This window comes from Prionailurus bengalensis, chromosome A1 (genome assembly GCF_016509475.1).
Source record: "Prionailurus bengalensis isolate Pbe53 chromosome A1, Fcat_Pben_1.1_paternal_pri, whole genome shotgun sequence".
NCBI lineage: Eukaryota > Metazoa > Chordata > Mammalia > Carnivora > Felidae > Prionailurus > Prionailurus bengalensis.
In genome coordinates, this window is record NC_057343.1 from 164,007,639 (window position 1) to 164,151,817 (window position 144,179).

At 35.0% G+C, this 144,179-nt stretch overlaps 1 protein-coding gene across 1 annotated transcript; it reads right to left on the reverse strand.

Moving 5' to 3' along the window:
- Positions 1 to 16,846: 16,846 nt before the first annotated feature.
- Positions 16,847 to 108,889, reverse strand: SLCO6A1 (solute carrier organic anion transporter family member 6A1). Its single transcript, XM_043594487.1, has 13 exons — positions 108,341 to 108,889; positions 98,366 to 98,626; positions 96,789 to 96,974; positions 94,805 to 94,901; positions 91,113 to 91,234; positions 90,185 to 90,294; positions 80,078 to 80,222; positions 62,044 to 62,239; positions 46,795 to 46,948; positions 39,407 to 39,594; positions 21,853 to 21,917; positions 19,799 to 19,936; positions 16,847 to 17,107 (listed from the first exon to the last, which is right to left on the reverse strand). The coding sequence occupies exons 1-13, from the start codon at positions 108,663 to 108,665 to the stop codon at positions 16,971 to 16,973; spliced, it is 2,124 nt and encodes a 707-aa protein (XP_043450422.1). The 5' UTR covers positions 108,666 to 108,889; the 3' UTR covers positions 16,847 to 16,970.
- Between the last annotated feature and the right edge of the window lie 35,290 nt (positions 108,890 to 144,179).

A 144,179-nucleotide genomic window follows, 5' to 3' on the forward strand; every position in this document is an offset into this window, starting at 1 on the left:
GATTGGTTGTAATAATTCCATTTTCATTTATGATTTTATCTATTTGGGTCATCTCCCTTTTCTTTTTGAGAAGCCTGGCTAGAGTTTGTCAATTTTGTTTATTTTTTCAAAAAACCAACTCTTGGTTTCGTTGATCTGCTCTACAGTTTTTTTAGATTCTATATTGTTTATTTCTGCTCTGATCTTTATTATTTCTCTTCTTCTGCTGGGTTTAGGCTGCCTTTGCTATGCTGCTTCTATTTCCTTAGGTGTGCTGTTAGATTTTGTATTTGGGATTTTTCTTGTTTCTTGAGATAGGCCTGGATTGCAATGTATTTTCCTCTCAGGACTGCCTTCTCTGTGTCCCAAAGCGTTTGGATTGTTGTATTTTCATTTTCGTTTGTTTCCATATATTTCTTAATTTCTTCTCTAATTGCCTGGTTGACCCACTCATTCTTTAGTAGGGTGTTCTTTAACCTCCATGCTTTTGGAGGTTTTCCAGACTTTTTCCTGTGGTTGATTTCAAGTTTCATGGCATTGTGGTCTGAATGTATGCATGGTATGATTTCAATTCTTGTATACTTATGAAGGGCTGTTTTGTTACCCAGTATGTGATCTATCTTGGAGAATGTTCCATGTGCACTCGAGAATAAAGTATATTCTGTTGCTTTGGGATGCAGAGTTCTAAATATATCTGTCAAGTCCATCGGATCCAATGTATCATTCAGGGCCCTTGTTTCTTTATTGACCATGTGTCTAGATGATCTATCCATTTCTGTAAGTGGAGTGTTAAAGTCCCCTGCAATTACCACATTCTTCTCAATAAGGTTGCTTATGTTTATGAGTAATTCTTTTATATAATGGGGGCTCCTATATTCAGCGCATAGACATTTATAATTGTTACCACTTCCTGATGGATAGACCCTGTAATTATTATATAATGCCCTTCTTCATCTCTTGTTACAGCCTTTAATTTAAAGTCTAGTTTGTCTGATAGAAGTATGGCTACTCCAGCTTTCTTTTGGCTTCCAGTCGCATGATAAATAGTTCTCCATCCCCTCACTCTCAATCTAAAGGTGTCCTCAGGTCTAAAATGAGTTTTTTGTAGACAGCAAATAGATGGGTCTTGTCTTTTATCCATTCTGATACCCTATGTCTTTGGTTGGCACATTTAATCCATTTACATTCAGTGTTATTATAGAAAGATACGGGTTTAGAGTCATTGTGATGTCTGTATGTTTTATGCTTGTAGTGATGTCTCTGGTACTTTGTCTCACAGGATCCCCCTTAGGATCTCTTGTAGGACTGGTTTAGTGGTGACAAATTCCTTCAGTGTTTTTCATTTGGGAAGACCTTTATCTCTCCTTCTATTCTAAATGACAGACTTGCTGGATAAAGGATTCTCGACTGCATATTTTTTCTGTTCAATACATTGAAGATCTCGTGCCAATCCTTTCTGGCCTGCCAAGTTTCAAAAGAGAGATCAGTCACGAGTCTTATACGTCTCCCTTTATATGTGAGGGCATGTTTATCCCTTGCTGCTTTCAGAATTTTCTCTTTATCCTTGTATTTTGCCAGTTTCACTATGATATGTCGTGCAGAAGATCGATTCAAGTTACGTCTGAAGGAAGTTCTCTGTGCCTCTTGGATTTCAATGCCTTTTTCCTTCCCCAGTTCAGGGAAGTTCTCAGCTATTATTTCTTCAAGTACACCTTCAGCACTTTTCCCTCTCTCTTCCTCCTCTGGGATACCAATTATGCATATATTATTTCTTTTTAGTGTGTCACTTAGTTCTCTAATTTTCCCCTCATACTCCTGGATTTTTTTATCTCTCTTTTTCTCAGCTTCCTCTTTTTCCATAACTTTATCTTCTAGTTCACCTATTCTCTCCTCTGCCTCTTCAATCCGAGCCGTCGTTGTTTCCATTTTGTTTTGCATTTCGTTTAAAGCGTTTTTCAGCTCCTCCTGACTGTTCCTTAGTCCCTTGATCTCTGTAGCAAGAGATTCTTTGCTGTCCTCTATACTGTTTTCAAGTTTTAATTTACTGTTTTAATTTTATGACTATTATTCTAAATTCACTTTCTGTTATATTGTTTAAATCATTTTTGATCAGTTCATTAGCTGTTATTATTTCCTGGACGTTTTTCTGACGGGAATTCTTCCGTTTGGTCATTTTGGATAGTCCCTGGAGTGGTGAGGACCGGCAGGGCACTTCCCCGTGCTGTGGTGTATAACTGGAGTTGATGGGTGGGGCCGCAGTCAGACCTGATGTCTGCCCCCAGCCCACCGCTGGGGCCACAGTCAGACTGGTGTATGCCTTCTCTTCCCCTCTCCTAGGGGCGGGATTCACTGTGGGGTGGCGTGGCCCGTCTGGGCTACTTGCACACTGCCAGGCTTGTGGAGCTGGGGATCTGGCGTATTAGCTGGGGTGGATAGGCAAGGTGCACGGGGGCAGGAGGGGCAGGCTTAGCTCGCTTCTCCTCAGGTGATCTACTTCAGAAGGGGCCCTGTGGCAGCGGGCGGGAGTCAGACCCACTGCCAGAGGGGTGTCTCCGCAGAAGCACCACGTTGGGTGTTTGCGCAGACCAAGCAAGTTCCCTGGCAGGGACTGGTTCCCTTTGGGATTTTGGCTGGGGGATGGGCGAGGGAGATGGCTCTGGAGAGCGCCTTTGTTCCCCGCCAAACTGAGCTCTGTAGTCCAGGGGCTCAGTAACTCTCCCTCCCTTTGTCCTCCAGGCTTCCTGCTTTCCGAGCAGAGCTGTTAACTTATGACCTCCCAGATGCTAAGCAAGTCCCGCTTGCTGTCGGAACACACTTCATCTGGCTCCTCCGCTTTTGCAAGCCAGACTCGGGGCCTCTGCTTGGCCAGCGGGTTGCCCCTCCACCCCAGCTCCCTCCCGCCAGTCCATGGAGCGGGCACCGCCTCTCTGCCCTTCCTACCCTCTTCCGTGGGCCTCTCGTCTGCCGTTGGCTCCGGAGACTCCGTTCTGCTAGTTTCTGGTGGTTTTCTGGGTTAGTTAGGCTGGTGTAGGTGGAATCCAAGTGATCAGCAGGATGCGCAGTGAGCCCAGCGTCCTCCTACGCTGCCATCTTCCCACAAGTCCCTTCTTTCATTTCTTTCAACACAGTTTTGTAGTTTTTCTCATGTGGATATTGTGCATATCTTGTTAACTTTATACAATAGAATTTCTTTTTTATCTTGGTAATGTAAATGATATTGTGGTTTTTTTTTTCCAAATTCCCCTTGTTCATTGTTGGTATATAGAAAAGTGATAGACTGTTGCATATTAACCATGCACTCTGTAACCTTGCTATAACTGGTTATTAGTTCCAGGAGTTTGTCAATTCTTTCTGATTGTTCACATAAATGAGTATATCATCTTTGAACTTTATTTCTTCCTTTCCAATCTGTATACTTTTTATTTCCTTTTCTTGTCTAACTGTATTAGCTAGAACTTCCAGTAGAACATTGAAAAGCAGTGGTGATCTTTCCACTTTGTTAGAAAAATATATCCCTAATTGTCATTATTGTTATTGTCACTATTCTCTCTTTCATTTCATGATCATACACAGCCTGTGTTCTCTGTAGTGAAATTCCACTGATAGAAAATGGGCTCCTGGCTCTACCTCCAGCTGAACCAGATGTTTTCAGTTAGTTCATAGAATAGCCTGTATATGTATATATATTTAGTAGTTGTTCTAAATCAAGTTCCCAAATTCACTATCCCCAAATTCTTGTTTGAGACTGATACTCCCAAGGAAATCCATACTCCTTAAGAGATTACAAAAGGTTTTAGAAACTCCCTCTCTCTCTCTCTCTCTCTCTCTCTCTTGTTTCTCTCACCTACTCTTTTCCAGTTCAAATTCATTTAACTTTCTATATTCAAATCCCTGGCGTAAAATTAGTCATTAATTATCTTAAATACAAAACCTGAAACCATAAAACTCCTACAAGAAAACACAGGGAGGAAACCTCAAAATTGATCTTGGCAATGATTTTATGGATATGACAGCAAAAGAAAAGGCAATAAGAACAAAAATAAACTTATTTTTAAAGAAGCTTCTGCACAGCAAAAGAAGCAATCAACAAAATGAAAAGGCCACCTACCGAATGATCAAAAATATTTGCAAACCATATATCTGATAAGAGATCAATGTAAAAAATATGTAAGAAACTCACACAATGTAATAGCAAAAAAGTCAAATAATCTGATTTTAAAATGGGGAAGAGACCTGAATAGGCATTTTTCCAAAGCAGATATTTAAATGGCCAAAGATACATGAGAAGGTGTTCAACATCACTAAACAACAGGAAATACAAATTAAAAACACAATGAGTCATTATCTCAAATCTGTTAAAAAAGCTTTTATAAAAAAGACATGAGGGGCAATTGGGTGGCTCAGTTGGATAAGAGTCTGACTTGGACTCAAGTCATGATCTCATGATTCATGAGTTTGAGCCCTGCATCGGGCTCTCTGCTGTCAGCACAGAGCTTGCTTTAGATCTTCTGCTCCCCCCCCCCACCTCTACCCCTCCCCTTCTCTCAAAATAAATAAAATTAAGCAACAACAACAACAACAAAAAGACAAGAGATAAGAGGATGTGGAGAACCCTCATGTGCTATTGGTGGGAATATAAATTGGTGCAGCTATAGAAAATAGTATAGAGGTTCCTTAAAAAATTAAAAATAGAACTACTTTAGGATCTAGCAATTCCACTTCTGGGTATATATCCAAAAGGAAATGAAATCACTACAGACTTCCTCAATTTATGAATGGGTTACCTCCCAATAAATCCATTGCAAGTTGAAAATATCCTAAATCAAAAGTGCATTTACTACTTCTAGCTTAGCAAACATCATAGCTTAGCCTATCCTACCTTAAACATGCTTAGAGCCCTTAATATTTGTTATGTTAGAACTACAGTTGGGCAAAATTATCTAACACAAAGCTAATTTTATAATAATGGGTTGAATATCTCATGTAACTTATTAAATTCTATACTGAAGGTGAAAAACAGGATGACTGTATGGGTACAGATTGGTTCTAAGTGTCTGGGTTGTTTAACCTCATGATCACATGGTTTACTGGGAGCTGTGGGTCACTGCCACAGCCAGCAGCATGAGAGGTATCATACCATATATCATTAGCCCAAGAAAAGATCAAAATTCAAAATTTGAAGTATGGTCTTTCTTTCTTTCTTTCTTTTTCTTTCTTTCTTTCTTTCTTTCTTTCTTTCTTTCTTGTAGCTTCAAGTTTTTATTTAAATTCCAGTTAGTTAGTATATAGTGTAATATTAGTTTCAGGAGTAGAATTTAGTGATTCTGCACAGCAAAGCAAACAACAAAACTAAAAGGCAACCTTTGGAATGGGAGAAGATATTTGCAAATGGCATATGTGATAAAGGGTTAGTATCCAAAATCTTTGAAGTGTGGTTTTTATTGAATTTGTTATTACTTTGCACCATCATAAGGTAGAAAAATCAGATGTCAAACCATTGTAAGTCAGAGACTACATCTCCAAAAGGTATACCATGTCTACGGCATCATTACTTACAATAGCCAAGACATGGAAACAACTAACTATTCACCAATGGATGAAAAAGTAAAAAATATATAAAAAATACATATATATTTTATATACATGTATACATACGTATTAACTCAGACATATTAATTTGTATATAATGGAATTTTAATTTGCCCACAAAAAAGAAAGAAATTCTGTCATTTGTGACAACATGGATGAAACTTAAGGGAGTATGCTAAGTGAAAAAAGTCAGAGAAAAACCAATACTGTATGATATCACTTATACGTGGAATCTAAAATAGTCAAACTCATAGAAGCAAAGAGAAAATCACATTTTTACCTACTTTAAGATGATAAAATATATTTAAAGGATGCTGTATGATAAAATATGTTTAAAGAATGCTGATCCTTTTTTTCAAACCTAACTATCTTTATCTACTTCTTTCTCCATGAACTAAACAAAAAGCTATTTTTCCTAAATAATATTGGTAACACCTGTTACCAGTCTGGGTCTAGACTGGTACTAGTCTGGGTCTAGACTTTCCAACAGAAAGCAAAATTACATATTAAAAATAGTATATGACAATTACCACTTTAGGTAACTCATCACCATATATCTGTCTCTGATAAAAAGTAATATGAATTAACTTACAATATTTTATAGTAAGTGAAAACCAGAAACTATACTTCTTATTGACTTTTGTTATCCTGTATGCCTTGGTTCATATTATATTACCAAATTAAACAGTAGTTTAATTTGTCAGCTCATGACACAAAAGTCCTTTTGAAACACTTTTGCATAATTTGAGAGAAGTATACCCATTATAACCTACTTAAAAGATTATGCCTTTGTTCTAATACAGTAATAAATGTTTACTACTGAAAAAAGGATTAAATTTTTATCTACTTAAAGATAATAAAATATGTCAAAAGAAATGCTAACTTGCTTAAAACAAACTCTCGCGTAAGCTTTTCTTTTCTCTTCTTTTCTTTTTTTTTTTTTTTTTTTGGTTAATAGTGAAGTACTTTTAGAGTCAGAAGTTTTCACAGTTTTTATTATTTTTGTGATCCCTCTGAACTCATCTAACATGGAAACTTTTCTACTGTAAAATTTCGTTTGTGAAGTCCATGATTGGTGGCAAATCTTTTCCACCACTTACTTAGTCATGGTTTCCTAAGTGTTATTCATAGCAATTTAAACAGATTATTGTCTTTTAGAAACTCTCTTCCTAGTCAAATAACAACACTGAAGTAAAAAAGAAAAAAAATATCATAGAGGAAATTAAAAAACAAAAAAACAAAGCCATGGGATTAGTGCATTTTTGTCCTAAAGATAATAAAGTTATAGCAGTGTTGCTTGAATTTTATGTTGTAATGGGAAATAATAGCTTCCTGGATAGGTGAGAGTGAAAAACTTTTGTTCAAGAAGTGAGAAGACTTTCTTAGTTGGAAGTTTCATAAGATTCTACAAATAAATCTAATTCAGAAAAAAAGTATAGACATATATAAGGTGTATTAGATTCCTAGAGCTAGCATAATAAAGTACCACAAAACGGGCAGCTTAAAACAACATAATTTGATTTTCTTACAGTTCTAGAGGCTAGAAGTCCAAAATCAAGGTGTCAGCAGGGCTATGCTCCCTCTGAAGGTGGTAGCAAAGTCGTCTTCTTATCCTCTTGGTATTCTTGGTTTTCGGATACATCACTCCAATATCTGCCTGATGTATGTGTTCTGAGTCCAAATCTCCCTCTACTTAGAAAGATGCTAGTCATTGAATTAGGACCTACCCTAATCCAGTACAACTTCATCTTAAACTTGATTCCATCTTAAAAGATCCTATTTCCCAGGGTGCCTGGCAGCTCAGTCAGAAGAACACATGACTCTCGATCTGAAGGTTGTAACTTGGAGCCCCACGTTGGGTGTAGAGATTACTTAAAACAAATAAAATTTAAAAAAAAATTAAAAAGTTCTTATTTCCCAAGAAGGTCACATTCACAGGCACTGGAGATTAGGACTTGAACATATCTTTTGTAGGGACACCATTCAACCTACAATTGAGCAAACTTTGCTGAAGTAGGCTTTTAAACAGCAAGTGAGGGAGGCTTGAGCAAGTTAGAAAGTGGCTTTGAAAAGAAGTCCTTAAGATCTTAATTGTGAAATCTCAAAGTCCCATAGAAGATTTTATACTTTTATTTAGCAATCTGTCATCTGATAATCTCAATAAAAAACAAACACTTTGGTGCCAAAGGCATTAAAGATAAAGTCACCAGCCATTTATTCACCTAATATATATATTTTTAACATTCATCACATAAGAATGAGTGAGAACAGGGTAAAGAACAATGCAATATCTCCTTTCAAAGGCTGGTTATCTAGAAAAGAGTAAGGGAGATAAAAAAAAATTACAACTCATTGCATAAGATGATCATATTGGCATTATAAAAAGATTCCTTTCACAACAGGAAGGAGAGCAGATTGGAAGAAACAACCAAGAGACTAGTTAGAGAGGTATCATGCTGTTTATACAACAGAACATAGGTTGCAAAGGTTAGGTCATGAAGAAATTATTTTAAGGAAAGGAGGCACATTCAGAAGATTGCAAGGGTTCAAGTTCTAGCCACAAAACCTACAAAATTACCTGCAGTTTCACCAATCTTTCCTTGGTGCCCTCTGTTGCAAGGGAAGAAGTCCTTTCTCTTTACTACAGTTAATCCTTCTTCCTGTGTTTTGGAACCCATCCTATCCCTTTCTTAGTAATATCTTTCTATTAATTATATTCTTGTTCTTAGACCATTATCTCTTCCTGTTTGCTTCTTATCAATCTTCGATAAGCCATCCATCACAACACTTAGAGTAACAATGACTTCATCGACCACCCTTAACAAACCTTAGCACCACAGCCAACTACCAGATCCTATGTTCTGTTCACAGCTATACTTATAGAAGATCTTGCTTACATATAATGTGTCCAATTGCTCTTTTCCAACACATTTCTTAATTTATTGCCATTTGGCTTCTCTTCCTACAATTCTTCTGAAATTTCTCTCATTCTAGTTTCCAACAAACTCTGTTGTTAAATCCAGCAAACATTTTCATTGCTTACTTCCCTTGACCTCTCAGCAACATTTGGCAATTTTGACCACCCCTGTTGTCTTCATATACTCTCTTACCTTGCCTTTATTGTACTGATTTCAGCCCTGGTTTTCTTCTTGTTTTTCCTTCTTAGTCTCTTCCTCTAGCCATTTCTTATGTGTTATATTCTTCAGAATTCCTCAGTTCATAGTAGACTCTTCTCCTATATTGGGAAAATTTATTTTTTTCCATGGATTAAAAAATTATTGCTATACTGACAACCCCCAATTATGACTACAATTGAGATCTCGCTCCTCAGCATTAGATCTTTATTTTCAACTGTCAAATAGCACTAGGCTGCCTCATTGGTACTTCAAACTCAGTATGTCTAAAACAACTCATCTCCTCTTCTAAATCCTCTATTCCTCCTATACTTCACATATTAATAAATGGTAACACTCTATATAAAAACATACAAGCCAACTACTAGGGCACCAAGCTTAATCTCCCTTTCTGAACCTCCATCCACCCCAACTCTCTCTCTCTTTCTCTCTCTCTCTCTCTCTCTCTTTCTGCTCCCTCTCCCACTCCCTCACCTCTCATCCTTCAACATTCACATTTTATTCATAATTCCACTGTTACTACTATACTCTTGGTCACTATAACATTTTAACTCCTATAAATTTATTCTTAAAAAAATTATATTCTCTTCATGATATATATCCCTCCCAAACTGCTCATGAGACCTAGGGGAAGCTGATCTAACCTTCAACTCTATGACTAGGAACCTGATTAAATCACATAATTATAGCAATTATATTCCCTTGGAAACAACTAATTTAGGAGCTCATATTTAAGTCAATTTTGGTTATTATTGCCTTTGCAACTGTTATTGTTCCAGGTGTGGCATGGACCTGAAATGTGTCCAACCAGACTCAAGCAAGGGAGTGTTTTGTTCTGTTTTTTTCTTTTCAAATTTGGGGAGAAAGTTTATTTCTCCCCCAGTAGATGTAAGAAATACAGCATGTTAACTTTGCTACTACAATTGATGTTTTGTCATTCTTAAATTTCTTTATAATTCTGCCACAGATGTATATGCCCATAAATGATATTGTATATTATAAACATATATGTAATATGTATTATATATACATTCTCCAATTTGGCATTTTTGTCAATTTTTTTTGTTCAGATTTATTCATTTTGATAGCAACAACTAAGTTTCATTCATTTTCATAGTAGTATGATTTCCATTACAAAAATATAGCACAATGTATTTATGCATTACCTTACTAATATTTGTATTATTTTCCTTATTTCTTAATACAAATCAATGCATCTGTAAACATGTTTGAACATGTATCTTTTTGAAGATATGTAAGAATTTTTAAAATATATATTCCCAGAAATGGAATTTCTGGTTACTGGGTACATATTTTCAAAATAAAAAACTAAATGGCTATCCACATGCCTGTAACATTTTACACTTCCACCGGCAGTCTAAAAGAGCTCTGTTGTGCCAAATCTGCAACAAGAGATTTTGTAGTTTTTAAATTTTTCCAATTCTAATGAGTATGAAATGGTATCTTTATGATGCATTTCAATTTGTGTTCTCATGATTACTAATTAAGTCCTTAGTCACATTTTTTCATATAATTATTGGGCAATTGTTTCTCCTCCTCTATAAATGCCCTTCCTTTTTTTTAGAGGTTTGTGTTTTGCTTATTGAATTTTAGAATTTTTAGTATTTATTTGTATTAATATATTCAATATTGCCCTAGACCTAGGCAAGACAATATAACTAAATGGAAATATATACCATGCTTATTATTGGAAGAATTAATATAGTTAAAATTCCCCCACTATCTAAAGCAATATACATACATATTCAATGCAATCCCTATCAAAATTCCAATGACATTTTTCAGAGAGCTAGAATAAACAATCCTAAAATTTGTATGAAACCACAAAAGACCCCAAATAGCCAAAGGAATCTTGAAAAAGAAAAAACTGGAAGTGTCAAAATTCCAGACTTCAAGTTATATTACAAAACTGTAGTGATCAAAATGTGTGGTACTATCACAAAAATAGACACATTGCTCAATAAAACAAAAAGAAAGTGCAGAAATAAATTCACAATTACACGGTTAATTAATCTTCAATCAAGGAGGCAAGAATATGCAATGGGAAAAATGTAGTGTCTCCAACAAATCATATTGGGAAACATGACAGCTATACGCAAAAGAAGGAAACGGGACCACCTTCTTATACCACACACACACACACACACACACACACAAATACCTGAAAATGGATTAAGAATCTAAATATGAGACCTGAAACCATAAAAATCCAAGAAGAGAGTACAGTCAGTAATGTCTCTGGTATCAACTGTAGTAACATTTTTCTAGATATGTCTCCTGAGGCAAGGGAAGCAAAAGCAAAATAAACTACTGGGACTACATGAAAATAAAAAGCTTCTACATAGCAAAGGAAACAATCAACAAAACTAAAAGACAACCTACTGAATGGGAGAAGAAATTTTCAAATGGCATACCCAATAATGGGTTAGTATCCAAAATATATAAAGAACTCAACACCAAAAACAAAACAAAACAAAATAAACAAAAAAATCACACAAATAATATTATTTTAAAATGAATAGAAGACATGAACAGACATTTCTCCAAAGAAGACATCCAAATGGCTAACAGACACATGAAAAGATGCTCAACATCATTCATCATTAGGAAAATACATATCAAAACAACAATCAGATATCACCCCACACCTGTCAGATTTGCTAAAACAAAAGCTCAAGAAACAACAGGTATTGGCAAGGATATGGAGAAAAAGAAACCTTCTTGTGTTGGTGAGAATGCAAACTGGTGCAACCACTGTGGAAAACACTAAAGACTTTCTCAAAAAATTAGAAAAAGAACTACCCTATGATCCAGTAATTGTACTATGGGTATTTACCCAAAGAGTACAAAAATACTGATTCAAAGGGACACATGCACCCCGATGTTTATACGAACATTATCAACAATAGCCAAATTATGGAAAGAGCCCTAATATCCTTCAACTGGTGAATGGATAAATAAAATGAGGTATATATATATATATATATATATACCCAATGGAATATTACTCATTTATAAAAAGGAATGAAATCTTGTCATTCATGACAGCATGGATGGACCTAGAGGGTATAATGCTAAGCAAAAGAAGTCGGTCAAAGAAAGACGATACCATATGATTTCACTCATATGTGGAATTTAAGAAACAAAATAGATGAATAAAGGGGAAAAAAGAGAGAGAAACCAAAAAAAAAAAAACCCCAGACTTTTAACTATAAAAAAGAAACAGATGTTTACCAGAGGAGAGGTAACCATTATCAGAGGGCTGGGGGATGGGTGAGATAGGTGAATGGGGTTAAGAGTACACTTACCTTGATGAGTACTGAGTAATATATGGAACTGTTGAATTACTACTGTATACTTAAAACTAATATAACACTGTATATTAACTGAAATTAAAAGTTACTGAAATTAAAAATTTACTGAAAGTAAAAGTAAAAAAAATACTAGAAATGAATCTGAAATGGAGATGGGTGATTTACTTCATAAAAAGTCAAAATAATGGTCATGAAGATGAACACCAAAGTCAGGAAAACAATCCATACAGTATGGTCCTACTATAAATACAAACACATAGACAAATGGAATATAATCAAGCTGTCAGAAATAAACCTATGTATATATGGTCAATATTTTTCCAAAGGTTTCAAGAATACTCAATCTTCAATAAATGGTGCTGAGAATATTCACACCATGTAAAAGAGTGAAACTAGGCACTTACTTCTTTCATTCCACTTGCAAAAATTAACATAGAATGGGCTAAAGACTTAAATGTAAATCCAGAAACCATAAAACTCTGAGAAGAAAACATAGGAAAAAAAGCTCTTTGAGATGGATCTTGGCAATGATTTTATTGGATATGTAACCTAGAGCATAAGGAAGAAGATCAAAACTAAATAAGTGGGACTACATCAGACTAAAAACCTTCTTCACAGCAAAATAAATGATCAACAGAAGAAAAGGATAACTTACCATTTGGTATATGGAACAATATTTGCAAATTATATAACTGATAAGGGGTTTATATTCAAAATATAAATACACTCTCCATACCCTTGTTCAATAACCAAACAATTCAATGAAAAAATGGGCAGAGTATCTGAATAGACATTTTTTCAAGAAGATATACAGATAGCAAACAGGTACATGAAAACATGCTAACATCATTAACCATCAGCAAAATGCAAATCAAAGCCAGAGTGAGATATAACTTCATGCTTGTTAGAATGGCTATCATCAAATGACAATAGGTAACAAATGCTAGTGAGGATGTGGAGAAAAGAAACCCTTCTTCACTGGTGGCAGAATCATAAATTGGTATACCTACTATGGAAAACAGTATGAAGGTTGCTCAAAAATTAAAATAGATCAAACTACCATATGATCTACAGTTCCACTCCTGGAAATAGATCCAAAATAAATAACTATACTGTATCAAAGAGATATCTGCATTCTTATGTTCATAGCATTATTATTTACAATAGTCAAAACGTGGAAACAACCTAAGTGTTCATTAATGATAAGGAAGTTGTAGTATATGTATATACAAAGAATAATATTCAGCCATAAAAAAAGGAAAGAAATCCTTTCATTTGTGATAACATGGATGGACCTGGAAAGCATTTTGACAAGTGAAATAAGTAAGAAAGAGAAAGAAAATATACTGGATAATCTCACTTAAATGTGAATCTAAAAGATAGAGGTAGGGGTTGAGGGGCAGGGAAGAATTTGACAAAGGTGGTCAAAAATACAAACTTCCAGTTATAAGATAAATAAATACTGGAGATATAACGTACAATATGATGACTACAGTTACCACTGCTTATCGTATATTTGAAAGTTGAGAAGAGATATATTGAGTTCTCATCATGAAACAAACAAAAAAAACATTGGTTTTCTTTTTTTTGTATTTATTTGAGATGATGGATATTAATTAAATTTACTGAGGTAATAATTTCACAATATATGTAAGTCAAGCCATTGTGCTGTACACGTTAAACTTATACAGAGCTATTATGTCAATTATGTCTTAACTAACTTGGGGAAAATGAGAGTGAACAACGTTGAGAAGGGAAATTTGCCATTAATAAATCAAAACTTGATACTTTTCTAGACTACATACAGAACACTGAACGCTACATGTTAAAACAAGAAATCTTCAATCCAATATTAATAAGAATTCATTTTTTTAAAGATTGAGGGACTAGGATTTTCATGGTAATTAATTATTCTAAGATTTTGGAGAACATGACATTTGAAGCTCAGAAACTCTCATCAATTCTAAAACATAAGCATTTCTGCTTAATATTATGTGTGCATTCCTTTAAAACATTCCCTTAGGCAAAAATCAAACACCAGAAATAACAAGGCTTATGGAGAAAACATTGTAGAGGTAAACCGCTGCAACTTTGTAACCAGAGTTCTAACCAAAAAACCCACCACAATCTTAATACATTTTAGCACAGCTAAATCCACACTGGGTTTTCACCCAGTACCACTGTTAATCTTTTGTAGGTTTAAACACTGGGACTCACCTCCTTCTGTTGAGATAAAGTTCCTTGGGAACATGAATTTCCAATAGAGATCAACTTCATCAAAAATAAAAATATTTAGAAATAACTTTGCAGCTTCTTCATCTACACTTGCAACTTCACTAGATATGTTAACATTGTGAAAAGCATAATGATTCTCAGTAGCATTAAATTATTCAAAACTGATTCCAAAGGAAGGTATTACTGTAAGTTTTTTAGCTGTTTTTTTAAGACTTCCATTTATTGCCAAGGTCTTCTCTTTAATAGTAAGAAAGATTTTCTTGACTGTTTCAAAAGGTACTAACTTAGTGTTAACCAATTAAACTTCTGGGTTATACTTATATCATTTCTCTATTTACCAATCCACATAATTATAAACTAGTTTGTGACAGAAACAATGTTCTGTTGTATCAGAAGTCTATCTTCAAATTTAAAGTATTAACACTACTATCCAAATTATTATAATTTTTATTATACTTTTATTTTATGAAAAAAGGATAAATATACAGATAATATATACACACACACACATAAACTACAAGCAACTTCAGAATGGATCTGTCATTGTTTTACCTTATTTCCTAGTTGTATATATTTTCAGGTATCTTTTAGATAAGAATATTAATAAAGGATATGAGTAACCTAAGATTATTAAACTAATTCTCCTAGAAAAACCTGTTATATTCTGATATTTAAAATCCTATACACTATAAAAACATACAGTAAATGTTTCATAGGAAGGTATTTAGTTGTGAAAACACAGATCACCACAGATATATTTCTACTACTTAGGTAAACATTAAGTGTAATTATTCTTTTCTGAATGTAGGGCACAGAAATAGATCTTACAGAATCTTTAAAGAAGAAACTCCTGTTTTCACACTCTGATCCTCAAATGTTCTGCAATCCCACTGGAATTTCATATAAAGACTAGTGTGTAGGTTTTCATAAATGCATGTTGGAGTTAAGTAAAAAAGATAGATAGTAGAATATAAATACTCATTGCTTCACAATTTCTTCTGCCAGCCAATCCTGTGAATAGTCCATTTGCAAGGACAGGGATGGAGCTAGAGAGAATTATGCGAAGCGAAATAACTCAGCCAGAGATAGGCATATACCAAATGATTTCACTCATATGTGGAACATAAGAAACAAAACAAATTTATATAGGGGGTAAAAAGAGAGGGAAACCAAGAAACAGACTCTTAACTACAGAGAACAAACTGAGGGTTACTGTATCATTTGGGGGGTCGGGGTGGGGAATGGTTTAAATAGGTGATAGGGATTAAGGAAGGCACTTGTGATGAGCAGTGGGTGTTGTATGTAAGTGATGACTCACTAAATTCTACACCCGGAACTTATATTACACTGTATGTTAATTAACCGGAATTTAAAAAAAAAAAAATTGGAGAAAGGAAAAAAAAAAAGGAATAGGGCAATACATTTACACACAGAGGTCCTTGACTAATGTGTATAACAAAGGAGAAATTCTATCCGTTATTTCTTCTCCCAAGAGAACAATAGAAGCAATGTAGAGAAGTTTTTTTTTTTGTTTTATAACAATCTGACTTTTATACTAACATTTAGAAAATTGCTATAAATTTGGATGGATGTACAATGATGTATGAAATACTTATAACAAAAACTCTCTAGAGAAACACATTTAAGCTTAAAAAAATTCCACAAATGGTTGACACATTTTCTACATTTAAATTTGAATATTTTTGGGGCGCCTGGGTGGCGCAGTCGGTTAAGCGTCCGACTTCAGCCAGGTCACGATCTCGCGGTCCGTGAGTTCGAGCCCCGCGTCAGGCTCTGGGCTGATGGCTCGGAGCCTGGAGCCTGTTTCCGATTCTGTGTCTCCCTCTCTCTCTCTGTTCCTCCCCCGTTCATGCTCTGTCTCTCTCTGTCCCAAATATAAAATAAACGTTGAAAAAAAAAATTTAAAAAAATAAATTTGAATATTTTTCACATGAAATAATTATAATTGTCATACAATTAAATATAAAAACACAAAAATGGAAATCAGCTCAGGCATCAGGTAGTCTTTATCAATAAAACTCAAGTCAAAGTAAAAATAAAGATGTATATGATCATTTTGACTTTTGTGTCTACTAAAATTAAAGGAGCATGAAACTATGTATTGCAAATTAGGCAACTGACCAGAGATAGTTTCAAAAGAAACCTCTCCATGGTGAAATAAAAGATAAATAAAATGTTAATTTTTAAGAAGCTTGAAACTGCCTTCTTTTGGAGAATACGTATGACATTAATTTAAATTTTTATTATATGAACTGGAATGAAAAATCTAATTTTATTTTGAAAAATTATTGAGAAATAAACATCCACAGCCCGAATTAAATAAGAAGAACAAACTATATGAATCCTAAGTAGTCCTACATAACCAAAAGCTAATAATACATGTCACTAACAGAATTAACTTATGTATATTTTCCCACTTCTGCTTCATTTTTCATTAAAAGTATTCTTTTTATTAGTTATTAAATGTGTATTTTACAATATATTTCAAAAATCCAAAACACAGGGACTATATTATTATATTTGTACTCAAACTATAATAAACTTACGGGATCATATGAGTCACATTCATTTATTAAACATGTAACTATATTATAATTATTTCAAATTTTATTAGTATAACATTCCATTGATGGACTGACAGTGTATAATTCTTCCACATTAATGATCCAGTTATAAATTAGTTTTTTCTTTTTTTTTTTACTGTTGGATTCTTCACGGGCATATGCAGGATTTCACTGTTATCCTTTGGTAAATATTTACATAGGCAAAGTGCAATAGCAGTGAAGAAGATAGTGACTACTTTGCAAATACAACCTGAATTAAAAAAAAAAAAAACATCAGATGTGTCAATCTATCTAGAGCAAAAATATTTGTGGAAAGAATGCTATTTACCAAAGAAATGGTAAGTATATGTAATCTCTTTAAAATATCAATTTTCTAATTATAGAATGTAATTAATGTTATAAACGTATCAAGTTACTAAAGGGGATTTTTTAATGTTTACAAAAGCTTTAAAATTTCTTTAAAAAGTGTGTCTTTTTTTCACAGAATGTATTAACTCTAAAGCTTAAAAATACATTGCTGCTAACTTAAATATCAATAGGAAGTGGAACCTATTTAAGCCACTTCATGCAGCTTTATTCTTTTTGAAAAAAATCACCATTTTCCAAATATAAACAGAAATATTACAAGCATTATATAAAAGTACTTGCGCTTAGAATGCAAAAGACCCTGAAAATTAAAGTAAAAAATATTCTAGAGCAACAACATCAATTATCTGACAATATCAATTATAGTGGTTACAAAAGATAAACATTAATGCGTTTGTCATTTATAATGACACAATAATTTTCATACATTTATAATAGCCCAACACTGCAAACAACCAAATGAATTTTAACAAGAGAATGGATAGATTATAGTATATTCACAAAATGAAACAGTATTTGGAAATTTTTTTTAAAGGACAAACTACTGCTATAGAATAACATGGATGAATCTCCCAAAAGCATAATATTAAGCAACACAGAAAAACAAAAGAGTATATACTGCATTCCATTTGCATAAATTTTTAGAACAGAAAGAGCCAACATATTATAATAGAAACCTGAAACAGGTTTATCTCCAGAGGAAGGAAATTGACTGAAAAGGGACAGGGGATAAATTTCTACAGCTTGTTTTGAGGTGCTGGTTCCACAGATGCACTCATTTATCAAAAGCCATCAAACTAAAAACCTAAGATATATGTTAATTGCATCTTCATTACATCTCAATTTTTTTTTAAAGATACATTTTTCACAAACTAAACACAGTGTGACCAGCATCTGGATCAAGAACAAAACAGCTGTCAACACCCCAGAAGCTTTCCTTCATGTTTCCTCAAAGTCACTAACCAGAATGGGTTACTTTTATTTTTGAAATATAGTTATAGCAGGTCAAAATTATGTAAGTGGAACCACAGAGTGCATACTCAGTTGTTTGATTTCTTTCTTTCAAAATTATGTTTGTATGATTAATTCATATTTTATATAATTGTGTACCTTCTGTCTTCATTGCCATATACCATTCCATTGTTGATATTACCACAATTTATATATCCATTCCATTGTTTATTGACTGATTATTAAATTTTGTGAATTCTTTCAAGTCTTTTGTCCATTTTTTCCATTATTTATCCTTTGCTTGTTTTGATATATGGGAGTTCTTTATATATTTTGGACATTGGTTCCTTTTTACACTTTACCTTCTAAACTATGGTTGTCTATTAATTATTTCTTTTAACGATCAGAACTTTAAAAAGTTTACACTAAACTGCCACAAAAGCATATTCTTATTTCAGTTTCTTCTGTTTGCCCTTTCCAACTGTATTTCTCTATGTCCTTTATTATTGTTATCTCCTTTTAGTAGCTCCTTAGCAGGATCTCTAAGCAGTTCACCAGCTTTGTCAATTTTGTGCTGAGTTGGAAAATAGATAAGCATGTTACATATATATCTAAAATAAAAATTAAAAGGCTCGGTAGTGCCTTAAGAGGACTTCCTTAAGAACAAAACCTAGTTTTGTTGAATTATCTCTGAGAAATTAATTTTGACTTCTTAAAGGTCACTTTTTACTTTTTAATTGTTTTTTAAATTTTACTTTACTCAATGTTCAGTGTAGACTAAGTTTGCTGGATAATTGACTTTTGAATTACAAGGCACCACTATATACTGTTCATCACAGAAGTATTTGTTACTGGTAAATATTAGAGTCTATCATTATGTTTCTTCAAATTAAGGAACTCATTTAAATCACAAAACATATAAACACTTTTAAATATTTATCATACCAACATCTATACAATAAAATTATTGAATGTTAGTAGAGATTAAGACTTGAGACATTATATAGGCCAACATCCTCACTTTACAGATGAACAAATTGAAATCAAGGGAGATATGTATTTTCTAGAGTAATACAAGCATATCTAGATTTTCTCAAAGCTGACCATAACACAGCTCATACCACCGTAGTATCTCAATTCCTCATATCTTTATTTATTCAATAAATACTGAATACTTGCTAGGTAGGCTGTTACATCGTTAAGCAAGAGAGACTGTGAAACTCACATGTAAGTAGGGTGAGAGTATCCTGATGTTCTCTGGGGATGTGAAAAAATTTTTTTAATTGTCCAATCTTTTACTATGTAAATAGCAAGGGTTACAAGGTCAAGCAACTTGGTTGTATATGTATATGGACAAAATTACTTCCCAAATTGAAATTTTGCTAATTACCACCCTTTATTCAGGAACAACATAAAACAATTGTGTATTTAATGCAGTGACTCAAATATTCATATAAATACTTTAATACTTCAGTTTCTAAAATATTTTCTATATAATAAGGGTTCTTTAAACATCAAAATATTCATTTGTTCATAGTTTATTATTATTGTACATTACTATAAACAACCATACATGTTTAAAACAGTTTTACTTTTCTGTAATTCTTTAATAGGTATCACTTACATATTCCTACCAATAGGTAGGCCATTTTCATCTTGTTATAGATCCAACAATTTCCTTTTTTCCCACAGTATTCAGTCTCCCGAAAGATACAAGAAATATCTGCTGTCATTTTAAAAACTATTGGTCCAGGTATAGTCCCTATGAAAAATGCAATAATTATAAATGCTCCATGAAAACACTACAGGTTAGGATAAGTATGACTTTTATTCTAAAATTAAACTGATGTATTTAGCCATCATCACATTTAAATATATCATTTAAAATTATCTAAGAATTTACTTATAAATAGGATTATTAAGAACTGTAAAAAACTGTATTTTTTAAAAATCCTTATTCCTGTAGGTATAAAAAATTAGTTGCTTTCATATTTTTAGAATGACATACATGTAATCAGTTTATGTTTTTATGTTCTCTATGTTTTCAATCAATGAAAAGTTAGTTTTTTAATGCAATGTACATCTGTTATTTATCAAGATATTGAGAGAAATAACTAGGAATGTAAATGTTTTGGTATGTTTGTAGCAACCCTAGATTCAGAGGACCTCATATCCAGAAGAAGAGTTGTGTACTGCCTTACGTAAATTTCTGTATACTCTCAGAGACAACATCTCCTCAGCAACAATTTCAGCTAAAAATGAATTAGAAGTCATTTTTAAAAAGTCACCCCAAAGACATTAGAACTGAAATCTCAGAACTAAGATATCTTTACTGACATCTAGTTTACTATAACTTCATTATGTTAGGGCCCTCATGCTTCATGACTTATGACTCCTGCCAAAGACCACTATTCAAGATCACTATCAAAGATTACCAATTCTCCCAATCTTATTGAGTGCTGGCACTCTGTTTATAATCGTTCAAGGTCTAAAACCTAAGCCTACTATTCATTTTTTCTATTTTCCTTCATATTTTTCCAATCCATGATAAATCTTTAGGACACTAACTCTAAACATATCTTGGATATGTTGATTTCTGTGTCTCTTTCACAACCTCCAGAATCCAATTTAACATAATTCTGGTTTAGACTGCAGCAAAAGCCTTTTTTTCCTTTACATTTATCTTCTATAAGTATTTTTCCCTCCAGAAGCAGAGTTATCTTTTAAACAGAAAACAGATAATATCTATCCTCTGCTTCAAATTATCTGTTGGCAAAATACTGTTAGATATAGAGGCAATCTGTATCTAAAGTATCATCTTGTTCCACCCTCTTCCAACAAAAATGTATCAGTCTCACTAGCTTCCTTTCTCATGTCAGAAACTGTTTATGCATTAGCTGTTTCTTAGGTTCTGTCTTCCAAAACAAATCTGTCCTTATCGATCAGGCCATGATTCACATAAAAATATGCTCTCATTTTTCCTAATTAAAAAGAGCCAATTTGAACCGCACATATTGATCTAGGTAGAGAATTATTTCTCTGATCCCTATCCAAGCCACACTTAAATTTTTCTATGTTCTTGACTCCATTTATCATATGTCTTTCAGTCTTCAATCCAGTTTAATCTCGTTTCCTTGCCCCATCAATATTTTTAATCAACTTTTGAATCAGGGGTGCTAATACAGTCATAATGTAGATAATTTAGATTTGAAAGCTAGTTTTTGCTATTTTAAGAAAGCCTGAAGTACAGAGTGCATTACCATCTGAGAAAAACAATTTTTTTCTTTGTCTGTAAGTCCTTAAAAACATCAGAGTCTTTGGTAACGAAAATGTTGTTAGTGACTCCCCAAACATGCAAGCAGTGTTGTGGTTATGTGTTTTGTTTCAGCTTACCAAACCACTTGGACAAGATTGATGAATATACATCTAATCAAATAGACTGTCCTGTCTGATCAAATATAGTATTAATGCATATTTTATATGACAGGATCGGCTTTGCATTATGTATTGTCTTTTTACATAAATATTGTCTCCTAAATTCTGCAAAGCAGCTCCCCCATTCACTTGTGTTGTGTCAGTTTACCATTTTTATTTATTTGAAATTCTAAATATACATGTAGACACACATATCAAAAAATCAACAATTCACTGTAATAAAAGATTGCCGAAAGTCCATACCAAATATTCTCAAAAACACAAAGGCCAAACCCAAGGCCAAAGAACGTTGATTGTCGGATACAATCCTGTGAGCAAAGAGTAATGATATTATCAAAACATTACTATTAATAGCTTTAGAGAATTTGCTAGGTTATTATTATTATTTTATTACTATTATAAATTTTTTGTTATTTTTTTTACTCTTCATCAGTTAAACTAAAAATCTTTAGCCAGTTAACAGAGTTCAATCTAGGTGAATTAAAGAAGTACAATTCCTTCAATTCTTCATATCCTTCCCCTTGCCAACTGATTCCAAAGCTTCTTGCTCTTCACAAGGAGGAAACATTTATGGGCCAGACCCTCTGCCCCAGCCTCTTTTTTCCTTTGCTGAAAAAAAAATTTGGCACTAACTATCACACTTACCTTTTCTCCATTTCGAGGTGCACATCCACTACTTTATATTTCTCCTTTTTCCCCTGTGAGATCCACTCTACATTTCTTTACCTTTATCTCTGTCTTGAGAGCTGATCTAAATGTGCTACATCAATAGGCTCTCTTGCCTTCTGGCTTCTCATTACAGTTTGCCAATTGGGTACTCGAGAGTGAGGAAGGAGAGTGAGGTCAAGGTGTTTCTTCCCAGCTTCTCTCCCCAGAGTGAAATCCTGCTGACTAGGTCACTAGGCAAAGCAGTCCTCTCTACAGGTCTCTCTCTTTCCTACCCTTGTTTTCTTTTGGGCAAGTGGTAACAGACCAGGGGTACTGCACTATATACCTTATGATTCTTATACTCCACCCACATTTTAAATAGCCACTTTCTTCAACCTTGCTTAAATTGTCCTAATTTGAGAGCCCCTTCTCTTTCCTGCTGGACCTCTGTTACCCTCACTATTCAAAAGCTAAAACAAACAAAAATAATTTTCCAAATATAAAAAATGAAGCTCTCTGTATTTCCTATAGGTCAAAGCAAGTATTTGTTTTTTAAAAAATGCATAAGGGGTGCCTGGGTGGCTCAGTCAGTTAAGCGGCCGACTTCGGCTCAGGTCATGATCTCACAGTCCGTGAGTTCAAGCCCCACATCGGGCTCTGTGCTGACAGCTCAGAGCCTGGAGCCTGTTTCAGATTCTGTGTCTCCCTCTCTCTGACCCTCCCCCGTTCATGCTCTGTCTCTCTCTGTCTCAAAAATAAATAAACGTTAAAAAAAAATAAAAAAATAAAATAAATGCACAAAACCACATATCAGTTTGGAGACTCAATTGAAAATACAATAAAAAATAATAAACCATTGAACATTTTAGGAAGTAAAAAAATAAAAACTACATTTTATTAAAAAAAAAAACTCTTTGCTTACCATTTTTTTCCTTGTTCTAGGACTTGCACAATGAACTAATATGACCAATATTTTCATCCAAACAACTCAATATACTAAAATGTAGCATTCATACAATATTTTGTGACTATCTCACAAAAAGTAAGGTAATTCCACCCATATCAACCTGGTGGAAATATTCTTTCCTCAAATGTTTACTCCTAGGAAAATGAAAACAAATTAACCAATCCTCAAAAGATAATGGTATTTTTAAATAAAAAAATAATTTATACTTCCATAGTAAGCAGATTCTTAAGGGAGGAAAAAGAAAGTGTCACATTTTAGAACTACACTTTAGTATAGGTCTTGGTATAAAGTGGAGATAATAATATCCCTAACTATAATTGAGTGTTCTGCTTCATTTAGCACATGTAGTTTTCTTACATGGATTATCATTGCTTTCCGAAGCATATATAGAACTGACCATAATTCATAAGTAGCATTATTAAGAAGCATTTATGTATTGGGAGCGCCTCGGTAGGTCATTCGGTTGAGCTTCCAACTCGATTTCAGTTCAGGTCATGATTTCCCAATCATGAGATCAAGCCCCATGTCAGCTCTGCACTGAGCATGGAGCCTGCTTGGGATTCTCTCTCTCTCTCTCTCTCTCTCTCTCTCTTTCAAAATAATTAAATAAATAAACTTTTAAAAAAGAAGCATTTTTTGTATCTTCACTTCTGATATACAAGATAAAAAGATCAATGGTTCCCAGGATTTTCCATCAGTTAAATGAATAACACAAAATAAATAATAGCTTTGTATTAAAAATATTTAATGGAAAATGAATGAAGCGAATGGTTTTTTGTATATTGTCTAATAAGTAAGGCTATAATAGGGTGTTTAAGAATATCATGGAATAAACAAAAATTTGTTAGTACTCTTCCAAAACGTAAAAAGGCAGCTTCCACTATCTCTCATGACTTCTAAACTTATATTTCCACTCCACATCATTCTTATAAGACATCAGCTCTAGATTTAAATTCCTGTTTTGCACAAAATCTGCTCCTTCCCCAGTGCTCCCCCATCACAAGTGGAGCTGTCATCCACCATCATGCAGTGTTCAAGTCCAAAATGTGAAAAGAGGCACCTGTGATCCCATCCTTTTCCTCATGGACCAGAACCAATAACCAAATACTGTGATTTTTAAAAATACATTTTTTGGTCCTTTCTCTGATTTAAAAAAATATATATTTAATCTCTAATTCCACCAGCCTATTCCAAGTCTATATCTTTCTCCTGAAAACAAACCCCCCCCAAAAAATGAAATGACTTCCTAATTTATCTCCCAACAACCATCCTTATACTTTCAGCCCACTCTCCATCTAAGAGCCAAAGTGATTTTTCTGTACTGTGAAACTCTGATTACTTCACTGTCTCCAGTATGATCCTTTAACAGCTTCCCCTTGTTCTTATGATAAAACCTAGAATTGCAAAAGAACATTTACAAGAGTCACCCTTATCACATCAGTCTTACTGGATGCCACTTCACACCTCACTTTTGCCTTCATTACCCTCCTTGTTCACGACATTCTATATAACACAACAATCTTACAAAGCTACTTCTCCCACTCGGAATCTTCACATGTGTCCTTCCCACTGTGTGAATACTCATCCCCTATCCCTCAGGGCTCAGCTTAAATATCAGTTCTTCAGGAACACCCTCTCTGAATCCTCACGCAGAGTGAGACCGTCCTATAATTTTCTCATCGAATTTTACTGCATTTTCTTTGCAGTGTGTTTTAAAATTATAAGAGAATATTTATTAGTCAAGACACATTTTTTTGGTGGAGGGCGCCTGGGTGGCTCAGTCAGTTAAGCCGCCGACTTCGGCTCGGGTCATGATCTTGCAGTTTGTGGGTTCAAGTCCCAAGTCGGGCTCTGTTGGAAAGGAAAGAATTGAAGAACTAGTTTTTCTTAATAAGCCCCTGATAGAGAGATACAGACAAGTTAGGATACTTTTCTGTTTAGACTTTACTTCACACAGCGTCAGATTGCAACAAATTTCTCCAGAGGAAAAACAATTTTGTCATTCTTAGTCCCGTGTAATCACCAGTAACTCTGCCAGTTTGCTTGCCCCAGGGGTGACCCTCTACCTGGACCTAGTCCAGACTGTCAGGATGTAGCCTTCATCAAGAATTGGCCAAGAATCTCAGGGACAGCTTTAGATCTCCAATTCACCTCTAAAAACTTCTGCTCTCTCTGGAATTTTAATCCCTCTAGTCCTCTGCCTTTAAATGTATTATTTTTATCATGTAACCCATCTTTTCTTATTGTCCTCTGTAGGACCATTGGCTTACTACAAACTCCATCCTACCCCTCTTCCTTGACTCTAAATATCACTCATTTGACAACGATTTCACAATTTATGTCTTTGACTTTGAATCTTATTGTATTTTTAAAATTAAACTTTATTTGTTGAATTTGTAGTATAATTACATGCTTTGGAAAGCAAAACAATATAAAGAGAATATGCTGAAGAAACCTGCTTGCTTCCACCCTTGCTGTCATCTACCTCTATTTCTGCCCCCTCCTTTTGGTTACCTTTAGGTTACCATTTTAATTACATTCTTTTTTATACCTAGTGTTATTTTATGCAAATACAAATAAGTGTAAATGCATATCTCTATATTTATTTCTTTCTTCACAGGAAGTAGCATACTATATTCACTGTTCTTTTTTCGTGTAACAATATACTAAGATCCTTTCCTACATGAATATAGAGCTCCACCCTATTAATTTTTTTAGTTGCATTACATTTCATGTGCAAAATGCAATCATTTATTCAACCAGTCTGTGGCTCCTTCACACTTAGATTTTTCCCACTGTTTTGTTTCATATATATATATATATATATACACGCATACACACACATACACATACACCCATGTATATTATATATCATATCATATATATATGAAATACAAACATATACATATATGATATAGATAAACTTACAGATGTAAATGTATCTGTTTACAGGATGTCCACAATAAGGATTTCAAGAAGTATAAGTGCTGGCATAAAGGATAAGCACATCTGCAAATTTTTTAGGTATTAAAGATCCCCTTTCACAGGAGATGTACTACGTTGTGCTCTTTCAAGCAATATTATGAAGGTACTTGTTTCTACATGGCCACATAAACAGATTCTATAATCAAAGTTTTATTCCTGTCACCTAGGTAAGAACTACTATCACATTAAAATTTTAATTTCTATGTCACTTATTATGGGTATGGCTGAACATTCCTTCACGTTTGCATTTTTGCTTTCTCTTTGATGCTTTTCCACTTCTCTACAGAGTTGTTAATCATAAGAGAGCTTTACTTATTAGAGGGATTAATCTTTTTATATGATAAGAGTTGCTTATACTTATTGTTGCTTGAATTTTGACTTTGGTTATTATTTTTAATTTTATGGAGTACCTTTTTTCAGTCTTTCCCATTTTTACATTTTGAGTCATAGTTGGAAATACCTTGCTCGTTTCTTTTCTTATCTTTTTTTAACATTTATTTATTATTGAGAGACAGAGAGACACAGAGCTTGAGCAGGGGAGGGGTAGAGAGAGGCGGAGACATAGAATCCGAAGTAGGCTCCAGGCTCTGAGCTGTCAGCACAGAGCCCGACGCGGGGCTCGAACTCACAAACTGCAAGATCATGACCTGAGCAGAAGTCGGTCACTTAACCAACTGAGCCACCCAGGTACCCCAATACCTTGCGCTTTTAAAGATAATAGTGAAATAAGTACATTTTTTTCTTTTTTTAAAAAAGAGATAAGCTCTAAATTTTTTTTATGTTTATTCATTTTTGAAAGACAGAGACAGAACACAAGCAGGGGTGAGGCAGAAAGAGAGGGGGACACAGAATCTGAAGTAGGCTCCAGGCTCTGAGCTGTCAGTGCACAGCCCAACGTGGGGCTTGAACTCACAAACCTTGAGATCATGACCTGAGCTGAAGTCAGACGCTCAACCAAATTAGCCACACAGGCACCCAGGGTCAATTTTTTTTTCTAGCACTTGTATTGCTTAACACTTTTTTTTTTTTTTTTAATCTTTGTTCCATTTTAGTTTTCTCTGGTGTGTTTATACTCTGGATATTTTTTTTTTCCCCCTGAAGACAATCTCATTATACTCAAACAAATCTCTTTTTCTTTCCCCCTTCTTTCTTTTTTATTTTCTTTCTTTCTCTTTCTTTCTTTTTTTTTTTTATTTTTTTTAATGCTTATTTATTTATGAGAAAGAGAGACACAGAGTGCGAGCAGGAGAGGGGCAAAGAGTGAAACACAGAATCCAAACCAGGCTCCAGGCTCTGAGCTGTCAGCACAGAGCCTGACGCGGCGCTCGAACCCACCAACTGTAGGATCATGACCTGAGCTGAAGTCGGACACTTAACTGACTAAGCCACCCAGGCGCCCCTCTTTCTTTTTATTTTATTTTTTTTTTTTACAAGAAAGAGAAAGAGAGAGAGAGCATAAGCTGGGAGTTGGGGGAGACAAAGAGAGAGAGAGAGAGAATCTTAAGCCCATTCCACACCCGGCGCAGAGCCCAACATGGGCATGTGGGGCTCAGTAACATGACCCTGGGACCATGATGTGAGCCAAACTCAAGAGTCAGATGCTAAACCAACTAAGCCACCCAGGTGCTTTCTAAAAGATGAATCTTTGATTCACTTCTTTAAGATCTCACTTTCATTTTACATTAAATCCCCATATAATCTGAGATCTATTTCTAGACTTACTGTCATTCTATTCATAAATCAATACTATATTGTTTTAATAATTAAAATTTTATGGTACATTTTAGCTTATGAGACTAAAGCTCCATTATTGTGTTCCTTTGTTTAAGATTCCCAAGCTATTCTTGCTTGTTATTTTTCCCTAAGAGATCTAAAATCAGATTTTAAAGTCCAATAATTCTATTCTATTAATTATTACATTAAAATTATCAATTAACTCAAAAAGAACTAATATATTGGTGATGTTAGGTCTTCTATCCGTATATTGAATACATCTTCCCCAACTGTTAAGTCAGTCTATTTTTGTAATATTCATATGTGTGTGTATGTACATGTGTGTGTTTCATTTTTTTTTTTACTTTTTATTTTGAAATTATTTATTTCTGAAGCTGACAGGTGGTTATAAAAGTAGTACAAAGTACCATGTGTTCCTTTACCCAGCATCCCCCAGTGATGAAAGCTTATGTAACTATTATATAATATTAAAACCAGGAAAACGAAATGCACTTATTTATGTTAATCAGACTACAGACCTTAGTCTGTTTTCATTTTCCAGTTAATGTAGGTTAAAAAATTAATTTTAACTGAATTTGTGTGTGTGTGTGTGTCTGTGTGTGTGCATGAGTGCATGTAGCTCTAAGTGTGTGTTATTTTTTTATATACTGGAGCTTACTGAATTTTTATCTAAATATATTGGCTATTATTTCTAATACAATATAAAAAGAACTGGTAATATTGTTCTTGGAAGTTTTATTGTAACTGGAAGACAAACACTAGCATTCAACTCCTACCAAGAATGAAGGATCCTATGTTTAACATACGTTTCTTTCACTCAGGATTTCTTAATAGACTATACCCTAGGATAAAAGCAATCTGGATATTGATAAGGACTTTTAGAGACTTAAACCCAACCTCAAACCAACTAAATTCCTGTTTGGATTACAGGGAACTGTTCCAATTCTGTGTGTTTAAATAAAGCTATTGTAAAAAAAAAAAGTGGAGTTATTAATGTCTCTAGCCTCTATTGTTCTTAGTACACAAAATTCCATACATTATTAAAAATAATTACAGAATTATAAAAGACAGGGCCAAGAGAAAAAAATACAATATAATAGTTTTACAGAATATTCAGATACTAGATACCTAACAGAGATTTTAAATTTGGGGAATTAATATACCCAAGAAAATAAATGATAAGACAGAGAATTTTTTCAGAGAATTAGAATCTTGAAAGGAAATGAAATTCTATAACTGAAAAATACACTAATTAGAATTAAGTATTCAATAGGTGACTTTCATAGCTCATTAAACACAGATGAAAATATAATTAGTAAACTAGAGTGTAGGTAACTAGAAAAGCGAGTAGAGATAGGATTAATACATCGGAAATTAGAAAAGTGAAAAAACTTAGTCTGAAGCACAAAACATAAAAACAAATAAAAATAGAATGCAAAAGATAGTAAGAGACACATGGACACAGTAAAAGGTTTATGATATGTATAATTAATATTCCAAAGGTGAATAGAGAAAGAATGGAGCAAAAGGAATATTTGAAGAAACAATATGTAAGAATTCTCCTAAATCAATGAAAGTGGGTGTGGTAGATAATCACCCAAAATGGTGGTCATCAATTCCTTTTTTGTTGTTGTTGTTTTTTCTGTATACATGCTAGTTGTATGTGACATCAAAAAGCAGAACCTAATGATCTTCTTCCTGAAACATAATGATTTTGTTAGCAAAAAGAATGCATAAAAGTAACATTCTTGGACTTCTAGCCTAGGTCAAATAAAGCCTTGTTGCTTATGCCTTACAGCTTATGCTTGGGTCCCTTGGAACACTAAAGCTGGGGACACCCCCTTTTGGAACTATAATACTTTGTTAGCAGAAGTACAAGTCACATAAGGAAGCTACTTGTGGTCAATCAGCCCCAGTTAGGCTCCCACCAAAAGTTAGCCTGAATTGTCAGCTGTCTTGGAAATCCAGTCCAGTCATGCTATCAGATGAGTAAGTGTCATGTGGCATCTGACCACAAGCTCATGAGAAACCCCAATCAAGAACTACCTTATTGAGTCCAGTCAACTCACAGAGTCATGAAGATAATGTGGTGCTGGTAAGTGATAAATTGGGGATGGTTTCTTGCTGCTATGGGTTGAATTGTGTCCCTCCAAAATTTATATGCTGAAATCCTAACCTCAAGTACCTCAGAATGCCATCATATTGGAGATGGGGTTGTAGAGAGGTAATCAAACTAAAATGAGATCAGTTGGGTGGGCCTAATCCCATATGAGAGTCTCTTTATTAGAAGAGAAAATATGGACACTGACATGTACACCGACATGAAATATGGACTGTAACATGTAAAGACTGGACTAAAAATGGCCAGCTACAAGCCAAGGAGATCTGGAACAGATCCTTCTCTCCCAGCCCTCGGGAGAGCTGCCCACACACTGATTGCAGATTTCTAGCCTCCAGAGCTGTGAGAAAATAAACAGTTGCTGTTTAAGTCACCCATTCTGTGATACCTTTCTATGGCCGCCTACCAAATAAATACACTTACCATCATAATAGATAAGTGGAAAAGACAACAAGCCTGTCTTTCAAAGCCGTAAGAAAATTTTAAATCTCCATGCAGCATAAACATAAACAAAATCATACTAAGGAATATCATATTAAAATTGCTGACAACCAAGGACAAGGAAAAAATGTTAAGAGCATCTAGAGAAAAGGCATATTACATTCAAAGGAATAGTAATAAAATGTTCTCATAGAAGTCAGAAAGAAAGCTAAATATTTCTCTTTAAAGTACTAAAATTACCACCAACTTGAAATTCCATAAACAGTCAAAATATAATTTTACAATAAAGGTGATTTAAAGACTTTCTAAAGAAGTTTATTTATTTTGAGACAGAGAGAGAGAAAGCATGCATGCGAGTGGAGGAGGGGCAGAAACAGAGGGAGAGAGAGAATCCCAAGCAGGCTCTGCGCTGTCAGCACACAGCCAGAACTGAGGCTCGATCTTACAAACCCTGAGATCATGACCTGAGTGGAAATGAAGAGTCTGATGCTTAACTGACTGAGTCAGCCAGGAACCCCGAGACATTTTTAAACAAATAAAAAAATGAACAAAATTCATTTCCACCGGACCCACAGTAAAAGAATTTTTTCTGGGGGCGCCTGGGTGGCGCAGTCGGTTAAGCGTCCGACTTCAGCCAGGTCACGATCTCGCGGTCCGTGAGTTCGAGCCCCGCGTCAGGCTCTGGGCTGATGGCTCGGAGCCTGGAGCCTGTTTCCGATTCTGTGTCTCCCTCTCTCTCTGCCCCTCCCCTGTTCATGCTCTGTCTCTCTCTGTCCCAAAAATAAATAAACGTTGAAAAAAAAAATTTAAAAAAAAAAAAAAAAAAAAAAAAAAAAAAAGAATTTTTTCTGGAAGAAATAAATGATCTCTGAAGAAAGCACAAAAATGTAGGAAAAAATAAATATTCTGATTCTGTTAATATGATATTATACATACAGTTTCACTCTTAGGTTATAAAATTTATGTAGCATCAAAATACATGACAACAATAACAAAAGGTTGGAAGAGAGTTAATGGAGTTAAAATAGTCTTAGATCCTTGAATTATCCAGGAAGTGGCAAAAGCACTAATTTAATTTGACTCTAATGAACTATATATACTTTAATAATGTCTTGACTACCACAAGAAGAATAAAATAATGCAAAATTAGCAAAATAATAAAGGGAAAACAATGAAAACTAAAATAACTTAATTTAAAAGAAGTAAAAGAATGAGTAGAAAATATTTTGAAACATACACTAAAATGAGAGAAAAATCCAAATGTACCAGCAGTTATTTTTAATTTAATACTCTATATACTCTAGTTTGAAAACTAAGTGGTTAGACTGGATTTTTTTTTAAGTCAACTATATACTACTTACTGGATATACCTTAAATATACATGGTCAGAGAAAGATCAAAAGTAATAGAATGGAACAGTATATATTATGCTAATAAGAATATAGTTGATAAAGAAATATTAATGTCATAAAAAGTAATTTTAAGGGGCGCCTGGGTGGCGCAGTCGGTTAAGCGTCCGACTTCAGCCAGGTCACGATCTCGCTGTCCGTGAGTTCGAGCCCCACGTCGGGCTCTGGGCTGATGGCTCAGAGCCTGGAGCCTGTTTCCAATTCTGTGTCTCCCTCTCTCTCTGCCCCTCGCCCGTTCATGCTCTGTCTCTCTCTGTCCCAAAAATAAATAAACGTTGAAAAAAAAAATTTAAAAAAAAAAAAAAAAAGAAAAAAGTAATTTTAAGACAAAAAGTTATTAGAGATAAAAAGGAATATTTCAAGGGATAAAGGGGTCAATAAAGCAAGAAGTTGTAGCAATTCTAAGTTTGTTTTCAACTAATAAAAGCCTCAAAATGTATATAGCAAAAATGACAGAAATAATGGACAAATGCACCATAATAGTAAGTCCAAAGAAATTTCAAGGAAAAAAACATAAAAATATGTTCTCTGAACACAGTGGATTCAAACTAAAAATAAATAGAATATTAATTATATTTATGTCTATGTAAATATATGTAACAAAATATAACAAGAAAATTTCCAAATATTTAGAAATTAAACTATACACTTCTAATTTTTATTTATTTTTGAGAGGGAGACAGAGCATGATTGGGGGAAGGGTAGAGACAGAGAGGGAGATACAGAATCTGAAATAGGCTCCAGGCTCTGAGCTGTCAGCACAGAGCCTGACGCAGGGCTCAAACTCATGGGCTGTGACATCACGACCTGAGGTGAAGTCAGATGCTTAACCAACTGAGCCACCCAGGTGCCCCTAAACTATACACCTCTAAATAACATGTGGTTAAAATTGTAAAAAATACATTGAAAGGCATATTTGAATTGAAAGGATGAGAAAAATACATGTTAAGACTTTTGGAATGCAGCTATATTCATATTTGGATAGAAAAGGAACATATACAAATATACAGAAGATATATGTGAATAAAATAAAAACATAATAAACATAAAAGTAAAATGATAGGAATTATAAAGACAAATGCAAAAAGGTTAGTTTCTTTCTCCCTCTCTCCCTCTCTCTCTCTCTCTCTCTCTCACACACACACACACACATACACACACACACAAGCATTCCATTTAAAACCTCATGAAGAAATTCCCATCCCCAGTGACAACACAAGTGATTTCTTCCAAATATTTAATTAAATATATATATTATAATTAAATATATAAATATATGTATATATACGTATATATATCTACACCCTCATAAAATAGTCCAGATACAAAGAAAAAAGGAAATATCTCCCAACTCATTTCATGAGACCAGAACATTAAGGCCAAAACCTAACGAACACATTAATAAAAAGGGAAAAATTATAAGGCAACCTTAGTCATGAATACAGATGCAAAAACACTAAACAAAATATTAGCAAATTTAATACTGGGGACGTCTGGGTGGCTGGGTTGGTTAAGTGACTGACTCTTGATTTCGGCTCAGATCATAATCTCAGGTTTGGTGAAATTGAATGCTGACAGCACTGGGCCTGCTTGGGATTCTCTCTCTCCCTCTCCCTGCCCCTCCCCCATGAGTGCACTCTCTCTCTCTCTCTCAAATAAATGAATACATGAATAAATGAATGAATGCATGAATGAATGAATGAATGAATGAATGAATGAATAAGTGTAATAGTGGCATAAGGATACGTAAATAAACCAGTGGAACAGAACAGAGTACAGAAATAGATCCACATATATAGTCTGTTGGTACACTGCTGCAGGGAAAAGATAGCCTTTAAAAAAAAATGTTTATTTTTGAGAGAGAGCGGGAGAGCACAAGTGGGAGAGAGGCAGAGCAAGAAGGGGACAGAGGATCTGAAACCTGTGATGACAGCAGAGAACCTGATGCAGGGCTTGAATGAACCATGAGATCATGACTGAGCCACCCAGGTGCCCCAGGAAAAGGACAGCCTTTAAGTAAAAAATTATTTCCAGCTGAATTACTGATTTTATAATTTTTATTAAAATAACATAGGAAATGTCTTCATAATTTGGTTAGGGAAATATTTCCTAAACAGGACATTAAAATCAAAAATTTGTGGGGCACCTGGATGACTCTGTTGGTTAAGAATGGATGTTGGCTCAGGTCATGATATCATGGTTCATAGGTTCAAGCCCCATATCAGGCTCTGCGCTGACAGTGTGGACTGACAGTGCCTGCCTGGGATTCTCTCTCTTCTCTTCTCTGCCCCTGCCCCCCTCTTTCTCAAAATAAATAATAAATAAACTTTTAAAAAATAAAAATAAATAAATTAAATAAAAAAATTTTTCACTCAAAAGATGACACCATTGTTGAGAAGGCAAGGCACTGAGTTGGAAAAGATATTTGTTATGAATATATATGACAAGCGACCCCCAACTTGGGGTATAGATACTGTATAGGAAGAAACCCTGTAAATCAGTAATGAACAGACAACTCAATTTAAAAATAGACAAAAAAATCAAACTGACATTTAACAAAATTACATATTCATATGGCTAATAAGTAAAGGAAAATATATTCAATAATATCAGTCCTCTGAATAAGGAAATTAAAATCACAATATTAACACACACACCCATCAAAATTGCCCAACTTGAAAACAATCATAGACTGCTAGAAGAATGGATTTGTGCAAATACTTTTAAAATTTGTTAAAAAGCCCAATATATGTAAACACTATGACTTAGCATTTCTATTGTTTATATATGAACTCAATAGAAATCTGTTCATGTTTCCAAAAAGACAAATAGAAAAATGGTCATAGAAACAGCAATCATAGGGGTGCCTGGGTGGCTCAGTTGGTTAGGCGACCAACTTCCGCTCAGGTCACGATCTAACAGTTTATGAGTTCGAGCCCGTGTCGGGCTCTGAGTCTGTGCTGACAGCTCAGAGCCTGGAGGCTACTTCGGATTGTGTGTCTCCCCTCTCTCTACCCCTCCCTGCTCACGCTCTGTGTCTCTCTGTCTCGCAATAATCAATAAATGTTAAAAAAGAAAATAAATAAAAAGAAAAGAAATAGCAATGATAACAGCCCTGAACTGGAAACATTAACTAAAGAACAAATGGACAAATTTTAGTATATTCATACAATGGACTACTATAAAACTATGCTATACAATATGGTAACCATTAGCCATATGTGCCTACTTAAATTTAAGTCAATTAAAACCAAATAAAATTTAAAATTCAGTGCCTCATTCATACTTAACTGCATTTCAAATGCTCAATATGCACATGTGGCTAGAAACTACTATTTTGGACAACAGATATACAAAACATTTCATTATTTTAGAAAATATGATTGGACAGCACTGCTATAGGGCAATGAAAATGAATTTATTTTATATGCAACAGTGACTCTTACTAACATATTGTTGAGTAACACAATACAGACACAAATGACTACGTGCTATCATCTCCTATATGCATAAAGTTCCAACAGAACAAACTAACCTATTCAGGATAGAAGTCAGGATAGTGGTAACCTTAAGTGATGAAGGGGTTGGTGACAAGAAAGGAGTTAGTGGAAGGACTTTTGGAATACTTATAATTATTGATTTCTTGAACTGGACTGTGGTTACATTGGTGGTGGTTACTTTGTAAAATTTCCATCAGACTGTATACCTGTGATCTGTGCACTCTTTTGAATATATTATGCTTCATTATAATGTCTATTAAGATGATTTCCCTTGACTCCCCATTTATTATCTATTAGGTATCCAAGATGCTTGTCCTTCTTTTGACCCATTTTCTTTCCCCAATTTTTGTTAGTGGTATAATTTCTACTTTATCAAAGCATAATATATTGCATTCTATTTTGTTACCTTTATGCTCGGATTAGTATATGTCTTAGTTCTAGCATAAATTAATTAAATTTAAAAAATATATTAGCTAAATATAAGTAGTTAAATCTGTTTGTTTTAACTTATCCAACGCTCACCAACGGACCTATTATCAAAGTTTTCCTAATCATGTATCTTGGCTAATTATAACTTGTCTTGCTTTCAGTTCTTAAAAAGTATCTCTTAACAACATTTCCTAGTTCTGCCATATCAAAGCTGTTTATAATTGCAGGGCAGTTTGTTGATGACAAAATAATTAGTTCATATTTTCTTTCCTCAGTGATCTTTTAAGTGTTTCTAGTTTTCTAGAGCTGAATGCTGCTGGGGACAAATCTGGTGCCAAACTTGTTTGCTTTCCTCTTTTTTTTTTTTTTTATGACAGAAGGACTATTTCTTCACCTTTAAATATAACAGTTTTAATACACTGTATCTCAATGTTTATTGGTTTGGGTAAATTTCCCTAGTTTTACTTGATGTGCCGTTTCAAAATGTAAACACAAATCTTTTTTATTTCAGTCTTTATTCATTATTATTATTGCTTATTATTCCAGCATTTACTAAATATCATATTTCAGTGAAGTTTAACTAAAAATTTAAATATTTATTGTTGGATTGTTTTGGTTTTCTTCTTTAGGAACTTCAATTATCCCTATGTCAGATCTCCCTTTCCTCTTATTTTTGTCCCTTTTATCTAATGCTTTTCTCTTATTTTTATTCTATATTCTTCATCCCCCCTCCTTATTTCTATGCTCCACATTGGTTTCTATGCTGTCTTTTCTTCCCTGTTTGCTTCTAATTTAGTTTTCATTTCTAAGTTTTTTCCTTTTAATTTTGTTCCTGAGTTCTGTCAGCTTGCATTCCATAGCTTCCTTCTTCTAGCTATTTTTCTCATTTTGTGGCCATAATTGTTAATTTTTTTAGCCTAAATTTACATATAGCTACATTTATATTTTTATCTGATTCATGAACAATTTTCTACTGAGTTTCATTGTGTGCAGTAATGCTTAATAAGTTTCATTTCTTTTACTATAGTTATTTTGTACGTAGGCAGAACTTTTTTCTTTTCCATTTATTCATATTTTAATGAGGTGAGTTGTCTTAAATTAGAGGTAGGTTGTGAGAATGGAACTTAAGCCAGGGTTTCCAAGCTTCAAAACTGAAGTTATCTCCTCTGTGACATAGGGGAGGACTTAAGAATGATTCCTATGTATCGTTCCACAACTTCTACCTCTCCAAATACGGCCTGCTTCCAAAGAACTTCTACTACAATCAATGTACTTCTGAGATCTCTTCACTTTTCTTGCTTTCCAAGGTGATCTATTCATTTATAGAAGTAATATTTTGCTGGCACTTTTTTGAGATCTGCTATGTCTAGACCACCTGGGCATTTTCCAAGCCTTTTCTCTTATTATTTCCAGAGAGCGTCTACCTTAATTTATCTACCTAGGTTGTGCTCCCAAAATTTCCATTCTAAGGTGGGGCCTTCTCCTTCTGAGCAGAAATAAATGCCAGAGATCAGATCTGTCAATATTGAGATCCTCCCCACATTTCACATCCTTTTGAATCTACAAGTTGGCTTCTAGTTCTGCTTCAATTTTGGCAATACTCACACGCAATTTCAACTTTGTGATTTTTTTTTTTTACCAATTTCATTATTTACAGAAACTATAGTGTGTGCACACATGTGCACACATACATGTGTGTTTTATTTTCCCTATAGCTCTATATAATTACTTACTAGAATAAGTGATAAGACTGAGAACTGAATTTTTGGACTATTACTATCATCTGTCTCATCTCAGTGCTGGAAATTTTTACCTGGATGTTTCACATGATCTTTACATAAGGCAAGTTTAACATTGTACAGATTATATTCAATCTAAGCATTCTCTGCTTGAATTTCTCATCTCAGTTAATGGACTGTCATTCATTTAGTTCCCTAGACTGGAAATCTGCACATAATCCTAATTTTTTAAATATTTTATATAAGGAACATCAAAGTAATAATCTTGCGCTTTTATCCAAACTAAATATTTCTCAAATATATTCTATCACTTCTAACTTTAAATACCACTACTAAATTTGAAAATTGTATCCCAACTACTTTCCTTTTTCTTGTTTCCCCCCTCAGCTTTATCTTTTATACCATCTTCAAATTATTCTATCTAAAATACATAGTTGATCACTTTTACTTATGAGGTTTATTTTTTTCAATGGCCTCCAGCTGCAAAACGGATAACATCACTCGTGTTAATATGGCAAAGAAAGCCTTCCATGATCTCACCTTTATGGAGCCCAAATCTCCCTGTCCCTTTACCATCATGCTACTTCTGTCATAACAAATTCCTTGTCAAGATACTTCACACATTTTTGCCTCTAGTTTCACTGCTCAGTTTTCCTGTTAAGAACTTTTCCGTAATTGGCAGGCATTATGACAAATCGCTTATTCATAGCTCAGTTCAAGTATTGTATCTTCTATAAGCATTTCCAAATCATCATAGATAAAAATTACCATTTCTTCCACCTTTTCCTGGGTCAGTCTGTCTAAGTTTTAATCAAGACACCTCTAAATATCCACTGTACATCTTCTTTTTGGCTCTCTCCCTACAATACACTAAGAAACTTGAAGGCAAGGTGTATATCTTATTGGTCCCTGTAATTTTACTCCAGACACAGATGAATGGTTATAAAAGCTGCTTCACTGGATTTATAAGTCCAACTTTTGACTCTCATCTAAATTGCAAGTTAATTAAAAGCAGAAACCACACGTCCCCAAGTTCTCAGATTTTTTTTTGCATGTATTTATTCATGTTTTCTAGCCTGCTTTCCTAGGGAACAACAGATCGCTCCTCATGACCTAGAGTTTATGTTAGCCTTTTGAAAAAAAATTGAAAATAGTGACCAATTATTTTGCTACATGATAAAAAGAAATATTACATGTATTTCACATATTCAGAAAAAATACATTTCAAATGTTGCTTTAATTTAGGATAAATTTGTGTACTGAAATTCTACAATTTTTTACGTTATTACGCTCCTTTGCTAATGACACTGATGTTTTCTCATAGTCAAATTGGCTAATATAGAAGCAAACACTCAATAAATACCTTAACTAATGAACCAACATTATAATCACATTTGTGTTAAAATTAAGATTTATCCTCTATTCATGAAATTTCCAGGTGTCTTAAATTAAGTAAAAAATTTAGTTTTATATTAAACTTAATCTAAATGTGATTTATATATACTTTAAGTAAAAAAAATAGATAAAAGATAAAATTAATATACACATGAATTTTGACAACACAACAATTTTCCTATATATGAATTTACCATATTGTAAGTTAAATTTAATTAATTAAAACTAAATGTGATAACCACAAACTTTAAGCAAATAATTAGTTAAAACAGAGAAATAAATATATAAATTTTGACAATATAATCAATTTCCCCTCTCACAGTTGCCACTTTGAAACAAAAAGTGACTCATTTATAACAATATTCTAAAATATTCTTAAAATTGCATTTCTCATAAATTAAATGAACAATGATTTTGAATAATATACATACCGAAGGATGGTCAGGGTGTTTGGTATACCAGAAAAAACAGAAAATAAAATCGTAGAAAAGATAAAAGCAATGAACAAAGGTAATTTATAGCACTTTGCATCACATGTCCCAGGTCTAGCGTCAATAAAATCACCTTGGTCATCTGCAGTTGTTAATCCTTCTTTAATGCAAGAACAATTGTAGTATGTCTATGAAAATTAAAACAAGAAACCATCTTCTAGAAATATAGTCATAAAGCAACAACTTCTATCATTATAAAATAAAATCAATAACTGCAGGTACACTAGCTAGTTTTATTAGTCAATATTCTTACATTAAATCTGCCATTCATTTAGAAATGAAATATTAACGATACATTCTAGGTATTTTATGTAACAAAAATGTGTGTGTGTGTTTAACTAGAGTTATTTAGGATAAATTCTATTAATCTAAAAAAATTCAGCAAAAATATTCACATTCACAGAAAAGTAAGGAGACAAATGTGGCTGGAGCAGAATAAGCATGAAAGAAACTAAGAAAATAAAATCAAAGTAGCAGGGGAAAAGGCACATTATACAGAAACTGGTAAAAAACTGCAAGAATAATGTAAGAACTTTGGTTTTTATTCTTAGTAATGTAAAAACAGTGGAGGGATATATGTATAAATGATATATTTTAAAAAGATCACTCTGACAGCTATACCAGACTATGAAGGGAAAGATGAAAGCAGAGAAAACGGTTAAAAAGCTATTGAAATGAGATGCAAGACAATGGTAACAGAGAAAATGATGAAGCTAGTCAGATCCAGCATTTATTCTGAAAGTAGATTTGAAAGGATTTGCTTAAGGGTCTTAGGGAAACAATGGGGACCAGAAGGAGAGTCATATAGAGAGGGAAGAGAGAAATTAAGACCTTCAGTCAAGGGATGCAGTCAGTCCATGGTTCAGAAAGTGAACCAAGAAAGTAAGCACGATGCCTTCACTTTTTCCCCCATTTTTCTGCTTTTCTACTTGGACTGTTTATTATCTTAATCCACTCAGAAGGCAAGGAAGGTCTTGTCTTATAGTTCAGCCTTCTTGAATAATGAGGAAAGTAGAGAACAGTGACAAGTGGACCTGGAGGTCAGACAAAAGACCACAAGGTAGAATCACAAGGTATTAGGCTCCGGAAGGGTTGAAAGACTGGAATATAAGGTAACATTTAAGAATAAACATTTTTAAAGGGTGTACAATATTTTTTATATTAATATTCAATAAGAAACTGAAGATACATTATTAAATCATACACTAGTGAAAACCTGACTACAAAAAACTGAAGTAGGCCAGGTATGCTAATATCTTATGATAAAGTAATCTGTGTATAACAGGAAAAGGCATTATTATTATGTAAGTGCATAAATAGTAAAGGATCTTACTGCCTACTAAATGAGGTGGTATAATGCCCATGGGTCAGGATATATATACCTCTCTGTTGTCTTCTCCCCCTCAGAAAGACCAGCCAGAAACATGAGAAAAAAGTTTTTAAATCCCACATCCCTACTTTGGTGCAACTTAAAAGGGAGAAACTTAAGTTATAGTGCATTATTTAGCTAAAAGCAGATTTATGCAACTTTGGACAAAAGAAAATTAACGTGGAGTCAAACAAGTAGCAGAGTAGCCAACTCTGTCTGGTTGGTAGAAGGTCTAGGGAAATAAGGAATTCTGAGCATTATGGACCAAATATGAGCAAACAGGGAAATTTTAAAATGAGTCCTGATACATGTAAACAGCAAAAGACAAACAAGAATACATATATTCAGTTGTAAGTCATTTGTATTGCTGCCATGTAAGTATTCTCTTTTACCTTTCTAGAAAGTATGATATGTTTATAAAGGTCTTGTATGTATGCTAATCATCGATTAAATGGACTGATTTTCATGTCTGAGTCAATGTGGAACAGATATAGAAACAGCAAGAAGGTGTAGTGTAGACATTTTTAATTCTTCAGGAGAAGAAAAAACCAAGTGAAAGGTGACCAGAAAGATAGCATTGGTCAACCCAAAGCTATAAGAAAGACTATGGGTCAAGATTTTGCTGCGAATGGGTATTGCTGACAGATGGGACAGAACTACAATAAATGACATAAGTAGAAGACAAAATATTCTCTTAAACCGTTGCTTTCAACTTTACTACTGCAAGAGGCAATGACAGTCACCTACTTCTTTAAAACTATAAAATTGGGATGATGTAATACATGGAGACATTTTTTTATTCAAATGTAATTAACATACAGTGCTATTAGTTTCAGGTGTACAATATGATTCAACAATTCTATACATTACTTATCACAATAAGTATACTCAATCTCCTTCACCTATTTCACCTGTCCCCCACCAATTCCCTTTTAATAACCACCAGTTTGTCCTCTATAGTTAAGAGTTTATTTTTTGTCCTTTTTTCTTGCCTGCTTTGTTTCTTAAATTCTACATATGAATGAAATCATATGGTATTTGTCTTTCTCTGATGTTTCATTTAGCATTATACCCTCTAGATCCCTCCATATTGTTGTAAATAGCAAGATTTCATTCTTTTTTATGGCTAATATTACATTGTATATGGGTGTGTGTGTGTGTGTGTGTGTGTGTATCACTCCATTTTGTGTATATACATCTATACACACACACACACACGCACACACACACACACACACATCTTTTTAATCCATTTATCTATGGATGGATATTTGTGTTGCTTCCATATCTTAGCTACTGTAAATAATGCTGCAATAAACACAGTGGTACATATACTTTTTCCAATTAGTGTTTTCATTTTCTTTGCGTAAATACCCAGTAGTAAAATTACTGGATCATATGGTAATTCTATGTTTAATTTTTTGAGATATCTTCATTCCATTTTCCACAATCGCTGCACCAATTTACATTCCCACCAAAAGTATATGAAGGATCCTTTTATTCCACATACTTGCCAATATTTGTTATTTTTTGTGTTTCTTGTATTAGTCATTCTGACAGGTATGAGGTGATACACCTCATATTGTGGTGGTGATTTGCAACTCCCTGATCATGAGTGACGCTGATTATCTTTTCATGTCATTTATACGTCTTTAATAAAAAATGTCTATTCATATTCTTCTCTGCCCAAATTTAATCAGACTGGTGTTTTTTGTGTGTTTTTTGTTTGTTTTTTAGTGTTGTGTAAGTTCTTGATATATTTTGGGTATTGACCCCTTATCAAATATATCATTTGAAAATATCTTTTCCCATTCAGTAGGTTGTCTTTTTGTTTTGTTGATGGTTTCCTTTGCTGAGCAAAAGCTTTTTAGTTTGGTGTAGTCCCAATAATTTAATTTTGCTTTTTCTTCCCTTGCCAGAAGAAATATATTTACAAAAATGGTTAATTTTTTGATGTCAAATAAATTATTGCATATGTTTTCTTCTAGGAATTTTATGGTATCAGGTCTCACATTTGTGTCTTTAATCTATTTTAGTTTACTTTTGTATATGGTGTTAGAAAGTGGTTCAGTTTCATTCTTTTGCATGTAGTTATCCAGTTTTCCCAGCACCATTTATTGATAAGACTATCTTTTTCCCATTGCATATTATTGCCTCCATTGTCATAGATTAATTGACCATACAGATGTGGGTATATTTCTGGACTCCACTCTCTTCCATTGATCTATTTGTCTATTTTTGTGCACGTGGCATACTGTTTTGATGACCATAGCTTTGTAGTATAACTTGAAATCTGAGATTGTGATATTTCCTGTTTTGTTCCTTTTCAAAATTGGTTTGGCTATTTGAGGTCTTTTGTAATTCCATACAAATATCAGGATTATTTGTTCCAGTTCTATGGACAGTGCTATTGGCATTTTGGTAAGGATTGCACTAAATCTGCAGATTTCTTTGGATAGTATGGACATTTAAAAAATACTGGTCTCCCATAACATGAGCATAAAATATTTTTCCATTTGTTTGTGTTGTCTTCAATTTTTGTCATCAATTTTTTATAGTTTTCAGACAACAGGTCTTTCACCTTTTTCATTAAGTTTATTAGTAGGTATTTTGTTCTTTTTAGTGCAGTTGCAAATGGATTATTTTCTTAATTTCCCTTTCTGCTACTTCATTATTAGTGTATAGAAATGCAACAGATTTCTGCATATTAACTTTGTCTCCTGTGATCTTACTGAATTCATTTATTAGTTCTAGTAGTTTTTTGGTGGTCTTTAGGGTTTTCTATATGTAATGTCATGTCTTCTGCGCATAGTGAAAAATTTACCTCTTCCTTACCAATTTGAATGCCTTTTATTTCTTTTTATTTTCTGATAACTGTGGCAAGGACTTCCAGTACTATGTTGAATAAAAGTGGTGAGAGTGGACATCTTGTCTTGTTCCTTAGGCGAAAATATCTTAGTTTTTCACCACTGAATATGTTAGCTGTGGGTTTTTCATGTATAGCCTTTATTATGTTGAGGTGTGTTCCTTCTAAACCTATATTGTTGAGGGTTTTTCCCATGAATGGATGTTGTACTTTGTCAAATGATTTTATGCATCTATTGAGATGATCATATGGTGTTTATATTTTCTCTTATTGACGTGATGTGTCACACTGATTGAATTGTGAATACTGAACCACCTTTGCATCCCAGCAATAAATCCCACTTGATCATGGTGAATGAAATTTTTTTATTGTTTTTTCAATTTGCGAATATTTTGTTCAGGATTTCTGCATCTATGTTCATCAGAAATATTGGCCTATAGTTCTCTTTTTTTGTAGTATTTTTATCTGGTTTTGGTATCAGAGAAATACTGGCCTCATAGAATGAATCTGGAAGTTTACCTTCCTTTTCTGTTTTGGAAAAGTTTGAGAAGAATAGGTATTCACTAATCTTTAAATGTTTGGTACAATTTACCTATGGAGTTATCTGATCCTGGACTCTTGTTTGTTGGAAGTTTTTTTTTTCCCTTAGTGTTTATTTAAATTCCAGTCAGTTAATATAACAGTGTAATATTAGTTTCAGGTGTAGAATTTAGTTATGCAGCACTTACGTGTAACACCCAGTGCTCATCACAAGTGCTTTTCTTAATTCCCATTACCCACCCAAACTATACCCTCACCCACCTCCCCTCTGGTAACCATAGTTTGTTCTCTATAAAATTACTGACTCAATTGTATTGTTAGTAATTGGTTTGTTCAAATTTTCTATGTCTTCCTGATTCAGTTTTCAGAGGTTATATGTTTCTAGGAATTTGTCCATTTCTTCTAGGATATCCAATTTGTTGGCATATATATTTTTATAATATTCTCTTATAATCCTTTGTGGTGTGTAATATTTTACAATTTCTATGGTGTCAGTTGTTATTTCTTTTTTTCATTTCTGATTTCATTTGAGTCCTCTCTCTCTCTCTCTCTCTTTCTCTTTTTTTGATGACTCTGGATAAAGGTTTATCAGTTTTGTTGATCTTTTCAAAAAACCAGCTCCTGGATTCATTGATCTGTTCTATAGTTTTTTAGTCTCTATTTTATTTATTTCTAATATTTATTATTTTCTTTCATCTACTGGCTTTGGGTTTTGTTCTTCTTTTTCTAGCTCCTTTAGGTGTAAAGTTAGGTTGTTTGAGATTTTTCTTGCTTCTTGATGTAGTCCTGTATTGCTATGATTTTCCCTCTTAGAACAGTTTTTGCTGCATCTCAAAGTTTTTGAGCCACTGTGTTTTCATTGTCATTGTCATTGTCATTGTCTCCATATAATTTTTAATCTCCTCTTTGATTTCTTAGTTAACTCATTCACTGTTCAGTAGCATGATTTTTTTGTGATTGATTTCCAATTTCATACCATTGTGGTCAGAAAAGATATATGATATGATTTCAGTCTTTTTGAACTTGTTGAGACTTGTTTTGTGGCCTAACATGTGATCTATTCTGGGGAGAGTTCCATGTGCACGTGAAAAGAATGTGTATTCTGCTGTGTTAGGATGGAATGTTTTGAATATATCTGTTAGGTCCATCTGTTCCAATGTGTCATTCAAAGCCACTGTTTCCTTTGTTGATTTTCTGTCTGATGTATCCATTGATGTAAGTGGGTGTTAAAGTTCCCTACTGTTAATGTATTAGTATTGATTTCTTCTTTTATGTCTGTTAATAGTTGCTTTACATTTTGGGTTCTCCCATGTTGGATACATAAGTATTTACAACTGTTTTATGTTCTTGTTGGACTGTTATTTTTTTTAATGTTTATTTATTTTTGAGAGAGAGAGACAGAGATAAGAGTGTGAGTGGGGGATGGGCAGAGAGAGAGAGGGACACACAGAAGTGAAGCAGGCTCCAGGCTACCAGCTGTCAGCTGTCAGCACAGAGCCCAATGCAGGGCTCAGACTCACAGACCACAAGATCATGACCTGAGCTGAAGTCGGATGCTCAACTGACTGAGCCACCCAGGTGCCCCTCTCTTTATATTATATAGTGTTATTCTTTGTACCTTGCTACAGTCTTTGTTTTAAAGTCTATTTTGTCTAATGTAAGTCTTGCTATTCTAGCAAGAGTCCATTTGCATGATAAATGTTTACCCATCACTTCACTTTCAATCTGCATGTGTCTTTAAGTTTGAAGGGAGTCTCTTGTAGGGTGTATATACATGGGTCTTGCTTTTTTTTATGTATACCTTCCAGCTACCCTATGTCTTTTGATTGGCATTTAGTCTAGTTATAGGGAAAGTAATTATTGATAGGTATGAACTTACTGCCATTTTTTAACTTTTTTAAATGGTTGTTTTGGTAGTTCTCTGTTCCTTTCTTTTCCTGCTCACATTCTTTGTGGCTTCATGGCTTTCTTTAGTGACATCCTTGAATTATTTTCTCTTTATTTTTTGCAAATCTATTTTACACCTTTGATTCGAGTTTACCATTAGGTTCATATATAACATCCTATGCATATAGCCATCAATATTAAGTTGATAGTTGCTTAAGTTTGAACCCATTCTAAAAGTATTAAATTTCTCCTCTGTCCACATTTTATGTTTAAAATAGCATATTTTACAACCTTATATTCTGTGAATTCCCTGACTGATTTTTATAGATAAAACTAATTTTACTGCTTTTGTGTTTTAATCTCCATCGTGGTTTTATAAGTGATTAATCTACTACTTTTTTATGTTTGTATTTACCTGTGAATTTTTTTCCTTTCATAATTTTCTTACTTTTTGAGGCATGTTTTAATGTAGAAGTATCTTTCCCACTGCCAATTCCCTTAAGCCCTTTGTATTATGGCCACATAAAGTAAATATTCTTTTCCTGTTTTTTTTTAAACATTTATGGGGGGAAACTGCTTTTATAGAGAGCTAGGAGTAAAATGTAAACACCATCTACAAGTTGAACATCTTATTGAGAGGAAGAAGCATAATAAAAAAATATTTACCTTGTCATCTTGTATTATTTTAGATTGTATACAGCCTGCAAAGCAAGGAGAAAAATATCCAATATGATCTCTTCCACATATAGCAGAGTATAGTGAAGATGAGCATCTACAATGAGAATTGCAAGGAGCTGTCAGGTTTCCCAACTGTCCTGTTCTGTAAAAAAAGAGATTGAAGTATTATACTTATTAATGTGTATATTAGGATATGAGATACATAAAAATATGCTTACTGAAATAAATTCCTTTTGACAGGTTTATTGGGGTATAACCCAATATGTACAATGAACTATACATAAAGTGAACAATTTGAAATTTTTTGATATATGTATGCACTTGTGAAATCATCACTATCACCACCACAATCATGTTAACAAACATAATCATCACCCCCAAAATTTCACTGTGACCCTTTGTAATACCTCTGGCCTCTGGCATCCGCAGATCTATGTTCTGTCATTATTCATTAATTTAAATTTCATGAAATTGAATCATATAATATACACACTTTCTTTGTCTGGGTTCTTTATATGGTCTTTGTATGGTGATATGTCTCCATATCTCTTGGGTAAATACTAAAGAGTAGGATGTTTGGATCATATGGTAGGTGCTCATGTAACTTTTTGAGAAACTGTCACTTTTCCAATTTGGTTTTGCTATTTTATATTCCCACCAGCAGTGTATAAGAGTTTCAGTTGCTTTCTACATTCCTCACCAACACTTGATATAATCAATCTTTAATTTTAGACAGACTAAGAATATAGCAGCTTCATATTGTGGTTTTTAATATTCCCTTCCCCGATGGCTAATGATGTGAGCCATCCTTCCATGTGCTTATTTCCCATCTGTATATATTTGGTTAAATGTCTGCTCAAATCTTTTGCCCATTTTTATTGATTAGTTTTCTTATTGAGCATTGAAATTTCTTTATATATTCTGGAAACATGTCCTTCACCAGATACATGATTTTTAAACATCTTCTCACAATCTGTGGTTTGTTCTTTTATTCATTTAACAGGTCTTTCAAAGGGCAGAAATATTTTATTTTGACATAGAACAATTTATCAATATATTTCTTCATGGATCATGTATTTAGTGTCATGTCTAAGAAAACTTTGCTGAATCCAAATTTATAAAAATTTTTCCTATATTCTTAGAATTCTGTATCTTGTATTCACACTTACAATCCATTTTAAGTATTTTATGTGGTACAAGATATGAATCAAAGTTCATTTTTTTTTACATACAGATATCTAATTGTTCCATCATCATTTGTTAAAATGCTTATATGTTCTTCGCTAAATTGCACATACATCCTATCAAAACTCAATTATCCTTTTATACGTGGGCTTATTTCGGGACTCTCTACTCTATCACACTGATATATTCATCTATGTTTATACCAACACAATTTATTACATTAGCTAATAACTCTTGAAATAAAATAGTGTTGGTACTCTACTTCTACTCTTCATCAGTATTGTTTTTGGTTTTTCTAGGTCCTGTGTATATTGCATGAATTTAAGTTATTTGTAGAATATCTAAAAAAGAAACCCTGTGGGGACTTTGGTTGTGATTACATTGAAAACTACATCAATTTGGAAGGATTAACTTAATATATTGAGTCTTCCAAAACATGAACACGGGATCTCTTTTTAAAAATTTAGGTATTTATTTTAGCTAGGAATATTTTGTAGTAATTACGAATAGGACTTTCACTTCTTATATTTATCCTTAAGTATTTCTTCTTCTTGATACTATTGCTAATGGCATTTTTGTGTAATATCAATTTCCAGCTGTTTGTAGGTAGTATATAAAAACGTCATTGATTCTTGTATGATGATATATTCTTCTACAACATTTTTTTTCTTAATACTACTGTGAGTAGTGTTGTTTTTGACATTAATTTCCTCTTATTTGTAGGTGGTATGTAGAAATACTGTAATCTCTTACATTTTGATCTTGTATCCTACAAATTACTAAACTTATTTTTTTAGTTATAGTTCAGTTATCATTTTTTATAGTTTTATAGTTTTTTGTTATATTTTTAGTTATATAGTTTCTATATAGACAATTGTTTCTTTATAGACAATAAAATAAACTATTTTATTTCTACTTTTCTTTTCAGGATGCCTTTTCTTTTTCTTACGGTATTGTAATTGCTAGAACATCCATTATAATGTTAATGTAATACTACTGAAAGCAGATATCCTTGTTATGCTCCTGGTCATTCAATGTTTCATCATTGTCCTTGAATGTTTCAACATGTCATTCATGTTTTCATCATTTTATAGCAGCTCAGGCTTCTATAGCAAAATATCATAGACTGGGTGGCTTAAACAATAAATACTTATTTCCACAGTTCTGGAAGCTAAGTCCAAGATCAAGGTGCAGGTAGCTTTGATGTTTGGTGTGGGCTTCTTCCCAGATTGTAGATCATCACATTCTCAGTGTATCCTCACACAGAAAATTGAGGGAAGTCTTTGGTCTATTCCCCTTCTTAAAAGAACACTAATCCCATTATGGGGGTAGGGGATCCTACCCTCATGACATCACCTAAACCTAATTATTTCCTTAAGGCTCCACCTCCTAACACTATCACATTGGCTTCAACATATGAATTTAGGTGGGGGGGGGGGGGGACACATTCATTCCATAATAATCACTAAGTATAGTATTAGCTGTATGTTTTCATAGTTACCTCCAATTTCTAGTTCCCTAGTTTATTAGGAATAGATGTGGCACTTTATCATGGGCCTTTTTGACATCTATTGTGATTATAGTTTTTTTGATTTTATTAATATGGTGGATTATATCAATTGATTTTCAAATATAAGAGCAATCTTGCATTCCTCTGAAAAATCTTACTTGAACATAATTTATTTTCGTTTTAATATACTCTTAGGTTCAACTTGCTAGAATTTTGTTAAAAGTTATTGCATCTATGTTCATGACAGAAATAAGTCTATATACTTTTCTTTTCTTACAAAGTTTTTGTCTAGTTTTGACATCAAGATAATGCAAGTTTTATAGAATAAGTTGGGGAACATACACTCCTTTTCAATTTTCTGGAAGAATTTATGTAAAATCAGATATTGTTAAATGTTTGGTTTAATTCTCCAATAAAACCATTTGGGCCTGGAATTTTCTTTGTCAGAAGGTGCTTAAGTACAAATCTGATTTATTTACTAGATACATACATTTATTTTTTCTTAAATAAATTTGTGTCTTTTGAAGGATTTTCCCATTTCATGGAAGTTGTCAGATTTATGGGCATAAAGTTGTTTATAATATTACCGTACTATCCTTTTAATATTGGTAGAATCTATAAAAATATCACATCAGCTCTCTGACTCTTCATATTGGTAGTTTTCTCTAACAGTTTAGCAATTTTATCCATCTTCTCAAAATTTAATCTGATTATATTTCCTCCATTGTTTTTTATCATTTCTACCTCACTAATTTCTGTTCAAATCTCAATTGTTTCCATTATTTCACTTACTTTGGGATCAATCTGCTTTGATGTTTCTAGTTTTTTAAGGTAGAAACAAATGTCATTGGCTTGAGACTTTTTTTCTTTTCTAATACTGGCTGTACATTTTTCCCTAAGTACTGTTTTAGTGGCATTTTATAAATTTTGTTACATGTGTATTCATTTTCATTCACATCAAACCATTTTACAATTTCCCTTCTGAAAAAATTATTTTAACACAAGTTGTTTAGAACTTTTTCAGTTTCAAAATATTTGGGACTTTTCCAGAAATCTTTTTTTATTAATTTGTTTATAATTTAATTTCATCATGGTTTGAAAATTTAATTTCATTATATGATTTAATCTTTTAAATTTACTGAGACTTGCTTTACAGAATATGGTTTACTTAGGGTTTCGAGTTTAAAAAGAATGTATATTCTTCTTTGACAGGTGAAGTGTTCTACAGATGTCAATCAGGTCAAACTGGTTGTTAGTGTTGTTCAAATCTTATGCATCATCACTGAGGGGTTTTTTTGCCTACTTCTATTATTAAGAGAAGAGTATTGAAATATCTGATTATATTTGTGGATTTCTACATGTCTACTTACAGTGTCTAAGTTTTTGCTTCACATATATTAAAGCTCTTTCATTAGGTTCATAAAAATCAAGAAGTGTTTGAATTTTGATGAACTGATCATTCTATCATTACATAATGACCTTATTTATTCCTGCTAATATTATTTGCTCTCAAATCTACTTGGTCTGATATCATACTCCAGCTTTCTTTAGATTACTGTTAATATGATACACCTTTCCCCATCCCTTTACTTATAATCTACTTGTGTCTATATTTGAAGCACATTTCTTTTATGCAACATATACATTGGGTCTTGCTTTAAAAAATCAAATTTAAAATTTCCTGCCTTTTAATTGAGATATTGCAACATTTACATTTAATGTGATTACTACTGTAGTTAGGTTTGAATCTATCCTTTGTATTTGTTTTCTTTTTATCTCTTCTTTGTTCTCTTTTTTGCCTAATTTGAGATTAAACAAATGTTTTTGTAAAATTCTATTTTAATTCATGTGTCAGCTTGACTTATTAGCTGTGACTTTGTTATTTTAGTGGTGCTTCAGAGGTGATATTATACATCTTTAACTTAACACAGTTTACCAACATGTGATATTATAGCACTTCATGTAAGCCCAAAATATATGTTTATCTGTCTTAAACAATTATTTTTAAGGCGAGTTAAATAAGAAAAAATACTTACCTAAATAATTACCATTTCCTTTGCTTTTCTTCGCTTTGTGTAGTTTATATTCTTATCTGGTATTTTACTTCAGCCAGACTTTTTAAACATTTCATGTAGGATAAGTCTGTTGTTCAAATATTATTTACATTTTTTATGTGTACAGTTATTTCTCCTTCACTTAAAAAAAATCTTCACATGTATTTATCTTTGAGAGAGAGCACAGGTACAAGTGGGGAAGGGGCAGAGAGAGGGAGACAGAGGATCGGAAGCAGGCTCTGTGCTGTGAGCACAATTTGATTATTATCAAATTATTATTTGCATGATTATTAGCATGGTGTAATTTTCTTCATGTTTCTTATTCTGAGGGTTTGCTAAGTTTCTAGGTCTGTAGGTTTATGGTCTACATGAAATTTTTAAAATTTAAACATAATTTCTTCAAATATTTTTCTTTCTCCAAGGCCTTCCTTTGGAGACTCCAACTCTGCGTTTGGCTGGCCACCTCAAGTTGTCCAAATCATTGATGCTTTGTTTATTTTTGTTAATTCTCTTTTCTCTGTGTTTTTCTGTTGGATGTTTATTATTAATAATTTCAAGTTTAAACTCCTGCAACGTCTATTCTGTCATTAATCTCATACATAGCATTTTTCTCAAACATCCTGGTTTTCATTTCTCTATGCTCAATTCAGTTTTTAAAAATGTCTTTTACTTTTTGAACATATGGAATACTGATATAATAACTGTGTTAACTCTGATAATATTAACATCCATGTCAGTTATGGGTCATTTTTGATCAACTGGTTTAGCTTCTCATTATGGGTTGTAGTTTTCCGCTTCTTTGAATTCCTTACAACATTTTACTGAATATTGGACCTTCTAAATTTTGATCTTTGATGCTGAGTATTTTTGTCTTTTTGTGAACATCCTTAAACTTTGCTCTGAAATGCAGGTAATTTACTTGGAAACACTTTTATCTTTTTTAGTTTGATAGGCAGATTTGATAGGAACAGCCAGAATAGCACTCAGTTAACAATTATTATCCACTTCTGAGACAAGATCCTTGCGTATACTTTATGCACTGTGATTTTTGAGGTTTCCTAGTTGACTGATGAAAACAGATATTATTCCCAATCCTGTGTGAGAGGTATGCACTGTAATTCTAATTCTTTTGGTGGACTTAGACTCAAGAACTTTCTTCACATACATCATAGTTACTATTGCACTTAATACTTCAGGGGCTTCAGGGGGTCTTCTGCAGATATATCCTCTAATACACAATCCTGTGAACTACAGCCATATTGGTTTTTGAACCCTCAGCTCAATTTCCTCAGTTAAGGGAATCAGGCAGAATCTGTCTCATTCCCACTCCCTGTGCCATGACCTTAAACCTCTATTAAGACAGTGAGCTGGAGGAATTACCTGGTTCACCTTAAATGTTTCTCCTTTCTCATGTATCACTGTCTTTCAATGACTAATTCCAATGTCTTGAAAAACACTGTTTCAATTTTATCAAATTCTTGGTTGTTTTTGGAAGAAGAGGAAAACTGTTACCCCATCTGGGCTGGAAGTGAAAGCTCAGAATTATTTCCAAATATAAATTTAGGATAAAGCCAAAAGGTCTTACTTTATATTATTAAAAACTGCCTATACTTCAAAATACTTTTAGATTGTTATATTCTGAATTTTAAACTATATATTTGAACAATTTTAGGTTTACATAATTGAGCATATACAGAGTTACCATTTTATATTACCAATAGAAGCAAATGTGAGTCTTTGTTACTCTATATCCTTGCTAGCATTTGGTTTTGTCAGTTTTCTGGATTTCAGTCAATGTGTTGGGGTACCTAATTGTTATTTTTATCTTTAACTCCCTGATGCATATAACACTGAACATATTTTCATATGCTTATTAGCATCTGTATATTCTTCTTAGTGAAGTGTCTGTTCAGATCTTTTTGCCATTTTTAATTGGGTTGTTTCTCTGTAAACTGATGAATTTTAAGAGTTCTTTAAATATTTTGGATATGTCCTGTATCAAATATGTATTTTTCCTCCAATTTGTGCATTGTCTTTTAATTCCATTAAGTGCCTTTCAGAGAGAAAGTTTTTAATTTTAATGACACTTAACATATCATTTTTTCCTTTCATGCTTTTTTTTTTGGTGTTGTATATGAAATGTCATCATAAAACCCAAGGTTACCTAGATTTTATCCTATGATATATTACAGAAGTTATAATTTTGTGTTTTATATTTAGGTCTAGAGTCCATTTTGAGTTAGTTTTAATTTTTGTGAAGAGTATAAGTTCTCTCTCTAGATTTTTTTTCTTGTTTGTTTTTTTTTTTTTTTTTGCATGTACATTTTCAGTTTTTCTAGCACCATTTGTTGAAAATACTATCTTGGTTGCAATCCAAGATGGTGACAGAGTCTCTGGAACTCACCTCCTACTGAGGATGCACCAAATCTACAGCTATACAGAGAATTGCCCTGAGTAACTCGTACAAATAGGGAAAATGAGAAAATACCATCACCCACACTGAAACAGATAGGAAAACCTGAGACACACTTTCAGCATAAACCTCACCCCTGGCCAGTGCCTGATAATCAGGAAGGACCTCCCAACTAGCAACTTCTCCCTAAGCAGTGAAAAATATGGACCCCACTTACAGTGTGCCAACTTTTAAGACTCACACCTGAGTTACACCTGAGTCTTAAACACACCCAAAACACTTAGTTCCAAAAACTATTGGGGCTTGCATCCACAGGTGAACAAGATTGAAAGAAATAAAGAAACATTTCTTAACGGGCTCTGCAGACTCACCATGGCTATCTCCCCATGGGCAAAAAATGCCCATCTCTGTCTGCCTGAAAGATCCTATCTGCGTACTTTAAAACCTGCTACCAGAGGATTAGGCTTCTAATTTAACATCTATCCAGGGGCTCACCACAATCCCCCCAAGGAAAGAGCCCCTTGATGGCAGGACTCTGATAACCAACAGAGCTTGCAGAGTTCCACAGTACTGCAGCAAACAAAGAAACAGTTCTTAACCAGCTATCCCTACAGGGTTCATGCAGAGGTGGGGAGACAAAAATATACCCATTTTTTAGATTTCTCCTGAAAGAGGCCTATTTGAATACTTTAAAAGCAGCTGCCTGAAGATCAGGCTTCTAATTTAGAAGGCATGTAGGGGCTGACTGCAATCCTCCCCAGAGATGAGAGAAGCCATCAGACATTACCTTTGCCTTCTCATGTCAGCTCACTACAAACTGCCAGTGTTTCCCTAGAAGTAACTTATACATATGCTGGCATCCCAGCTTTTGTGGCTGCCACCCAAGGGATGGGTTTCTGGGTAGTCTGGTTCTCACATCCAAAAGGGCTTGCAGTGATGAGTTCCACGGGACCATAGTAGACAAAGACAAAAAAGCAATTATTAATGTGCACAGGAGTACCCCCTGCTGCTATACACTCAACCCTAACAAAGGTGGAGCAGACAAAATAACTAAACTCCAATTTCTCCCTGGAAGGGTCCAAACTATATTTTATTACTGCCTGAGGTCCAGATTGAGGTCCAATCAGCCTAAATCTAGGTGTTGACTAGTGTCCCTTTGGGACACTGACAGGTCTAGGCACATCCTCGACTAACAGGGCCCATTAAAAACAAAGAAGGTAGTTTAAACAATCACAAAAGTTTGAGAGACAAGGAAGAGCTCAAGCCTGGCTGAATGATAAATACCATCTATTTATAATTATAGGTAAGACAATATTTGTAGATAAGGTTAACCTGGTTAATATAGTTATTAAAATAATTATAACTACAAGAATTTGTTAATGCATACACAAGGTAAAAAGACATAAATTATGACATCAACAACAAATAGAATGTAGAGTGAGCATAAAAATTTAGAGCTTCAGTATGTGTTCAAGGTTAAGCTCTTATCAGCTTAAAACTGTTAAAAATATAAGATATTTTATGTAACATGCTAACCAGAAAGCAAAAGCCTATAGTAGACACACAAAAGATAAAGACAAAGCAATCTGAGCATACCACTACAGAAAATCATCAAACTATAAGAAGGAAAGCAAGACAAAAAGAAATAGGACTAAAAACCAGCCAGAAACAATTAACAAAATGGTGATATATACATACCTATCAATAATTACTTTAAAATGTAATGGACTAAATTCTCCAATCAAAAGACATAGAATGATTGAATGGATTAAAAAACAAAACAAAACTGTATGCCTCCTACAAGAGACTCACGTCAGATGTATGGACACACAAAGACTGAAAGTAAAGAGATGAAAAAAGATATTCCATGCAAATGGAAGCCAAAAGAAAGCTGTGGTAGCTATATTTATATGAGACAGAGTAGACCAAAAACTGTTATAAGAGACAAATATCATGTTATAATGAAAAAGAATCAATCCAATAACAATTCAGTTGCAAATATTTATCCAACAGAGGAATATCTAATACATAAAACAAATTTTAGCAGACCTAAAGGGAAAAATAGACAGAAATATAATAATAGTAGGGAACTTCAGCACCCTACTTTCAACAAGGGATAAATCATCCAGAGAGAAAATCAGTAAAAGCAAACAAACAAAAAATAAACATTGGATTTAAACTACACATTGGCTCAGACCTACAGACGAACATTCCATCTACAGCAGGAGAATACCTATTCTTCTTGATGCATATGGAACATTCTCCAAAATAGATCGTATAGTAGGCTATAAAACAAATCATTAAATTTAAGAAGAGTACAATAGTACGAAGCTAGAGATCAATTTAAAGAAGAAAACTAGAAAAATCACAACTATGTGGAGATTTAAACACATGCTACTGAACAACTAATGGACCAAAGAAGAAATCAAAAGAGAAATTAAAAAAAAAATACCTTGAGATAAATGAAAATGGAAAGGTAACATTCCAAAGACTATGGAGTATGGGAGGCAGCTAAAGAAATTCTGAGAGAAGTTCACAGTGATAAATGCCTACATTAAGAAAAAAGAAAGCTCTCTAATGAACAACCTAATTCTACACCTCAAGGAACTAGAAAAACAACAAATTAAGCTCAAAGTTAGTTGAAGGAAGGAAATAACAAAGATCAGAACAGAAATAAATGAGATAAAGACTAATAACACAATAGAAAAGGTCTATGAAACTAAAAGCTGGTATTTTTTAAAAGAAAAATGTAATAGACAAACCTTCGGATTTGCCAAGAAAAAAAAAGAGAACTCAAACAAATGAAATTGTGGATGAAGGAGACATCACAAATGAGACAACACAAATACAAAAGATCATGAGAGGACTGTGAAAAATTACATGCCAAACAATTGTTCTTTCTTGCTTTCTTGCTTTCACCTTTCCTTCATTTTTCTTTCTTTTTTTTTGCCTCCTCTGGTTTTGAGTATTTTATGAGATTCTATTTTCTCTCATCTGTTAGCATATCAATTATACTTTTAAAAATGTTTTAGTGATTTCCCTAGAATTTCCAGGATGTAAGCAAGTCTGCTTTCAAATAACACCATACTACTTCATGGGTAGTGCACATACCTTATAAAAGACTATTCTCAACTCCTCCCTCCTCTTGTATAAGATTTCTATTATCCATTTCACTATCCATAAACTATAAACACTTAACCTCTTATCACCATTATTTTGAACATGTTATCTATTACACCAATTAAAAATTAAAAAATTATTATACCCTCATTTATTCATTCTCTGATGTTCTTCATTTCTTTATATAAACTCAAATTTCTCACTCATATCATTTTTATTTTTTCTGAAAACTTCTTTATACATTTCTTACTGGAGGGCCTGAGTGGCTCATTCAGTCAAGCATCCGACTCTTGGTTTTGGCTCAGGTCATGACCTCATGGCTTCATGGGTTTGAGCCCTGTGTGTGGCTCTGCGCTGGCAGCATGGAGCCTGCTTGGGATGCTCTCTCTCTCTCCTCTCTCTACCCCTCCCTCACTGGCACTGTCTCTGTCTCTCTCAAAAGAAATAAACTTAAAAACAAAAAACACATTTCTTGCGAGGCAGGTTTACTTGCAAAGCATGTTTCTTTGTTTCTGTAGGTGAACTCAAATTTCTGATTCATACCATTTTTCTTTTTTCTGAAGAACTCCATTAAATGTTTCTTGCAAAGCAGGTTTACCATTCCATTATTTTTTTAACCTGAGAATATCTTTATTTCCACTTTTTTTTTTTTTTGAGAGAAAGAGAGAATGAAAGAGAAGGAGCACACACAAGCAGGGAAGGGGCAAAAGCAGAGGGAGGGAGACACTCTTAAGCAGCCTCCACGCTGATGCAGGGCTGGATTGCACCACTGTGAGATCATGACTCCAGCAGAAATCGAGTCAGAAGCTTAACCTAATGAGTTATCCAGGCATCTTTCTGCTTTATTTTTGAAGGATTGTTTCATTGCACACAGAATTCTAGGTTAATGATTTTTTTCAATCTTTTTAATATTTCATTCCACTATCTTCTTGCTTGTATGGTTTCTCAATAAGTCTGTATTAAATAATCCTCAATCATATATTAGTGAGGTTTGTTTCTCCTGGCTTTTTTCAGGATTTTTGTCATTATTTTCTCATTCTGGAGTTTGAATATGGTATGCCTAGGTGTCAGTTGTTTGGTATTTATCCTTCTTGAAGTTCTCTGAGCTTTCCATATCTATATTTTGGTGTTTGTTATTAATTACGAAAAATTCTCAGCCATTATGTGACCCACCTCTTCAGTCCCACTCTCCTCCTTCTGGTGTTTGCCTTATCATTTGTTATATCTGTGTAATTGCTGCACAGTTCTTGGATATCTGTCCCAGTTTTTTTTTTTTCATCTTTTTTTTTCCTCTGTGTTTTTCAGTTTGAGAAGTTTCTATTGACATATCTTCACAGTTATGGATACTTTCCTCAGTCCTCTGCAGTCTGATGGCCCCATGAAAGGGATTCTTCATTTCTCTTATAGTGTTTTTGCCTTCTGGTATTTACTTTTGATTTTTTCTTACAACTTCTATTTCTCTACCTAAATTACCTATCTTTTCTTTCATGTTGCCCACTTTTTTGCATACAACCCTTAGCATATTAATCATAGCTATTTTATGTTCCTAGTCTGGTCATTTCTAAACCTGTGCCATATCTGAGTCTGGTTCTGATGTTTACTGTGTTTTTCAGCCTGCATATTTTCTTCCCTTTTAGAATGCCTTATAATGTGTTTGTTTAAAGGCAGACATTATTAGGTTACCAAGAACAGAGGTAAATAGGCCTTTTAGTGTGAGGTTTTTATGTTTATCTGTGTAGGAATTAGGCTGTGTTTAAAGTTTGTTGTAGTTACAGGTGTCAAAGGCCTCTGTTTTCCATGGCATCCTCATTCTGTCTTCCAGGTTGTCCTGGGTTGCCCTAGAATCTTTTTATCAAACAGCGCATACATTGCAGCTCTCTCACTTGTAATTCTCTATTATTACTAGGTATCTGTTGTGGTGGTGGTAAGATATTCTTGAGGGAAAGCATTCTATAATATTATGATTAAATCTTAGATTTTATGTCTCTCCCTGCCCCAGTGGGCCTGAGTCTCTAGGCTGTGAACTTCAGAAGTTTTTCTTAGCTTTTTTTCTCCCTTTCCTTATATAAAATAGGAAGGTTATAAAATGGTTGACTGGTCTAATTGCCCTCCTTTTTAAAGTTTGGCAAGGGAAACTCTGAGAAAGTAGTTTCCCTGCAGGGTAGACTCTTGTTACAAAGAGCAGACTTCTTGTGGGCATATTTCAAATGGTTACTTTCCCTCTCCTCCTGCCTAAAACACAAGAGGATTTTTCTCCCAGTTTCCACTGTTAGAACCTGGTGGAGCACCTGGATGTAAGAGTCATGAAAGTGTGCGGGGTCTTCCCCTGACTGAGTCCCTGGGAGTCTTTAACTCTCAAATTATTCCATGTTCCACACCTAGCAATTAGTTAAGTACTGTTTAATATTCAGTTCCAATGGCTTCTGCTTCCAGTAAACTGCAATTCTCTCTATTTGCCTATCTCTCCAGTTTAGGGGACAGTACTTTGCCCAGTTTGCCCTCTGTTGAGGATTTTTTATTTGTCCAAACCTTTTCTAATTGTGAGGATGGGAGTGATGACTTACAAGCACTTTAATATTGGAATAGAAACTATAAGTCCTATTGTTCTTTATTATTTCTCACTACACTTACTAATATAAAAACAATTTTAGTGTGCAGACCATACAAAGACAGGAAATATCGATGTATACCTGAGCTACATAGATACCTAAACTATATGTGTATCTATACTTACTTTTCTACTTCAAGTTGATATTTTACCACTCTGTTTAAAATGTATAAGTCTCGGGGCGCCTGGGTGGCGCAGTCGGTTAAGCGTCCGACTTCAGCCAGGTCACGATCTCGCGGTCCCTGAGTTTGAGCCCCGCGTCAGGCTCTGGGCTGATGGCTCAGAGCCTGGAGCCTGTTTCTGATTCTGTGTCTCCCTCTCTCTCTGCCCCTCCCCCATTCATGCTCTGTCTCTCTCTGTCCCAAAAATAAAATAAACGTTGAAAAAAAAAATTAAAAAAAAATGTATAAGTCTCATAACCACAGATGTCCATTTTTCCTGTCCCTTAGGTTACAGTTGTCACACATATTATATCTACAACCTTCGATAATCTACACCAATGTTGTACTTTTGGTTTTCAATAGTTACATATATCTTAAACTTAAGATGAAAAGGTTAGTCTATTTACTAGTGTATTTATCACTTCTTTTACTCTTCCTTTATCTTTCAAGTTTCAAGTTTTCCTCTAGGATTATTTTGCTTTAAACTGAAAAAAAAAACTTACTAATTTCTTTTAGAGCTAACAACTAATTTTATTATCCTTCACCTGAGAATAGCTTTACTTGATTTTCATTCTTGAAAGATATTATCACTGGATTAATGATTAAAGAGTCAAGAGTTTGTTATTTTTTTTTTCTTTCAGAATTCTAAACATATTGTTCTACTCTTTTCTGAACCCATGGTTTCTGAAGAGAAATTCAGTCATTTGTATTACTGCTCATATCAATATTATGTTAACATTCTTATTTGATAATGATGACATCTGGATCCCCTGTGGGTCTATTCTATCATCTGTTCTGTCTCATAACTTTTGGTCACATCCTTGATCTGCTCGGTAATTTTTTGTAATGCAAGACCTTTGCTTATGATACTTTACAACTAGCTGTGTTTGATATTATCTTTTTTTTTTTTTTTTTTTTTTTTTTTTTTTTTTTTTTTTTAGAGTGTTGTATCTTTCTGCCAATAGTTAGAGTACTGGCTGACCAAATCAATTCAATCAGAGACCAGACTAACTCCTGGCTAAGCTATGGTACTTCAGGAAGGCCCTCACTGTTAGGTCTGAGCCTGAGAGAGATACCAATTGAGAACACGTAGTGTTCACCACAGTTCCTCTCCACTCCACCCCCACAATATTCTGAAGTCACTCTGATCTACAGAGTATCACAATACTGCTAGAATTTTCCTCTACTTTCTACAAGATTTTTGCTTGTTGTCAGCTTCTTACTTCATAATGCAGCATATATATTGAATGAAAACCCAACAGAATGTTGTCTTATTTGTTTATCTCCCTCCTATCTCTGATATCCCGCCCAGCCCTATTTTTGTCTCTTTAGGTTGATACATCTGTCCAAAGGTGTGATTTCTCATCATTTAACTAGATGCTTTCTGACCAGACCTTTGCCCAAATTCTTGGCTTCTTGCCAACATCAAGAATTAGAAAATATCTCTAGAAGTATCCAACTGCAGAAAATTCCTTCTTTTCTTAAGGGTCTGCCTTATTCTAGAATTTTGGCCTTTAAATTCCTATTTGCCAAACAATCCTCTGATGCCCTTTAAACAAACCTTTTAAACTCTATTCAGTATTCTGGGGTTGTTCTCAGTGGGAGCATTGGTCGGCCACAAGCTACTCCGAAGTGAAAGTCTTATTTTCTTTACTGATTTTACTTGCTCAGTCCTTAGGTTTTCTATTTGAATTCTGTTCCCCTGTGTTTAATACCAATCTCTGCCAAGTTCTTTAAGTTTTCGCAAGTTTAGCTTAAAGAATGTGTTACTTACATGTACTATCAGATGTACTTCAGTTCCCTTCTATGATGTCTATAAAAAGGCAGACATACTAATTCAGGAACACAAGATAAGGCTTTGTATAGACAGCATTGTCTCCTACATTAGTCACTTTAATACAGAATATTACTTCTACATCCTGACTCATGTCAATGGTTTTTTTTATTTATTACTTTATGAATGCATAAATAGTCATGTCACAAGCTATCATCATGATATTTCTGCCCTTAATATAAAAGGTGAAACTTTATATTTCTTATATAAAGGTGAAGCTTTATATTTCTTTTACATGTTGAATAATTCCAAGAATGGAACAAACATACAGGGTTACTAGATAAATAATTATTAACTGAAAAATACATTGTTAGTTCAAATGTAAAATCCTGATATACAAAATAATATTTACCCGTCATAATCTTCATTGATTCCAGCAAATGGTATTGTATCACAGCGTACAAAAATTACAAACCCAAAGAATACAAGTGATATAACAGATGTAACGATTGTAAATCTCATAAGGGCTTTACAAGACATGTGTAACTTGGAAACAATGATACCTCCCAGAAGCTGGCCAAGTGCACCTCCTGGAAGCAAAACAAAGCCTAAAAGAAAGGAGGAGGAGGAGGAGAAAACAGTTAAAAAATAATCAGCTAAAGACAGTACAGAAAATTCATACATTGATGTAATCCCCATGCTCTAAACATATAGCAAACATGGATTTAAATAAAAAGACAACAAAAACTTAAAGGCATGGTAAACATCTTAACAAACCTGAACTTTAAGAGAAGTATAAATTTGGGAGTAGGGCTGAAGCTATAGGCATAATGGAATGATGGAGAAGTTTTGTTCCTATATAGTAATGGCATCCTATATAGTAATCCATGCAAACAGAAGAAAATTGTCTTATTTAGAGCTATTATTGTATAGCTTCATGGATTTATAGTTTATAGCAAGAGGGATGCTCATAATGACAAGAGAATCTGAGATGTGTTGCCAAGAATTAAATTAAGCCATCCGCTGGTTCTGTAGATGGATGTGCGATATTAACAATCTCACAACAAAGTGGGATTTCAGAGTAGCCATTATGAAAATTGTTTTCTTTTCAATCAAGGATATAGATTAGATAGAGGCAAGCATGAAGAAGAAAAGGAGGAGGAAGGAGAAGAAGAAATATAGTTAGACAATAATCGTATGAAGGTAGCACAATAAATGCTTACATTGATGTAATCTTCACTGCTCCAAACATAGAGGTGCTAGATTTAAATAGGAATATAGCAAGAGAAATATAAAGCAAAACACAAGTCCATTTAACATCAGATTAAATTTATATCACTGAAGGGTCTGTGAGAGACTTGGAAATAAATAGTTTTAGGATACTCAAAAAGATAAATAATAGTGTAACGTCCATAAAAATGAAGAAGAAATAAAAGAATAAAGGAATGAAATAAGAGCAGATGAATATAAAAATAAGAAACCCAGGCATTTATAAATATAATTATTAAAATAAAAACTCAAATCTCAGACCAGAGACATTTGATAAGTGAATAAATTGGAAAGGAGGACTGTGTTATTCATCTACCATATAATAAAAAAAAAAAGAGTAAAAGAAAAATAACCAAGATAACTAGCTAAAAGGCAATGAGTACAATGGAGAAGTATGATCAAATATGATTACCCAGTTGAACAAGGTCAAATTCAAAAGTAGTAAGTTATGCTGATAGTGTAGTATCCTTGATATGATTTGATGAAAATGGCACTTTACTTCTGTGAGCTTCCTTCTAAAACCTATAAACCCTGTCTAATCACAAGGAAACAAATTGGGCAATTCCCTGTTAAGGAACATTCTAAAAAATACTTGACCAGCACTCCTCAAAACTGTCAAAGTCATAAAAAAAGACAATGGAAGATTGAGCAGCTGTCAAACTCAACAGAAACCTAAAGAAACACATGACAACTAAATATCAGGTATCCTGAAAGAGATCCTGGAATAGAAAACAAAAACAAAAACAAAAACAAAAACTCTATGTAAAAGCTAATGAAATCCAAATAGAATGTTGACTTTAGTTAGTATTGATATTGGTTCATTAATTATAGCAAATCTAACATACAAATGTAAGATGTTAATAAAAGGGGGAAACAGGTGTGCAGTGTATGGGAGTTAGCCCTCTGTACCATTTCCATTTTTTTTTAATTTAAAACTGATCAGAAAGCAACTTTAAAAAAAAGCACAGTGGGAACAGAATAAAAGGCTCTTAAAAATGTTTTACAGCAGTTGTGAGAAATATAATGGAATGAATGCCAGAGAAATAATACATGAAAAGTTGAAACTGAGAATGAGAAATTTCCATCATTAAAAAATATTATTCCTAGGAATAAAAGTATACTCCAACTACTGAGAAGGATTAAAAATAAATACTTAAATCTATCCTTACACATACAGAAGGTAAGGAAAATTCATAACATTAAGAATAAAGCAAAAATTGTAAAAGCTTCCAAAAAGCATGTTACTTGCAAAAGAATGATAACTATAGCTAATTTATAAAATTATAAAATTAATAATCTAGACTGGATATGTACACACACACTCACTACTGAAAAGTGGGGGTAGCAAACTGTCAGTGGTTGGTTAAAATCTCCTAAACAAACCAAAGGCAGATAAAATAAAATTTAAAAAAATGAGTCCATTAAGACAGGATAGGAGAGTAGGGGGAGAAAGAAGCAAAACAGAAGAATAATAAACTAAAAAATATAAATAGAAGTTATCTAAAATATCAGAATCCACGATAATAGTAAATGGATAAAACTTAACTATTAAAAAGACAGATTGGATATTTTTAAAGGAAAGTCTGAAAATAAAGTAGTAAAAAAAAGTATACCATGAAATGTAGCTCCTAAACATGTATATATCTAATAACATCGTATACAATAAATTATGGAAAAATGCCCAGATTTTAAGAAAATTAAAAATCCATAAAGTATTTTGATTCAGCTTTCTCATAAAGACATAGCTTACAACACTATTAAAGATATGGAAAATATTAATCGATGTGAACGGTTATTTAAAGAGAAACAAAATCATACAATTAGAAATGAAAAGTCTTTTCTGGCTTAAGTAAAAATGCAAGAATCATCATTTAAAAATACATAGAACAGAAAAAACAATGAAAATCATACCTAAATGTATGAAATGCTACTAATGAATATCTATAAATAGTTATACTACCATGTTAAGGTTGTTAGGAAAATTAAATAAGTCAGTAATTACTTTGAGCAAAGTAAACATATGAGTGTTTGATAAAAGGTAGAGATTTACAAACAAATTCATTTATTAGAAAGCAAAAGGTATGAATAGAATGGAGGCAGTATTTATCAAGAAAAGTGTGGGAACTGGAACTGAATCAGGAGACTTCAGAGGATGAGAAGTACTCCTGCAGGTAAGGAAGTCAGTAAGAAGTAAACCACATTTTACCCCAGAATCTTAGAAATTAACAGCAGTAGGTACCACTAAAAGCAGGAGTGAATAAGGGTAAAAACAAGGGGAATGGATTGAAGTCTATATAAAATGTTTGATTTCCAAGTCCTCTCCCCATCCCCATCCCCATGCCATATAACTGACCGGCAAAAGACTTGGTTTATTCAGCTGGAACCCAACAGCTGTAGATTTAAGAAAACGAAGCATATTTCTGAGCAGAAAACTGAGTCCTTAACTCAGCCAGGAAAATATTGGCTGTCAGGCTTATTGCCCTAGGCAATAGGAAAATCCTGGGCACAGGGAGTTCAACAATTAAAGGGCTAGGTCTTTGAAGGCTACCCCAAGAGGAAACAAAACAGTTGAAAATTCAAACAACGCACAGAACTTCCAACCATCTTTTTATGTACCTATTTCATTGGTGTACAGAAAAGTACACAAATCACAATACATACTGATGACTTTTCAAAGTGAACATTCCTATGAAAATACCACTCAAATCAAAAATTAAAAATTGCCAGAAGATTAGAGGCTCTTTCATGTACTCATAGGATTTTCTAAAATATGGATCATAAAGTATGTATGCATTAAGGCTTCTTTTGTTTTTTGGTATGGTGTTTAGAAAATTCATCCATGGTTTTATATACAACAATCGATGATGCCTTCTCATTGTTGAATAGCATTCTAGAATACACATACACAACTGGTTCACTGTCATATTGTGAATTGTAATGTACTTTAGAAATTCATGTATATGTACCTTTGTAAACATTTGCATTTCTTCTAGGTATATTCTTAAGAGAAGAACTTATGTTTGGTATGTAACCAGGAGTGTAATTTCTGAACAAGGGAATATGTATATGTTCAGATTTTCATGATATTGCCAGATTTATAAAATGCTTAAACCAATTTACATTTTCACCAGTAGTGGATGAAATGCCAAATGCTGTCTGTGACAACATGTATTTCCCTTTTTCATTTTAGCCATTCTGGTGAAAGAGTAATAGTATTGCATTGTGGTTTTAATATGCATTTCCCCAAAAACCAATGAAGGTGAACCCACTTTCATACGAATATTGGCCAATAGATATCATCTTCTATAGAACAGCTTCTCAAGTCTTTTGTCCATTTTTATTGGATTATCTGCCTTACTGTTGATGGAAATTTTTACATATTCTTTGTAGAGTAAAATCGTTGTAGAGTATTTCTATTGAAAAGATTGTCTGCTTTCATTTTTACTCTTTATCCTGACATTTGATAAACAGAAGTTCTTAATTTTAATGTAATACCACTTAATTTTTTTCTTTACAGCTATGTGATTTCTATCCTATATAAAAAAATCTTTGTTTTCTCCAAGGCCATGAGATATTTTCCTATGTTTTATTCTAAAAAGCTTTATTGTCTTACCATTCACATTTAGATCTATAATACACCTAGAATTTGGTAGTTGTGTATATAGTGAGGTAGCGGTCAAGATTTACCTTTTTTCGTAACGATATCTAATTGACCCAATATCACCAATGCCTAATTAACCCAGCTATCTGTTTTATTTATTATAAAGCTACATTGTTGAGAGCATACCTATGTATAATTGTTTCATCTACCTCACCGGCTAACCCTCCTGCCACTATAAATAACCTCTTCATAACAAGTAATACCTCTTGCTTTAAAGAATACTATACTTAAAATCACTATAGTTACACCACCTTTTCTTCCCACAGTACTTTTTCTATCCTTTCAATCTTTTCATGTCCTCATACTTAAGGAGTATCTCTTCCAAGTGATATACTGGATTGTCCCTCCAATCTGAAAATCTTTATTTATATGTATTATAATTACTACCATATTTATTGAGAAGCAATTCTCCATGTATCTCATGTTTCTGTATACCCAGCAAGCAGAACCACTGACTGATCTTTTTTCTATCTTTTCAAGGATATTTATACAGTGAACAAACAGCCTTGGATAATAGAGATAGTGTTCTTCTTGAAAGCAGAAGGCAAGTTTCCTTATAGTTTTGGAAAACAGAAATAGTGTCCCTCCTGGAATTGGGAGAAAACACATTTATTGTCAAGTATAATAAAGACTATGTCTCCTTCTGGATTAAAAGGTAAGCATGGTTACTGTCTATTCTAAGATTTATGTTCCCCTAGAGTGGTGCCCACATTCACTACCTAAGTAGCTTACACTGTGCCCTGGCCACGCAGACTTTGATGGATCTGCCCTTCCCAGTTACATTTGCCTCAGTCTCAGTCCTGCAGGTCGCTCCTCTAGAACTCTGATGCAAACCTTGTCAACACCAGGTATTCTGGCTCATATGTTTTAAGGGCTTCAGTTCTGGTGGTGGCAGTGGGCCCTAGGGAAGACTGAGATGCACCTTGTTAAAACTGTGTGCCTCATGGCCGGGGACTGAAGACTGCCCACGACAGGTAGAGAGAGAAACTGCAGATGACTACAATAAAGGAAAAAGTAGCCAGGACACAACAGCTGGACACATGCAACACACACTGAGACACCTTGAAGTGTTAGGTTTTGGTGAACAGAGAGTACTACACTGCAGAGTACTAGAGGATCACTTCTTTATAAGGCCATTACTCTCAAGATCAGGAGACATAGCTGATCTATCTCCCGATCACACAGAAACAGACATAGAAAGTTAGACAAAATGAGGAGACAGAGTAATATGTCCCAAATGAAAGAACAGGACAAAAAAAAATATCAAGAGTGAAATGAATGTAAGTAATATGCCTCATAGAGAATTTAAAGTAATGATCATAGAGATACTCAGCGAACTTGAGAAAAGAGTGGAGAGTATCAGTAAGACCCTTAAAAAAGAGATAAGAGAATATAAAAAAGAACCAACCAGAGATGAAGAACACAACAAATGAAATTAAAAATATACTAGATGGAATAAATAGCAGGCTACAGGAAGTGGAGGAACAAATTAGAGACTTGGAGGACAGGGTAATGGAAAGCAATCAAACTGAGCAAGTAAGGGGGAAAAAAGTATGCAAAATGAGAATACACTTAGGGAACTCAGGGACGCCATCAAGGGTAACAACATTCACATTATATGGTTATCAGAAGAAACAATAGTTGAATATCCCCTAATCTGGGGGAGGAATCAGACATCCAGAACCAGGAGGCACAGAGATCCCCCAAGAAAATTAACCCAAGGAGGTCCATATCAAGACACACAGTAATTAAAATGGCAAGAAACAGTGATAAAGAGAGAATTTTAAAAGCAGCAAGAGAAATGAAGACAGTTACAAGGAAAACACCATAAGATTGTCAGTAGATTTTTCAGCAGAAACTTTGCAGGCCAGAAAGAATGACATGAAAGGAAAAAAATCTACAGCCAAGAACACTCTATCCAGAAACACTAACATTCAGAATAGGAGAGATATGAACCAAACCACTAAACCAGCCCTAAAAAAAAATTGTTAACGGGTACTCTGTGAGGGAAAACAAAAACCACAAGTGAAAATAGGCACAAAAGCAGTGAAAAATACGTGTATCTCTAAAAATCAGTCAAGGAACTCACAAAATAAAAGGATGTAAACTATAACACCATATACCAAAACTGTGGGGCCGGGAGGAGTAGAGAATAGATTCAAACTTAAGTGACCATCAACCTAATATAGACTGTTATATGCAGATGTTATATACAAACCTAAGGTAATTAATAATCAAAAACTACTGATAAATATGTAAAAAATAAAGAGAATCCAAGTATATTATTAAAGAAAGCCAGGAAAATGTGAGAGAAGAGAGGAAGAAAAGAAATGATCAGATAAGAACTTCAAAAACAACCACAAAACAAGTAATAAAATGGCAATAAATACATATCTATCAATAATTACTTTGAATGTAAATGGACTAAATGCCCCAATCAAAAGACATAGGGTGACAGAGTGGATAAAAAACGAGACCCATCTATATGCTGCCTGCAAGAGACTCATTCCAGATGTAAAGACACCTGCAGATTGAATGTGAGGGGATGGGAACTATTTACAATGAAAACGGATATGAAAAGAAAACCACGGTAGCAATCTTTTTTTTGGACAAAGTAGACTTTAGAACAAAGACTATAACAAGAGAAAAAGAAGGAAACCATGTAATAATGAAGAGATCAGTCCAATAAGAAGATATAACAATTGTAAATATTTGTGCATCCAACATGGGAGCACCCAAATAAATACACAAAATGGTCAATAACAAACATACAGGAAATAAGCAATAGTAATACAATAAATAGTAGGGGACTTTAACACCCCACTTACATCAATGAACAGACATACAAACATAAATTCAACAAGGTAGCAATGGTTTTGAATAACACACTGGGCCAGATGGATTTAACAGATACATTCAGATACATTGGATCAGAAGGACTTGACAGATATATTTAGAACTCTGCATCCCTAAGTAACAGAATATACTTTCTTTTCCAGTGCACATGGAACATTCTCCAAGATAGATCACATACTGGGTAACAAACCAGCCCTTCATAAGTATACAAGAATTGAAATCATACCATGCATACTTTCAGACCACAATGCTATGAAGCTTGAAATCAACCACAGGAAAAAGTCTGGAAAACCTCCAAAAGCATGGAGGTTAAAGAACACCCTACTAAAGAATGAATGGGTCAACCAGGCAATTAGAGAAGAAATTAAAAAATATATGGAAACAAATGAAAATGAAAATACAACAATCCAAATACTTTGGGATGCAGCGAAGGCAGTCCTGAGAGGAAAATACATTGCAATCCAGGCCTATCTCAAGAAACAAGAAAAATCCAAAATACAAAATCTAACAGCACACCTAAAGGAAATAGAAGCACAACAGCAAAGACAGCCGAAATCCAGCAGAAGAAGAGAAATAATACAGATCAGAGCAGAAATAAACAATATAGAATCTCAAAAAACTGTAGAGCAGATCAACGAAACCAAGAGTTGGTTTTTTGAAAAAAATAAACAAAATTGATAAACCTCTAGCCAGGCTTCTCAAAAAGAAAAGGGAGATGACCCAAATACATAAAATCAAGAGTGAAAATGGAATTATTACAACCAATCCCTCAGAAATACAAGCAATTATCAGGGAATACTATGAAAAATTATATGCCAACAAACTGGACAACCTGGAAGAAATGGACAAATTCCTGAACACCCACACACTTCCAAAACTCAATTAGGAAGAAATAGGAAGCTTGAACAGACCCATAACCAGCGAGGAAATTGAATCAGTCATCAAAAATCTCCCAACAAATAAGAGTCCAGGACTGATGGCTTCCCAGGGGAGTTCTACCAGACGTTTAAAGCAGAGATAATACCTATCCTTCTCAAGCTATTCCAAGAAATAGAAAGGGAAGGAAAACTTCCAGACTCATTCTATGAAGCCAGTATTACTTTGATTCCTAAACCAGACAGAGACCTAGTAAAAAAAGAGAACTACAGGCCAATATCCATGATGAATATGGATGCAAAAATTCTCAATAAGATACTAGCAAATCGAATTCAACAGCATATAAAAAGAATTATTCACCATGATCAAGAGGGATTCATTCCTGGGATGCAGGGCTCGTTCAACATTCGCAAATCAATCAACGTGATACATCACATTAATAAAAGAAAAGAGAAGAACCATATGATCCTGTCAATCGATGCAGAAAAGGCTTTTGACAAAATCCAGCACCCTTTCTTAATAAAACCCCTTGAGAAATTCGGGATAGAAGGAACATACTTAAACATCATAAAAGCCATTTATGAAAAGCCCACAGCTAACATCATCCTCAACGGGGAAAAACTGAGAGCTTTTTCCCTGAGATCAGGAACACGACAGGGATGCCCACTCTCACCGCTGTTGTTTAACATAGTGTTGGAAGTTCTAGCATCAGCAATCAGACAACAAAAGGAAATCAAAGGCATCAAAATTGGCAAAGATGAAGTCAAGCTTTCGCTTTTTGCAGATGACATGATATTATACATGGAAAATCCGATAGACTCCGCCAGAAGTCTGCTAGAACTGATACAGGAATTTAGCAAAGTTGCAGGATACAAAATCAATGTACAGAAATCAGTTGCATTCTTATACACTAACAATGAAGCAAAGAAAGGCAAATAAAGAAACTGATCCCATTCACAATTGCACCAAGAAGCATAAAATACCTAGGAATAAATCTAACCAAAGATGTACACGATCTGTATGCTGAAAACTATCGAAAGCTTATGAAGGAAATTGAAGAAGATACAAAGAAATGGAAAAACATTCCATGCTCATGGATTGGAAGAATAAATATTGCCAAAATGTCAATACTACCCAAAGCTATCTACACATTCAATGCAATCCCAGTCAAAATTGCACCAGCATTCTTCTTGAAACTAGAACAAGCAATCCTAAAATTCATATGGAAACACAAAAGGCCCCGCATAGCCAAAGTAATTTTGAAGAAGACCAAAGCAGGAGGCATCACAATCCCAGACTTTAGCCTCTACTACAAAGCTGTCATCATCAAGACAGCATGGTATTGGCACAAAAACAGACACATAGACCAATGGAACAGAATAGAAACCCCAGAACTAGACCCACAAACGTATGGCCAACTAGTCTTTGACAAAGCAGGAAAGAATATCCAATGGAAAAAAGACAGTCCCTTTAACAAATGGTGCTGGGAGAACTGGACAGCAACATGCAGAAGATTGAAACTAGACCACTTTCTCACACCATTCACAAAAATTAACTCAAAATGGATAAAGGACCTGAATGTGAGACAGGAAACCATCAAAACCCGAGAGGAGAAAGCAGGAAAAGACCTCTCTGACCTCAGTTGTAGCAATTTCTAACTTGACACATCCCCAAAGGCAAGGGAATTAAAAGCAAAAATGAACTACTGGGACCTTATGAAGATAAAAAGCTTCTGCACAGCAAAGGAAACAACCAACAAAACTAAACGGCAACCAACGGAATGGGAAAAGATATTTGCAACTGACATATCGGACAAAGGGCTAGTATCCAAAATCTATAAAGAGCTCCCCAAACTCCACACCTGAAAAACAAATAACCCAGTGAAGAAATGAGCAGAAAACATGAATAGACACTTCTCTAAAGAAGACATCCGATGGCCAACAGGCACATGAAAAGATGCTCAACGTCGCTCCTCATCAGGGAAATACAAATCAAAACCACACTCAGATATCACGTCACGCCAGTCAGAGTCACCAAAATTAACAAATCAGGAGACTATAGATGCTGGAGAGGATGTGGAGAAACGGGAACCCTCTTGCACTGTTGGTGGGAATGCAAATTGGTACAGCCACTCTGCAAAAGTGTGGAGGTTCCTCAAAAAATTAAAAATAGACCTACCCTATGACCCAGAAATAGCACTGCTAGGAATTTACCCAAGGGATACAGGAGTACTGTCAATATTCACAATTTAATCAATGTGATGCATCACATCAATAAGAGGATAAAAACCATATGATCATTTCAACAAATACAGGAAAGCATCTTACAAAGTATAACATTTATCCATGATAAAAACTCTCAACAAAGTAGGTTTAGAGGGAATATATCTCAACATAATAAAGGCCTTATATGAGAAAACTCACAGCTAACATCATCCGCAGTGGGGAAAAACAGAGCTTTTCCCCCAAAATCAGGAAAAAGATAAGGATGTCTTCTCTCACCACTTTATTCAACATAGTACTAGAAGTCCTAACCACAGCAATCAGACAACAAACAGAAACAAAAGGCATTCAAATTAGTAAAGAAGAAGTAAAATTTTCACTATATGCAGATTACATGATGCTACCTATAGAAAACTTTAAAGACCACCAAAAAAGCTACTAGAATGATAAATGAATTCAGGAAAGTCACAGGAGACAAAATTAATATACAGAAATCTGTTGCATTTCTATACACTAAGAATGTAGCAGTAGAGAGAAAAAATTAGAAAACAATGTCATTTACAACTGCACCAAAAATAATAAAATACCTAAGAATAAACTTAACCAAAGAGGTGAAAGATCTGTAACGTGAAAACTATAAAACACTGATGTAGGAAATTGAAGATGACACACAAAAATGGAAAGACATACCATGCTCATTGATCAGAAGAAAAAAAAATTTTTAAATGTCTATACTACCCAAAGCAACCTATGCATTTAATGCAATCCCTGTCAAAACACCAACATCATTTTTCACAGAGGTAGAACAATCCTAAAATTTGTATGAAACCACAAAAGATCCCAAATAGCCAAAGCAATGCTGAAAAAGAAAAGCAAAGCTGGAGGCATCACAATTCCTGACTTCAAGTTATATTACAAAGTTCTAGTGATCAAAATACTATGTTACTAGTACAAAATAGATCAATAGAACATAATATAAAACCCAGAAAGAAACCCAAAACTATATGGTCAATTAATCTTCAACAAAGCAGGAAACAATATGCAATGGGAGGGGGGTGCTTGGGTGGCTCCATTGGTTGAGCGTCGGACTTTGGCTCAGGTCATGATCTCACAGTTCATGAATTTGAGCCCCACATCAGGCTCGCTGCTGTCAGCACAGAGCCCACTTGGATCCTCTGTCTCCCTCTCTCTCCACCCCTACCCTGTTCGCTCCTTCTCTCAAAAATAAATAAAACATTAAAAAAATACACAATGAGGAAAACACAGTCTCTTCAATTAATGGTGATGGGAAAACTGGACATGACAGGTAAAAAAATGAAAATATGGACCACTCTCTTACACTATATAAAAATAAACTCAAAATGGATTAAGGACCTAAATATGAGACCTGAAACTATAAAAATCCTAGACCTATCCCTTTGTAACAACTACTACTAAGATTCATCCTGGTTAGAGGATTTCTCCTGATTTCAGACAACAGTTATAAAGGTGTACAATTATAATGACAATTTCAACAAATGCAGGAAAGCATCTGACAAAGTACAAAATTCATTCATGATAAAAACTTTCAACAAAGTAGGTTTAGAGGGAAAGGAGGGAAATATGCAACCACTATAGACAAAAACCAGTGAATCATTAGAAGCTGATCTGATTTGCTTTGTTGATGAGACAGTAGAGTTCATAATTGCTTGTTAATGTGAATTGGCCAGAGCTGGGCTGAGGGCGCAGTTCCTCCTGCAGTCTCTTCTGTCAACCTTGGACCCAGTCTAAGACAAAAGTAAAACATCTAACAGTTGTTTTGCTTTAGGGTTGTGACCATCTCTGGAAGATTTCCCTAAGAAAGACATTTTCCTATGTAAAACCATAAATAAGACATTGAATGGAATTCGGACTCTTAAAATGCCTCAGAAAAGGAGGTAAAATGATCTTGTGAGTGAGGCTTTGGACAATTTTAATGTACTTTGGGTGTAACTTCAATATACTAATGCTACGGCTTCAATTCCAAAATGTGTAATGGGTAATTATATTTTACAAGCTTGTATTATTTATGCTCCTAAACTCCAAAAGTAAAAGTGAAACACATAAATTTTTACCCAAACCTGTGTGTCTGTCTCCTCTTGTATGGTCTAATGGAAACAACATAGAATCCCAGGAGGAGAAAGGGAAATCTCAGCTTTGATTACGGATTTAAAGGAAGCAGGGGTAGTAAGAGAATAGGATTTGAGCAATAACTCAATTCACCAGACCTTATGTCCAGTGAAAACATAGTCCCTTATTAGGGAATTGAGATTTATAGCAGATTAACCACAAATTAAACTCATTTGTTGCTCCTATACCTCTTTAAGTTCCAAACATCTGAGGTAACTAAATTTATGGCACACACAAATGGTACTTGAGATGCTATCTTGGACATGGCCAAAACGTTCTTTTTTATCCCATTAGGAACCAAAGACAAAAACCAATTCTCATTCATGCTGCAAGGCCATAACTACACATTTTCAGTACACCCTAAACTCCCCTGATATTTACTACAATGGGGTAGATAAGGATTTATTGTGAGTACCATTATCATCTGATGCCAAAAGCTTTCAATGATAGATAAATGTTCAGTAGGATGGAGAGTCAGAAGTCTCAGATTCAAAAGCTCTGACTTTGGTGTTATCACACCTTCATCAGCAAAGATGACTGATAAAGCCCAACAAAATCCAGAAGAATGCTCATCAAGTTTCGGGGGAACTATGTAGACAGATTCACAATGCTCAATCTCTCTGGCAATTAAAGACAAATTGTTGTTCTCCTTCCCCCTGACCAAAAGGAATTATAGCATAGCTTTGGACTCTGAGTATTAGAGACAGTAGGTGACTCATGTGGATATTCTACTTTAGTGGTCTTTTCTATCAGCTAACCTACAGTGAGTGTAATCCCGACCTACTTTTGAAGCTAATCAAGAAGCTATGGCATACTTCTTCCTGCTTTGAGGTACCACAAACCAAATGACCCATTGGAGCTGGAAATCTATAGAGATTTTGTGTACTGGAGCCTCTGGAAGAGGGAGCCAGCCTCCATTCAGGAAAATCCCTTGGGGTTTGGATTCACTGACTCCCTGAAATAGGTAGGTAGGAAAAACAACTCTTAGCTTACTACTGGCTTCTTGTCAAAACTGAAGCCCTGACCCATGCAGTCATTGTGATTCTGTGGACTTATATTTCATTCTGGGATTCACCAATCAGATTCACAACTATTTGAGAGAACTTCTGTGTCAAGTGAAAATGGTATATTCAAGCCATAGGGATATTCATAAGAAATCTTGAAGTGCTTAAAGAAATACCACCAGTAGATCAAATAGCCCCCAGAAGACTGTGGAAATCTGACAGGAGCCTCCAGGAGGGATTACTGACACATTATTTATATGCACCTGAGGGCAGTTATCAGTATAAGAGTAATCCAATCAGAAAAGGTGGTACAAAATTTGTTCCTGACTTTAGTTGAAATAATCAGTGACACCACAGCTTTGGAAAACATTCTGATCAGCATCAGCCACTGATCAATACTAATTTGGATGACAGAATTGCCCAAAACTTCATCTTTTTAGCCCAAGGTAGAACATACACTATTGTTAATACTTTGTTTTACTGGATTAATAATTCAGGCTAATTAAAAAGATAAATACAGAAACTTAAGGAGAAATCCATCTTGTTTTCTAAGGTAGACCATGAGGGCCAAGGGATTTATTTAGCTGGTTGGGGCCAAGATCTTGCCAGCATGGTTGAGGCCAGTATTGCATGTGGCCTTATCCTTTGTTTGGACTTTTGTTGATATTATCCTTATGTAAACACTGTAGGAAACTGAATAAATTTAGTCCCAATCTCTTGATTAGATTTATCAGAACATCAAACAATATGGCAGATTCATGGAAAAATATTGTCATTATGGCCCTTAAAACAGCAATGTTTTGGGATTTTGGCCTATGTGCAGTCTGACAATGGTGTTTCCTGTTTCATAAAATCTACTCCATAATAGGCTGATAGTCAAAATTTGTGCATATTTTAACATTTGTTTTTATTTGGCCCACGTTTTATGTTCCTCATTTCCTTCCTTTCTTGTTTTTTTTTTTAATTTTAATCAAAGTTCCAAATTAATATTTTTTACTTTTATTTATTTATTTATTTATTTATTTATTTATTATTTATTTATTTTTATTTTTTTTTTTTTACTGTTACTGGTTGCCCTAAAAGTATTTGCATGTATCCTTGGCTTTTTACACCATAAAATATATGACAATATTCATGACTTTCCCATTTATGCCAGAATCTTAAAACATTTAATACCAATTGCAACCTCTTTTGGAGAGCCAATTCTTAATATCTAGTAACTGAAGCTGTACACAATAGCAATTCCCTTTTAATGTCTAAACCTAGATCAACTTTTTTTTTTTAATTTTTTTTTCAACGTTTATTTATTTTTGGGACAGAGAGAGACAGAGCATGAACGGGGGAGGGGCAGAGAGAGAGGGAGACACAGAATTGGAAACAGGCTCCAGGCTCTGAGCCATCAGCCCAGAGCCTGACGCGGGGCTCGAACTCACGGACCACGAGATCGTGACCTGGCTGAAGTCGGACGCTTAACCGACTGCGCCACCCAGGCGCCCCTAAACCTAGATCAACTTTTACAGATCTGCACAAGTAGACACATACAGCCTATTCACTATGGCATTGTTTGGAAGAGTGAAAAGTTAGAGGTAACTCCATGTCCGTTAATATGATAATGGATAAATAAACAGTGGTGTATTCATAAAATAGAATTCCACAGCATTAAATAGACAACAACATGAATGGGGTAGATGCAATTGGAAATGAAAGTGGGAGAAGAATATATGCAAGAAAATGTATGAATTTTAGAAATAGATTGTACACAGATAGGCTTATAAGCAGTAAAAATATACAAACTTGTTTGGGAACATTGCACTCTAACTTTAGAATAGTGGCTATCTATAAGGAGTAAGGAAGAGAAGTGAGAGAGGGAACAGTGTAGAAGTAGAAAACAAGATGAAGCCAAGAAGGTACGTACCAAGACATATAATAATTAAAATGTCAAAAATTAAAAACAAAAAGAATCCTAAAAGCAGCAAGAAAAAGCAACTAGTTACATATAAAGGGTAAGGGAAACCCTACAAGGCTACCTGCTGATTTTTCAGCAGAAAATTACAGACCAGAAGAGAGTAGCAGAAATATGCAAAGTGCTGAAAGAAAAAAAAACAAAAACAAAAAAACAAAAACAAAAAAAACTTCAACCAAGAATACTTTACCCAGAAAATTTATCATCCAGATATAGTGGAAAGAAAAAGAATTTCCCAAACGAAAGTTAAGAATTCATCACCACTAAACTAGCCTTGTAAGAAATGTTAAAAGGATTTCTTTAAGTGGAAAATAAAAAGGCAGAACCGGAAGGAATTATAAAAGGAAAAAAAATTCACTGGTAAAAACAAATCTTTTTTTTTTTAATTTTCTTAATGTTTTATTACTTATTTTTGAGAGCAAGAGAGACAGAACATGAGTGGGGGAGGAGCGGAGAGAGAGGAAGACACAGAATCCAAAGCAGGTTCTAGGCTCTGAGCTGTTGGCGCAGAGCCTGACACAGGGCTTGAACCCACAAACTGTGAGATCATGACCTAAGCCAAAGTCAGATGCTCAACTGACTGAGCCACCCAGGTGCCCACAAGCAAATGTATAATAAAACTACAGATCAATCACCTATCAATCTAGTATGAAGGATAAAGACAAAAATAGTAAAATTAATTACATCTAAAAAATTAGTTAAGGGATTCATAAAATTTAAAAATGCAAAAGCATATATATAGAACATGGAAGGTAGAGAGTAAAAATATTGTGTTTTTAGAATGTGCTCAAATTAAAGCAACCATCAACCTAATACAGACTGTCGTATACTTAGGATGTTATATATAAACCTAATGGTAACCACAAAACAAAAAACTATAATGACATATAAAAAAATAAAGTGAAAGTAATCCAATCATAACACTAAAAAAGTCATCAATTACAGGAAGAAAGGAACAGAGAAGAACTATAAAAATAAACAGAAAACAATAAACAAAATGTCAATAATTTTTATAGGTAATTACCTATCAATAATTATTTTTTTAATTTTTAAAATATTTTTTGAATATTTATTTATTTTTGAGAGAGAGAGAGACAGAGCATGAGCAGGAGAGGGGCAGAGAGAGAGGGAGACACAGAACCTAAAGCAGGCTCCAGGCTCTGAGCTGTCAGCACACAGCCTGACATGGGGCTCCAACCCACAAGTTGTGAGGTCATGACCTGAGCTAAAGTTGGATGCTTAATCAACTGAGCCACCCGGATGCCCCACCTATCAATAATTACTTTAAATGTAAATATTCTAAATGTTCCCATCAAAAGACACAGTGTGACTGAATCTATCAAGAAAACACTTATATGTTGCCTACAAGAGACTCATTTCAGACACATGAAAAGATGTTCAACACCACTCATCATCAGGGAAATGCAAATCAAAACCACAATCAGATATCAATCCACACCCGTCATAATGGCTAGAATCAAAAACACAAGAAATAACAAGTGTTGGCAAAGATGTTGAAAAATGAACCTGTGTATGCTGTTGATGGGAATGAAAACTGGTGCAGCCACTGTGGAAGACAGTATTTTTTGAGGTCTTCAAAAAATTAAAATCAGCATTAGTTTATGATCAGGTAATTCCACTACTGGCTATTTATCCAAAGAATACAGAAACACTGATTCAAAAGGATATATGCCTCCCTATGTTTATTCCAGGCCCTATGGGTAAAGAAGATGTGATAGAATGTGAAATATGATGGAATATTACTCAGCCATAAAAAAGAATGAAATCTTGCTGCTCACAACAGTATGGATGGAACTTGAGGGTATAATGCTAAGTGAAGCAAGTCAGTCAGAGAAAACAGATAGCATAAGATCTCACTCATATGTGGAATTTAAGAAACAAAACAAATGAACAAAGTACAAAAGGGACAAAAAAAAACCCAGACTTTAAATACAGATACCAAGCTGGGGGTTGCCAGAGGTTGGGACAGGAACATAGTGAAATAAAGGGGGATTAAGGGTATACTATTGTGGGGGCGCCTGAGTGGCTCAGTTGGTTGAGCGTCCAACTTCGGCTCAGGTCATGATCTCGCGGCCAGTGAGTTCAAGCCCCTCATCGGGCTCTGTGCTGACAGCTCAGAGCCTGGAGCCTGTTTCAGATTCTGTGTCTCCCTCTCTCTCTGACCCTCCCCCGTTCATACTCTGTCTCTCTCTCTGTCTCAAAAATAAATAAACGTTAAAAAAAATTTTTAAAAAAAGAGTATACTATTGTGATGAGCACTGAGTAGTACATAAAATCACTGAAAAGAAAAATAAGATAAAATAAAATAAAACTTGAGTAAATGCTATTACTCCTGCTTTATGTTTATTTTAAATATTTCCTAAATGCACATAAGAAAACTTTATATAAAAACTTCAAAATGAATACAATGAGCTGAAAAGGTCTACCTGCGATTTTAGTTGCTAAGGTGTGTGTTAATACAAACTGATTTTCTATATATATAGGCAAAAATTCAGAAGCTCCAATAAGAACTAAAGATTCTGAAGCTTTGGTCAGAGCTAGGCATATAAATACTGGATCCTTCATCAGAACCTGAAATAGAAATAAGTCATATTCAAATTATTTTATGTTGTTTAGGTAAAGAAAAAAGATTTATTCACTCATATGTTAACAACCAATCAACAAAATTTTACCTTTCACAATCTAAACTGGAAATGCATTATTATATGTATAATATATATACATATATAATATACATGTATATATATTATATATATTGCATATATATATAAAATGTGCATATGTATATATGTATATATATATATATAAATTTGCAATTCACCAGTATACAAATACTGTTAAAGACATGTAGTGTTTAAACCATTTTTATTTGTAATTCTACCTCTATAATTTTTATTTGTAAGTCTGGCCGTTTGCTAGGAAACTTAAGGGAAACTAGATGCCATTAACCAGGTGTCTAGAATGCCCCTTTACTTTTATCTACTTTTTTTCCTTAACAAATTTTTTTACTTAACTAAAAAATGAAACAAAGATAATTTAAGCAACACTCAAGGAAAATCACTAGTATTACATACAGTTAAGATTCTATAATATTTTACTCCCGGGAATTCCATACGGAGTAAAGTCATTTAAATTCTGCATTTTAGTCAATTTTTTGGAACTTACTGAGAAATCTGACAAAGACGTATAGTCATGGTTTACTATTACCTATTATACTACTACACTATACATAGTAATTAACATGACAATAATTAACATTAAAATATTAATTTTAAAACAGATTTCTGTATTTCCTATATATGTACATAACTTTGAAATTTTCAGTGGTGTTTTATTTGTATATTCTTAAAATAACTTAGATTTTTTTCTAGTCCTAAACACCACTTTTTTAATCTAAACATATTCTGTATATTAATTTAACTCATCTTCTGAGTGCTTTCTAACTTTACAAAGTGTGATTCCACCACACTCGTCCACTCCCACAGCATTAAATGCTTAGGCTCAGTTCCACTCCCACTGTCACAAACAAGGCTACATTAAACATCCCTGTGCATGCACCATCAAGGACTAGGGTAGAACGCCTTTGGAAATACATATTCTAGAATGGGATTGCTAGGGCATTGACATTTAGTACACTTCATTCCATCATTTCTCTAGAATTTTTTTTCCCAAAACAATCCCACCATAATGTAAGAGAGTTCTATTTTCTTCATGTAGCAACTTATACTTTTTATAAAATCCATTAGAGCAATATTTTCTGTTCCACATTCCCTTCCAGAATTTTGCCATTCTCTCATCAGGAGGCAATGACCTCGGAAAAGTCCTTTATGACTGTCTCAACAAAGCATGTGATGCAGCATGACTTCTGATGTTGGGTCATAAAATGACAATCTGACTTCTGCTATGTACTCCCACTCTCTTAGGACTCTGGCCTTGGAACTCCTTCACCATGTTATAAGAAAGCCCAGATCAGATGGAGAGGCCATCTGTGGGTATTTCAGCAAACAACCAGTATCAAAAGCTAATATTTGAGTAAATAAGCCTCCAGACGATTTTATTTTCCAGACTTTACTTTAGCTGACAAGTCGATCTGAAAGGGATAAGCCATAGAGTACCTTAGTGGCTCAGTGGGTTAAGTGGCTGACTTAGGCTCAGGTCATGATCTCATAGGTTGTGAGTTCCAGCCCTGTATCAGGATCTGTGATGGCAGCTCAGACCCTGGATGCTGTTTCCTATTTTGTGTCTCCCTCTCCCTCTGCTCCTCCCCTGCTCACACTCTCTCTCTCTCTCTCTCTCTCTCTCTCTCTCTCTCTCAAAAATAAACATTAAAAAAAGTATATTTGAAAGGAGCAAGCCCTGACAAAACTGCTGATTAATGAACAAAATCATGTTTTATTATTTTAAGCCACTAAGTTTTGGGGTAGTTTGTCATGTAGCAGTAGATAACTGGTACACCCCACATAATCACAAACACTTGATATTATTAGCTGGCTTTTAAAATTTAGCCATGCTGATGGATGTGAAGCAGTGCCACAATATGCTTCCTTAAATTCAAATCCAATTGAGCATTTCTTCATGTAATTTTGTACTTCCTTAAATTCAAATCCAATTGAGCATTTCTTCATGTAATTCATAGCTATTTAGGATTTGTTACTGTGTGCAAACTGTCTATTCATATTTTTATTAGGCTTTCTGAAATTCCTACGCAGATTTTCCAATAATTTCTTGTTTATTCTAAATACCAATCTCTTGTTGGGTTGAAAGAACTGTCACTCATCTTTTAACATTGTCTACGGTTTCCTTCATAGAACCGAAATCTTTTATCCATAAATTTTTACTTCGTATTTTACAATACTGCAAACTTGTTTAACCTTTCCTACCTCTATGTCACAAGATATGTCTTTCACGGTTTAGCATTAACTGTGTTGTTTTTTTCTAATCACATTTTATTAACCTAGAAATCACCTTTGTGTATGATATGAAATAGAAATCCAACTTCACTTCACCATACAGAGAACCAAACTTGTCATCACATCTACTGAGCAACTATCCCTGCAGTGCCTATTCTATCACGTGGCAAGTTCTTATATATATTAGTCTGTTATTGAGTTCTATCTTCCATTCCACTGGACTATACCATGGTTTTATATGAAATGGCAGTATGTATTATATATAACAGGCAGAATAAGGAACAGAAAACCTAGCTTTTACCTTGGCTCTGCGATTGATTTTTGGAACAATAATCAGCAAATAGCAGTCTCTACGTATCTTATTTTTAGGTGGTATTTTATAATACACAAGAGTACACAAGAGTAATGGCATTAGAGTCAGGCATGTGAGAGGTTTTTATATTCTTTTTTTGAGAGGTTTTTATATTTTTAACTTCAATTCGGCCAACCCTATGTGTCTTTTGTCTGTGTGCATGTGTAGCCAAAGATATACATGTCTTTGGAGAAATTACTCATCCTCTTTAAATTACTGGTTCATCCTCTATAAGATAGAAATGATAATATCTATAACTTCAAGTGATCCAGAGAATTGAATATATGTAATAATTTAATTTCTGCCATATAGAAGGTACCCAGGAAAGAATACAAATCATTTTCATAAGTTATAAAATAAGAAGGTCACACTAGATTATTAGATTTGTTGTTGCAAACTATGGTGGGCTTTAAGTCATTTGGAGGGTATAAAACACAGATTGCCAGATCCTACTTTCAGTAGGTCTGGAGTAGGACCTAAGAATTTGCATTTTTAACAAATTCCCAGGTGATGATGATGATGATGATGATGTTGGTGGTGGTGGTGGTGGTGGTGGTCTAGGCCCCACACTAAGAACCACTGTACTAGATCATTTTTGTGTTTGGACTCTTTAGAATTAAAATGAACAGACTCATAGTTTAATCCAATTGATGAAACTTATTATAATGTTACACTGTAAAGAGAGAAAGCCAAAAACACTTTCTAAGTAGCTGAATAATTCAGCACTCATAAAGAAACAACATCATTCAGACTCAAACAGCAGCTTATCTTGTCTCCATTGCTTTGTCTTAATTGCTTCAAAGGCCCAGATATTCAGTTTCTTTCTGTCAGCTTATTGTGTCTATATCTACTTCTATTACAGCTACTTAGTATATTCTCTCTCCATTTGCTTCTCTGTCTCAATGGCCTTTTCTCATTCATTTTCTTGATGTCAATTTATTAAAGCTCCCTTCTGACTATTTATACTCTCTTAGAAAGAGAAATTAGTCAGTTTATAGCAGGTGTCCTGATTGGATATTTTTTCTCAAGATATTTGATAAGTTTTTGGGAAATCTAAAGATGGCTGTCTTGGGCTCAAGTGCTGATCTCAGACCTAGTTTTAACTAGGACATTTAAACTACATCATATAGAACATGGCAATTAATGCACAACACAACACTTCTGGGTTTCTTCAGAAAGGGCTGTGGGTGCTTTATTCAGAAAGAACATGTGAGCATAGCAAGCAAACGCTCAGAATGCAAAGGACCTTTCCAATAAAATGTCCAGGCTTTCCTTTTTAAATAAATAAATAAATAAATAAATAAATAAATAAATATTCTTTTCTTAAATATAAATATGGGAGGCAAAGAAAAAGGCCAGACATACAAATCAGTATTCAAGGAATTTCATTAGTAAACTCAGGCTTAATTATGGTAGATGTTGATATACAAAAGGAGAAATCAAATTAGTTCTTTACAGTAGCAGATAATTTTATGCAACAGCCATATCTTGTAGTACTGTGGCTCTCAGCCCTAGTCCATTACAGAGTTGGTCTAAAACCAAGGTCTTTACCATACCAGAGGAGGTTCATGTTGGTCTGGAAGGTATGATTTCAAACTAGACTAGGTACTCCTTAATGTACTTAGAGTCTGAAATAAGGACAGGATCAGCAAAATATAAAGTATATGGAAGAGTGGCCACAGACAAATAGACTAAGGTTCAGGATAGGTCTCGAGTAAACAGTGGGAAAGAAATGTTAACAAGGAAACTAATGCAGAGCAATGAGGCAAGAGAGGAAAGAGTTCCTAAAGACTCAACCAAGGTTCATTGGAGATGGGGTGTATAATGTCCCAATTAATTGGGGAACTTTTTCTTTTATGTGGTAAAAGCATTAATCTACTTCCTACCCTAATCAAGGTAGCATGACAAGAAACAATGATCTTGCCAATAAAAGGCCTTCGTGTCTACGAGCAAATAGGAGGAAAACATAAGCTGAAGAGGACACCAATAAACTTCCTTGAACTTCTCAAGTGTTTTACTGATCACTTAACTTCTCCCTTGCTCTGGTCTTCATTCCTTATGATGAAATATCTATAGTTAGCCATAGAAAGTAATGCTTATCTTTATTAAATCTGCCAATAAGAGTACAATATCTCATGTAGAGAATGCTGTTTTTTTCAAGTTTAAAAACGTTTCAGCCCTCTACCCTGAAATTTCACTCACTCTCCTTCCACACCAATTTATTTGGTCAAACCTAGTAGACAACTCAGAGACTGAAACTAGTATATTATGTCCCGACATAAACACAAGCAATAAATATATTTTTAAAAATTATGTTACTTAGGTCAAATGTAAATTGATTTTAGTATCTATAATAGTAATTTACTTGCTTTCCAAGGAAATTCAGTATTTTGACTACCAATAGAATAATATCTAAATACTTTGGATCCTAGCTTCCTTTGATAGATTCTGTCATCCACTTATAGTCAAATACAAACAATGAATAACACTTTATATTTGTTTGGTCTTTATAGTTCAAAAAGTTCTTTATTATCATGATATTCATTGACACTTCTTTGTTCACTGGGGTTTTAGTATGTAAATGTCTTCCCTGTTAATAAGGTGTGAAACTTTAGGTAGGAGATGAAGAAAAAGAAGGTAAAAGTGCTGATCTCTCTACTCCATACATTTAAAAAGTTTTCTCCTATAAAATCTTATTCCTTGGGGTGCCTGGGTGGCTCAGTCAGTTAAGCCTCCAACTTTGGCTCAGGTCATGATATCACAGTTCATGAGTTTGAGCCCTGAGTCAAGCTCTGTGCTGACAGCTCAGAGCCTGTAACCTGTTTTGGATTCTGTGTCTCCCTCTCTGTCTACTCCTCCCTCCCTCCCTCCCTCTCTCTCTCCCTCTCTCTCAAAAATAAAGATTAATTTTTTTTAATTTTATTCCTTACCTGCTTCCAGCCAGTCTTAATTTCATTTTTTTCTTTTCCCTGACTTATTTCCTAATTTCCAAGCTTTCTCTTTTTATTCTTTTAAAATATACTTCTAATCTATTATATTCTGAGAGCTATAGACTATTATTGCTCTTAGTCATTTTTCTTTCTGTTCTTCAAGTTAATGCCATTGACTTTTTATTTATAACTTTTCATCTCATGGATATTATAACTTTATAAAAATGTTAAGTATTTTGTCTCTGTTTTAGCTTGTTATCTTTTATTCAGGCCCATTTTTTTCTATTTTAAATTAAAATTATCTTTACTAACATTTGAATAAAACTATTGTGTTTCCTTAACTGATGAATTTTCTAAAATACATAAATAAGGAACAGCAAGAAATATGGTAACAGTAAAGAGAATTCATTCTAAAAATAGCCACTTCTCTGGCTTTTAATTAAAATTTATGATAAAAAGACTTATTTAAAAAAATCTATGTCTAGAAAATCAGGAGATGTGTTTTTTAACTAGCTGTTAGTAGTCTTATGATGATGGTGATACATTTCACTGATTGGAATAATTTGCTTGCTGGAATTATTTTATGTCATTTCTTATATTAGGAGCTTGTAAACAGACATTGAACTTCAAGCAAATAGTACCAATTAAGTCTCATGAACCAGGAAGTATTGAACTATAGGATTAGTAATGCAGGAAGAAAATAGATATTTATTCCATCAAATTTTTCAATTAGTCTTTTAAATTTATTTTCTAGTTGATAACCCACTCTTATCAAGATAAAAAGAAAATCTTATGAAGTTTTCCCCTGTATTTTTGGTGTACTTTCCTTCCCTAAACTAAAATCAGAAATATCTCAAGAAGGCATTCATATTTATTATGTATTTATTGAGTTTTTATTATGGGCTATGCGGTAATCTATACACCTTACATTCCTATGAAGAAGGTACCATTATTGCACCAGTTTTTTAGAGGCTCAGAAAGGTTAAAATACCACATTTCATGGACTCTAAGATGCTATCAACAGTAAGAAACACCATTATTTTATGTACCACCAAGAAAAAAAAATCACTGCCAATGACATAACAATACAATGCTTTAAGGAAAGTCCTATACTATGCAGATATTAGTTTCAGCTTTTGAAATATATTAGATCTACTAAGAAGGACTTGCCAATTTTTCCTGACTCAGTTGCACAGTTCGGCACGTGGTAGGCAGTCCTTTATCAGGTATCTTAATAAAAGAACAATAATGCTATCTCCTTTAGCAGCTTTCTTAATAAGAGAACAATAATGCTATCTCTACTTATGGGACTCCTTTACTTAAGTTTCATAAAACACTTGGATGTTATTTGCAAGAAAATGTGAACTAGCAGTCATTCGTTCAACATCAAATGTTTGCTTTACTAATATCAAAATTATATTCTGTTATTGTTTCTTTCTAGATATATAATGACTTCATAACTCAATGCTTAAATACTGCATCATCTTTTGAAGAGTTAACCCAGCAGTTTCGCCTACTATGGACAGTCCCACTAAAGTATATAACTTACTTAAGGTAATGATAATATGAATGGCCATGACCATTTTACCCATACTTAGCCAATACCTACTATGTCACAATCACATGCTGCTTTACAGTTATTTCAAGACTCCATCAATTTAATACCAACCCAATTTTAAATATGCTAAAATGTAAAGGAAAAAAGTGTGTCTTAGAATCAAAGAAATATGGACATTTACATTAGGTCTCACTATTAGTGAGTGCTATATAATATCCCTGCTGGGTAGTCCTACTAGTGGTCAGGCCTACTAACAGATAAGAACCTATGGATGAGGAGAGATCTGATGTATCATTAGCCTTTTACCTCTTGGATAACCAATACAGCACAAAGAGAAGGATAGAGCTTGCTCTCTCTAAAACTTTTTACCAAAGGAGAATAGGATGCTACTCCTCAGTGGTCAGCATCTCTAGCATCTCATCTGACTTTTGGGCTTAGATGAAAAGTAACAGACCATACTGAAGAAAATCTCTCTGCCTAAAAGATCTACAACAGGCAAGCATAAACTCACCTTTAGTTCCACTTTCTACTCATTTCCAGAAAGTCATAGCATCTCTAGCCCCTGCCTGATAAGGGGTTATAGCCATTATCCACTGCTCAACTCCACTCTTCCTTGCATGAATTCTTTAATAAGCTGCATTGCTTACTTAAATGACTCATAATTAACCACCAACCTAGCAGAAAACACTGCCTGACTCCATTATTATCAGGGAAGACATGCCCTACTTTAATTTCACCAACATGGCTTGCTCCGTAGCTACATTTTACTAAGAAATGGAGCTTTGGCAGGTGCTACCCCATGAAATAAGGCAAACAGCGGGATTTTTTCTAATCTACTAGGCTTCCTAAAGTATGGCGCATTATCCCTGTTTTCTTTCTGAAACTCAGCCTGGTACATTGTTAAAGGAAAGAACATAAGATACATAAGCTTTCTGTTGGATCCTAATATTACACGTCCACATGTAGGCTTTAGAACATCAGTTAGAACATCTGTTTCCCCATATTTTAGGCTTTAATTTCTTTTCTTTATAAAAAAAAACAAATTAATGCATATTTATTTTTAAGAGAGAGAGAAAGGCAGACTGCAAGCAGGGGAGGGGCAGAGAGAGGGGGAGACAAAGAATTGGAAGCAGGCTCCAGGCTCCGAGCTGTCAGCACAGAGCCCAACACAGGACTCAAAACCACAAACTGTGAGATTATGACCTGAGCCAACAAAGTCAGATGCTTAATCAGCTGAGCCACTCTTTAATTTCTTTTCTTTAAGGCCCCAGAAGCTCAAATCATGTTGACATGTGGAAGGTTTTTTCTTCTTCGTACACAATTCATTGTCAGTAGCCCTGTATTTTATAAATGCCAAATAATTCTTTAATTGGTTCTTACAATTGGGTCTCATATGAATAAAAAAATTACTATTTATAATACCCAGAGAAAACCTCCTATAACACCCGAGTCATACTGCCTTTTCAACTCTTACCCCACTGTAATCCATTTTTTACCCAAAGTCATGTTTTAAAGTTCTTAAAACACTATTTCCTTACCTATATGAGTGACTTCCTATTGCATTAAAACCAAAATCTAAAGTTCTTACCATGCCCCACAAGGACCTTTGTGACCTAGCCTCTGCTTACTCTCTAACCTGTTATTCATTCATTCTCCCCACCAAGCAACTATGCTCCAAATACACAAGGCTTCTCTGAACTGAACATTCTTAAAACTTTGCTGCTCCAAGATGTTTCCACATGTGTCTTTTATGCCTGGAATTTTATTAATGACCATTCTTCACATGGATAACTTCTTCTCTTGCTTTAGGGTATTCCATTTAAATGCTCCCCATTCAGTGAAACCTACATTATTACCCCATAACTAAAGTACATTTTATGTAGAATTTTCCCTACACAATTGTTAATCAGTTGTTTTTAATCTCTGTATCTTTTAATGTTTATTTATTATGAAAGAGAAAGAGAGTGCAAGCAGGGGAGGGGCAGAGAGAGGGAGAGAGAGAGAATCCCAAGCAGGCTTTGCACTGTCAGCACAAAGCCCAACATGGGGCTAGAACTCACGTACCATGAGATCATGACCTGAGCCAAAATCCAGAGTTGGACGCTTAACAGACTGAGCTACCTCTAATCTCTGTATTTTTTAAAATCTGAAACCTACACAAGAATATAAGCTCCATAAAGGCATAGGTGTTAGTTTCCATATATCCTCAATATAATTCTGCCCACAACATAAAGGATACTTATGAAAAGGAGAAGAGAAAGCAAATTGAATGTAGAATCACTACTTAGAAGTTTGTTTGTTTTTATTAAACCCACTATGTCTGTATTGTAGGCCTTGTTTCTCACCTAAAGAAGCAAAGAATTTTTCTCCATTTGAAACGGAGATGAAATAATTTCCATAAAATACGATGTTTTCATGAATATTTGTTAACTTCTAGAGTTCTCTTCTAAGTCATTTAAACATAATAAAAAGATGTTAATACCTATAAGTCTTACGTATTTCTTCAGGAAAAGAACAAACACAAAATAATACAAAAGTAAAATTAAAAGAAAAGGTAGAAGGAAAAAACTAGTACATCCTCTGACACTAGCCATGTTCCCGGAAACGTCACTTAGGTAAGGCGGGTCCTATTTGCCATTATCTGTAAAATGAGTAAGTTAATTAAGGGCTTAAGTCCCCCTCAGATTTAAGTTGAACACTTTATGGTTTTTCTTTTAAATCCACTGTTAGAAAATATACAGGTCAACTTAATTGGCTTGTTCATATAAAATATTTTACTTTACCCAAGTATTAGCAAATAAATCCTTGATACTAGTTCCAAATTCCTTATCTTTAAACTTGTTGTCAAACGGATGAAGCTGTTTACGTTTCTCAGCTTTTATCTTTGCTGTACCTATAGGTTAACGAGTAAAAGAATCTTATGACACATTCAAATAATTAAAACATATATACAAACATATGCACACATCTTGATAGTTTTTCTTGAAATGGGAAGTGAGCTATTTTTGAACAAGCTAAAGTCAATCTAAGTAAAAAGCACATTCTTCGAAAACAGTGCTGTCATAAAGAACATTCTATGATAATGAAAACTTGTCGTAGCCGTACTGTCCAATACTGTAGCCACGAGCTCTATGTAGCTATTAAATACTTGAAATATAGCTCCTATGACTGAGTAATCTTAATTTACTTTGAAATTTAAATAGCCACACATGGAAAGTGACTATAATTTTTGACAACACAGCCCTAAAATGTAAAAGAGTCATCTTTGACATTACTAAAAATATTTTGTGCCAATAAAAGTTACTACCATTAGGAGAGTATTTGATTTCTCTAATGTTACATGTATTTTTTAGTGTTTCCAAAAGAATTTTAATAGTTATTACTTTATCTTACAATAATTCTTTCAGGTGGTACATGTATTAAATAATGCTAGGTAAATAGATTTAAATATATTTCTTTTTAAAGAAAACTTATGAACTCTACCTTTTTTAAAAAATGACAAGAAACAAAAATATATACTAATGAAAGTTTGGCATATAAATAAAATAGTATTTGGCAACATGAAGTTTCATGTGTTCAAATAACACTAGCATATGTCATATCTCCATGACAAAAAGAAAAGTAGTTCAGCCATATTCTGAGAACGGGAAATGGGGGTGGGACAAGGAACCTACTGTATTTTAACTTAATGAATTACATTTTTACAGTCACCTCGTACACTGTGTGGGAAGCATGACAATGGTATTAATGTTATCCATGCAGTAAGTGAGACAAAACCGAAATAAATCCACCAACTCCTCAGCCACTCGTGATGATCATCAATGTCTTCAACACTTTAACAGAGAAAAATTAAAAATTTCAACTTCGTGTATTTCATTACAAAGCCATAATCAAACAGAGAGAAAGAGAGAGGGACAGGGAAGGAGGAAGGGAGGAACATCTTCTGTTAATTTGTCCCTATTGTTTGTTTTGCTGATTGTGACTCCCCCAGTTATGCAGGTTTCTTTTATCCTACAAGATTCTAATTTGTTTCTCTTTTCTTTCTTTTCCCATGTCCACTCAGGTGGCACAAGTAATTCTTTGTTCCTTTTTAACTTTTTTCGTCAACAGAAGCTATGCTTTTGGAAGATTACCCCTTTAACTCTTACCTATCCTTAAACATCATTCCTGCCCATTTAAATCATGAACAACCTTTAGGGCAAGCCTGGCCTTTAAGGTGAGCAACTGACCTTTTATCTGATATCTAACCCTTTACATTACATACACTTGGAAATGCCTTTCTTACAATTCCTTCTCTGAATCAACTCAGATTGAGTGTTTATCACTCTCCTGGTGATCATACCTAATCACCCATAGTACTCTTTGTTAGCCTTTATCTTCCATTTTCCCTGCAGCTTTTTCTTGGCCTGCCTTGGCAGACTTTGCAGTAAGCAGGGCAGGATGGGAATGTGAAGGATCCTGTGTTGATTTTCTCTTTTACTCACTGTTCATTTTGCAATTTCAGCACTATTTGTCTTCAGTCATGCTAAGGCCATGATCTTGCAGAAAATTTTCATAGTTATAAAGTTATTTTGTATCATTTAGGGAGAAGATTTGGAGACGTTCGTTACCATACAGCTACCACTGTCTTCAATTCCACAGACACATAAGACCTTGTCTGACCATCCATTGTGGGACAAAACCCACATAGTTAAGAACCACAGTTATGAAGATGCTGGTTTCTCACAGGTAATTCTATTTGTCAACAGTGACCTGGTGAGGAGCTTGCATATAGGCCCTGCCTTTCACAGAAAGTGGAGAATATTCCCAGTTTTATTTATTAATGGGCTAACTCCTTATCCATTGTTATATTATTAAGGGATACAAGTTCCGACTTGCAATACTATTAGGTTGCAATCTTGAGTTCCATTATCAGAGAGGTATATATATCTGGACATGGTATGCATAGAAAGTTTCAACTCTAGATTTTCACTAAGATTATGTGTTTCCTCACTGATTAAAATATTTAGAATTTTTTTTCTCTTTTTACTTTTGAATCCAGCTATGTACTGTAACCATATGCATTATGCTATATATGATTATTACCTATCTGTAAATAATTGATAACCAAGAAGACTGAGGAAAATAGTCAGAAAATGTAAGCAAATAATTTAATAGGTGCCATATATATTAACAGATTTTCCTCTTACTAGAAATAATTGATTAAGAAGTAATAATATAAAGATTCCAAGCGCATTACTAACAAAATAAATTACTAGGAATAAGCTTAATGGAATATTTTCAATAACAAAATTCCTAAGACTTTATTGAATGGCACAAAGGAAGAGCAGAGAAAATAGAGAAATATATACCATATTCTTGCATAGAAAAATGACATTTATTCCCAATTTGATAAGTAAATTCAAGTATCTCAAATCAAAATGTTTTCACTGTAACCTGAGACTATTAAGTTTATCTGAAAAAGTAATTTTGCAGAAATAGCCCCTGCTTTTTGGTGAATAATATTGAGGAAGGACTTACCCAACAAAATAGCAAATCATATATAAAGTTGTAGTTATTAAAACATTGTAGTACTGGCATGAAAATAGAGAGATCAGACAACGGATTAGAGAGACAACAGATAAGAAGGAAACCTATGCATGCAAGAAATTTAATTTATGATACAGATGGTGTATAATATCAGTAAAAAATAAATTGATTTAAAAAAACACACACACAGAATGATCCATAAATGTCATCAGTACAATGGGATATCCCTTTGAGGGGAAAAATAGAAGCTTTACCCATTTCCCATATTATATAAAAAAACAAACTGAAATTGGATATTACATTTAAATGTGCAACTAAAACCACACAAGTACACTACAAGAAAAGGAAATTACAAGCCAATATCCCTGATGAGCACAGATTCAAAAATCCTCAACAAAATATTAGGAAACCAAATTTAACAAGTCATTAAAAGGATCATATACCACAATCAGTGGGATTTATTCCAGGGATGCAAGAATGGTCCAATATCTGCAAATTAATCAATGTGATACACCACAGGAACAAAATGAAAGATATAAATCATATGATCAGGTCAATTAAAGTGGAAAAATCATTTGACAAAATTCAGCATTCATTCATAATAAAAACTCTCAAGAAATTGAGTAAAAGGGAAAATGCATCAACATGATAAAGGTCATCATGACAAACCCATAAGATCAGGAATAACATAAGGATACCCAATCTCCTCACTTTAATCAACACTGCACTGGAAGTACTAGCCAGATCAATTAGGGAAGAAAAAGAAATAAAGGCATTCAAATCAGAAAGGAATGAGTAAAACTATCTCTGAAGATGACATGATAGTAATAGAGAAAACCTAAATACTCCACCAAAAAGTGTGGACAATACCAAGACATGACTCCATTCTATCAAGTCAGCTATTTCTGGATAAGGGCACAGAGTAAGATCAGTGAAATCTGTAGTTGTCATACCACAGATTTTTTGTCTTATCATATGCTCCCTTGTCAGATGCAATATTGTGGTATATACATGCAATTGACAATTTTTTAGCTTTAAAAAGAAAGTATTTTTACTGGCATATGCTACGGCATATGTTCAATAACCTTGAGGTCCCTGTGCTAAGTGAAATAAGCCAGTCACAAAGAGACAAACACTGCACGATTCCACTTATATAAGGCATATGAAGGAGCCAAAATCTTAGAAAGTAAAATGGTGATTTTCAGGGGCTGGAGAGAAGGGGATAAATGGAAGTTATTGTGCAATGGATATAGAATTTTAGTTTTGCAAGATGCAAAATTTCTAGTGAACTGGTGCATAACAGTGTGCACATGGTTAACACTACTGTACTAACTAAACACTTAAAAAAGGCTACAGGGGCGCCTGGGTGGCTCAGTCGGTTGGGTGTCCGACTTCGGCTCAGGTCACGATCTCGCAGTCCGTGAGCTAGAGCCCCGCGTCGGGCTCTGTGCTGACAACTCAGAGCCTGGAGCCTGTTTCAGATTCTGTGTCTCCCTCTCTCTCTGACCCTCCCCCATTCATGCTCTGTCTCTCTCTCTCTGTCTCAAAAATAAATAAACATTAAAAAAAATTTTTTTTAAAAGGCTACAATGATAAATTTTATGTCATTTGTTTTCTCCACAATTTTTCAAAAAAACCATATGCAGAATTAGTAATAAGGTTGTCTTTATAATGTTTTCAAACAATATATTGCATTTCAAACAATAAAGATAAAAGTGTATTTATATGTACATAAATACAAGTATCAGTCACATTCACGTTTTTCTTAAAAATATGGTACAACAAATTAAAAATATATGTTTATAGGCTATACATATCCAATAAATATTTTATATCACATAAACAACAACAAAAAATGAAATAAAATGACTTACCTAATAAGAAAAGTACTGTTTTCAGTCCCCTTCATAAGGGGTGCTCCTATCACATAAGCCAAAGAATATCCAAGTATTAATGAAGCGTCCATTAAGCCTATGAAATGAATACTGAACATCAAACAACTACATAAGCCAGTTCTGTCATGATAAAAATTACATGGTTGAAATAGATTACTTCTGAAAGTTTCATAACTAACTTTATTAGTTATGAGAAGCAGAACTGAGAAGCAGAACCAATAGGATATTGAGAGAGAGATTATAAATAATTGGCTCATGCAATTGTAAGGCCTGGCAAGTCCAAATTTGTAGAGTAGGCTGGCAGGCTGGAAACCCAGGTAAGAGTTAAAGTTACAGTAGTGAGTCCATAATTAAGCCTGAAATCCATAAGATAGACCAGAGGCTGGAAAAACTCAGGCAGAGTTTCTATCTAGCAGTCTGGTGAAAGAATTGCTTCTTTTTTGGGAAACCCAAGTCTTTCCTCTGAAAGCCTTCAACCGATTGGATAAGGCTAACCAACATAATGGAGGGTAATCTGCTTTACTCAGAGTCTACTGACTGTGTTAGTCTATTTAAAAAATATAGCATAAATATCTCTACTGGTGTTGAAACAAATAAATGGTTGCCGTAATCTAGTGAAATAGACACATAAAATTAGCCATCCTGTATTTCATCCAATGCATAAATAAAGAAACTTAGGCAAGTTAATTATATAATTCACTGTATCTTATTTAGTCTATATATTTAATGTGATATAAATATATTTATATTTAATATAAATATAAATTTGATATACCTGATTTCACTTTAATTTGTGATAGCTTGTATCCTTCACCCTGGTAGCTATAGTGGCAGGGGGTGGAGATACAGTAAGTTTCTTTCTGCAGTGTGTATGTGTACATCTCAATTAGAACCAAAAGTTAAACAAACAGATTTGTTGCCACCCTCAGCCAACACTAATAAATCACTGCAAATTTTTTTCTAAAAGCAAATATACATATGAAAGTCAACTATTTTAATCTATTGACATAATTTTCCTTACTTCTAGTGGAAAAAGCACTATTTTGGTGCAAAATGCTATTTTCTCTTAAGTCACTTTCACAATATATATTTTGTTAAATTTCTAATTTTTAAAAAAAATATGATAGGTAGACAACCCTGTTCAGACAGATTATCTACCAGGGCCAGGAGCTATTAAAACATAAGGAAATACAGATTATTCTGAGATATACCCCTGGGTTATTTATTGTAGGATACCATGACATAAAACACTGGAAACAGAGTACTACATTGTAGTCAATTAAATAGCACATCACTTCTCTTCTTGATGGGATGAACAAGATTATATTTTCATTAACTTCAAACTATCTGAGCTCCCCAAAACAGATGAAGTAAGTTAACGTATGCAAAAGGCTTAGTACAATGATGACGATTTCAACACTGAATCTAGTGCTGAGGAGGTATGAAACAATATTTCTATCTCCTTACGAACATGATGGCAGCAGCTTCCCACCTATGTCCCCAAAGCTTAAATATACAACTATGCAAGCAATTCAATATAATAACTTGAGTTTTTTTTCCCTGGAGAAATGAAACGCAGCCTATAAAGTTTGATATTACAAACTATATATATACATATATATATATAAAACATATAAATGTTATATGTTTTATATATATATTAGACACACATATAAAGAGTATAGATTTTATTACTTAAGACAGTATGTATTTTTCCAATTTTTCTTTATGTTTGATGACTTTCAGATCACTTGTCTACAATTCCAAATCTCAAGCAACTCCTCAGAATTAGGCAACTCAATGTGATTTTGAGGTCAAACATACCTGTTATTATTTATTATAATATTATTATAAGAGCCAATAATTAGCGCTTCCATATCAGCTTCAACATGTACACCAAGATATAAAAGCTCAATAAAAATTCAAAACGGGTCAATCATATTAGAGAGGGAAAACAACTTGCCTAGATAAATGCCAGCTGAGTGTGTGGCAACACTGTTGTCAATGAAGATTGTTCCAAGGATATAAAGAGGCATGCCTGCTATTCCCTGCACAATCTGCCCCAGGATGAAGGAAGCTATGTATTTTGCTTGGAATGATGGTGAGGCTTTCCTGCAAGTCTTGATGATCTTCATTTCTTGGCAAGTATCTTTTGAAAAGATAATTTTCTTTATTAAATCAGTCAAAAGTTACACAAACAACAAATATCCAGTATCTCTCATGAAATATTTAACCTTTTACAAAGCTATTTCCACCAGTATGCTTTTTTTAGTTAACATTTAATTTACACTGAATGTAGCCATTCTACAATCAATCACCATATTCTCTGAAAAACACAATTATAAAAGGATATTTGTGGGAATATTGGGAAAGATACAAATATTATAAACCACATATAAATGTGTAGGCACAATTACATGTATATACACAATTATGTGTAAATATATACATACACACATACACACACACACACACATGCAAAACACACATACACACATGTTCCTCTTAAATATGGCATCTGGTGGGTACCCCTGACTTTTGGCCCCAGGAAAAAAATATATATTTTAATTATACTACAAATATATTCTACAAATTAATACATTTAGCCTACATATTTACATTGTACAAATGTAATAAATATATAATAAATATATGTGAATGTTATATAGTTCACATACTGATGATATATCAACATATTTAATATACAAATTATATAGTATATATTAAACTATATTTAATATTATTTATTTAAAGTATAAGCACACATCATAAGCATACCTTTAAATATCATAAGCATGTATATACACATACATACACACATGGACACATCCTCATGGCTTTTTCCACCATGCCTTGCTAAAGTCCAGTTTAAAGTTGTCAAAATGGGTAAATTCATTTTAACATTTTTATAGAACTATACACAACAATAAAGTACCCAACACAACAGTGTCAGAAATAGCACTGTGAAACCTCAAAATAGACTTCTTCTACTGGGAACAGCAAAAAGATTGTGGAATAAACTTATTAAAAAATGAACAAAGTAAAGAAGTCACTAATCTCTTCAGATTCCAAGTACTATGCAGAAGGGCAGCTCCCGTTTTGAAATGGTAGGAGTACCTTCAAAGGGGTGTAATCTTTCTTTTTCTGTTTATTTATGTACTTATTTCTGCTTGTGTGTACGTGTGTTGAGGTCAAAATAAAGGGATTAATTAAAGCATACTGTGGAAGTCATAAGGAATTACTAAAGTTCTCAAGAGATTTGTAGTATATATGAAAACTGACAAAAGATAAACAAGTATCCCAAAATATTCTTTCTTCTTCCTATCCCTATCTCTTAAATGAAAGGGTATCTGATCATGAGAAGATGAGAGACAGGCACATAAATGTTAGTATGGAGCTATAATTAATTAGCTTAATAAACTTGGTAATATAAATAGATACAGATGGATGGATGTACACACAAATATCACAGTCTATTTTAAATTTCTAGAGGAAATGGTTTAAATGAATAGTAATTTGTTGTATCTTTTATAATCTTACCTTCAGGGTCTGCACTCAATTGATAACGTCCATCACTAATGTATGGAAAAGCAAAGAAAAGTGAGCCAACTCCTACTAAAAAGGAAGAAAATGCAATCCATCTTGGTATGTTTCCTCTCCCTCCATAGTATGATATAAATAGTACTATCAGGCAAGATGAAATATCATAAGTCAAAGATAACACTAAATTTTCACTGGTCCCCAGATGATTCTCCTTCTGAAAAGTGTCAATGCTTAGATCTACAAGACCAAACACAATACCTAAAATGTAAAAAGAAAAAAAAAAGAAAGCCATAGTATGCATTTAAGAGACAAAAAAGAACACCATTATAATAATTACAAAGCAAAACAATTTACATTAAATTTATTTTACATTATTCTGATTGTTTAACCCTATAAGCACAGGATCCATTTTCTAAAATGCTAACAGACCTTAACCTCTAAGAAATACTTAATAACTGAATTTTTGTACCTATTTACTGAAGAATAATGATTTTTTACTGATATTTATTGTATTTATTTTTGAATTTTTTTCCTTTTTTTTTAGAGTGGTTTTAATTTTTTTAATTTACACCCAAATTAGTTACCATATAGCACAACAATGATTTCAACATTGCCCTTAATGCCCCTTACCCATTTAGCCCATCCCCCCCACAACCCCTCCATAACCACCTGTTTGTTCTCCATATTTAAGAGTCTCTTATGTTTTGTCCCCCTCCCTGTTTTTATATTATTTTTGTTTCCCTTCCCTTATGCTCATCTGTTTTGTCTCTTAAAGTCCTCTTATGAGTGAAGTCATATGATATTTCTCTTTTTCTGACTCATTTCACTTAGCATAATACCCTCCAGTTCCATCCACATAGTTGCAAATGGCAAGATTTCATTCTTTTGGATTGCCGAGTAATACTCCATTGTATATATATATATACCACATCTTCTTTATCCATTCATCCATCTATAGACATTTGTGCTCTTTCCATACATTGGCTATTGTTGATAGTGCTGCTATAAACATTACGGTGCATCTGTCCCTTTGAAACAGCGCACCTGTATCCCTTGGATAAATACCTAGTAGTGCAATTGCTGGGTCGTAGTGTAGTTCTATATTTAATTTTTTTTAAATTTCTTTAATGTTTATTTATTTTTGAGACAATGCGAGAGACAGAGTGCAAGCAGCGGAGGGCAAGACAGAGGGAGACACAGAATCTGAAGCAGGCTCCAGGGCCTGAGCTGTCAGCCCAGAGCCCGACGAGGGGCTCAAACTCACAAGCTCTGAGATCATGACCTGAGCTGAAGTCGGATGCTTAACCGACTGAGCCATTCAGGCACCCCTATTTTTAATTTTTTGAGGAACTTTCATACTGTTTTCCAGAGTGGCTGCACCAGCTTGCTTTCCCACCAACAATGCAAAAGAGATCCTCTTTCTCTGTACCCTCGCCAACATCTGTTGTTGCCTGAGTTGTTAGTGTTAGTCATTCTGACACGTGTAAGGTGGTATCTCATTGTGGTTTTGATTTGTATTTCCCTGATGATGAGTGATGTGGAGCATTTTTTCATGTGTCAGTTGGCCATCTGGATGTCTTCTTTGGAGAAGTGTCTATTCATGTCTTTTGCCCATTTCTTCACTTGATTATTTGTTTTTTGGGTGTTGAGTTTGATCAGTTCTTTATAGATTTTGGATACTAATCCTTTATCTGGTATGTCGTTTGCAAATATCTTCTCCCATTCTGCCAACTGCCTTTTAGTTTTGCTGATTGTTTCTTTCACTGTGCGAAACTTTTTATATTGATGAGGTCCCAGTAGTTTATTTTTGCTTTTGTTTCCCTTGCCTCTGAAGATGTGTTGAGTAAGAAGTTTCTGTGGCCAAGATCAAAGAGGTTTTTGCCTGCTTTCTTCTTGAGGATTTTGATGGCTTCCTGCCTTACATTTAGGTCTTTCAGCCATTTTGAGTTTATTTTTGTGTATGGTGTAAGAAAGTGGTCCAGGTTCATTCTTCTGCATGTCGCTGTCCAGTTTTCCACTTGCTGAAGAGACTGTCTTTATTCCACTGGATATTCTTTCCTGCTCTGTCAAAGATTAGTTGGCCATACATTTGTGGGTCCATTTCTGGGTTCTCTATTCTTTTCCACTGATCTGAGTGTCTGTTTTTGTGCCAACTAATATTTATTTTAATACATTATTTTAATACATTATTTTAATGTATTCATTTCAATCATAGAATATGAATAAATAATAATCTAATAATTATGTTTATCTACCAGTAGAACAAGAAATAAAACATTATCAAAATATTTGAAGCCCAATATGTACTCCCCAAACACACTCCTCTCTCTCTCTCCATAACGCACATCCTAGATTTGAAGTTTATCATTTCTGACCCTTTTAAACACTTTTTTTTGACAATGTGTATATCCTTGAATAATACAGGAATTGTTTGTCATGTTCCTGAACATTAAATAAATGGTATCCTATGGGTGCTTTTCTATCCCTCAGTATCCAACTAGGAAAAAATATGCTAAATATTTAAAAGAAAAATAAATTAATATAGACATTGGTTACCAAAATAATACATTTTTTGGAATGAAAAGGGAAAAGAGTTACTTATCAAAACTCAGGATCCCTACGACAAGGGAGGTTGCGGGAGCATGGGCCACTGCTGCTGCTCCAGCTGGAATTGCCATCACCGCCTCTTTTGCAGGAAGCCAGGACCCACATGATGCTTTGAGAGCCAACTCACAGCCACCCACTGCTTCTGCTGCTCTTGCAGTTGCAGACCTACAACCATAAGCACTTTGCTGCTGATGAAGCTGAAGTGATTCCTGAGCATAAATCCAGGGGCTTTTCCTCACCAAGCATTGCTGCTCTTGCCAAAAACATCACCACAGACAGAGAGGAAAAAACAAAAAAGAGGCCTTCCTTTGCCCGTTTTGCAAATCTACTGCCATAGCCTCTCATTGGCACCACCTAAGTGGAAGCCAGAGAGAAAGAAAGGCTGGGAATTGTAGTTTACAAGCTCCAAGTCCCCTTTGTAAATAGAGGAATGAGTCCAGACCGTGAATGATGAAGTTTATGGCCAACAGACAAGTAACTTGAGAGCTCACCCTTTAGACTACTCAGGACATATTTTTACCCTTCTTCTATTTAAACTAACATACCAAATTAACAGGGACACCATCATGTTTCTGCCTAACATTTTGCAATTATCATTCTTACAAACATGTTCTCACTCTTTCCCTCAAAAGCAGAGACACACAGTCCAACCAGTCATCATATATATCTCAAGGTAATGCGAATCCATCTTCTAGTTCAATCGCAAACCTGAATGGATTTTCTCAATACAAAAAGTAAATTGCAAAGGTATAAATGTATAAAAGGTATAAATAACTAATCAAAGACATCATAGACTTAACTAAATTTGCAAGGGAATTACATTGAAAAAGAAACCGTAAGTCAAACTTAGAGCAACAACAGATTAACAGAGCAAGACCAGGAGGAAACAAGGTATAAAAATGTTGCTGCATCAAAGAGAAGAATTTTCCTCAACTCTCATTTTAGATGTGGCCAAGGGGAATAACGGCCAAAGCGAGAAATGTCCTGTCAGTAACTATGTCCAACTCTGGTGTTGGGATATTAATTTTCCTTCTCAGGGAAATTCTGTAACCTAGAGATAAATTTGCAACATTATCTCCCATAATACTCTTTGATCAAATAAAAAGGGAAAAAGAAAAATATTGGAATACACACACACACAAATGTATATATGTTTGTGTTTGTGTACACATAAAACAAATGAGAGAAAAATGCATCATTGTTGTTTTTATTTCTCTAAATAGCTATGCAAACACAGTTGATATTTATAACCCCCTTCTTCCACTATTCACCCACTTTGTACTTCTTGATCACGTATGACATGTGTAGGCTGCTATCTCAAAGCATATGCCTCACCCTACAGGACAGCATCCCCATTTTTTTTATTGTTGTTTCCTAGCTGGACCTTACCTGAGTCCTCTATAGGACATTATAATCATCTATAAGGCCAAGAATTTTGGGTTATGGAGATATGTAGTAAGATCAGTGAATTCCATGAACATGAACATCCTGATACATTTCTTCTCCTATAAAATGAGTTCCTTCATTTAAAGCAATGTGATAATAAGTGATCATGACAGTATATAAGGCATTCAATAAGTGCAATAGCCATATCAATGATGGTCAAGATGAATTATGCATCCAGCTCTTTCATAACCTCCATTCTTGATGCAGTTGCCACTATAAATATGAGCCCACTGAACAAGACATGCAGTGACTGGGGAAAGCGGCTGGCTAATTTCACAGTATGGTTATCTATCTCATTGTTGAACGCTTTCTCTGTAATGGATTTCTTTGGTGAACATCCACAAAGGAGAACTATGCCCATTTAAATAGACATAACACTTTCCCAGTTCTCCTCTAGTTACCAAATGGTGAAACCATTAGGCAATGGCAGCATGCCATTCTAGGCAATATAGATAACCAGATATACTTCTTAATGTTCTGCCCACTGGGAATATTTCCTTTTTCCTCTACTTTTTTTAGGGCCGCCCCTGAGTGGAGCTACAGTGTGACTATCTACCATAACATATTTCCACCTTCAAAAAACCATAGGTTCACTAAAGATTATGTTTCCTAATGGTGAGTAGAACAAGTGAAGAAACTTTCCTTCACTTTAGAAGAGGTAGCCCTCACATTCCAAACCAATCATTCCCTAGACACGTCACTGAACTGGCAGGGAAATTTTTGGTGTATATTATCTCCCAGGTTTGATTTTATGTTAGTCATTCTATGAAGGCTGGGATCTAATTCTAGTTATGGTTCAGGCAACAGTAAGGGGTGGTGGGGTAGATCATAAGGGCAACCAGCACTCCCTTCACTTGGGTGAGGTAAGGTTAATATTTTCGAGCAAGTAATTGATTTTTCTTCAGACATAGGAGAAATATTTGTTCCTACTGGGAAAGGAAGTTCAGGATTTGGGGGTTTATGGTCCTCAGACTCATTCAATTCCCCAAATGCCTTGATCCCAAATCTTAGGGTTCTGCTTTTCCACAATCAATGTCTTAACTCTGACAAAAGTGATCTGATAAATCTGTGAATTGAACTAACGTTGTAATTCGGGGTTGGAAATGATCAAAATATGCAGTGTGTCACTATAAGTGATGAGATTCTCATAGAACCATCAGAGAAGCTGACACATTTCCCTAATCATGCCCTAAACTTCTCATTTTCTTTCTGTAAACTTTCTAGAACAATCAGAAGCAATCAGTCAACCCTAGAATCTTTATAGTCAAAAGTTCTAGAGGTGCCTGGATGGCTCTGTTGGTTAAGTGTCCAACTCTTGATTTCAGCTCAGGTCATGATCTCACAGTTTCTAAGATCAAGCTCACCCTCTCCCCCACCCCCAGCCCCATCAGGCTCTGCACTGACAGCATGGAGCCTGCTTGAGATTCTCTCTCTCCCCCTCTCTCACTGCACCACCCTCCTGCTCTCACAGTTTTTTTTTTTTCCTGGTTCAATTACAATTCACATTGTAATTTACGGACAAATTAGTTTTATTACATTGGTGAAGCTAAAAGTTTATTTTAAAACTTTTCAAAACTTTATATTATATAACTTTTACAAAATAAAAGAATATGACTCTTGATATGCACTCACATACTTTAACTTCTTAGCCATACTTGTCTCTAATAAAATGTTATTCATATTTTTTGGAGAATATATTTTTAATATGATCTTTTGTTTAACTGTTCTCATGAAATTAGCAGCAATTCATTCAAGTTGCTTTGTATAGTTTTGTAGTACAGGGTTAACTCAGCAGGCCGTGGTTGCTCAAAAAAATGCCTGTCTTCAAAACTGGCCTTTGATTGGCTCCTGGAAAATGACTCTGAACGCTTGTAATATGCTGCCCGTTAAGAGTGCTTTATTACACCCGAGGCCTGGGGCCACACAAAACCAGTAAAAAAGTTTACATTAATAAGGTAATTTAAGGTGAACATCTGTTGTTGTATGCGTGAGGCCTTGGGCCATGCTGTACCAGTTTGATCAGATAATTTATGCTAACAATATAATTTCTGGTGAACGCATGTTTTGTTGTGTGTGTAGGAGTGGGGTAATGGAGTCTGAGTAGTTCAGGTCAGTCACACTGATGCTGTATGCTTACATGAGTAATATTTCCCAAAAACTTGGACACTAAGGCTCACATAAGCTTCCTTTTTTGACAACTCTTTGCATGTGTTATCATACATCGTTGCTGGAAAAATTAAGCATGGCCATGCAATTCCACTGGGAAAGGACACATGGAAGCTTGGGCCTGGTCTCTTATGGATTTTGTCCCATGTGTCTTTTCTCTACTGATTTTAATCTGTATCCTTTTATTGTAACCATGAGGATAAGTCATAACCATGAGGATAACATCTTTCTCTGAGTCCACATCCTTCTAGTGAATCATTCAGCCTGAATGAGGTCTTAGAGACCTCAAAAATAATTGTTACTTAATATAAAGCTCCAAAAGACTGTTCACTGTAGATGATATTTTGAGAAAACACTCTCTACAGGTGCATAACTATCTAAAGAAAACACTACTAAATAATGTTCGAAGTTCTTTTTTTTTTTGTACTGAAATATTTTAGTCAAAATACTCCATTCAGAGAATTTTTTACTAATACTTTACAAGACAAAACTCCTCAAGTAAATTGTCTCTGTGTACAATTATTTTGAATGTTTCACCCAATTTAAATGTGCAAAATCATAGTGTTTCTTAATTTCATTCCAATATATGAAAATGAATCCATGTGATTCACCAGATTAATATAATAAAGGACAAAAACCACACAAACATCAAAAAAGAGCATATAGCAAAATCCAAAACACTTTCATAATAAAAATACTCAATGAACTAGGAATAGAAAGCAACTTCATCAAACCAATAAAGCACATATGTGAAAAACCTATAGCATACTTAAAAAGTGAATCAAAGAGTTATCATAGGATACGTCAATTTCACTTCCAGGCATAAAAGCCACAGAAATGAAAATATATGTCCACACAAAAACTTGTAAGTCCTGGTTCAATTACAATTCATACTGCAACAGTTCTACATGTAAGGAGCTTGGAAGTCACCACTCTGTCCTAACAGGCAATAAACTGAACAGACTAAAAAATTAACAACTCTTCTTGGAAATGTAACAGAGGAGAAGATGCAGGACAAACTTGACAAGATTGTGCATTACACTGGCATTATAACTCATAGGCCCATACACTTAAATTCTGTATTTGATTTCCAAAAATACAAGCTCTGCAGTTCAAAGAAATGAGAACTTATTTTAGGGATGTGATGGGAGCTCTAGAATTCTCAGACCAGGACTTGAGCTGAGAGTTATCAGAAATGAGTTTGTCATTTTCCCTTCATAAGAGCACTTTTTAAGAGCACTCAAGAGTCCATCCTACACCAGAATCCTTATGGTCATTATCACTTCCACAAAGTAAAGTGTAGAGACACTTGGGCTTTTAAGATAACATACTTCAACTTGTACTTCATCCCAATCAAACACAAGTGATAGCTTGATTCATTATGATGCCATCACATACGAAAAATGACTACCTATCTTCCACTGTCAAACAGCTCAGAACTTCACTCAAGACGAAAGGAATAATAAAACCAGTCCTAAAAATCCCATCTTTATGGGTAGATCTTCTGGGACTACACCTGATACCAATTTCATAACAGCCTGGATCCAATCAGGCAGGCATGGCCTGAGTCTGGTTATAAGGAGACATCAAACATAACCAGGTTGAAGTTCAACATACAGAATGAAAGATCCATATACTTTAAGACTTGTGTGGACATAAGAAACAGGGAAAAAATGAGTAATTGCTGCAGATTAATGTCTAAAAATGTTCGTGGCAGTTGAGGCATATTGAGGCAGTTGGCGTTATCTGAGTGGCACCACCAATTCCTAATTTGATGATAGTGTTGCACTGATATTCCTGACTGAAAAGGGTGTATACTGGTTATATAGAAAAGTGTTCTCACTTCGGGAAAATTTACACTGAAGTATTTAGCAGTAATGGGGTACCATGTCTGAAAAAAGTCTGTAGGTACAGAGAAAAAGTGAAGCAACAAATGTGGTAAAACGTAAACAACTAGAAAATCTGGGTGTATGAGCCATAGGAATTCTTTGTATCACTTTGAACCCTTTCTGCATGTTTCAAATTATTTCAAAATTGTTTAAAATGTAACAATAAATAAGAAATAGATCAACTGATAAATATACATGCAGAGATATATCATTTTTATGAATGGAAAACTCAACATTATACCCAACTGAGCTAATAACCTGTATGAAGTCATTAATAAGTAGTGGAGCTAAAAACATTCACTGTAAACCAGTTGCTCAAAAACCTCCAATGGCTCTTCATTACTAGCCTAATAAGAAGATTCTATTTAGTGAGTTAATACCTGTAAAGCTTCTTACTCATCACCTAGCACATTAATAAAAAATAAGCGCCTTTTGGGGTGCCTGGGTGGCTCAGTCGGTTAAGTGTCTGACTTCAGCTCAGGTCATGATCTCACAGTTCGTGAGTTCAAGCCCCACGTTGGGCTCTGTGCTGACAGCCTTGAACCTGCTTGGGATTCTGTGTCTTCCTCTCTCTGCCACTCCCCTCCCCCCCTTGTGGTCTGTCTCTCTCTCTCTCAAAATAAACATTTAAATAAGTAAATAATAAACAAACACCTTTTAGTATCCTTTCAAAATCCTCGGTCTGGTATTTAAAGACCTTCATGTGGTGACAATCTGTCTTTTCCTTCTTTTTTTTTATTGATTTAGGCATTCAATACATATTTATTGAGTGTATTTTCTAACTTAGTCACTATAATTAAGTCCTGGGGAGACACAATGAATAAAATAAATATAATTACTCCTTTTGGTGCTTAGGTGAAACCATCATCCAAACCAACCTTGTCACTCAACATTCTAGAACAAGGCTTCTCTATATCTGAGTGTTTACTTTTCAAAAAATTCATTCATTGATTTTCTTTTACAATAAATACTCCTTAACTACATCCCAGCTATCAAAGCTGTACTCTTTTATCAAGGCACAATTCAAATGCCTCTTCCCAAGAAACTACTTTAATAAAATCAAGACAAACTGATCACTATTTATGTGTGCTTCTTGTGATTCTTATCGTATCCAGCTTTTTTATTGCACTTACTTAGACATAACATTTTAGAGTAAAAGGGGATCATTTTTGGCAAAGTTCGATGCCGTCAGTGTAAACAGGCTATGAATCTAAATAATGGGCGGGGTGACAGCTGTGGCCAAGTAAGAATGCATACCCCCCCCCCCAAAAGGCATTCAAATTCACATTCTTTGTTGAACTGTTCCCTCCAAGATAAACACCTTCCAGTTTGGGTTCTCTGATATAGATTATTTGAGGTCCCACTTCACCTCCTCAATTCACACATGAGGAAACAAACTCTAGGCGGGGAGCTGCTCGGCCAGTGCGTGTCTCAAAATTGTGAGCACAAGCAGGAACCCACCAGTGGCCACAGTTTTCAGTTTTACTTTAATCCCTCAAGTAATTCAGCCCTGAACTTCTCAGAGTTGGTGACCAAACATCAAATGGCTCAGCACTACCCTCCCTCCAGCGGCTAGCTGGAGGCCGGGCCCCTGTCACACACACTGTGTTAGGCAGACTGCGTCATCAGGTGCCTGCAGAGGTGAAGCAATGACAGGCGTACAAACCCCAAGTAATGGGCCCTTTCACCTGTTTTTAGTCCAGACGTACCTTGAAAACGTGAGAGTACAGCTGCCTCAAGCTGGTCACCACACAGAATCCTCTCCCCCACTCACAGCTTGTCCCCCGCCTCCCCCACCTCAGCAACCCTGAGGCACCCTGCCACAGCCCTCACCACAACGACCGCCACCCTCGCTCAGGCTCACCTTGAGAGGCGACCAGGATGCAGAAGAAAACCAGGAAGCACTGGATGTTGTTGAAACGCTGACAGCTGGGAATAACTATACAGCCCAAGCCACAGGGCCTTTCCAAACTTTCTTTCCCTTCTCCTGTTTTCTTCCTAAGGGCGGGCCTGGCCACAGCCTGATCGTTCCCCTGTTGTGGGAAAGCGTGGAACTTGATCAGGCTAGAGGAAACCGTCCCCAATTGCAGGGTTCTTTTCGTGGCGTTCCCGGCCTCCTCGGCCAAGGTGTCCTCAGAAATCTGGGCCGGAGAAGCCTTGGGCCCCATGTCTACTAGGGCGTCCTGCATGGCCCGACTGTGGCCTGCGGAGGCCGGGGTCTTGGTTCACAGAAGGCGGCGCCGGGCTAGAGGAGGTGTGCCCTGCGGTTTCCAGGCGCGGCCTGCTCCACCTGCTCCACCAAAACGCCGGCGGGCCCAACGTCAGGGAACTGGGGGCCACCGGAGGCACCTGCAGCCCAGGCCTCCAGAGGGAACGTTTCTCCTTGAGCAGAAGGCAAACGTCCCTGTAAGGGTGACAGTTGCCCAGAGAGAACTTCCAAGGCTGTTTCCTTCTCTGCTTCCACGTGGGGAAGGGGTGGGGGGTGGGGAGGAAGCTACTATGACTAGATTCTGATCATTGCCAGCACAAACAGGGGGCGCCAGAGTAACTCTAGTGGATTTAGTACTTTTTATTAGGAAGGAAAGAGAAATGTGCAGTGATGCGATATCAGAACGGTCCCCCAAATCCCCCCAGACTTACCTTACTGTAATGTTTTTTGAACTGGATGGTCTCACTAGAAACAGCTTGCAAAGTGTTGAAGGACCAGGAGAAATCAGAGACATGAAAAAAGACACTTCTATCATATTTGGAGAAACCAGCAAAGATCATAAAACAATATTCCAATGAATGTGCCTAAGTAAAGTGTTTTACATATAGAAATTATTGTCCTAGAAACTATGCTTAGCCAAGAACAGAAAGGATTATTATTTTCCTCCCTAAATAGTGGGATGGGACCCCGTGTCATTCACCTTCTTAGGTACAACAATTTTACTGAAAAGAAAGAATAGAGGAGAATAGTAGCAGAATGTGAAACTTGTATGTTTTTATGGTGAAAATTTGTCTTCTTATTGTCTTCCTTTTCTCAGGCACAAATATTAATTATTCAGGCCATATATATGGGGGGGGTGACTTTATAGGAAAAATGAAACTAGCTTCCCTCCAATGGATTAGACATTGTGTCATCAAAAACAATACAGATCTTCAAAAAAATTTTGTGCTGCTAGTAAGTGCTTGGGCTGGTAGACCAGGAGAAAAAAAACACTGAGAAGTGCTGGGGAGGAGGGTACCACAGACCCCGCCTCCAACCTGAGTCCTCATCTTGCCTCACTATATGCCCATCAGTAAGTGGAAATGTTATTTTGCCCTTATGAGGAGACCTACTTTGTCAAACATGTGGTCACTACATAAGTAGAAAAAATACCTTAGTCTTTCCATATTCATCATATTCAACTAGGGTTCACCCTCACATTGCTTCATGACATTAATAAGCATAAAGGAAACAACATGCCTTGGAGGGTGGAAAGCCAGGGGACTCTTATTCTCGTGCTTTAGTACCTGACTGGGCACTGCCTGAGAGCAGAGGGAAAAAGATGGCTTTGATCAAAAGAAATGATTCTAAGACTTTTGCTTCTACCCAGAATATACAGAGCCAAACAGAATGTTACCTGACTCTAATAACAATAATAACCAAGAAAACAACAACATAATAACCAAGACAATAACAACATAACAACCAAGAAAAAAAATCTGGATTATATAAAAAATTATCACTTTTTTAAACCCACTGGAGAGCTACATTTGCAAAGCAATGAGGTGAATTGCTTCCAAAGGGTAACAAACCCCTAGGAAGAAGAATGGGACACACAGACTCTTTCAGCTTTGGCAGAACACAGAAGGAGGAGGTAGCAACCATAAAAGAAAATTTAAAAACATATTGAAAATTTTAATTAACTTTTAAAGGACAAGTGAGGACTATAAGGACTAGATAATGGTTTAGAAACCCTAGGAAACTCAGAGTCAAGAGGAATCCACACCCTCTTATTAGATATTTGCCATCTGAGAGAGGAGAGTCCTCCTTTTTTTTTTAAGGTTTTAATGATTATTTATTTTTGAGAGAGAGAAAGAGACAGAGTGTGAGTGGGCGAGGGGTAGAGAGAGGGAGACACAGAATCCGAAGCAGGCTCCAGGCTCTGAGCTCTCAGTACAGAGCCTGATGCAGGGCTTGAACTAATGAACCGCAAGATTATGACCTGAGCCAAAGTTGGATGCTTAACCTCCTTAATGAGGAATGCATTTGGTAGTGATAGGCTGACAATGAGGAAGAAACAAGGACTCTTCCTGATCTTCCTACTCCAAAGTGCTGTGCTCCTGAGCCTTTTAACAAGCAAAGCAGAAGCAGCTCAGCCTCTGGAATTGAGGCAGGAAACTCTCTTGCCCCCTAATCACTTGCAAAGCGAGAGAAGCAGAGCAAAAACCATTTGCCATTGAAAGAGAGGCAGGAAAACATCCAGTTTGATGATCAACCCAAAGGTTGGCAGCAACCAGAGGGAAGGGTAGAAATACAAGCCATCTGACAAAGACAGAGTGGCAGGAACATCATCCCTTCCCAAGACCTGCCACCAAAACAAGACAAAGTCCAACCTTTGAGGCTCAGGCACTCAGGGCCTAGGACTGGGACTGGTCCAGAGGAACCTGCTTCCAGTATGAGCTTTGCATGAATAAAAAAGCAATGACACTGCACCAATATAGGTGGGTCAGGAGAGCAGAAGGAAGCCCCATCTGTGGTACAGGCATACTGGACCCCTGATGAAAGCTGAGAGTAGAGCAGTAATACTGTCAAAAGACTCTCAAGCACCCCAGGTTTCAGACAAAGCACACGAGCCTTTAATTCCCATTAGAATTTTAAGCACATGGTTCACAAAAGATAAATGGAGCAAAAACAAAACCCAAATCCAACTCTACCCCTGTCAACATTGACAAAACTAGACTAACAATCAGATAGAAGTATCATCACTTCCAGGTGTAAATAGATTGGTCTGCAATATACATTCATATACAGTGTCTGAAAATTAGTATTAAATGGTCTAGCATACATATAACTGAGGTACCTGGGAGAGACAATGAGCTGGAAGATTATTTGCAGATATAATGGTCATAGATTTTACAAAATTAATAAGAGATGTAGAACCACATAAGCAATAATCTCAGAAAATGCCAAGCAAGATAAATAAAAAAAAAAAAACACATTTAGATATATCATAGGCATAGGCTAAAAATCCAGCCTAATTAGAGAAGTTTGAAAGAAGCAAAGACAAACATAATTTATAGAGAAACAAAAGTATATTATACAATAAATACATAAATGAATAAATGGACATTTTAAAAAGTAAATAAATAAAGAAAAGAAAATTATACTATCAGAAACTATGCAAGCCAGAATATAATAAAACTATATCTTTAAAATATGAAAGAAAAATTTCCAACTAGGAATTCTTTATCCATAAAAATATCTTTCAAAAAGATGTCAGGAATTGTAAAAAAAAAAAAAATCTCAAAATGTTAGCAAGTCAAATCCAACAACATATAAAAAGAATTATATTCCATGATCAAATGGAATTTATTATAGGAATGCAAGGTTGTTTTAACATTTGAAGATCATTTAATATAACACACCAGATTCACAAAAGACAAAGTCTACCTGATCATTTTAATAGATGCAGAATAAGCATTTGAAAATATTCATCACCCTTTTGTGATAAAAACACACAAGAAATTAAGAATAGAAGGGAAGTGCCCCAAACTAATAAATGGTATCATACCTACTGCCCTTTGACTTGCTTCCAGGGTTATCTGAGTAAACCTTTATGCAAGAAACAACTGTGTGAAAGTGTAGTCATATTTTCAATACCCAATGTTGTTTAAAATACCCATGGAGAAAAAAATGATGTGGCCCTTTAGGAAAGTTAAGTCAGGAATTCACCACTGGAAGCAGCAGGTGACAGTCAAAAAAAGATAGGTCCTTTTCACTGTAACAGGGAGTATGAGCTAGAAAGTCAGGGAAACCATACCTGTATTGTTGTTTACTAACATAACTGCATGATGATAGAAAGATGAGCTCCCAGAGGAAGATTTGCTCATGTAAATTTGGATTTTTTGTGGCTGTTGTTCTGATCACAAATTTTTTTTTAAGTCCAAAGGAGTGTGAAAAAGAAATAATAAGTGGTGCCTCACTAATTTCTTCTCAGTTTTTTTTTAATGTTTATTTATTTTTGAGACAGAGAGAGACAGAGCATGAACAGGGGAGGAGCAGAGAAAGAGAGGGAGACACAGAATCTGAAGCAGGCTCCAGGCTCTGAGCTGTCAGCACAGAGCCCGACACGGGACTCAAACTCACGGACCATGAGATCGTGACCTGAGCCGAAGTTGGACGCTTAACCAACTGAGCCACCCAGGTGCCCCATTTCTTCTCAGTTTTACCAGAAAAGAGACCTTTGAAGTTTTTGAGTCTCTAAGAAACCTAGGTTATAGAGCCATACTGTAAAATAGAAATAAAATGTTAGCATATATGTAATTTAAAATTTTCTAGTCCCACTGCAAAAAAGATAAACAGGCAAAATTAATTTGAGTAATATATTTTATTTAACCTAATATGTCCTAAATATTATTTCAACATATAATTAATATTTTTGAAATAATTAATTATTAATGAAATATTTTATATATATATTTTTTATTTCCACTAAGTCTTCAGTTTGTATTTTATACCTACAGGACACCTCAGTTTGGACTGGCCACATTTTAAATGCTCAAGAGCCATATAGAGCTGGTGGTTACCCTGATGGGGAGTGTGATTATAGAGGTTCCTTTTCTATTCTAAAAAGTTAAGTTTATAAGTTTGGGGGGGGGCAAGATTTATTTAAATCACAGAATTAATAGCAATTCCTTTATCATATTTTATAATAAGTTGATGTTTTTCCATTTGTATAATTGGTTTTTTCGCCGGCTAAATGATTTAGTTGTGTCTTTTTTAATAGTAGCATTTATTCAAGGGAAAAAATGTCTAATCACAGGCTTTTGTTATATAATAGAGGGCAGTGCCATCCAGCTGCAAGGATTGTAGCCTAAGTATTTAATAAGAAATAACAGACCTCTATTTGCCTTGCACATTTTAACCTTACTAGACATCACATTTAACAATCCATGTTGGCTATCTTTATATGATGGTACAGTTTTTGTATAGAATCCTATTGTATGAATTTACTATAATGTAACCACTCCCATATTGATGGTATGGCTTGTTTACAATTTTTGTTTTCATAATACTAAAATGGACATCTTCATATGTATTTTCCTGAAAGATTTTATCACGAATTTAAAACTACTTTTCAGAGGCTCCTGGGTGGCTCAGTCGTTTAAGTGTTGGACTTTGGCTCAGGTCATAATCTCACAGCTTGTGAGTTCTAGCACCGCATGGGGCTCTGTGCTCACAGCTCAGAGCCTAGAGCCTGATTCGGATTCTGTGTTTCCCTCTCTCTCCGCTCCTCCCCAAGTTGTGCCCTGTCTCTCTCTCAAAAAATAAAATAAGCATTAAAAAATTTTTCTAAACAACTTTTCATAGAAAATGTAAATAAAGTTGTAAAACGTACCCCAATTTTGGAAATATTAAATGTAGAAAAAACAAAAAACTGTCTTTGAATCTGTAAACATGGATATTAAAATAATTTTGCATATTTTCTACAAGTTAACAAATGACTGTTGCATTAAATTTCAATATAGGCTTTGAAATATAGCTACCAACTAAATCAGTCTCTGAGAAATTAAGCAATTCAAGAGCTTAAGATATTTCAAGAGACCAGTTTGAATTAAACAATGTATGTTTATGAGGTGCTGTTAAATATCCTCCATATAGTATCTATTTCAGCTAAAACCTCTAAACATGTATGTAGGAAGAACAACTCACTAAAGTAACCTAGGGAGGCTATTTTATATAGCTCTTTTCGGCAAATGAGTCAATAAAACAGAAAAATGACATGATGTTACAAATTACTGTAATGTAGTTTATTTACCAAGGAATGACCTCACTATTAAGAAGAGGTATAGAACTATCTGTGCGGTTAGTAAATGGCCTTGGATTGCTTAGCTGCCGAGGTGTATGGTTCTTGATTCTTCACTGATAGAGTGTAGTTATTTTTTGCAACAGTTTCTACGATGTTGCCTCCCATAACTATGTAGTCAAATTTGCTACATATTCTATATGAACTATAAGATCTACAGGTTGTAGGCTGAAAGTGACTGCAAAGTATTGTTAAAAACATTAAGTAAATTGGTGCTCTCAGCAATTACAGGTATTTTGCTTTATTTATTTTGTATTGGCTTCCCATGAGTTGCTTATGTTTACTGAGAATAAAAGTCTAACTGCTGGATAAATGAAATGCTAAGTAATTTTTAAACTCATAGGAAAACAAACGTGGCAACCATGAAGGAAGAATCATGTATGGAGAATTCAACCTAGACTTTGGGTCCACCTCTTCTTGGTTATTATGTGATTTGGGGGAATTCTTTTAAATATTCTTACCTTTAATTCTTCATTTATAAAATTAAAATAATGGCAACTCATTTGAAAAATTATTGTGAGGGCCTGAAGTAATATGCTAAGAGTGTCTCACACAGTTCCTGGCATACAGTAGATACTTAAACAAAGATAATTATTTATAAAATTATTTCAAGCATAAACTTTTATATTAAAAAGTACCTATTATGTGTAGCCCTCTACTACCTACTAAGTGAGACCCTCCGTCAATGGATAGAAGTTGACTTTACTGAGGGGCTTTTCATCCTTAATTAACTGATAGAATGTGACAAAGTAATGGTTTGCAAGAAACATAATAGCCAAAATCAATGTTTACTGTGAGGTACATTAGAGATAAGACATGTAGAAATAAAGTTAAAAGCTATAACAAAGAGTTTTAAGGCTTCCTGAAGCAGCTTTACAGACAACAAATGACTCTGAAAGGGAATAAGCTGGAAAGAAAAGGAAGAAGAAGAAGAAGAAGAAGAAGAAGAAGAAGAAGAAGAAGAAGAAGAAGAAGAAGAAGAAGAAGAAGAAAGTGGAGGAGAAGGAGAAGGAGAAGGAGAAGGAGAAGAAAAGAAGAAGAAGAAGAAGAAGAAGAAGAAGAAGAAGAAGAAGAAGAAGAAGAAGAAGAAGGAGAAGGAGGAGGAGGATAATGAGTAGATTCCCAGGTATGACTCCCTGACTGACATCTCTGTGGAAATAGGGGACATTCAGAAGTATCTGGGAGAGCTGGGGTTCTGCAGTTAAGAATTTGTGATGTTGAAATAAACATAAAGTAATTTTTACTCATTAGCTAGGGAAGCCTAGGAATTCAGTTGCAAAATGGTTGAGTAGATTGAAGTTGGAGACAGTAGAAGATTATCCAGGAGGTCAATAGGTGAAGTAATATGCAGCTGAATAAGACACATAAAAAAGAAGAGCATTGGAAATTCTTTCCTGTTATCGATTATACATTTTAATAAATAATTTCAGATGTAAAGCCATTCAAAATGATTGCTAGATTACATGTTAAAATTTTGAAAACAAGTAAGACACTAAAAAGTGAAGAGAAATTATTCTGACGCTTGTTAACATGAAAAGGATGACTCTATTCAAGACTCTGCAATAAGGGTGAGAAATTGTGCTCGACTCCCAATACAGCAAAGCAAGTGGGGATTTGTAGCTAAAGAGTAGGCTGAGGGCGTCAGTAGATAGAAAATTACTAAGAGGAGACATCAAGCCCAAGAGGATTCTTGCTAACAGGACTCTTGCTAAGAGCAGGCCAAAGACCCCTATATCAAAGACGGGGACAAGGAATTTGATCAGATAACAAGGGTGATCAGATATCAAGGGTAGGGGGATGATGTCTTAGCAGGATTCTTTGCTAAAACTGATTTTGAAAAGAAGGCCTAGGGGAGTGTATCTAAAATTTGGTCAAGGAGAAGGTCTGTCAGGATATTTGATGCTTTGCTTCTGCACTGTGGCTGACGTTCGACTTACATTACCTAAAATAAATCTACTTTAATATTATAGGCCATTTTGAAGATAATCCCCCAATAAGCTTGAAAATAGCATGTTTCATTGATGTATTAAAGGTCACAACCAAAGGAGGGAGTCAGGGAAGGGTACCGAGAGGGTTTGGTGCTAGACTTAGTCACAGGTAGGTCTTGGCAAAGATTGGTCAGAATTTGCAAGTTAGACCGGTCTCTGTACAGTCAATGATTGTATTTTCAGAACTCATCAGACTGTGGGGAGTTACTGTTGAATCAGTTTTGTCTTAGAACATATGGGTCCAAAGGAATTGCTGTTGAAAGATTTTGACTTTAGGAGGCCAATATAGAAAGTCTGTAATCACAATTTGGATGATAGTTTATATAATTTGCCAGTGTATTTTGCTTGTTATGGTTTCTGTCTGAATTCCTAATTCCCCTCTGCCACAACTTAATGATGGGCCCCTGTTTCCTTCACGTCTACTTTATCAGATACATGGTTTTAAAAGATTTAATTTGCTGCCATCTAGTGGTCATATACTTTCATTTTTATATTAAATCCAAAAGCAATGGATTGAGACATTTAAAATAGAGTTCACGTGCTGCTACATTTGTTACTTACATTTTCTTTCAGGAAAATATTTTTAGTTATTGTCACCTACAGAAGTACTTCATTTTCTTAATCATACTTCCAGTACTCTGCGAGTCGTAGTTACTGACTACACTGGGTGTGATAGTTTATTTTTGCTTATACTGTGCTAACTTTTATAATAGAGCTTACAATACTTACAAAACAAGTTTCAACAAAGAAGTTTTAAATAAAAATTTTAGGGGCGCCTGGGTGGCGCAGTCAGTTAAGCGTCTGACTTCAGCCAGGTCACGATCTCGCGGTCCGTGAGTTCAACCCCCTCGTCGGGCTCTGGGCTGATGGCTCGGAGCCTGGAGCCTGTTTCCGATTCTGTGTCTCCCTCTCTCTCTCTCTGCCCCTCCCCCGTTCATGCTCTGTCTCTCTCTGTCCCAAAAATACATAAACGTTGAATAAATAAATAAATAAATAAATAAATAAATAAATAAATAAAAATTTTAAGCTTTGAATCGGGTTTTAAAATTCTCTTAATTAGGAATCCGGAATGCCTGATTTGCAAATTCTTGAGGCAGGGGTTGATTACATACAAATTGATAACCTGTGGGGTTAAACTGGGCCACAGTTAGGTTTTAACAGATTGATTGACATTTTATGTAGGCTGTAGTTTGACTCAGGGGAACAGCTATTATCCTTCTCTCATCTCTGCAGGGAGAGAGGCCTTCTCCTAAACTACCCAGAAAGGAGCGGTGGGGATAATTTCTGGTCACCCCCTCTACCTCATTATTTGCATATATCCCAGAAAGAAGGATTGATTTGTCCAACTGATGAGAGTGGGTCAGGATTGAGCATGCAGGAGCTGGGCCTGCAAGCTATCTGTCCTCTTTACCTGTGGCAACGTGGTACTGGGTACGTTGGATTCGTGGGAGGAAAAGTACGTTTCTGCAAGTCCCAGCTGTGCTCTTTCATCTAGCTTTTGCAGGAGTACAGCTGATACTTTGCTCTCACCTCACTTCTGTATCTACTTTTTTTAAAAATTTTTTTCAACGTTTTTTATTTATTTTTGGGACAGAGAGAGACAGAGCATGAACGGGGGAGGGGCAGAGAGAGAGAGAGGGAGACACAGAATCGGAAACAGGCTCCAGGCTCTGAGCCATCAGCCCAGAGCCTGACGCGGGGCTCGAACTCACGGACCGCGAGATCGGGACCTGGCTGAAGTCGGACGCTTAACTGACTGCGCCACCCAGGCGCCCCTGTATCTACTTTTTTAATGTATTCAGAACTCAAAGGCAAAAAGAGAGTATAATTAGTATCACCACGAAACCCAGTATTTTGCATGTGTATGTGTGAAACAGGACAGCAAGTGAACTAGAGGAAGTAAAATAAACAGTGAAAGGTCTCTTTTTTGTGGGATTTAGGGGTGCATCATAAACAGAGAAAGAAGACCTTTGGGAGGCCAAGCAAAAGAGAGAGATACTAAAAAAGTATTGAAGTTAATGCTGGAGCTGAGAGAGTGACTGTTTAGCTCAACCAAGTTGACTATCTTCAAAGAGGGGTAGTTTCAAGACATTCAGAGGAGGACAGCCCTTTGTATTCTTAGAAAGTTTTGACCTGATTCAAGGTCCTGAGGGATATGATAAAAGCACTTTTCTTTACATCCCTAGTAATCAAAGAAAAAATTTAAATGGCCAATGAAATTGAAAACTGGAAGAAAAGGGAATTTACCTTTTATTGATCTATCGTGCGTCCCAGTAAATAATGCAGGTATGCTCAGCACACCTCTTAATCCCCTTCTCCCCATTTCTGCTGTCCTTTTCTCCTCTCAAAGGGGCTGGCCATGCAGGCTGCAGTTCCCAGGCTTTGTAATCAACTGCTCCCTGTTAGATTTGGCAGTGGGAAGCTAGAAAGAAGGAAGAAACCAGGGTGCTTCTCTCCCCTCTTTCTGCCCGTAGCAGTTTCTCTGCCAACAGCTGAATCTTCCCCATGGATCCTATTTCTGCTATTCAGCACCAGCCAGTGAGCTTCACGGATACTGCCTTCTGTTTCTCTATCCCTCCAGCAGGAGGAATGGAGCAGCTTCCTGCTCTTGCTAATTTCTGGAATGCCTCACCGTCCCCTACATGATTTTTCCGTTTTTCTGTTACCTATTTAACCAATTCCAGGTAATACCTTCTTTAAAAAACAAAAACAACACATGGAGTTGTCTCTGGCTTCTGCTTTACTCTTAGGACCCTGACAATATATGCAATAAACACATATACTTATATGTGTACATCTAGTTTTATTCTGATTCTGATTCCATCTCCAACTCTTTCTTAGAAAAGCATCTTTGGCAAGACTGAGGAAAGCAACACAGACTTTTTTAGGATCATTATGTAGCATAATTAAGCTTTAAGAAGAGGTCCGTATCCACCTTTAAGAAGAGGTTCTGAAGAACCTGCTTCACCCTGGACCCTACCATAACATCACTGATGGAATCCTCTAAGAGTGGAAACTTGCAGGTGAGGAGAAGGATAAAGGCCTGCAGGGACTGGCAGTGGGGATGAAGGAGAGATAGGAATACCTAGTCTCTTATTTATAGCCTCATGTTCATTATCTCCCCAGCCCTGGGAGAGAGCGATGTAAGACACCCAGACTTGTACCAGGTTCGCTCCCTCCATGAATTTCTAGGATGTTTCTGAGGACTATTAGCACATTCCAGCAAATCTCTAACATCAAAACATGATTTTCAACAAGATGAAAATATCACTCACCCAAAAAAAGTCAGCAGTATCAAATATTTATTTACCTCATTAATGAGGGAACTGGCAAGATGGTGAGTCTGGTTCAAAAAATAGTTGCAAAAATCAAAGTATTTATAGTGGCTTAAAGAAAGGATAGTAGAATAAGAATACTAATTAAAATACAAAAGTAGTTAATATTCTGCAGGATGCTCAAACTCTGACCTCTGGGGTTCATCTCTTTTTATAGGACATAAATCGTTTCATCTCTTGAACAAAATTCACTTGTATTGCTATCAGAAAATAATCATGTGCATCTGCTTCTACAAGTGAATGACAACCCTTACAGAGATATAAGATATCATAATCATTACTAAAATAGCAAGTCAACCAAAAGAACTCACTTTAGGGAACCGGATAATATTTCTGTGAACTTCAATACTTAGCATAACACTGAAAGGAGGCCCAGTAATCTCTTTGCCTATTTTTAAGATTTCGATACCTTTTCTTAACATTTGCTTGAAAGCTAAACTACTTCCTGATTCAACAGGACATGGCTCATCTCTTCTGAAGGTTGCCACTAACTGACCTGAAGTCACCTTTCCCCAGGCTGCTATTCTGCTCTCCCAACAAGTTAACCTCCATTGTTGAGTCAGTGACCAAGCATCCAGTTTCGCTCAGTGACCAACCATCCAGTTTCATCTGAGTCTAAAAGATTTCCAGGGACATGGGACCTTTAGAACTAGAACCAGAAAATTCTGGGCAAACCAGGACAAATTGGTCATCCTAGCAAAAGAAGAAAGAAGAAAAAAAAAAGAAAGAAAGAAAGAAAGAAAGAAAGAAAGAAAGAAAGAAAGAAAGAAAGAAAAAGAGAGAAAGAAAGAAAGAAACCCTCAAAACTGGACATTACATAAAACCACCCCAAGAATCCCCTGGCCAAACCATTCCAACATAACTGCTTGTGAACATCTCTACCCTTAGGTCCCAGTATCCCACCATGTTATATGGAGCTCCTACACATACTAGTGTTCTTCAGCATGACTGTCCTGCTCAGAATTCAGGACCAGGACTCCCTCAAGGACTCCAGAAAATGTGAAAGTGGAGAGTTTTTCATTCTGAAAGGAAACAAACTTCAGAGGTATGGATCCATTTCTTAGTAGGAAAAGTTTTTATTTATAATGCAGAGTAATTTCACTCCTCACTATACTATATCCCTTCATTTCAGAATGGAATATTGGCTTACCATAGGAAAATTCCCACTAAACTCATTAGGTTTTTTCCCTAAAACTAAAGAAATAGCTGATTTCAAAGGTAAATTCAAGCCTCCCCATTTATAGAAGCAAAACTGCTTGCAAATTTAAAATTGTAGGATTTTCCTTTCTCATAATATGTAGTATTTTATATTTTTCAACAATTTTTGCAATAATATATCCCATTCAACAAACTCTATCAGTGTGAAATTGGCAGCTCTCTACCAGGAAGTGGGATCGATGTCTTCCCCTTGATTATGAGTGGGCTTATGAGTACAGCCAGAGTAATGCCTTCTGCCTTCTGAGGCTAGGTCATAAAGTAGTTTGATATGTATCATCCCCAACACAAAAACAAAATCAAACAACAAATATACATATATACCATATATATATATATATATATATACACAAAATAATTTTTAAGCTTATTTACTTATTTTGAGAAATAATGGGGGAGGAGAAAGGGCAGATAGAGAGGTAGATGGAGAATCCCAAGTAGGCTCTGCACTGTCAGCACAGAGCCTGACATGGGGTTCATATTCATGAACCATGAGATTGTGACCTGAGTTGAAGTCTGATGCTTGACCAACCGAGCCACCCAGGTGCCCCATATTCAAAATAATTTTTAAATGGTGACCAGAGACACATAACATGCTAAGAAGCCTGTTCACACACAGAGGTAGAAAGGAATGGTAGAATCCTCTGTTCTTATCATCCTTAATTATTCTCATGATCTATCAGCTAAGAATTCAAGCAAGTCCTCCTTGAATTTCGTTGAAAGTAGAGAATTAGAAATCACCAAACCTGCAAAAAAAAAAAAACTCACATAATTTTACTCATTGGTGTTATTCACCATCTCAACACCAACAACCCTATTTCAGATAGTCACTTTACTTGGCCCCGGAGAATTTCTACATTAAGTGTAAGCAGCAGAGTTAAGCGTATTCATGGGTAAGAGGTGGGAAAGAGCAGGTGTGAAGAGAGAGAGGCAAAGAGGCGTGACGTCTCTGGAATAATCCCTCCTCCAGCCACAAGTTCTCAGGTAGAATGCATGTGGAGTTCAGGATCTAGAAAGGGATTCCCTTAAAGTTGTCCCAACTCTTTAAAGTGTTCATGTACCAGGTGGAGGCCACCATACTAACTCATTTTATCCTTAGCACAACACCATGAAGTAGCTGCTCTTATTAACCCATCTTGTACAGGTGAATATTTGGACAAAGACATGTAATGTAATATTACTTGTCCAATGTTACAAACTTACCGACCGGCACAACCAGAATTCATATCCAAGTTGTCTCTAAAGCCCACATTCTTAGGCACTATCCTGTATATCTCTCATACATACTGTAAATTCAAATAAAAAACATACACACACCATTTTGTTCTGAAGTCCCACAGCAGAAAAAACAATAAGGAAGGAAAAATACATGTTAAATGAGAAAAAAGGAAATTACTTATGATCTCAAAGATTATTTGATCTAAATGTCTACTACCATGTACTTTATTTATTTAATTCCTAGAAACTTATAACCAATAGAAGAATTATGTGATTTGTTTTAATTTTCTGTTTATCTAGCATTACCACTTGGTAATAATTTTTAGATCCTACAGTTTATCTGCTTGCTAAAATCTTCCTGGCAGGAAGAAGCAGTCAGGAAGGAAAACATAAACATAAATCAGCATTTCTCTTTTCCAGGTCTTGCTCTAAAATCTCATTTGTCCTACTATCTCAAGAGCAGACATTTTAAAAAGTTGCAATTAGTGTCTTTGGGAGATATGAATCTCTGAATCAATGTTATTGCAGATCTTGGAAGGTTTTTTTTTTTCTCTTTTTCACACAGCTCTTTGCCATTTATTTCCCTCAAGTAAGGAATAACCATTTTACTTACATTTCATCAGCTCTAATTTGTTACTTTTTCTTAACAACCTCCCAACAAAATTTTTTTATCAGCTACTCCAGAAAGAATCCATTTAAAGTGTCAATAATCCCTAGACTAGAATATTTGAGTAGTTAATTAAACTAAGTTCCCATTGAGAGTATTTTTTTTCTGCATGACAGTAAAAGACAAGCTGGCTTTTGGAATTGTGGTCTTTAGCTTCAAGCTTCCATTAATTTCTGAATCTGTGTTTTGATTCATGAATTTTTAAGAGGGTGTTGATAGAAAGAAACCAGAATCTTGCCTGATACCATGCCATACATCTAGAGTATTTCCATAGCAAAACGGCACCTCTGGGGAAATCTTACTGCAAGTAATATTAACCTTGAGCTTCAGGAAACTCCATTGTCTATAGTCTAGAGGATAGTAGATTTAGCCACAGTCAACTGTATTTCGATAGTAATTCAACATGCTATTGCAAAATTTTGTTAGTAACCAGTTCTCGGTTAGAGTTCCAGTAAAGACCCACTTGTTTGAAATAATGGGGGAAAAATGTACAGCAATAGTGTGATCCACAAAGCAGGAGGTATTTCTTGTACATTCTGCCTGTTCTTGTCATGGTGTTTCAGGCCATGCCCATGCTTGGATAGAGGGAGGGAGAGAGGGAAGGTGGAAAAGAGAAACATTCTGAGCCTGAAGTGGGGAAATGTTGTTAAAAGTTTAGTGCGTTACATATAGAAAGAATCACACTCCTTATTTCAGATTTGAGATGCTGTTAGGCTCTAACGTGTCTAATAGGGCAATAAATTTCTTTGACTACAGACAATGTAAATAGAAACTTCTATTTATTGAATTTCTTTTGTTTTGTCCTAGATTGTTACAGCATTAATCTTGTCAGTCAAAATTCCTGCCCTGCCAATGTAAATATTTAACATGTCTGAATCTCAATTTCCCTATCTGTAAAATGTGGAGAACAATGCCTAATTCTGTACTGGGTATGAATTAAAATTAAGTGTGTTAAAACCTACTACAGTGCAAACATACTGTAGGTACTCGGCAAATGATGAAAATGATCGTCATTATTAGGATCAATGTGAAATTCATAGGGAAAGCACCTCATGCAATATATAACACAAAAAGTTGGAACTCAGTATACATAAGGTGCCATTATTCCAGAGGCAGATAAGTTCTTGTTCAAGTTATTTAAATTGGACGTGTAGCCTACATCACACATGAACCCATGTGTAGGTCATCATTGTTCTTTTATGACAGGAAAAAAAGTAGTTCCACTCTCCCTCCTTGTCAATTCTCTACGATGTGTATTCTTGTTCATGCGCAGATCACCAGAACCAGGCTACATCTCTCACTACAAAGATAGAAATGATGGTATGATTAAGGCAAGGTTTAGTTAGTCCAGGAAATAAAAGCCAGGAAAGGAAGGTGATGGGCAGAACTGTGACAAACTGAGTTTTATAAGAGCTGAGAGCAAAGGAAAATTTATTGGGAGTTCAGGAGAGGCCTATCACTGATATTAAGAGTTCAGGTCTGAAGAACTGCTTAAGCCCTAAAATCCTAGCATTAAAAGTTCCATTTGAAATAGTGATTTTCCAATCTGGCTATTGGGTTCTAGGTACAGGCTCTGCTGAATTTGGGGAATTCACCCTGAGTTACAACTGTAACTCAGAGAGGATTGAAATGAGCTCAGGTTGGAGAAGGACTTTAAGATTCCCACCATGTGTCAGTGCTCATTAGGATCAGGTCATCCAAAAGTCTGTGTGGATTTTAGTCAGTTTTTTAGGACTGGTGTAACAAAGGACCACAAACTGGGTGTCTTAAGCAACAGAGAGTTATTGTCTCACAGTTCTGGAGACTACAAACCCAAGATCAACATACCAGCAGACTTGGTTGCTTCTAAAGATTGTGGCAAAGAATCTATCCCATCACTCCCTGCTAGCTTCTGATGGGTTGCTGGTAATCTTTGGCCTTTTGTGGCTTGTAGATGCCTCAACCCAATCTCTGCCTTCATTGTCACATGGCATTGTTCTTTTGTACATGTCTGTATCTAAATTTCCCGTTTTTATAAGGGCTCCAGTCATATTAGCTTAAGGGCACCCTACTTCAATATGACCTCATCTGAACTAATTACGTCCATATGACTCTGTTACCTCTAAGTTTCTAAGGGACCAAGAATTAACATTTCAACATATAAATTTTGAGGGCATAAAATTGAACCCTTAACAGGATCCTTGTAATTATCACCTGTTGCTAGGTCTCCCAGACAAATGTATGTTGTTACAGAGAAAGGAGCAAAAGTCCACTGAAGTAGAAATATGTGTATGAGTACACAGGAGACAGCCAGTACTGGTTTATTTTTTCAGTGGGGTGAATTAGCCAAGATAATAGGGGATTCATTGCAGAAAAGAGCCCCAAGGGTTGGGAGACAAATATCCATGGGTCTTTCTCATTACTGCGTATCTGATGTGAAATGTGGAGAAGTTTTAACATGTTAAGGATTTAGAAGCATAATTCTAAAGACCTGATGTTAAGTCCATCCATGAAGATTATGGAAAAAATACCTCATTTTAAAAAAATTAAAGTTTATTTATTTATTTTGAGAGAGACAGAGAGAGAGAGAGCATGGTTGGGGTTAGGGGCAAGAGAGAGACGGAGATAAAGAATCCCAAGCAGGCTCCACACTGTCAGCATGGAGCTCAATGCAGAGCTCCATCCCACGAACCAAGAGATCATGACTTGAGCCGAAATCAAGAGTCAGATGCTTAACCAACTGAGCTACCCAGGAGCCCCAAAAAAGTACCTAATTTTAAGATGAAGTTAGATTAGTTTTCTGTGACTACTTATTTGCAATTTATCCCCAAATTTATTTGAAGAATAAAGGAAAGGAATTAGGTTCTTGGTAGTGAATAATAGAATCAAATTGACAGTCAAAGAATCATCAGGTAATCGGCAGAATTCAGATAAAAATAGGAACATTTAGTATTTTCTAGGGAAAAGACCAATAAATTAGAATGAATAATGACCTTTTAAATAAGGAGAGGGGCGCCTGGGTGGCTCAGTTGGTTAAGTGTCCAACTTCAGCTCAGGTCATGATCTCACAGTTCGTGGGTTTGAGCCCCGTGTCAGGCTCTGTGCTGATGGCTCAGAACCTGGAGCCTGCTTTGGATTCTGTGTCTCCCTCTCTCTCTGCCCCTCCCCCACTCATGCTCTGTTTCTGTCCCTCTCAAAAATAAATGAACATTAAAACAATTTTTTTTTAATAAATAAGGAGATTAAGGCTCCTGAGAAAGTTCTCCTGGTTATGGAATATGGTGACCAGTCTGCTATTTGGTGTCAAGAACAGTAACTTTTTGGCAATAAATTCTGCTCCTGCAGAGACTGTATGGTTGTTTTTAAGAATTGTTTAATTTTGTAGATTTTGTTTTATTTTGCATGAATCCATCAGCTCTTCTTTACTTCCATTCCCTGTCTTATTATTATCCAATCCATTTAAAGTGTTTGCTTTGGAAGTCAGTGTTGTTCAGGCAAAAGTACCCACATACTGCCAATTTTCAGCAGTTAGCTATGTACCACACCTCACTAAACACAGCTGAATTTCCAACCAAAGCAGTCACTGATTCAGCAGCACTATCAGAGGGCCTTGCTCTTGAAATGTCAAAAGACAACCATTAAGTGACATTCTGTGAAAGAAAAAAAATAAATGCATGTATGTTACCACAAGCCCAACTCTTGCCTCAAAGAAAAAATTAAACATTAAATGTATATATTGAATTTATAGGTCATACTAGAAAAGTGGTTGTGTGTGTGTGTGTGTGTGTGTGTGTGTGTGTGTGTGTTAAATCAAATGCTTTGGTTCTAAAAGAAACATATCTTACTCTACAAAAATACCTCACATTACTCTAAAAGCTCTGTCTGATCAGTCAACATTGCATTCACAAAATGTGGAAGGGTTGGTTTCTCTGTCTCCTTTTTAAGTAACCCTAATAGCAGTTTTATTTTTCTTCCTTTTTTAAAAATTTGAACTCTTATTTTTTCTAGTCAGTCATGGCATAGTATTAGGGCTGGTTTTCAATAAGCATTAATCCATTCATTCAATATGCATTCTTGAACGAGAGAGAATATAGTGATTAAAAACATGGGTTTGGACATTAATCTACCTGAATTTGTATCTTGACTCTGTCATTTACCAGCTCTATGTATTGTTTCAGGGCCTTGGTTTCCTCAAATAAGGATAACGGTACTACCTCTCTCCTAGAGAGGTTGCTGATTTGAGACATGCATTCACACCAGTCTAAGAAGCTATTGCTGGGGCAGTGGGGAAGGGAATAAGAATAAGAGTTAGGTCAATGTAAGGCTGTAAGGGCTGTGGACCAAGTAGATTTCCTTGGAATTAAGAGTATGTTTGGCAGGCAAGAACTGACGTTGCAGTAAGAGAGAGCAGCACATAAATGCATGCCAATGCATAAAATGAGAGCACCTTTGGGGAAATTCCAATACTTTTTCAAGGCTAGAATGAAAGTGAGTCTAAAGAAATGGTGAAAAAGTGAGAAGAAGGGGAGAGCTCACATATCTTTAGGCATGTTTTATATATGGTGTTATATATGTGGCAAAAATTTATAGTATTTTAACTTTAAATTAAATAGCTTACTTTTATTGATCACCTGAAGCAATTTAAGACCCATCATAAATAATAAAAAAAAAAAAGGTTTTCATTCTGTTCCTTTAATGAAAACGAGAAATAAAAAGCACCACCTTCCTTTCTGGGGAAATAGGAAAACAGGGTCCAGCATTGTCTATTACCATTGCCATTGTCACAAAATAAATATCTTGAAAGGACCTGAAGATTTTGGAATCTCAAGCAACTGTGACTGATCGGTGACACAGATTACCTTTCTTTCTCTGATAATTCAATACTCTTTTTCTTCAGGGAATTGCACATTCACCTATTTGATATGATTCTAACAATGTGTCCATCCACCCAGATTGGCCAGTCAAGCATCACATGCCTCCAAAATTAATGATTATTCCAGAAGCAGACACTTGACCTAAACAGAGCCGATCAACTCTTCTCTGGCAATTAATATGAACTCTGGATGATGGGAGCTCTCCTTCTGTTTATATAACTCTTGTCTCTCCAGGGACAACATTGACACCACATGTAGAAAGCCTGCCTGAAGGGAAAATACAGAAGAGAAGAGCCAAGAGATAGAGAAAGAAAAAGAAAAAGGAAAAGGTATGCTGCATAGAATCAAGTCCTAAACTAGCAATAACCATCTGGATTATCAGTTATACTTGCCAATACATTTCATTTTCTTGTTAAATCAATTTAATTGAACTTCTGATCCTAGCAACCCAAAGACAACAGAGATGATCTAGAGTATGCAAATTTTGATCAGGATAACCAAATAGACAAAATAAAGTAAGCACAGGCATCTCTGCATATTATATCCATTTCATGTATCTTGGTAAACATTTCAATAAAAAGTTCTTATATATTTTTACTTAAAAGGGTCTTGAGAGATTCCAACTGTCAAAAATCCCCATCCCTAAATAGAATCACCTATGTTTCATGAACTCACTAAAAACTCTGTTTTGTTTTTTGTTTTTTGTTTTTTCTTTCAGGAATCACATGAGGAGATAGGCAAGGTGATTAACGGCAGAGACTTTAAAGCCCTACCAGAATGCTTTGCCACTTACTAGCTATGTGACCTTCACTAAGTCACTTAACCTCTTTGTGCCTCACTTTCCTCTTTTATAAAATGGTATAATAATTGTTCCTATCTCATAAGGCTATTACAAAGATTAAATAGGTTGGTATATGTAAGAGGCTCAGAGCAGGGCTGGACATGTAATAAATATCACACAAATGTTTAAAAAGAATATGACGCTACTTTTTAAGCCGTGGTATAGAACTGCAATATACATTTGATTCAATAAATAAATGCAAAAAATAATCTTCATAGAATTAATGTGGTCACTAACATTTTCGTTAAATGGTGAATTTTAGATTAATGCAGTCTATATAAATCTGTGTCTGACTCTTGTAATTATAAGCTATTTTGTATACTTTTTTCAGTTACTGAGGTATTCAAAAAATTAACATCCAAATGTGCACACTTAATCTGAATCACTTGACAACTAAATTGCTTCCTAAGAACTTAATTTAAGGCAGACTACAGGAATCGCTAATTCAATTAAGAGGTAGAAGTCAGTGGAGGTAATTACACCGGTTCTACCACAGGGAACTCTGACATGGGAAGATGACTTAGCCCAGCCCTGCCCAGTTCTCAACAGTAAAATCAATGGCAGGGAATGAGCTATTCACCAAGTTTAGTAACTAAACAGATATTAGTTCATTGCAATTAAGTCTTGATCCATAACTTATATTTGTGAGTAAATTATAACCTACAAATTGCAGACCAGCTTAACAGTTTTAATATTTACTAAAAATTTTAAAAAAATTAAACACTTAGAAGAACAGGCAGAAAACCAGCATTATCCCTTATAAGAGACTTTAGTTAAAATCATATAATCTATCTGTGTCTCAAGGTCCTCATGAAATAAACATAATGTTTGCCCTACTCAAAGCAAAGATTGCTGTGTGGTTCAACAGAAATAATGTTGATCAGCCTTTTTAAAGATACGTGATGTGATTGCAAACTACCTCTTCTATATGACTTAGGATGTTCCGGGCAATATTCATCAGGCACTTCCTATAGTGGTACTAACAATTGGATCCTTACTATGAAGCACATATTATTTCCATTTTACGATGTGTAAATTGAGACATAATAATGATAAATATTGGGTCCAAAATGACTCACAAAGCAAGTTATGGAGTCCAGATTCAAATACAGGTTGAACTGTCCTAAAAATGTTTACTTAACCCAGATGCCCATGCTCACTTTCCTCAGGCGTCCCATTGATTCCAGCCTTGGCTCTGAAATCATATCTGTGAAGGGTTTGCTTTAACTTACTCAGTGTTGACAACATCTTGCCTCAAGCAACTGCCCCAGGGCCTTCCAAATCGGTGCCCTGAGAGTCCTGCAGGATTCCATTCAGCACGCACACAAGTGCAGATCGGGAGTAATGACACCAGATAACCTTTAATCAGTGCAGAATGAGAGTGAAGGGTAAATGCTCTGTCGTGTGCACCCTCAGGTAGACAGTTTTGAAATATTCTACACCTTCCCCTGAAGGATGGAGCTCTTGTCACCTACAGCAGTGACCATCTCAGTAACTTCTTTTGGTCTTGGTTTCTCCTGCCTCCCTGTTTGGTCTTCCCCCTCACTGCTATCCTGTCTGCTTCCCAAATAACCACTGGCCCACAGATCTTTTATTAAGACTATGCTTTTAGAAGATCTCAGATTAAAAGGTGGATTAACTGAAGAATTATCGGAGATCAAGTTTCAACTAAATTAAGAACTCTTAATATCAGGCACTAATTTAAAAAATAAAGGGCCTTATTATTTTAGGTGTTGTAGACAAAACAAAAAGACATAATTGGCAGAAAGTACTCACAGTTCTGGTCACAGGAGAATGAATTTCACCATTTGGATATTCTTATTCAGGATAGATGGGATAGAGATGAATACCATGTTTATGGGCCTCTTAGGCAAAATCCAGTCTCCACCACACTTCCACATTAATGCTTTATTTTGTTTTTACAGGAAATACTCTATTGGCATACAAGTAGGGCCTCAAAGCATAATTAGATCAAGCAAATGTTATCTGTACCTGCTCCACCACCTCTAGACTCACAGTCTAAACTCTTGTGCTTCCTCTGTATGTATTCAGTTTCCCAGATCCTGTTAATTAAAATAAGTCTGCTTGAGATGCATCTCCACTAAGGCAGACAGAGTAGAAAGAGGGAAATGGAGTCGGGGACAAAGGGACTGTTGTTTCTCTTTACTCATTTAAGACACAGTTGATCTATTTGAATTACTTTTCTTAGGGAAAAAGTTTACTAAACTTAGTAACTACAGTTAGAAATCTATTTCTTTCTAGTTACTATTTCTCTGATTAGGTCATTCTGGCCAACACAGCATTACTTACTTCAGGTCTATTGCATGTTTGGGACCCCCTTTCTGAATTCTGAACATCTCCACATCACTTTCTCCTCTGTCTTCTGAAGGGGGAAGAAATCTTCCACACGATGCAATATTGAATATTTTCTACTGTTTAAATTATTGTGAAGGCTAGGGTTTCTGGAGATTCATTATTAATGTGGTTGCTACTATCAACAAAAGTGCTCACTGGAAGGGTCTCCTGGGTGGCCCAGCTGCTTGAGTTTCTGACTCTTGATTTCAGCTCAGGTCATGACCTCATAGTTGTGAGATTAAGTCCTGTGTTGGGCTCCATACTGTCCATGGAGCTTGCAGAAAATTCTCTCTCTCTCTTTCCCCAACCCCTACCCCACCACTTGTGCTCTCTCTCTCCCTCAAAAATAAATAAATAAATAAATAAATAAATAAATAAATAAATAAATAAATATAATAAAATAAATTAAAAAGTGCTCACTGGAATAAAATTAGTATGCATTATTAATCTCCCTTGCCATCAGTGTTCCATTTATAAAGCTGGGATGATAAGATCTACTTCACACAAAGAGGATTAAATCAGAAATCTATATAAGCCTCCTAGCACAAAGTGTGGTATATTCTAGTTACTCAAAATATATAATAAATATTCAGTCCTTTCTTTGTTGTCTAGAAATAAGAGCCTTTAGTTACTCCTGATTATAGCAATGTGCATATTACTAAAATTAAATAATAATAGCTATTACCTGTACTAATTATATGTCAGGCACTTTTCATGTCCTTTGTCATTTGATCCTATACTGTGTGAATTAGGCATATAAATCCCAACTTTACAGATATAAAGAAAAGGAGGAAAAAGTACCTAATTTACTAAGAACACACAGTTTAGCTAGCTAGAATTCAAACAGGTCTAACACAAAAAACCCAGGCTATTAACCAAATGGATACTTCTAAATACCACTAAATTACTAGCTGGTTAAAAACATAATACAAGTTCTAATGAAATATAACCCAATGATAACCACAAGAAGAGCATTCTAATGATATAAGCTGAAAATCCTGTCAAATTAATCAGAAATTCTGTTCTTTAATAAATACAGATTATTATGTGGAGAAAAAGGAACACATGAGAGTTCCTTTTGGTAGAAATATAAACTGGTATAGCCACTCTAAAAAATAGTACTGAGGTTCTTCAAAAATTAAAAACAGAAATATCAGATGATCCAGTAAGTCCACTAGTGGGTATTTACCCAAAGAAAAAGAAAACACTAATTCAAAAAGGTACATGCACCCATACATTTATTGCAACATTATTTACAACAGCCAAGATATGGGCAATCTAAGTGTCTGTCTATAGATGAATGGGTAGCAAAATGTGATACACACACACACACACATACACACATACATACATACACATAATGGAATATTATTCAGCCTTAAAAACGAATGGGATCATGCCATTTGAGACAACATGCATGCACCTAGAAGTTATTATACTAAGTGAAACAAGTCAGACTGAGAAAGAAAAATACCATATAATTTCACTCAGAGGTGGAATCTAAAAAAAGAAAGAAAGAAAGAAAGAAAGAAAGAAAGAAAGAAAGAAAGAAAGAAAGAAAGAAAGAAAAAGCAGAATTGGAGCTACACATACAGAGAATAAACATGGTTTCCAGAGGACAGGGCTGTTGGAGGTTTGGCCAAATGGGAGAAAGGAATATGGGTAGAGGGGGGAAAAAGCTTCCAATTATGGAATGAGTAAGTCACAGGAATAAAAAGCACAGCATAAGCAATGTAGTCAAGGATATTAAAATAGCAATGTAACAGGACAGACGGTAGCTACATTGTGATGAACAGGGCATAATGTACAAATTGTCAAATCACTAAGTTGTACACCTGAAATTGATGTAACATAGTATGTCAGTTATACTCAAATTAAAAAAGTAAAAATAAATACTGACTATTCAACATGCTTAATCAATGTAGATGTTCCATATGTTAGAAATTTCACAAAATTTCAAGCTCAGAATAAACCAAGTGTTTGTGGCATAGAAATCGGGGCAAATGTGGAACTGGTGGGGCATTATACATAATCTTAACTAATAGGATGGTTTCAAATGTGTTCATGTAACTGTTAACACCGCTACACAGAAATACCCTTTTTTAGTAAAAAGCTGTAAGATACTGCATCACTGTTGGTAGGGAATGTTGTATTTGTATGTCTGCCCATTCTGGAATATTCTACTGTTTTTCTAAATGGCATACTACTGCACGTAATTTAGTTTACCTAAAGCAGTAGTTCTCGACTATGACCACATACTGTAATTCTGTAGGGAACTTTAATAAATGCCTGGGTCCCATCCTTGGAGATTGTGATTTAATTGGCATGGGGTGTGACCTGGGCTTCAGAAATTTTTAAAGCCCCCAGATATGGCTACTGTGCATTCAAGGTTGAGAACCATCCTCCTAAAGCATGTTATAGGAAATATACATTTCACATACCTTTGTATGGCTTTGCTTCCCTATGAAAAGTAACATTCTTGAATGACTCAGGCTTACTCTCAGAGTAGATTTCAGGAGCTATACACTCTGCAGTGTTCCTGCCCTCTTTGCCGTTCTGTGCAATATACTTGCTAGTATCTTGGCATTGGCCCCAGAGGGGCTTCACAGAGATGTTCTCCGCTTAACTCATGAGCTAGAATTGCTTGCAAGTTTTCTTTGCTCACCAAACAAGCATTGTACCAATTTACAACGCCACAAGAAAGTCAACTGGTATTCCTCAGAATAAATTGGATACTAGCAATAAGTCTCCTAAATACAAAGGTCATGATAAAGAGGAGATACTTAGTTTCAAATACCTGGATTTCACAAAGCAAAGGGATATGTTCTAAAAAGTGAAATTTCTACGTCTCTATAATTATCTAATGCATGTTAATTGATTCCAAGAGTTGTTAATTTGGAAAATAGTAGCCCTGTGGTAGAAGATATTCATGGTATAATTACTCAAGTTTAAATGTCATTTCTGCAGAATCTTGGAACATTTCAAATACATGATGGTAAGTCAGTATTTCTGTTATCATATGTATTTGTTTATTGTTTCAGAAAAATGAAATGAAAAAGTATATTCTTTCTAATTCCTTCAGGGAGCTAGTTAATAAATGGAAGTTCTTTTGGATACTCTAACTGATTTCAAACTAATTTATTTATTTTTCTTATTAAAGCATTTCTTTTTTCTTCAAAATTTTATTTAAATTCTAGTTAGTTAACATATAGTGTAATATTGCTTTCAGGAGTAAATGCAGTGACTCATCACTTACATATGACACCCAGTGCTCAACACAAGTACTCTCTTTAATACCTACCCCCCATTTAGCCTGTCCCCCACACCCTCCCTCCATCATCCCTCACTTTGTTCTCTACCATAAATATTCTCTTATGGTTTGTTTCCCTTTCTCTTTTTTTCTCCCTCCCATATGTTATTCTGTTTTGTTTCTTAAATTCCACATATGAGAGAAATCATATGGTATTTCTCTTTCTCTTCCTGACTTATTTCACTTAACATAATATGCTCCAGCTCCATCCACATCACTGAAAATGACAAGATTTCATTCCTTTTGATGGCTAATATTCCATTGTATGTATATACCACATCTTTTTTATCCATTAATCAGTCGATGGATATTGGGCTGTTTTCATAATTTGGTTATTATTGATAATGCTGCTGTAAACATCAGGATACATGTACCACATCAAATCTGTATTTTTGTATCCTTTGGGTAGATACCTAGTAATGCAACTGCTGGATTATAGGGTAGTTCTATTTTTAACTTTTTGAGCAAACTCCATGCTGTTTTCTAGAGTGTCTGCACCAGTTTGCAGTCCCATCATGGTGTAAGAGGGTTCCCCTTTCTCCACATCCCTGTCAACACTTGTTTCTTGTGTTGTTAATTTTAGCCATTCTGACAGGTGTGAGGTGGTATCTCAATGTGGTTTTGATTTGTGTTTCCCTGATGATGAGGGATGTTGAGCATCTTTTTATTTGTTTATTAGCCATCTGGATGTCTTCTTTGTAAATATGTCTACTCATGCCTTCTGCCCATTTCGTTACTGGATTATTTGTTTTTTGGGTATTGAGTTTGAGAAGTTCTTTATAGATTTTGGATACTAACCCTTTATCAAATATGTAGTTTGCAAATATCTTCTCCATTCCATTGGCTGCCTTTTAGTTTTGTTCGTTGTTTACTTTGCTGTGCAGAAGCTTTTTATCTTGATGAAGTCCTAACAGTTCAGGTTTGCTTTTGTTTCCCTTGCCTCCAGCAACGTGTCTAGTAAGAAGTTGCTACAGCTGAGGTCAAAAGGTTGCTGCCGGTGTTGTCCTCTAGGATTTTGATGGTTTCCTGTATCAACCTATTCAATTTCTAATTTCAAAAGAAAGATTGTATATGATCTGGTATAGTTCAAATAATGGAAGAAGTACATTTTGTCAATTCTTATCTGTCAAAGATAACCTAGAAAACACCTATACTCAGCACAGGTAGATTTGTCACTAAAAGCAAGGAAGACTGCACACCATAGGGAAATGGGTATATCAAAAGTAGGGAACTAGGAAAGAATTTTATAGGGTTTGGGAGACTGGCATCAGAAATAGGATGGAGTAAGCAGGATTGATCAAGCTGAAAACTAGGGAATTACTAGAGCAGACAATGGTCTTCTCTTTCGAGAATCCCAGAGGAGTTACTCTTGGCTCAGTTTGTCTATGGTCTTACTTTGTAACATATGGGTCTGAATAAACTGGTGCTATATCTATAATGGACAGTATGGTTTCACTCATAAGCAAAACTTATCTGTTTTACAAGGCATGGTGCAGTAAACTTTCAGAAGTTGTGGTTTCTGTTTCAATGCTCAGTTCCACTATCACCAACTAGCTATCAGTAGGGTAATTTTTCACTGTAAACAGAATTGAGCCTTATAACCATGTAGTTTAAGCCTGCTGATTTTTCAATGGTAAGTCTTTAATTACACTTCTGATCTCCTCTTTGGATATAGATATTGTACTTTCCAAAATATTAATGAAAGATGTAAATTAAGTGATTCCTGATGGTGTTAATGCTTCAGAAAGGCCTTTCCTGACTATCCTATCCAAAGTATCCCATTTCCTAAACCTAGGATTTGAGGTTCAAACATGAGCACATATTATGCCATTACTCAATTTTATTGTCTAGATAGCATTTATCATCATTTGAAAGTTTCTTATTCATTTATCTGTCATCTGGAAAAGATCAAAACAGACTCTCATGACTATAATCCTAGACATCAACAGCACCTACCACACATAGGTGCCCAATAAATACAATATTTATATTGTTGAGTGAATACAATATTCATGTAACTTAATAACTTACTGATTAGAAAGACTTACTGTAATGAGTTGACAATATAATTATATATATTTTATACAATCTTAAAATAGTTTTTAGAACTCAGCTATATTAGCAATGTTAACATTGAAAAGTATATGGGATATACATTTTTAAAATTTTTCCTTTTCTTTTTTTGTAGCTACAAAGGAACCAGAGTAATTTGATAAGATCTCATGAAGTTATTTGGAAAAAATAATTTCTAGTTCATTAGATTAATCATGAATATTTAAGAGATATGTTTACAATATTAAGTTATTTGGATCTAGAAACATCACCAAAATAAAATAATTTTCAACGCTCATATGACTACAAAAGCACAGTTAAGAATTTCTTCATTAGGAAATAAATATACTTTAATAGAACTAGTACTTATTAAAAATGGGAAATTCTAGATGGCTTTTAAAATCTACATCAAAAGAGAAACAAAATATGAAGTTATACAGCTGTCAATTTTTCATTTTTTAATTTTTTTTTCATGGGCTGAGGAAAGTAAAAAGGAAGCAAGCTTTCCTTTCTGTCACTTTCTCTCTTTTTTTTTAATTGAACTTTATTTTTTTTTTTTATTTTTTTTTATTTTTGGGACAGAGAGAGACAGAGCATGAACGGGCGAGGGGCAGAGAGAGAGGGAGACACAGAATCGGAAACAGGCTCCAGGCTCTGAGCCATCAGCCCAGAGCCTGACGCGGGGCTCGAACTAACGGACCGCGAGATCGTGACCTGGCTGAAGTCGGACACTTAACCGACTGCGCCACCCAGGCGCCCCTAATTGAACTTTAGTTGACACACAGAGTTATATTAGTTTCAGATGTACAACACAGCAATTCATCAATTCTGTATACTACGCAATACCTGTAATAATTTTATAAGGTGACAGGTGGTAACTATACTTCACTTTTTCTCTTAACTCACAAATTAATTTTCAAATTAGAATTAGTTATCCAAAGGAGGAAGAATGTTCTTCCCAGACTTTCAGAATAAGTTACATTTTTTACTATAATTTAAAAATTTTCTGGTGAATCTTAGTATTTATATCCCTCCAGTTCACTAATGTATATATCTTTTAAATTAATATTAGCAAACTTTGTGCAAAGATGGCCCTGAATTTATTATAATTATTAATGTCTAGATAACATTGCTAGAAATCACTTTTTTGAATAGTTGAGGATTGGTAACAGCTACTGAGAATCTTAAGAACATGAACTGGTAACACAGTATGTTGTATATGGCCTAGGTATAAAATCTTCTCCAAAAAGGTTTAATCATTTTTTTTCTTAAATATTACATAATTAAAGGTTAGGCCATCTATGTTTCAAAGATATTTCAAATCTATCTATATACATATAGAAGCACAGGCTTTAAAAATCTGTTTTTAATAATTATTAAGTGAGCCAGATGCAAATTTTAAAGTTTATTTATTTTGAGAGAGGAAAAAGTGCTAGCTGGGGAGGGGCAGAGAGAGAGGAGATAGTGAGAATACTAAGCAGGGTCTGCACTGAGCACAGAGCTGGATGTGGGTCAGGAAAGGAATCTAAGATCATAACCTAAGCCTAAGTCCAATACTTAACCAACTGAGCCACCCCAGGGGCCCCTGCAAATTTTAAAGGAGAATTGCTGTTCTGAGGCGTTACCTTTATTTGATGCACTCTGACTGCTATCATCAGTTTCATGGCAGCATATTGTTTTGTATGTTGAACAGGAGTATACTGTAGCCACAATCAGAATCATTAACCTTCTATTATGACAATTTATACGTTTCTACCACTCAACTCAGCTAACTGAAATTAGCATACTTTTCCTTCAATACCATTTGCCTATAAAATTTGCAAAAGTAATTAGTCACATTCAGGTAGTTCTTATTTTTTGACTACTTAAAATTCCTAAAGAAGATGGAACATGAAGATCATTAACATGTAGGCTATACTCTCTTTCCATTTTACATGTAATTATAAAACACATTTTCTATGGTGTTTTGCCAGTAAAGTGACTTCATTTAAAAAAAGCGGGGGAGCCTGCCTGGGATTCTCTCTCCCTCTCTCTTTGCCCCTCCCCCACTTGCACAAGAGCAAGCTTGCATACTCCCTCTCTCTCTGAAAATAAATAGCATTTACATTTTTTTTTAATTGGGGCGCCTGGGTGGCTCAGTCAGTTGAGCGTCCGACTTCGGCTCAGGTCATGATCTTGCTGTTTGTGGGTTTGTGGGTTCAAGCCCCGCCCCAGCTCTGTGCTGACAGCTCAGAGCCTGGAACCTGCTTCGGATTCTGTGTCTCCTTCTCTCTCTGCCCGTCCCCCACTTGTGCTCTGTCTCTCTGTCTCTCAAAAATAAATAAATGTAAAAAAATTTGTTTTAGTTTTAAAACTTTTTAAATTAAAAAAATATTAATAAATGATCTTTTCCACCACACCCAATTAAAAATATCACTATGGCAAGGAATTTTGTTGGTTTACCTGCCTAGTATTTCTGCTCCCTTTTGTGATAACAGCATGGAATTTTCTACCATGTGTCCTGATTTGGACCGTTCCACAGCACTCCTTCCTTGCTTCAGGGTGGCCCTATTATCAAAGCTTGCCCATGGCATTTCACAGGACTCAAGCAGGAGCAGTAAGTCTTCTCTGAAGTGGATCTAGAGATATTAAGACTTTTCCCACTGAAACTCTACCTGGCTGGATGTGAATTTGAGCTGGCAACAATCTTCTTCCCTGCCATAATGGAAAAGCCTATTTCTGGAATAAAACCAACTCACAGGTAGAAACAGGAATGGAGACAGAAAGAAAGAATTCTGATACGATTATTGAAATCTCTTATATCTGAAGCATGTCCCTTCAACCCCAGTAATGTGTGCCAATGAATCTTTTTGTTTTTGCTTTTTTAAAGTAGTTTGATTTGTGCTTTTATCATTTACAACTTAGTGATTCATGACTAATACAGCTTTCTATCCTTAAACACAGTATAGATACCAAATTCTCTAGCAAAGTCCTTAATTATATTTGAGTTCTGTCTGTAGATTCCACTTTTTTATATTTGAATATTTTTAGAATTCATGTGCTACTAACAGTGTGGAGTAACTAAGCTGGAAAAGTTTTATATCCATACTGTGGTAGGGTCCCCTCCCTAAGGAGAGAGAAAAAAAGGGAGAGAAAACTTCAAGGTAACCTGGCTATGTGCCTACGTGACAGCATCCCTCATGACCTTGTAAACCGAGACTACTTAATCAGACTGCATGTTTATGTGTGTTACCATATATGGGAGACAAAGAAATAGAAAATGTATAAAAAACTATGCCACGTGATGTTTGGTGCTCAGTTCTTTGGGTACAAACCCAACTGAGTGGTCCTGGAAATTAAAAAGCCTTGGCGTCACAACTCTCTGTGCGAGAATCCTGCTGCAACACTACTGTAAATTATAAAGAAAAAATATATATTATCCTTAATGTTTAACTAGTTTGCTATTGTTCTTAATTTTGTCCCTAGTGTGCACTATTTTGTTCTGTTTAGAGTAACCAGTTGCTATCTTACTATTTGTTTTTGTTGTACTGAATCTTCTGTTACAACTTCTCTGTCATTAGATTTTGTCCACGTTTTCCTACCCAGATCTTCACGATGTAGAACAAATACCAAATTCTTGAAAACTTTCTTCTTCTACTTATCTCCTTCCAAGTAGAACTTCCAGTCTTTTATCTGGGTCTTTTCATCTCCATGGAATCCTTAAATCAGGTTGGGCAGGACTACATCACACCAAGCAGGGAAGAGGAAGTGGGAAGCAGTGGGTCTACGTCATTGGCAGTGGAGGATTTAAGCTCCCTAAAGCCCAATCTGAGGAAGGATGAAAAGAGAGTTGCTGGCTGGTTCCCCCTCCTGAGCTTTCTGGGGGGAACAAATGTTCACAATCAGATCTGACACAGTTAAACCTCCCTGCCTGATTGTAGTTGGTATGCCTTACTGCATGAGTAAGTGTTGTGGAGAGATGGGGTGTGAATTATCTCCCAGAAGAAAGGACAAAGGGCTAAGCACAACTCCTGATTAAATGCACAGAGTCTGCCAGGTTGTATCTCCTGGGCAAGGAAAACAACAAGCCAACAGGGGCTGCCCAGCTCTTATTTTCAAAACAAGATCATTAAGAATGTTTACGGAATGTCCAGTATGCACTGTTTTAAGTAGTCTACATACTATGCCCTAATCCAAATAATATTGTACCTTATAACAAATTATTTGGGCAAACTGTGGAACCTAAAGATTAACATAGTTCTTATTTAGCCTGCCACAGGAATGCCGGTGCAAGCGAAGTAAATTTATGGCATGCTTAATGTTCCTCATTAGGACTGAGAAAAGAATAATACGAGATTTTACCAAGTCCTCTTACGTTTCAGAATTTTCATTATACTGCAAATTGTGCCTCAGGGGAATAACCTGTTCTTTTTTTTTTAAGTTTGTTTATTTATTTAGAGAGAGAGACAGAGAGAGAGACAGAGAGACAGAGAGAACAGGGGAGGGGCAGAAAGAGAGAAAGAGAGAAAGAGAGATAATTCCAGTCAGGTTCCATGCAGGCTCCATGCTGTCAGTGCAGAGCCCAACTCAGGGCTCATTCTTGCAAACTGTGAGATCATGACCTGAATCAAGAGTCAGACACTTAAGCAACTGAGCCACCCAGGAGCCCAGGGAATAACTTTGATGAGGCTGTTTTTGCTTATGTTTTTACTGTTTTGTGTTTTCAAAGCACAAGTCTGCAGAACAGGAATCAAGAACACTTGTAGGAGGGGCAAATGGGTGGCTCAGTCGGTTAAGTGTCCGACTTCGGCTCAGGTCATGATCTCACGGTCCGTGAGTTCGAGCCTCACGTCGGGCTCTGTGCTGACAGCTCAGAGCCTGGAGTCTTCTTCAGATTCTGTGTCTCCCGCTCTCTCTGACCCTCCCCCATTCATGCTCTGTCTCTCTCTGTCTCAAAAATAAATAAACATTAAAAAAAAATTAAAAAAAAACACTTGTAGGAGGTTAAGTGAGATACACAGATGAAGCCTTATGAACTCATTGACATATCTGGCCTAACTGCGATAAAGAGAAGAGATAAAGCTGAAATAGGCATCATGGATCATGAACTAAGAATAAAAAACAGGAAAGACTACCTAGAATACCACAAAAGAAAGTAAAAATAAAACCACAACAAATGTATACTTTTAATACCCCTTAAATTGAAATTCATATACTTTTAATACCCCTTAAATTGAAATTCAACATGGAGAATTTCACCTAGATGTTTCTGAAATTATAATATAATATAAATTCCATATCTTCCATTTATCAAAGTATTTATTAGTATGGCACTTACCACCTAGAACCTACATTCTTTGCACAGATAATAGTTGCTGGGCCACTGGAAAACTAAATGCACAATCCCTGCAGAAAAGAAAAACAATAGGTGATAGAAAGAGATAACATAAAGGTAAAGAAAAAACTGTCTGGCTCTATATGTCTGATTCAATTGAATGAATAAGAAGCAGAGTTTTGACAGTTGAGGTTGTGCTTACATACAAGACACAAGTTAGCTACTTTCCTGAAAATAACTGGCCAATTCAATCAAATGTTTAATTTATTTTTATTTTATTTTATTTTTTAATGTTTATTTATTATTTTGAGAGAGAGACAGAGCGCAAGCGGGGGGGAGGGGGGAGCAGAGAGAGAGAGAGACAGAATCTGAAGCAGGCTCCAGGCTCTGAGCTGTCAGCACAGAGCCCAACACGGGACTTGAACCCACAAACCTCAAGATCATGACCTGAGTTAAAGTCAGATGCTTAACCGACTGAGCCACCCAGGAGCCCCTGGTTAATTTACTTTTAAAAGAAAGATTTCCCAATTGTAAGGTTGAACTAATTGCTTATTCAGCTGAACTGACAGACAATTTTAGTTAAAAATAATCAAATCAGAACAACATGTATCTGGATAAAGTTGTTCAAACTGTTTTATAATCTTAGCACTTCACCCATGCTCTTAGGACAATGGCTAAAATGGTTGGTTCCCTGTAAATAATCATTGAATATTGGCACAAAGACTTCATGTTTCATCAAACAGTAACAAGATCAATTCCAAATATTAGTGAAGAAAAAACATCAAAATTATTTTAAGTTGCATAATATAATAGACCAAACTTAATTGTAGTGCCATATTTATAATATTTAAATAGTTTCAAAATAGTAAGCACTTAATTATCTTAATTATCTCATTCTTAATCACTTTGAGAATGAGAGACAAATTATTAAAGGGCATTTTCAGTAACTAGACCAGGAGCCTCTATAAAATGAGTACATATGTGTCATGTCTAATAGGAATTGCTGGTGAAACAGTTCCATTCACGATGAGCTTACACCCAGCTAGTGCTTGAGAAAGTGCTGCATACCCTTATTACCTAGTCTGCCTGGTTTACACTATCTTAATGTTTTTTAGCACTTCCATGTGTGACTTTTGGAAAGAACAAGAAAGCGATATTTATACCAAGAAACCTTAATATCTTAAATTTTATAACATATCACTTTAATAAATTTGAAGTAAATTATAGCTGTATAATTTATAACTTGGTATTAATGTCCAATCTTTCTTTCCTCAAAAAAAAAAAGGCTTCAGTTATGAAAGGTTAGAGAACTGACTTTGCCCTGCTCTTGGTATACATCCAAGTTCTTTTTATCTTTTGTTCTGTCTTTGAAACATGGTGCCCTCTTCTGGAGAATCAAAACTACATCATGCCATTTCCTGAGTCATTTTCTTCCTATCAATACGGAGAAATTCCAGTCTGTCAGCAACCAGTCAGAGTTTAGGTTATTTGCTCAAACCACAGAGAGTTTACCAATTGTCCACGAATTTCTTTATCTGTTTCTGTCACTGTTACACAAATCTGTAGAATTAAGAACTTTTCTTTAGATAAAAATTATCCTACTCAACCCATTGAGCCTGATGCCCCTCCTCTGTCACTGGCAGGAAAAGCAGACGATGATTCTGATGACCAAGCAGGTATAAATAAAAGGAAAAGTCATATTTAGCAAGATAAATTTAAACATAGAGCTTTAAGAACATGCTGATTACATCTAAAACACTGCACTATAAAATACGTGCAGAAAACTCAATCCCTTCAGCGGCATCATCTTTATTGCACACTGACTTGTAGAATTTAAATAACCACAAACTCTGGGGCTAAGGAAGCAAAATAGGGATCACTATGGATCTATATTGTGTGGAGAACATGGTTAGAGTGAGTTAAAGGAAGTGGAGATAAGAGAGTCAGACCTGAACCTCTGAATGACTTTCGTTAAACCACTTAACTTCAACATACATCAGTTTCCTAATTTTTAAGCTGTGGAAAGCAAGTTTTGCCTCTTACATCATCAGAATGTTGTAAGGATGCTGCAATGAAATGTACATTGATTTCCTTTGAGTGAAGAAATTTGTAAAACATAAATTCTTTAGGTTACAAACCCCTTTCCACCAGAAGAGCTCAAACGGGATATAGTTGTGACTAAGCCACAGTTTCTAAGAGCAGAGACCACCAAGGTAGTCACACAGAAAGCATACATCTATAGCCTATTAGTAGCCATTTCTTGTTTTTATACAGAATTTTTACCACAAAATAGACACGAGTTTATTATATAAATAGGGTAAAGGTTTATGACTAAAATCTCCTATAATTTGTAGATACTATGCTTAATATATGCTTAATGGAAATTTTGTTCTATAGTAATTATTCTCTGAAAAAGCTTAAAATTACATCTTTATATTTAGCAATTTTGAGTTGAATCAAAACTGTACTAAGTAATTTATTATGTAAATTGATGTAGTGTA

What these genes read in the sequence shown, in the direction of transcription:
- SLCO6A1 (XM_043594487.1), bottom strand. Translation starts at nt 108,665, where the DNA reads ATGCAGGACGCCCTAGTAGACATGGGGCCCAAGGCTTCTCCGGCCCAG. An exon ending in CTCAGCTGGCATTTATCTAG is followed by an intron (nt 94,902 to 96,788) that starts GCAAGTTGTTTT and finishes TTCATTTCATAG; the next exon opens with GCTTAATGGACGCTTCATTA. An exon ending in CTTAGCAACTAAAATCGCAG is followed by an intron (nt 62,240 to 80,077) that starts GTAGACCTTTTC and finishes CCTTTCTTTTAG; the next exon opens with GCTTTGTTTTGCTTCCAGGA.